This window comes from Rhinolophus ferrumequinum, chromosome 17 (genome assembly GCF_004115265.2).
Source record: "Rhinolophus ferrumequinum isolate MPI-CBG mRhiFer1 chromosome 17, mRhiFer1_v1.p, whole genome shotgun sequence".
Lineage (NCBI taxonomy): Eukaryota > Metazoa > Chordata > Mammalia > Chiroptera > Rhinolophidae > Rhinolophus > Rhinolophus ferrumequinum.
In genome coordinates this window covers 13,235,041-13,378,793 of record NC_046300.1, presented here as the reverse complement: position 1 = coordinate 13,378,793, position 143,753 = coordinate 13,235,041, and the positions used below count along the sequence as shown (strand labels likewise).

General features: G+C 41.8%; 5 protein-coding genes, 2 non-coding genes and 1 pseudogene across 13 annotated transcripts; all 8 read left to right on the top strand.

Moving 5' to 3' along the window:
• The first annotated feature begins 981 nt into the window (after positions 1–981).
• Positions 982–6,412, top strand: CCR8 (C-C motif chemokine receptor 8). 2 transcript variants are annotated; one of them, XM_033132765.1, is made up of 3 exons: positions 1,038–1,082; positions 4,672–4,724; positions 5,275–6,412. In XM_033132765.1, the coding sequence occupies exon 3, from the start codon at positions 5,305–5,307 to the stop codon at positions 6,364–6,366; it is 1,062 nt and encodes a 353-aa protein (XP_032988656.1). In that variant the 5' UTR covers positions 1,038–1,082; positions 4,672–4,724; positions 5,275–5,304; the 3' UTR covers positions 6,367–6,412. The 2 variants fall into 2 exon arrangements, with proteins under 2 accessions (XP_032988655.1, XP_032988656.1); XM_033132764.1 differs by lacking the exon at positions 4,672–4,724 and having other exon boundaries at positions 982–1,082.
• On the top strand, positions 2,760–3,494 carry LOC117037053 (40S ribosomal protein S6-like; annotated as a pseudogene).
• Positions 6,413–17,298: 10,886 nt separating the features above from the next.
• SLC25A38 (solute carrier family 25 member 38) lies at positions 17,299–28,919 on the top strand. 2 transcript variants are annotated; one of them, XM_033133015.1, is made up of 7 exons: positions 17,301–17,700; positions 23,584–23,705; positions 24,320–24,404; positions 25,110–25,289; positions 25,549–25,717; positions 27,182–27,348; positions 28,213–28,919. In XM_033133015.1, the coding sequence occupies exons 1-7, from the start codon at positions 17,632–17,634 to the stop codon at positions 28,333–28,335; spliced, it is 915 nt and encodes a 304-aa protein (XP_032988906.1). In that variant the 5' UTR covers positions 17,301–17,631; the 3' UTR covers positions 28,336–28,919. The 2 variants fall into 2 exon arrangements, with proteins under 2 accessions (XP_032988908.1, XP_032988906.1); XM_033133017.1 differs by lacking the exon at positions 27,182–27,348 and having other exon boundaries at positions 17,299–17,700; positions 28,213–28,301.
• A 1,462-nt stretch (positions 28,920–30,381) lies between these two features.
• Positions 30,382–53,646, top strand: LOC117037136 (caspase-14). Its single transcript, XM_033132857.1, has 9 exons — positions 30,382–30,386; positions 30,622–30,674; positions 32,177–32,731; positions 34,764–34,816; positions 36,360–36,509; positions 39,668–39,893; positions 40,367–40,483; positions 48,174–48,283; positions 50,434–53,646. The coding sequence occupies exons 1-9, from the start codon at positions 30,382–30,384 to the stop codon at positions 50,533–50,535; spliced, it is 1,371 nt and encodes a 456-aa protein (XP_032988748.1). The 3' UTR covers positions 50,536–53,646.
• Positions 53,647–54,514: 868 nt separating this feature from the next.
• Positions 54,515–59,760, top strand: RPSA (ribosomal protein SA). Its single transcript, XM_033133100.1, has 7 exons — positions 54,515–54,590; positions 55,455–55,619; positions 56,499–56,617; positions 57,869–58,114; positions 58,929–59,057; positions 59,167–59,332; positions 59,597–59,760. The coding sequence occupies exons 2-7, from the start codon at positions 55,487–55,489 to the stop codon at positions 59,689–59,691; spliced, it is 888 nt and encodes a 295-aa protein (XP_032988991.1). The 5' UTR covers positions 54,515–54,590; positions 55,455–55,486; the 3' UTR covers positions 59,692–59,760.
• On the top strand, positions 56,286–56,434 carry LOC117037361 (small nucleolar RNA SNORA62/SNORA6 family). Its single transcript, XR_004425508.1, has one exon. It is a non-coding gene; the product is annotated as a small nucleolar RNA SNORA62/SNORA6 family (small nucleolar RNA).
• On the top strand, positions 58,175–58,328 carry LOC117037360 (small nucleolar RNA SNORA62/SNORA6 family). The gene has a single exon (XR_004425507.1). It is a non-coding gene; the product is annotated as a small nucleolar RNA SNORA62/SNORA6 family (small nucleolar RNA).
• A 14,446-nt stretch (positions 59,761–74,206) lies between the features above and the next one.
• Positions 74,207–109,766, top strand: MOBP (myelin associated oligodendrocyte basic protein). 5 transcript variants are annotated; one of them, XM_033132936.1, is made up of 6 exons: positions 74,207–74,287; positions 78,140–78,216; positions 94,716–94,925; positions 95,224–95,523; positions 102,205–102,406; positions 109,706–109,766. In XM_033132936.1, exons 3-5 carry the CDS (start codon positions 94,720–94,722, stop codon positions 102,242–102,244), a joined length of 546 nt encoding a protein of 181 aa, XP_032988827.1. In that variant the 5' UTR covers positions 74,207–74,287; positions 78,140–78,216; positions 94,716–94,719; the 3' UTR covers positions 102,245–102,406; positions 109,706–109,766. The 5 variants fall into 5 exon arrangements, with proteins under 5 accessions (XP_032988827.1, XP_032988830.1, XP_032988829.1 ...); XM_033132939.1 differs by having other exon boundaries at positions 95,224–95,529; XM_033132938.1 differs by having other exon boundaries at positions 95,224–95,568.
• Positions 109,767–143,753: the final 33,987 nt, after the last annotated feature.

Genomic DNA, 143,753 nt, shown 5'->3' with positions numbered 1-143,753 from the left:
GAGAAAAGGGAGCCCTTGTGCACTGTTGGTGGGATTACAGATTGGTGCAGCCACTATGGAAAACAGTATGGAGGTATCTCAAAAATCTGAAAATGGAACTACCTTATGACCCAGCAATTCCACTCCTAGGTATCTATCCAGAGAAATCCAAAACTCTAATTCAAAAAACTTTATGCACCCCTATGTTTATTGCAGCACTATACACAATAGCCAAGACATGGAAACAGCCGAAATGCCCATCGGTTGATGATTGGATTAAGAAACTGTGGTACATTTATACAATGGAGTATTACGTAGCCATAAAGAAGAAAGAAATCTTACCATTTGCAACAACGTGGATGGACCTAGAGAACATTATGTTAAGTGAAATAAGTCAGACAGAGAAAGACAAATACCATATGGTCTCACTTATATGTGGAATCTAAAGAAAAGAATAAGTGAATGAACTAATCAGAAACAGTTTTGGAGACAAAGAGGAAAATCTGAGGGTTGCTAGATGGGCAGGGGGGGTGGTGGGGGTAAGGGGGAAGGTGAGGGGATTAGAAAACAATCAGTAACCACAAGATGGCCAGGGGGTTTTGAAAATTAGTTTGGGGAATGTAATCAATAATGCTGTAAAGATTTTGTAGGGTATCCGATGGACATTTGTCCCATTAGGGAGACCACCTCAAGGATGATGTAGATGCCTGATCACTGCACTGTACACCTGAAGCTGAAGCTGAACAACAATGTATGTCAACTACAAGTTTGTATGTGTATGTATGTGTATATATATATATACACACGCTTACAAGAAGCGGAGTACAGCATTAGGATGAGACAGTGGAAATGTAATGGCTGTGTGCAATGTCAGAGGGATAGTGGATGGGGGGAGGGGGTTCACATATATTCCCCTTTTATGTGAGGGATATAAAAGGTAAACATCTAAACATGACTTAAAAGAAACGAAAAGAAAGCAACAGACCCAACCCTATTTTACCACTCAACCACAGATAGGTATCTTCAGAGGAGCTGTTCTCATACCTTGAGATTCAGGACTCTGACAAGACAGAAGCAACAACTGAAACAAAGGCTCTAAAAAGGTATGTACTAAAAGCATCCTGGGGGAAGAAGGATCTAAGTAGGCAGGGACACTTTTATGGCCTTGGGAAAGAGGGAAGAAGAAGGTCAATATTTCAAAGATCTGGCATAAAACGTGCTTTTTGTTTTTTGATCTTTGCACGTCGCCAGAGTGCACATTCCTGCATGTCTTGGTAGCTGCCCCACAGCTCTAGTTGAGGGAAGCAAGCCATGCCAGTGTTGTCTTCAGGGTGTTAGGAAGGAGTCAAAGCTCCTACAAGAGTGGGAAGGTAGATAAGAAAAGATAGTTATCGGGGGATCGTCCTTGAGCTGAGTACAATGCTTCTATCAGACAGCAGAAGGCCATGTGGGTTTTGTTCTCCAGGAAGAAAGCTGGCAATCAAACATTTATCCCTGACTAGATGCTGACTTAAATAATTTCACTCAATTCTCACCAAACCCTGAAAAGCTTTATTAGCCCCTTTTAATAGATGAGGAACCTGAAGCTCAGTTTGAAAAACAAGCCAAGTTTACTTGACTATAAAGTAATCTAGAACTTGGAAGTCAGGTGGCCTAGACTCCACAAGACTGGAGCTTTTTACTCTACCCACAACATGGAGAAATGCAGAAAAGAAAAAGGGTTTGGGGTAGACACATGTGGTTTTGAGTCGCGGCTTTATCCTTCCACTCACTGGGTAACTTTAGGCGCTGGCCAGAGCGCTCTGCGGTTCAGATAAAGTCGTAACTCCAGAAATGGAAAGGATATATGAATATCCCTGCTTCACAGGGATTCAGGAGAGAAAAATGTTGCAATGCAGCTAAGATTCCTGGCTCACTGTAGTACATTGTAGGTACTGGTAAGACTTCCCATGGATAGTACTGACAAAAGAGCTTGGAGGAGTGTGGATTCAGTGTCACTAGAGAGGGACCTGGGAAAAAGCAGGTTTGAGGACTTACTCTTATTCTAGGGTGTTAGGAGAGCAGAAGGAAAGGAAGGTGAACCAATTGTTTTTGGAAAAAAAAAACAACAAAACTCTACAAGACGAGTAGGAAGGAAAACGTAGGGGGAGAGACTATTGTTTTTGAGAGATGCTGGCCACAAAAAATTTTAAAAAGACCCACCTCCATACTTCAGAAACTTTTAAAAAAATATATGCGGGGGTAAATACTTAAATGAAATTAGTATTCTTAAAAATGGCTAGCTTGCTTGGCATTTCAAATTATAGAAAGGTGGCGTCGTGGCTAGGGGTGCCTGAACGTTCAGTAATCAAAGGCTTTGACAAATAATGTCTAGATTGAAATTGCCTTGAGTGTCTATAGCAATTTGAGAATTATCACGTTTTAAATGTCGAGTCTTCCTTTCCATAAATACAGTACATGTTTCCCATTAATCATGTCTTCTTTAATGTCCTTTAATGAAGTTTTATAAAACTTTACATGACTGAATTGCAGCTTTTATCAGGTTTGTTCTTAATCAGCCTAGCAGTATTTGTGGCCAGTATGACTGGGGTCATTTTTTCTATTGCGTTTTTAAATTAGTTGTTTATGGTGCATGTGAATGCAGCTAAAAGAATGAGCTAAACTTGTTAGTATTGCATGGCTGTAGTTCTAAAACAACATGCTGGGGGAAGAAAAGCAAGATAGAAAATGAGAGATGTCCTCTTTTTCGTGGCACCTTGGAGGCGATCAGCTACTTCAGGATGAAGCTGAACTTCTCTTTCCCGGCCACTGGCCACCAGAAACTCATGGAAGTGGACGATGAACGCAAACTTTGTATGTTTTATGAGAAGCGTGTGGCCACAGAAGTTGCTGCGGACGCTCTGGGTGAAAAATGGGTTATGTGGTTCAAATCAGTAGTGGGAATGACAAACAAGGTTGCCCCATGAAGCAGGGTATCTTGACCCACGGCTGTGTTCGCCTGCTCCTGAGTAAGGAGAATTCCTGCTATAGACCAAGGAAGACTGGAGAAAGAAAGCGCAAATCTGTTTGCAGTTGCGTTGTGGATGCCAAGCTGAGTGTTCTCAACTTGGTCATTGTGAAAATAGGGGAGAAAGATATTCTTGGTCTCACTCATAGCTACTGTGCCTCGTCCCAAAACAGCTAGCAGAGTCCGCAAACTTTTCAATCTCTCTAAAGAAGATGATGTCTGCCAATATATTGTGAGAAAGCCCCTAAACAAAGGTCAGAAACCTAGGACCAAAGCATCCAAGATTCAGCATCTTGTTACTCCACGTGTCCTGTAACAGAAACATCGGCATATTGCTCTTAAGAAACACTATGCTAAGAAAAATAAGAATGAGGCTATAGAATATGTTAAATTTTTGGCCAAGAAGATGAAGGAGGCCAAAGAAAAATACCAGGAACAGATTGCCAAGAGACGAAGGCTGTCTTCTCTGAGAGCTTCTACCTCTACATCTGAGTCCAGCCAAAAATGAGATTTTCTAAGAGTAAAAAATACATAAGGTCAGACATCAAATCTCAAAAAAAAAAAAAAAAAAGAAAGAATGTGAAAGATGTGATGTTAGACCACTTATGTGAGTTAAAAGTGAACACAACAATATCATATAGTTTATGGATACATATTGGCATGTAAAAGTAAGGGGAGAAATTGCTTAAAATGATACATATAAAATTGGGGTGTAGGGATAAGTTGTGTACTGTAGTTAAAGGAAACTTTAGCTTCATCTCTATTGCATTCGGAAGGAAGGGAGGAAGGAAGGAAGGGAGGGAGGGAGGAAGGGAAATGAAGAAAAAAGAACCAAAAATAAATATAAACAATATGTTAGCAGTTGCTAATATATGGGTTGTGGAACTATAGGTCTTTAAATTTTGTTTTTAAAATGTGGCTTTTCTTATCCCACCCAACCCCCTGTGTTATTTATTCAGCTAAGGCAGTTTTCAATTTTTAAAAAGTGTTAATATCACCCCAATAATTTTTAATTAAAAAAAGTGTTAATAGACTTTATTTTTTAGAGAAGTTTTAGGTTTACAGAAAATTTGGGTAGGGGCCAGCCCGGTGGCTCAGGCAGTTAGAGCTCCATGCTTCTAACTCTGAAGGCTGCCGGTTCGATTCCCACATGGGCCAGTGGGCTCTCAACCACAAGGTTACCAGTTCGATTCCTCGAGTCCCGCAAGGGATGGTGGGCAGCGCCCCCTGCAACTAAGATTGAATATGGCACCTTGAGGTGAGCTGCCACTGAGCTCCTGGATGGCTCAGTTGGTTGGAGTGCGTCCTCTCAACCACACACAGGGTTGCCAGTTCGACTCCCGCAAGGGATGGTGGGCTGCGACCCCTGCAACTAGTAACGGCAACTGAACCTGGAGCTGAGCTGCGCCCTCCACATCTAAGACTGAAAGGACAACTTGAAGCTGAACGGCACCTTCCACAACTAAGATTGAAAGGACAACAACTTGACTTGGAAAAAAAAAAGTCCTGGAAGTACACACTGTTCCCAATAAAGTCTTGTTCCCCTTCCCCAATAAAATCTTTAAAAAAATTTTTTTGGGTAGAAACTGCGAGTTCCTATATATCCTTTGAGTTTATCTGTTTAGGCTGTCATGACAAAATACCACAGGCTGGGTAGCTTAAATGACAGAAATTGTTTGTCATAGTTCTGGAAGCCAGTAGTCCAAGATCATCAAGGTGCCGACAGATTGGGTTCCTGGTAAGTGTCTTTTCTGTTTGTCCTTACATGACCTTTTCTCTGCACATGTGCAAAGAGAGAGAGGTCTCTACTCTAGTCTCTTGTCCTCTTCTTATAAGGGCACAGATCCAATCAGATCAGGGGCCCACCCTTATGATCTCATTTAACCTTAATTATGTCCCTAAAGCCTTCTCTCCAAATCCCATCACACTGAGAATTAGGGCTTCAATACCTGAATTTTGGGGGGACACTATTCAGTCCATAACATTTTGCCCTCTGGCCTCCCAAAACTCATGTCCTTTTCACATACAAAATACTTTCACTTCATCCCAGCATCCCCCACAGTCTTAACCCATTTCAGCATCAATTCCCAGTCAAAAGTCTCATCTACATATCATCTAAATCAGCTAAGGGTGAGACTTGAGCTATCATGCGTTTTGAATTTAGGGGTGGGGCACCAACATTTAGTCCATAACAGGGCTTTAGGACTCCAATATATGAATTGGGGGGAGGGACACATTCAGTCCATATTTTTAAATAAAAACATTTTTAAGGAATGAATGTCTCTTAGGTGCCTCTGTGACCAGGTCCTCCTGCCTTGATGGATTATACACTCGAGCCCAATGTGACAATAACTGACTACTACTATCCTGATATCATCTCAAGCCCCTGTGATGGGGAACTCATCCAGAAAGGGAGCAAGTTGATTCTTGTCATCTTTTACTGCCTCCTGTTTGTCTTCGGTCTTCTGGGAAACAGCCTGGTGATCCTGGTCCTTGTGATCTGCAAGAAGCTGAAGAGCATCACAGATGTGTTCCTCTTGAACCTGGCTCTGTCCGACCTGCTTTTTGTCTTCTCCGTCCCTTTTCAGACTCACTATCAGCTCTACCAGTGGGTGTTTGGGGCTGTAATGTGCAAGGTGGTGTCTGGCTTTTATTACATTGGCTTCTTCAGCAGCATGTTCTTTATCACCCTCATGAGCATAGACAGGTACCTGGCAATTGTCCATGCTGTGTATGCCATGAAAGTGAGGACAGCCAGACTGGGCACAGCCCTGAGCCTGGCAGTATGGCTGACCGCCATCATGGCCACCAGCCCACTGCTGGTATTTTACCAAGTGGCCTCTGAAGACGACATCCTACAGTGTTACCCGTCTTACAACCATCAGACTTTGAAGTGGAAGTTGTTCATCCACTTTGAAATGAATATCTTAGGCCTGTTGATCCCGTTCACTATCCTTATGTTCTGCTACATTAGCATCCTGCACCATCTGAAGAGCTGCCAAAACCACAACAAGACCAAGGCCATCAAGTTGGTGCTTCTGGTGGTCATCGCATCTTTACTCTTCTGGGTCCCATTCAATGTGGTCCTCTTCCTCACTTCCCTGCATAACATGCACATCTTGGATGGATGTGTCATGAGCCAGAGGCTGATTTATGCCACCCATGTCACAGAAACCATTTCCTTCACTCACTGCTGTGTGAACCCTATTATCTATGCTTTCATGGGTGAGAAGTTCAAGAAACACCTCTCAGAAATATTTCAGAAAATTGGCAACCACATCTCCCTCTACGTAGGGAGAAAAGTCCCCAGAGAAGGCTGGGAGAGATCATCCTCCTTTCAGCATTCCTTCCGTTCCTCCACCACGGACTACATTTTGTGAGGAGGGAGTCTCAGGGTGAGCTTCTGCTTTCACCACCACTCTTCCTTCAAAAGACATGATTTATATTGGAGTCTGAGGTGCCATGAAATGATACTCTTGGAAATTTGGTTACGGACACAAGATACATTTCAGATTAAATGAATTCCTACTACTGCAAGTGAATCTCAACTTTCAAAGACTTTGTTACTATCTTCTGGAAATAGTTTATATATTATGCTATTAAGTAAAATGTTGGTTGTAAGTTTTTTTTGGTTTTTGTTTTTTTTTAGTTTTCTAAGTGTCTTTGTCATATATGAACTTAAATTTTTATCAAATGCTTTTTCCTTATCTATTGAGGTGATCGTATAACTTTCTTCCATTATTCCGTTAATGTGGTGAACTGCATTGATTGGTTTTCTATGGTAATCAACCTGTATTTTCCCTGGGGGTCATTTTAATAAATAATTGGATTCCCTTAGTATTTTTGTATTTGTGTTTATAAGAGATTTTGTCTTATGATTTCCCTTCTTACAATGTCCTAATCATGTTTGACGTGAAAAAAATGTATTGGGAAGTACTCCTTTTTCCACTACTCTCTGAAAGAGTCTGTGTACAAAATTTGGTGTTATTTCTCCCTTAAGTGTTTGGTGAAATTAATTAGTAAAGCCATCCAGGGTTTCTCTGTGGGAAGAATTCAAATTATGCATTCAGTTTCTTTGACAGATTGACATTAATCAGATTTTCTATTTTTCCTCGTCTCACTTTTGGAAGTTGTGATTTTTAAGGAATTTTCCCACTTCATCTAAGTTGTCAAACATATTATCATAAAGTTTTCCCTAATATCTTCTCATAGTCGTTTCAATGCAGGAGGATATAAAGTAATGTCCCTTTGCATTGCTAATATTGGTCATTTATGTTTTTTCTCTTTTTGTTCCCTTGATGGGGTTTATCAATTTTACTAATGTTTTCAAAGAACCAGCATTTGGCTTTCTTGATTTTCTGTTTTTGTCTTTTCATTAATTTCTGCTCTTATCTTTATCTTACCTGCTTCCTTTGGCTTTAATTTGCTGTTTTATTCTAGCTTCTTGAAATGGAATCTTATTGATTGTCAACATTTGTTCATTTCTGAAAGATGCCTTTTGTTAAGCCATATTTAGGCCAGGAGCAGAAACCTTATCTTCAAAGCCATCTTGTCTTGATCCTGTCTTGCTTTATCTCCTAGGGGCCTGTGATCAGTGTGCCTGGTAGTCTGATGGCAACCTGGAGCCAGGGTGTAGCTGGAGGGCTTGGTCATGCCCTGAAACCCTTTGTCAATGAAAACCCCCTGAAGCATTGAAGAGGGAACAGCCTCGTTTCCCCCTCTTATAAAACTCCACACCCTTGTTTGCTCGGGGAGGTTACCATCTTTTCCCTCTGCTCTAGCCTGACCTCCCGCAGCTCAAACTTGCCAAATAAATTCTAATAGACCAATCTTGGTCTCCGGCCACTCATTCTTCCAGCCGTGCCTAACATCTTTAAAGCTATAAAATTCCCTCTAAGCACTGCTTTGGCTGTATCCTATACATTTGTCATAAAGAGTTTTTATTAATTTTCCATTACATTATTTTCCATTGTGAATACTTCTTTGAATCATGAGTTGTCCCATGCAAAGGACACCTCAGAAGTCCCATCCTGGGCCCTGTTCCTTCATTTACAAGCTGGCCTACACTGACCATTTAACCTTCATTATGGTCAGTTAAATAACCATAATGCTCTCTGAGCATCAAGAAAGTCGTCTATAAGATAAGGATGATGAAGGGGGTGATGATGGCATCTATCCTTCCTGCTCCACAGAACAGCCTGATGTCCAGTCTGTAACCCGTAAACCTCTTTGGACACATAAAATGTTGATAATTATTACTGTACTAAAAATACACAGTATATAGCCGTGTACTAGCTGTGTAACTTTGGGCAACTTACTTTAACTGTTCTGTGCTTCGGTTTCCCTATGTGTGAAATGCATAACTGATTCACATGAGAAGGTTATACAGGGTTATGAAGCTGTCTTCTGACGCCACTTACCTTTCACTAACCAGCAGTAACAATAGTCACCTACAGAGAGGATAGAAAGAATTGGAGCTCACTCCTGTATATGTCTGGGGGGATGAATGCAATGTGTTAACAACATGTCTGTCAAGGAAAGGCTGAAGAACTGCTGTGGATTAAAGGAGACTAAAGAGACATGACAACTAACTAAAATATATGATCCTAAGCTGGAGATAAGGTGAGTGTTAAGATAAGTATTAGAAGAGAGAAAACAGAGAACAGTGCCTGGGATATAGAAAGCACAACGACCTGTTATTACCTACTAGGATGTAAGCCCCACGAGGAAGGACATTGACTTCATCTGTTCTATTCACTGCTGTATTGCCAGAGCCTGGATCAGTCCTGGCACGTAATATGTGCTTAATTAATATTTGTTGAGAGGATAAATGAACTGACTCCTGTAACAAGACAGAGCTAAGAATTAGGGTGAGGTACCCAGAGCCACCTGTTTTCACATGCAGAGACTGAGGTTATCCACTCTGGTTCCTGGTAATTGTTGGTCACCCCAGGGACTCTGGCCCGCAAAACATTCTGAGATTGATTCAGCTGTTCTAGGAACCTGATTAACACAACCGAAACTATGTCTGGCAGCTTCCCACATCAAATGTGTTTATAATTTACTAAATCAGGATTGCCTAACGCCCCTTCTGGTTCTGTTCCTCACTGCTTTCCTGAGCGAGGAGAGATGGAGTGGATGTGCTGCTCTCCTCAGGGGACAAAGACAGGCTCTGATCAGCGGAGTCTGAGCCTCGGGCTAATGCACCCCGGCTAGGAGGAACGTTTGCCTTTGTAAGGTTTAACTGGCAAATCTCAGCTGGATGTCATGCTTCAGAGAGGTCTCAGATGGCTGGTGGGGCAAGGACATGCAGCACCTCTTCTCCGAGTTCTGGCTGGCCAGCTCCAGCTACCCAGGTCAGCCTGGAGCCCAGCCAGTCTATTACTGAGTATCCTCGTTGGTTAGCAGACACTGGGCAGTTGTGAGGGTGGCCACAGAGTCCCAGACTGAGAGAGGTGGAAGGGACCTCAGACATCTGCTCTCCTTTGACAGAAGAGAAAACTGAGGCCATGACATATAAGGTGGCCCACCCATGGCCACTGCAGCTATTGGCAGAATGGAGACTCAGACTCTGGACTCCTGATACTTAGAAGATGTTCATTCCACTTGGCTATATTGTCCTACCTTGAGGGGTGGGGCTCTCAAACCAGGGGGCTTAAAGGCAACATCTGGGGGCCCCTCCAGTTTTACAGACCCTGTTGAACATTTCCTATATGAGAAAGTTGGATTGTCAATCCCTAGAGTCAGGGAAAGAAAATCTGATCAGAGGCAACTCAAGGAAAAGCCATAATTCTATTTTAATGAGGTATATTTTGGACAAAGAAAACAATAGGAGGCAGAATTAAAAGTGAATTGTATGCAAATTAAATGCTAAAAAGTGGCCTCAATTGGATGTCACTCTTTCATATTTTCATAAGAACCTCATTCCAAAAATATTGGAGTCCAGGCTTGATTTTATGTGATCTAGGAAAGAATTCTTTGAGATCAAACTAGAAAAGGGGAGACGCTTCCTGTTGGATTCAGATAAAACTACTCTCTTGGCATGCGTGTTCTGGGTCAGGTGCTGAGCCAGGTACGTGCACATACATACATACGTCATGCCGTCCTCACAGCAACCTATGGGGTGGGTGGTGTGGTCCTCATGTTACAGATTTGAAAACTGCTCAGAGCAATTAAGAGACAAACAGCAGGAAGTACAGTATAATTTCTTAGGAAGAAGTTATAGAGACTGAATTTAAATGCCGTCTACTACCATCTACTACAGGGGGCAAAAGAGCCCCTTGCAGGAGGGTAATAAGGATTGGAGATCATTCCTAGGTTTGGAGCCCACCCCCCAAGAGCCTGTCTATAAATAACATAAGAATCTATATTTCTCTCCATCAGAGTAGGTAAGAAAGTGTATATATAGGGAACCGTGAGTAAGCTGATACATGACCCCCCCCAAAAAAAAAATGTAAAAACTACAAAAACAAGGACTGATTGGTACCAGTGAATACGAACAATAACCAGGTAGAAAGTACAAGAAGGTGTTGCCATCTGCTGGATTACCCAAAGTTCCTGGGAGGAGGGCTGGCCACCTGGACTCGGTCTTCTCTGTCTGCCAGAAAAGGGAGTCTCTGGTTGAGCCACCAGTTGTAATGTGACAGAAAGTAGGCATAATACACCAGAGAGTCAACCAAGGTGAATGGTCCTGGGAGTAGAGCCTGGAGGGCATTGGGGAGCAGCAGACAGAAGAGGCAGGGAAAAGACTGTCTTTGAATTGCCAGACTCCCCAAAGTCAGTGAGGCTTGACCAGACTACAAGTTCCCATGTGCAAGTAGGGAGCCTTGTAACACACAAATCGAACCATTTCATCCTCCTGCTCATAACTCTTCCAAATACAGCTCAAATTCTCTAACATGGTGGCTCAGGCCCCAGGTTTTCTCTCTGGCCTCCTCCCTTGTCTCCTTTCCTTCCCATTAGATATTACCACTCATACAGTTCTGGGAACCTGGCATGCTCTTTCTCACTTCTGGGCATTTGTATCTGCTCTGCCTGATGAAAACAGGCCCATCTGTTATATAAATGCAGGAGTTAATGAACCAAATTGGACTTGTATCAGGCATAATCTGCCACCTCTTTTAGACTTTCCAGGTCTTAAGCAGCCACCTCCAGCCCTATATAAAGGATTATTCTGTCCCCAATGTCAGCTGGAACCCCGTCGAAGTGGGGCTGTATGACGACCTCATGGAGAAGACTGGATGGATACGACTTCCAGGTTATTGGAGCTCTATGCAGTTATTTAAAGAGGCAGACCTCACTAGAATTGCTAAAGCTCTCCCTGGTAAATCCAAACTCCTATATCAGGACTTAACCTGGGCCAGACGGGGTTCTGAATAATGCGATACTGCTGGCAAAGCTTTGCTTGTGCCTGTGCATTTTCTTCAGGGCGCTCTGTGCCCCAGCCCATCTCCCACATCTGGTGCGGCCAAATAAGGGGGTGTATGCGCAGTATTAACCAAACTTACTGCACCTGTATTAATATTACCGGGCAGGTAGAAGGTGTTAAAAAGATATATGATCAGTTACCAGAGGGTAAGGAAGGAAGGGGGTGGTAGATGAGGGTAAAGGGGATCAAATATATGGTGATGGAAGGAGAACTGACTCTGGGTGGTGAACACACAATGGGATTTATAGATGATGTAATACAGAATTGTACACCTGAAATCTATGTAACTTGACTAACAATTGTCAGCCCAATAAACTTTAATTTAACAAAAAAAGATATATGATCAAGCTAAATGGCTTTATGATTTCACAAAGGGAAATCCTACCACTGACTCAGTCTGGCAGGCTCTAAAGGATGTTTTGCTCTCTGCCCCTGCTAGGACCCTTGATCTCCAACTACTATTTTTGTTTGGACCCTGTCTTTTCAACCTCCTTGTCAAATTTGTCTCTTCCAGGTTACAGCAGCTCCACATAAAAATGATGGTCCTCCAGGGATTTCATCTGGTGGCCTCAACAGAAACCACACTGGAGGGAGGTCTTGACACCCTAGGTCAGACAGGCAGAGATTTTTCGTCCCTGGCTAGGAAGGGTCAACGCCCGCCTCAGCCTGAAGCAGCTACAGAAAACCAACCTCTAGTCCCTCAACAACCCATATGATTATGGGTCCGAAAAATCTCTCAGGGGGGATTTATGAGGCAGGATACATAATCTAGGGTATCAACACCCCTCCGGAATACCTAACGAGGCACCTCCCATCAAGGAAGACAAACAAGGAATCGCAACAGACACCTCCAGCTAGACATTAACAAGAACCAGTTTCTTCTAGCAGGGCCAGTATCCATGAACTGGGCCTGACCTTTAGCTGATTTTAATGGTATTATTTACACTGTGGGTACCTTGACTCCCATCATGTACCTGATGCCATGACAGTTCCGGAGGAACTAAATGAGGACAAAAAGAGGAAAACAGAGATCTTACCCCTAGAGAGGAGGAGACAGGGTGATGTCCCTAAATTCTTGCCCCTAAGAGATAAAATCCCTAATCAAGACCTTCTCCATGTGACTGGATCTCCGAGTTCACCTGCAATTCCTTCTCCGGTGTGTTCTTTTCTTTAATAAACTCCCTGCGCTTTCCTGCATCTGTCTCACTCTTGAATTCCTTCTCACACAAAGACAAGAACCTGGTTCTGCTCTGGGTTGAGCCCACTTTGGGACATCCCTGGGAGCTTCCGGCATCAATTGTATAAGTGAGGAAACTGAGGCCTAGAGAGATGATACAGTTAGTTTTTGGCAGAGCCTGAACGAGAATCAGGAACTCCTGACTCAGGGTTCAGTGCTTTGTCTCCACCCCTGTCTCTAGTCATATCTGGCGTCTCCTTATGCCTGCCCACCCCACATTCTCCTGCGGACCAGACAGCTGTAATATGAATGAGGAACTGGGACGGGGCAGTGCCTGGGAATGTGTCAGTGCCTTCACCTTGGTACACCTAAGGCTGGTAGGTCAGCGACACTACCAGTGGGCTGCAGTCAGGTATCTTGCTGACACACCTGAAGCCAGGAGCCAGAACCTGTTGGTAACAGAACGTATGCTCCCTCTACTGGTCAGTTTGAACTGAGATCCTGGCCGTGTGGAGCGGAGTCCCAGGACACTATTTTCTCTCCCTTTCTCCCCTCATATGGCCGACAGAGTTGCCCTGGGGACCATGATAGACACCACATTTTTCATGATGGCATACTGTACTGCCAAAGTGGTCTTTACAGTGACCATGGCCATCACCTTCAAGAGGTCTATTTCTTTATCTGGATTCAAGTTAGGAGTAAGGTGTTGTGAGGTTATTGTTACCAAACCCAAGGACGTTCACTTGCTTGCGCACATCAAAGCCCAGTGAGACATGAACAGGTGTTTCCAGGAGAGAAAGTAGAAGTTTAAGGAAATGGCTCCAAGCCTGGAGACAAAGGTGAGCTAGTGCTCTCAAGACCTGGCACCATGATCCAAGATGGCAGAGCATGCCCGTGTCCTTCCGCAAACACAAAAAAAATCACAACTAAATTATAAAACAGTCAACCCAGAGAACCATCTGAAATCTAGCCAAACAAAAGTCCTATAACTAAAAATTTAAAGAAGAAACCACGTCAAGACTGGTAGGAGGGGCAGAAACGTGGAATCAGCCCCACACCTGCATGTAGTGGTTGAGAATCAGGAGGAATATCTGGGCTGCACTGGTTCTCCCCACAGGAGCGAGGGACCCCAGCCCCACACCAGGCTCCCCAGCCCAGAGTACTGGTGCTGGGAACAGGAGCTCCCACAACATCTAGCTGTGTAAAACAGTGGAGATTCCAACTGTTCCGGTGGGACGGAAGACTGAGGGAAACCCAGACATACTCTTAAATGGCCTGCGGCCCATGCACAGACTCACTCGCTCGCCTGCACTTACCTTGGGCTCCAGCGGAGGGATGGTAACTCAGGGAGTAAGAATACTGGGGTCAGACTGAGGTGTGTGGCTGCAAGGGGAGGACTGGAGGATAGTCGGTATTTTCCCTGTGAGGAATCCTCCTCTTGTGCAGCTGGCCTCAACATCTTGCTTGTGTTGAGCCCACCCCCTACGGGCCAAATCTGAATCTGATTGGCCTCCTGAGCTCTGCTGCTCCACCCTGTTGACTCAGCTGGGACCCTGCCCCACCCAACTCACACAACTCACTCAGCACTATCTCCCAAAGCAGCTAACCCTGCCCACATTGCACTCTTTCTTGAAAAACTGTCGGAGTCCAGCAGGATCCAGGTGGGTGGCCACTGACCTCGGTGTACTCTGAGACTTTTGCTGAGTAACTCCAGGCTCAGCACTGGCAGCAAACCAGAATTTACATTAACCTGGTGACCACAATTCTTCCCACTCTAGTGACTCCCTGATACCCTGTTCACCCAATTTGTGAATGGCAGGAGGTTTTATCATGGCTGAATCTTAAGGTAGCTGGCAGGTGGCAGTAGGCCTCCAGGTGTCCTGGCTTTTTGAGGAGTCCCCGGCATGGTACTGGTGGCAGACGTGCTCGGTTTGCAGCATGGCCTCTCCCACGGGCCTCCAGGTCCAGCACAGGCAGTGAACAACTGAGGATCACTTTGTAGCTCCTACCAGGTAGCCCCTGAAAAGTCAGTCCCTGACCCAGGCCTGCACCAGAGCTCCTCTCAATAGGTCCCAGAGCCAACACACTTGGAGGTGGTTTAGACCAGAGCAGAGCACTGCCCAATTAGCCCCAAAAGTGGCACATACAGAGAGCACTCTAGCAGGCACCAGGGCCTCTGGGGATGAATCTTACTCAGTGGGGTAAGCCTCCCACACAGCAGCTCATAAGTTATGGATGTGGTTTGCCCCACAGGCAGTTAGCCTAAGGGTCAATTCCACCCACTGATGTGCCAATAGCAATCAAGGGTCAACTAAAACAGGAGAATACACACAACCCACACAAGGGACACTCCTGGAACACCCAGCTCAGGTGACCAGGGAGACTGTGCCACTGGGCTCCACAGGACACTTACTATAAAAGGCCACTCGACAAAGACTGGGAGATATAGCAGATCTACTTAATACATAAAAACAAACACAGAGAGGCAGCCAAAATGAGGAAGCAAAGAAATGCATCCCCAATGAAAGAACAGGAAAAAAATCCAAAAAAGAACTAAACAAAATGGAGGCAAGCAACCTACCAGGTACAGAATTCAAAACAATGGTCATAAGGATGCTCAAGGAACTTAGTGAGAACTTCAGCAAAGAGACAGCAAGCATAAAAAAGACATAGAAACCATTAAAAAGAACTATCAGAAGTGAAGACTAGAATAAATGAAATAAAGAATGCATAGAAGAAATCACTAGCAGGCTCAATGAAGCAGAGGACTGAATCAGCAATTTGGAAAACAAGGTAGCAGAAAACACCCAATCAAAACAACAAAAAGAAAAAAAAATCCAGAGAAATGAGTATAGTGTAAGAAACCTCTGGAACAACATCCAGCATGACAACATTTGCATCATATGGGTACCAGAAGGAGAAGAGAGAAAGCAAGGGGTTGAGAACCTATTTGAAGAAATAGTGATTGAAACCTTTCCTAACCTGGTGAAGGAAATAGACATACAAATCTAGGAAGTGTGGGATGAACCGAAACAGGTCCACACCAAGACACATTATAATTAAAATGGCAAAGGTTAAAGACAAAGAGGGAATCCTAAAAGCAGCAAGAGAAAGGCAATTAGTAACTTACAAGGGAGCTCCCATAAGACTGTCAAATGATTTGTTAACAGAAACTTTGCAGGCCAGAGGGATTGGCACAAAATATTCAATGTGATGAAAAGCAAGGACCTACAATCAAGAATATTCTACCTAGCAAGGGTATCATTTAGAATTGAAGGACAAATAAAGAGCTTCCCAGACAAGAAAAAGCTAAAAAAGTTCATTACCACCAAACCAGTATTACACGGAGTGTTAGAGGGACTTCTTTAAGTCAAAAAATAAATAAATAAATAAAAATTATGAATAACAAAATGGCAATAGCTACATATCTATCAACAATGTTAAGTGTTCTAGGAGTCATATTAAAAAAGTAAAAGGAAAGAGGTAAAATTAATTTTAATATATGTTACCTCACCCTAAAATCCAAAATATCATTTCAACATGTAATAATATAAAAATTATTAGAGATATTTTGCCTTACTAATACAAGTCTTAGAATTCCGGTGTGTGGACAACTAATGTTGACAAAAAAACATCCAGTCTAAGAGAAAGCTTATGAGTTTATTTGAGCCACACTGGCGACAATTGCCCTGAAGCAAAATCTCAGCGGATTGAGAAAATAGTCTGGAAAATGGCCGTTTTGCAACTTATTTTATACATTAGAATCAAAACAGGAAGGTTACATGAAATCCATTAGTGGTAGATTAAGGGGGTGGGAGAAAGCAAAAGGGGGGGGGCCCAATCTATGGGATTAGATAGAAAGTAAATTTGAGAAACAGATACTTCTTTTACATTGGTGGGTACAGGATAGTTAATAGCACTTTACAGCACATAGAGATGGTAATCAGAGGACAAGAATAGCAATGAGGGATTCTGTGGTCTCTTGTTCTGGTGTGGCTGGTTATGCCCTTAGAGGTCACGGAAAAGGGGGATTACTCTGACATTCCAAGGCTATGTATGGTAGATGCAAAAAGACAATAGACAGACTCACTTAAGGTAAAGGTTGACCTTTGTCAAGGAAGCTACAGGCCAAGGATGTGACGACCAGCCACGCTTTTAGTTCGGAATTTTTATGTTCACACTATCCTATGTGGTTACTTTCCCTGTCTGAGTTTGTAGGGCTCGCCATGCAGGTCTCCCCTGAGCTTGTCAGGTTTAGTGTGTGGCCCCTTTTTTCGTCCACATTAACTTACAGCACATGTCAATTCCGATGCTAACTTTTCGGCGTTTAAAGGGAAATATAGGTCTGCCAAACAATAAAGATGTGTTTAACAGAAAAATATTCCACACAACTTGTTTTTAAATATAAACTAATTAAAATTAAATTAAAAATTCAGTTCTTCAGTCATAATAGCCACATTTCACGTGCTTAATAGCCACAAATCTGGTAGCTGCTGGCTACCTGTCTCGACGTAAATACATTCAGACGTTGCCCCCCAAAACAAAATTCCCCGCAGAAGTTTGCCAAGTAAGCTCCGGTTTCAGCGGAAACTGTGGATCCTGCAGTTCCGGATTTCCTCACGAGATGGCACTAAAGAGCACACTCTCACCACCGCTGGGCGAGCTACCGACCCGGAAGCTAAAGCCCATTGTTCTGTCTAGTTCTTCCGGCTTTCTCCACACCCCCCCCGCCGGAGACTCAGCCAATTCAGCTCAGGCCCCGAAATCTCCGAGCACGCAGGATGTGTCGGAGAACATAGCCGCGGTGTCTGTCGAGCAAGTGAAGATCCGCAAGTAGTTCCCGGGTGCAGGATTGGTGGGCACCCTGGAGCCACGCGCGGGTAGTGGGCGCGGAGCCCCGGGACGCGCAGGTCCCTTACCCGACAAACGGTAGAGAGCCCGGCCTTAGAACGCGTCGCCCGGGCTCCCTCCGTCACGTTGTCTTCTCCAAGGTCCCCAGGGCCGGACCTGAGCTCCCAGTGCACTCGCAGGCCTCCTCCAATGATTCAGAAGTCATGCCCGGCGCTGCTGCAACCTCAGGATGTCGGAGACAGGGTGGAAACGCTTATGGTAAACTGCGGGGAAGCGGGGGCAGGGGTTCCAGGACCGCCGGCTCGGGCAGGTTGCCAAGGGGCAGCGGTCCGAGGGGAGACTTTTCCGCGCTCCTCCGTATGCGCGCGGAGTTGGGGACTTGGCGGGAGAGATGGCGGGGAAGGAGCAAGGCGAGGACTGCAGCCCGTCGCGTGGGAGAGGAGAGCAAGGGTCGCGCTGCTGCAGTGGTATCAGAGTAGGGACGGAGGAATTGCCGGGGCCTTGCGGGGTTTCGGGGGAATGTGCCTGAGAGGCCCCGCAAGAGGTGCGAACGCTACGGGACGTTGCTCAAAGTTGGATGCTTGGAGTGACAGAGGTGGGAGAACACCCGCGCAGATATTTGGACCATCTCAAGGCCCAGTAATAGCGCCAAGCCCGAGAAGCTAGGGTCACTGTGGGCGGGGAGAGGGGCACCTTTGGATCTCCAGCCCCCCGCCCCCGCCGGGCCGGACTAGGTAAGGGCCACAGCGCTGCTAGGCCACGCCCCCAGGCGTCTGGATTGGCTGCCGTGGTCGGGCCGCCGGGCCGTCATTGGTGGAGGCGGAGGTGGGGCTACGACGCTAGAGCTGAGTTGCTGCTGGTTGTGGGTGGAGGCGAGAGTACAGCCAGGCATTGGGCTGCGGAGGCCTTGGGCCGGCAGCAGCTTTGCCTCGTCCTTCGGGGCCACTTCCGCCCGGGTTGGGGTGCGGATTTTTTTTTTATCCTTAAAAAAAGGCGGCTGCAGCTGTACATTTACATATTTGAAAACATGCTTACGGATTTCTCTTTCTGGGCCCTCCAGCTCTGGCCTCGGTTGTATATCCTCTCTGAATTGGATATACAATTTATTTTTTTAAAGGGATGGAGGAATTGCTTGGGGAATGTTTGCAAACTGCTATTTATTGCCTTTGTGTACCTGTGTAGTATTGTTTGGTTGTTTTTGCCCTACCCACGCCTCTAAAAAACAAAAAAAACTGGATTACGCATTTTTTTTTAACTTGAATAACTTTGGACTATTTAGAAAAAATCAAATATGTCCTTAAAGGATGTGCCATTGACAATATTTTAAGACTATTCAGAATAAAAAAGTGTAATTATTTTTTTAAACAGGTTAATCCATACCACTAGTTGTGGATGAAAAAGGAGTTCTATGGAAAGGAACCTCACAGGGTGATCTGATCATAAATTCCTAAGTGGGCAGGTGATGGTGGGTAGTCATGCACCAGGCATATAAACGTTTTTAGTAGAAGGTTTATCTTTGCCTTAAGCAAGCCCTGTCCGTTGTTTCTGTGCATCAAGGTTAGCACACCCTTGAAACAACCATCCTCAAGAGCACATAATCCTGTTAACTATCCTGTAATCCAGGTCCCACCCTGCTTTCTCCTACCTTCATGTAATCTTTACTTCCCTCCTTAATTCCAAATGCGTACCGTGTTTCCCTGAAAATAAGTCTAGGTCTTATATTAATTTTTGCTCCAAAAGATGTATTAGGGCTTATGTTCAGAGGATGTCATCCTGAAAAATTATGCTAGGGCTTATGTTCCAGTTAGGTCTTATTTTGGGTGAAACACGGTAAAATAAATTGCAAAACTGTTATTCTCTGGAGCATTTGAGATCTTGCTTCCCAACAATTGTCGGTCAGTTTGGCTCAAATTCTTATAAAAATTCTCTATAGGTCTGGACGTTCTTACATGGATGTAGTGTATATTTAGCATCTGCTGCATGCTAGTAGACCGGGAAAATTATAAAGTTAAAAAAGTTTGGGCTCTTCTCATTTATTCAGCAAATACTTATGGAGCCAACACTGTGTCCAAGCACTGTGCTGTGAAAATAAAGACATAAAGAGGATAGTTCCTGCAATGGGGGAGGGTGTGTGTGTGTGTGTGTGTGTGTGAGTGAGTGATAGCAGCCTTAAAACAAATTTCATGCAATACCTGTGAAAGCATTGGGGAAGCAGCCCCTAGGAGAGCTGCTGGGAAGCTGTAACTACAGGTCATTCCTGCATCCTTGCTGGAGCAAAGGGCTAGAGGGAGCCAGGGGATGTTATCCTGTGGGATTATGCTCAAGGGAAAGCCATGTGCGGGTTTCCCGGTAGCTGATTCATTCATTCTTGACAGTTGAGCACCTACTGTGCACCAAACTCTGGTCAGTACTGGAGGTACCACCATGAACTGCAAACCAGGAGTGAATGGCCTCTCTCGTTCTGGACCCTCAGTCGGAAGGGAGATGGCTCAGGTGCGATGGAAGCACTGAGAGGGGGCTTTCCCAGAGCAGGTAAGGTCTAAGCAGAGGCCCTCAGGATTAACTGGACCTGGGAGGAGCTAGGGCAGGGTTTTCAGAGGTGAGGAAGGCAAAGAGTCCATTATATCTGCAGAGTGTATAAGAGGGAGGACCATGGTGATTCATGAAAGGCCCTGCAAGCCAGCAGTTTGGACTTTATCCTGATTGGAATATGAAACAATTAAAGGATATTGTTTTAAATTTTTAATTAAAGTGTCTCACTGAAGGTGTTTGCACCTGGAAGCTGTGGGGTCAGATTTGTAGTTTGAAAAGATGGCTCTGGCTACAGGATAGAGAACGGATAAGAGGGAGCAAAGAGATGAGGTGAGTGAAGAGGTGGTGGCAGTCGCCGAGGATGACGGGCTCTGAGCTGGGATGACAGAGGTGAATTTGAGAACTTTTAGGAGGTAGAATGAGCAAGTGCATTAGAAAATGAGTCAGGGGTGCTGCCCAGGTTTCTGGCTGGGGCAGCTGAGTAGATAAATGGCAGGGTAGTCGCTGGGATGGGGTACCCTGGAGAGGAGCAGGTTGGGGGTGACAGAGAGATGAGTTCAGGTTTGGAAATGTCTGAGGTGCCTTTGGGACATCTGCTGAGTGCTTCATGACCACGTCCTGCTGATGACCCTCGTCTTCCCAGAGCCTGAGTAAGTGCTTATGTGGGTCTGAAGCTCTGGAGGGAGGTTGCAAATGTGGGTAGAAGGTGGAGATTGGAGCCATAGGAGTGGGTGAAGGCGCGTGGGAGCATTGTTCAGGGAGAGATAAGGGGTTTCCACTTACAGGAGAGGCCAGGGAAGCTGGAGGGAATCCTCGAAGCCCGAAGAAGGGAGCATCTCAAGGAGGAGCCAGTAGCGTCAACCGGGGATCGCTGCTGAGCGGCTGCGAAGTGCCCTGGGTTTCCACTTGACCCTGGGGGTGTGGTGAAAAAAGAGCATTAACTTTGAGTCCTGGCCAATAGCTTCAAACCATTTGTAACCTCTGTGAGCTCTCCTCATCTGTAAAATGGGTTTAAGAGTGTTAGGAGATTTTGAGGTTGTGGATATAGACGCCTCCCCTGGTTCTGCCAAAGAGGCCACTAGGATGGATTTGTGGGGGGCAGGCTCTGGGAAGACGAGGGACATCAGCGGGACGTGGTCACGAAGCACTCAGCAGATTGAAGAGTGTTATGTGTCTCCCATATTTCCTAGTGGAATATCTCAGTGTGAATTGGAGAAGAGGCAAGTGTGTGCAGTACTGTGGACTGAATTCCCACTGTGGAATGCTGAGTTTGAGATGCCTGTGTGCTAGTGGGAGGTGTGGGAAGAGCAGAGTCTGGAGAGAAACCACATGGGATGACGCCATGGGTGTTGTCAGCATGTGGGTGTGGTGGGGTGGGGTGAGGTTGCCCTGAGAGGCTGTGTGAAGCCCCCAGAGATAAGAGGAACAGCAATATCTACAAGCAGGCAGAGGAAGAGGAGACCTGGAAGGGCAGCCGGAAGAGGAGAGAGAACCCCAAAACTGAGCGGCGAGGCGGTCAGCTGCTGGAAATGCACCAGAGCGGCCAAGTAAGAGACGCAGGAGACACAGAGGACATTTTGGTGGCTGGTCAGTGGTAGGGGGTTAGGGGGATGGGTGAGAAAGGTGAAAGGATTAGGGAGTACAAATTTGTGAAATACAGTATGGAAAATACAGTCAATACTGTTGTAAAAGCTATGAACAGTGTCAAATGGGCACTGGGCTTATCAGGGGGATCCCTTCATAGGTTATTTAAACGCCTAACCGCTGCGCTGTACACCTGAAACTAATATGAAATAATACTGAACGTCAACTATAATTATATATATACATACTGTCACGGGATGTAAAGTACAGCATAGGGAATACAGTCGGCGGTACTTTAATAGCCATGCATGATGTCAGAGGGGTAGTGGACTTGTTGGGGTTATCACTTTGGGAGGGGGGTAAATGTCTAATCACTGTGTTGTTTTGTACACCTGAAACTAATAGTAATAAAAAGAGAGAGAGAGAGAGAAGGGTAGGTGTGGAAAGGGGTCCTGGGGTGTGGCAGGTCCTTGATGAGCACGCAGGGCAGCTTCAGCGCAGAGGCGTTGTTATAGCTGGATGGCAAATGGTGGGGGCCTGAGGAGTGGCTAGCAAGCGGAGAGGAGAGGCCCTTCCAGGCAGCTGGAAAGATAGGGGGCCCTTCAAGCTTGTTTCCAGGCAGCGGAGAAGATGGCACTGGAAGGGGGAAGAATGGCTCGTGGAGGTCACGAAGTCGAGGATGAGACCGAGAAACAAACCTCATGGGTTAGCAGAAGTGTGGATGAGAGATGACACAAGTGGGTGAAGATCTGTCAATTGAATGTACACATTTTGCTCGGTGTCGCTTGTTGTCTTAGCGATTCTACCACCCTTTGATACTGCTACAAGCTGCTTGAACGTGGGTAGAAGCTCCAGTACTGCGTGTCTCTGAAAATAACTGGAAAATAAGCCTTAGCGTGATTTTTAATAAGACATCCCCTGAAAATAAAGCCCCAATGTGTCTTTTGGAGCAAAACTTAATATAAGATCCGGTCTTATTTTCAGGGAGACTTGGTATTTACTATCAGAACTTATCTAGTCCTTTCCCCAACAGTCTTTTAAATAATTCCAGTTATAACTTGAGACTTGCTCATTTGGTGGAATGTGGAGTAATGTCTCTTCTCTGGGAACCACACCACACAGATTACAAACGTTTTGGTTATGTGATGTGTCTTACAGGCGACTTCATATTCATCTGACAGTGTTTTAGGGCACTAGTATGCCATTTACTTAGAAATAATGAGGGGAGAGATCTTTTTGGATGGAGCTTGCCCGTATCTCCTCTGGCAAAGAGGACTTTCTTTCCTCATTAGATTTTTAAGAGTGCCTTTTCACAACCCTATGTGATTAAGGCTGGATCCTGGGGCATGCGGTGGGGGCACTAGAGTGGGCCCCGGGGGAAGTACATTTAGTCTTTGAGGGAGCCCTGCCCTTCCGGGGCTGCCTCGGGATTCTCCCGTGTATGTGTCTGTCCTGGCTTAAAGGAGAGCCAGCAAACCCAGGAGTGGCCACTGGTCCATGGCGCCCTCTGTGGGCAGCTTAGGTCCCAGAAAGCTGGGCAGGTGTAAGACAAAGGGAAAGTTTTAAAGTAAGGAAATCCATAGGTGTTACAGGAAGTGGTACATTTGTTTTGTGGCTGAGCTTAAGGTTTCATTTCCTTTATCTTGCTCCTGTACGTATTTACAGGTTCTGTAGCCGAGGGAGCTTGGAAACCAGCAGTTCAGAGTTAAAACACCATGTTCAATTGATTTTGCTTTTGTGAAGACAGGGGGCAAATAACTTTTGTTTTTGGGACACGGGGAAGTGTGGTTGGTGGCATAATTCACAGATGGAAATAGACATGTTGCTCGGCAGGAGCAGAGGTATTGTGACTACGAAGACCAGAGAGCTCCATCGTGCAGTTTAAGGTGTTCTCGGCATCCTAGTACTATTCATTCCTGGCTACGCCTTTCTCTTCTCTGAAGCATGAAGGTGGTACCGGGTGAGTTTCTAAGAGATGAGACTTGCTGTGGCACAGCTGCTGACACAGTGTTCCTTGTCCTGCAGTTGCATCCAGTGATCAAAGCTTTCCTGTGTGGCTCCATCAGTGGGACGTGCTCCACCCTCCTTTTCCAGCCCCTGGATCTCCTCAAAACACGCCTGCAGACTCTGCAGCCCTCCGCCCAGGGGTAAGGCCTCCTCCCCCCATTTCACTGAGGAACTGGTTTCAACAGCTTCGCTCAGACACAGGAGTATCTTTACTGTGTTGAGCCAACTTCCATTCTGTTGGATGCTCCAAGAGAAGCAGGCCGTGCCCAATACTCATGGGTTTTCTATATATTCTGTGGATATTTTTTATATTTGACATTTCTGGTTCATTAAATGGGGACCTTCCCTGAGCAGCTTCCTGGAATCTGCCTCAGTGACATCTGCATTTATTGTGCTAGCCTGTAATGTCATAACTGTGCTGCCTGGTACGAATAGGAGGTGGTTGTTTAGAAATAACGTAAGTATTGTCCCTTTTGTGCCCCCATACTGGGTTCAGCATTGTGGGAAGTATAGAAAATAAATATAAAATGGAAGGATATGAAATCGAACGTTATCCCATTGCTTTGAACAGATGGATGAACACGTAAGTGTCAAATCATGAACACATAAGAAATGCAGGATTCCGAGAAGCATTATAGAGATTCTTAAGGGCCCTAGAAAAGAGTCCAAACAGAGAAGTCTTTGAGTGGCGAGTTCGTTTATGATGCTGTGGTCTGAGAGTTTTCCTCCCCTGCCTTATTTTGTCTGCCCTCAGATCCAGACGTGTTGGGATGCTGGCTCTGCTTCTGCAGGTGGTCCGCACGGAGAGTCTTTTGGGCCTTTGGAAAGGGATGTCCCCTGTAAGCTGCCATTTGGATCTTCTCTTGCACTCTCTCCTTTAATAACTAGCCATTTCTCCTCTACCTCAAGTGTCCTTTCCTTTAAGCAAACGTGAGAGTTGGAAGTGGTGGGAGGCCCTTTGTGGTCTTCCTGCCCGCCTTATACTGCTGCTAACTTCTGTTTGAGGGCGGGGGCGGGGATGTTACAGCTGTGCGCCCTCGGAGGGAGCTATTAGTCAGCACACAGTCTTTAGAGCAGACGCAGCTGGTACCCCGCCGTTAGCATGTCCTTGCTCTGCCCGCTTCAGTGCAAGCGGGCTGCGGCCTCCGTGGCCCGAAGGGTTTTTCTGGCCTTAGGAAATCACTTTGGAAGTGTCAGGGAATTACTGCTCACCCCAACCCCACAGCAGCCCCTAACCAATGAAAGGTGAGAGGTGATGTTTAGACCTCACTGCCCTCCCCCGGTAGAGGAATTACTCGGAGCGTGTGCTACACTGATGCCCGGAGTTCCCCAAAGAGATTAGGTTCACCCATGGCAGTAACTGGTTAGATAACACACCCTTTGTTGACTGCCATCCCTCCCACCTTACTTCCCACTCTCCCGTTGCTGTTCTCCCACACCTTAAATCAACTGCTTGCGTGCCAGTCCTGGGTCTTTTGGGAAAACCCAGCTAAGATCATCTCTTACAGTGTGGGTCTCCTTTCCTCCCCTGACTCTTTCCGCAGTCCATCGTGCGCTGTGTCCCTGGCGTTGGAATCTACTTTGGCACGCTCTACTCTCTGAAGCAGTACTTCCTGCGAGGCCATCCCCCCACTGCCATGCAGTCGGTCATACTGGGGGTGGGCTCTCGCTCAATTGCAGGGGTCTGTATGTTGCCCATCACTGTGATCAAGACGCGTTACGAGGTGAGTTTGATGGCTTTAGGCCCTCGGGGTGGCTAAGCAGAAGTGCTGGGCTCTTGAATCAAGTAGCCACTGATGTCCACTCCCGATCTGTAATCTAACATCGAGGCTGATGTGGTCAGAGAACCCATTTGTGTGGGCAGGCCAAGCCACGTGTGAGCCAGACCCCCGATTAGGTGCCCTGCTACTGTGAAGCTGGCTTGGTGTAGCGGTTGAACCCGTGGCCGCCAGGCCCGTCACTGGTTCTGTGCTTCCTTTGCAGAGCGGGAGGTATGGCTATGAGAGCGTCTACGCAGCCCTGAGGAGCATCTATCGCAGCGAGGGGCACCGGGGCCTCTTCAGTGGCCTGACAGCGACACTCCTTCGGGATGCACCCTTTTCTGGAATCTACCTAATGTTTTACAACCAGACCAAAAACATCGTGCCCCACGGTATGGATAGAGGCAGGTGTAGTGGAGAGGTGATATCCCCAAGACAAACGTTCTCACCACTTTCTCTGTGATATGAGACTACCTGTTGCTCTTAGCAGTTCCACATTCTTAGCAGAGTTGGAGGAGCTGAGCCTGAGCCTCGTGGCAGCCATGAGCCGGTGCTGGGCTGCAGTGGTGGACAGGCCAGACGTGGTCCCTGCCTTCCGAGTTCAGAGCCTGTTAAGGCAGAGTATAGAGGGTGCTGGGATTGTTGAGTCGGGGGTAGGGCTAGCATGAAGCACTTTTCATAGGTTCTGCAACAATACTTCCCAAATTTGCCTGATCTTAAGATTTCTGGGCCCCACCCCAGGCCTCCGAAATCAGAAGCTTTGGAGTAAGGCCTGGGAGTCTGTTTCTCAAGAAGCACTTGATGTGCTTCTTATCAGACAAGCTGGGGATCTGCCAATGGATTAGGCGCTGGAAGAAAAATATGATTTTTCGCCTCTCTTGCTGTGTGCCCAGTTAACGTGGGTTTGAGCCCTCCATTTGGGTGGAAAGAAAGGTGCCAAACCTCAGGCATTCTGGCAGGCCCACCCTACCAGTGAGCTCATGGTGGGCAAGACCGGGACAAAAATCAAAGGGCAGTAAAATCCACCCAAGTGAGCCAGGTATTGCTAGATATACATCCTGTAGAATGAACCTGCATTCGATAAGGTGTCTGGATGATCTGAGCAAAGAATTGCTACCAAGGTCATGGAATAACTGGGAGAGCTGGAATGGCAGCACCATGACAGTGGTGATCAGCGGCAGTTGGGGGGCTTTGGGAGGTTTGCTGCTTGTCCCCAGGCTCCAGGAGGTGTGACACTGCAGGTCACAGCCTTGTTTTGCAGTAGAAAGAAAGTTAAGGCAATAAGGGAACTTGGATGTACATTTTTAACTTCTCAATCCATCTTTACAAGTTTTCTTTAATTTGGTATTTAGAAATCATTTTAAACTTATTAAAAAGCCACAATAATAATACAAAGAACTCCATAGCCTTTTATTATTTTCTTTTTATGTGTTTAATTGTTTTTTCCAAATCATTTAAGAGTAAGTTGCAGACATGATGCTTATCGCTTGGATAAGATAGCATCTTCACTGAAAACTGAGTTATTTTTTTTCTTTTGTAATTCGTAAGTGTCTCTGTAGGAAGATACTTTGAATCTGTCTAAATCCATATAAAACACCTTATTCCTTTCAGCCATGTTTTAGCATCAGTCGTTGATTCTTGCCTGAATCGATGATGATAATTGTAAAAAGGTGGACTTTTAACTTCATTATTCCATCTACATTTATTAGTCATACCTTTAAATTTTTAATTCTTAACCTTGTTTGAATCCAGACCTTCTGGCTTTTGGGAAGAATTAGTGGGCAACTTGGCATTGATATTTGTCTGATGAATGTGAGATTTGTTTATAACTGAATGTTGCCTCTGTCCTATTTCAGACCAGTTGGATACAGCCCTCATTCCAGTTGTAAATTTCAGCTGTGGGATATTTGCGGGAATTCTGGCCTCACTGGTAACTCAACCTGCAGATGTTATCAAAACTCATATGCAGCTCTCCCCAATGAAATTTCAGTGGATTGGTCAGGCAGTGACAATCATCTTCAAAGTAAGGCTATAGAATAAATATTTGTTCTTATTGTGGTTAAGGCTCTCTCCCTCCCTAGAGCAGTAGGTCTTTACACAATAGAATCACCTGAGAAGCTTTTTAGAAATCCCCATTCTCAGGTCACAACCTGGGCTGATTATGTCAGAACCTCTGGCGGGGGAAGCCCAAGTATCAGTATTCTAATTTCTTCAGTGTTTCCAGTGTGTTGCCAAGGTTGAGAATCGCTGCCAAAGACCTATGATTGGTTTTCTTTGGGTGGGGCCCCTACCTTAGGACAACCTGTGATAAGCATGCAGATTGCTGGGCTCTCCCCCACACTTACTGAATCAGGCCCTCTGGGAGGACCTAGTAATCTCATCAAGGACCCAGGTGGAAATTAATGGTCAGGAAAAAATCAGAAACACATTTTGTTTCTAGGAGTTTGCTCTCATACAAATGGTAATAAAGCTCCCTCTAGGCAAATTGTCAAAAAGGCACCTTCCCGTCAGCCTGGAGCCAGGGCCCAGGGCTCGGCGACCCGACCTTGGCTGGATGTCAGCTGCCACTTGGGGTCTGGTGTTTCTGTGCACAAGCTGTACACCTGGACACAGCCACCCTGTATGAAGACTTTCAGCTAAGAAATAAATTCCCCTGGATGGAGCAAGCCTAAAAAGATAAAGCTTAGCAACTGTTCAAAAAAAAGTTTAAGGCCATTGTCTCCTTAGGCCCATTAGTCATAGTTTTGACATTATTTATAAAAGTCTAAAAACTAAGACTCAGAAATGGGGTCTTAGTTTCAGAGACCCCAGAGAGATCCTCACTGTCATGCCAGGTGTATAATTGCCTTACTAATGAACTGAGTTTCGACGTTCATTTTCCTCATAGGACTATGGGCTGCGTGGCTTCTTCCAAGGCGGTGTGCCCCGGGCCCTCCGCAGGACTCTGATGGCAGCCATGGCGTGGACAGTCTATGAAGAGATGATGGCCAAGATGGGACTGAAATCCTGACCGAGAGGGCACTGACAGAGGATGGGATCTGTTGCCCTGCCTGGTTTCTGCCAGGGCTGCTTCATCCTCCTGTCCTGGAGTACGATGAAGCCCTATTTGGAAAGCCAGGCAGATGTGTCACCTTGTTACCCAGTTGAAGTAGAGAATAGATGGGCCTGACTCAAGGCTTCAGAATCTCTCAAAAGGAGAGTCACTGATACATACAGCGCACTGGGGAGTAGGGAAAGGGTTTGCGTACCCTGCGAGGCTACCTGAAAGCATTTCCTGGGAGGGAGCTGTCAGTGGCTCCAGCCACCCACCTACACCACAGTACCCCGCCGGACACCTGTTCTTGAGCAAGGGATCGTGAAGCCACAGAAGCTGTGGCTGGGGAGCTCCAGCTGGGGAGGTTGGGTCTGTGGAGTGAGGCGTCACTGTCACCAGGCTGAATTCTGCATCTGAGATGGTAGTGATGTCTGGATAAGGAAGAAAAGATGTCATTATTCGGTCGGTTCCTAATCAGCATCTCCGAGGCTCTGGAGAAGGGAGGAAGCCTAGTGGTTTCCTAGGCTCTAAGTGTCCAAATAAAAGGTTTTGGTCTTGTCCCCAGCTGTGTGAACTCTTAAGTTGTTCTGGCATTTTTCTGCAGCTGAAGTTCAGATAAATAAAACAAAACACTGTATCATTGAAAACTGTTTGGAAAAGCTAAATAGTGTCATATCTCTGTTTTAAAATAACAGAATAGTCTAAGGTGGCTGGCATTTGAGCTATATAGGTCCTAAAAACTAAAAAGAAAGTTTAAACAGCTTTATTTTACTTAGCAATTCATGCATTTCAAATATATAATTCCCCTTTTGTAACTTGACTGACTGGTGCAACCGTCACCATAAATCAGTTTTAGAACACATTTATCCCCTGGTTAGATCTCATTTACAATTAGTCCTCTTTCCAAGCCCTAGTTCCAGGCAGCCACTGACCTGCCTTCTGTCTATAAATCTGCCTTGTCTGTACACAGTGCTTTTGTGGTTTACTCACCATATGGGATATTCAAACTGGCCTCTTTTTATGGCTGAATAATACCCTATTATATGCCTATGCCATATGTTATTTATCCATTCATCAATTGACTAATATTTGAATTCCCACTTTTTGGCTCTCAGGAATAATGCCACTATGGATATTCATATACAAGGGCTTGTGTGGTTTCATTTCTCTTGCGTATATGCCTAGGAATGTAATTGCTAGATCATGTGGCAATTATGCTTAGTCATTCGAGAAACTACCAGACTTTTACAAAGTGGCTACGCCATTTTACCTTCCTTGCAGCAGTGTATGAGGGTTCTGATTTCCTCTCATCCTCCTCAACACTTGTCCGTTTTATTTAATGTAGCCATTGTAGTGGGCCCAGGGTGAAAGCCTGGCTCTCCACTTACACAGACACACTTGAAATTTTGTCTAGGAAATGGGAATAGTAATATGTCTTCACTCCTAGTGTTGTGGTGAGGGTTCATGAGCAAATGTTTCTGCACATTGCATTGGTTTTCTAGAGCTGCCACAACCAATTGCTACAAACTGGGTGGCTTCTAACAACAGAAATTTATTCTCACAGTTCTGGATCCTCCAAGTCTGCAATCAAGGTGTCTGCAGAGCCATACTCTGAAATCTCTAGGGGAGGGTAGTTTCTTGTGTCTTCCGTCTTCTAGTGAATACTGGCAGTTCTTGGCATTTGTCACTCCAATCTCTGCCTCCATTTTCACAATGCCTTCTCCCCTGTGTGTGTCTCTGTCCAAATTTCCATCTTTTAAAGGACACCAGTCATTGGATTAGGGCCCACCCACTCCACAATGACATCATCTTAACCTGGTTACACCTGCACAGACCCTATTTCCAAATAAGGTCACATTCATAAGAATTGGGGATTAGGACTCCCACATATCTTTTTGAGGGACACGAGTCAACCCGTAACACATATTCAGTTCAATGATTTATAAGTTTAAGTTTATACTTTCCGTTTTAGGTTGAAAGGCTCCATTCAAAAAAATGATATGGGGAGGAATATAGGCTAGAATGAAGTAGGATACTCATAGTGGCACCCAAGCCATGGTGCTTGGTGTCCTGTGTGTGAGGCCTTGTGCTGGGCAAAGCAGGGGAGCGCTTAGGACTGGAGATGGAATGCTGGGACAGGACTGAAGGGAAGGCAGGTTAACAAATGATGGATGGAGTGCTGCCTCCTTTGAGCTTAGACTCTGAGGCAGGGTGTTCAGGGCCTCTTCAGTCTCCTTTGACACCTCATTTTGGGCCTTGCAGGCCTAATGCCATTGAGGGCCCTGCCAGGGGACCCTGGGAGGAGAGGGGCAGAGGTGTGGGCTTCTTCCCAGTGCAGATAAGCTCATCTTATACCAGAGACCACTTCTGTGCTCCGCATTTGTTCTTTTTAGGCCAAATAAGCATTAGATTTGGAGAAATAGTCTAATTTTCTCTAAACGGGGTAAAACTGAAATTGCCCTTTGTGAACATTGATGCCAGAGGCAAGTGGCCCTGAGATCTGCATATGTCAGTTCCCAATAATTTGTTTTTTCCTCTCTTGCAGTTTGCCACGGGTATTAAACTTCAGAAAGGAAGTGGCTAGTGAGCTTCAGCCAGCTTTGTAAATGTGGCTCAGTGCCCTTTTTTTTTTTTTTCATTATTCATTCTTGGCTGCCTCAGGCTTTTAAGTAAATTATTTAGAGGCAGGGCTTTGTGGGAGGAAACAGTCATCTGGCAACTAGAGAGAGATGGCTTAGTAAGGCAGAGCCAAAAGGACAAGCAAAGCTTTCAAGCTGCCATTATACTCAGTTTCCAAAATATATTGTGAAATTTTTCAAATAATCACAAGAGGGGAGCCAATGGTACCTGCCTTTCATCCACATCACCCAGATGGAACAGTTATCAGGACTCTGCCACTCTTGCTTGTTATTTCCAGTCTTCGCCCACTCATTTCCTTTGTGAAGCTTTTCAAGGCAGACCCCCAGACATCACATCACCTTTCCATACTTCATTACACATCTCTAAAAACTATGGACATCTTTCTTACATAACTGCAACGTTATCCCACTTGGAGAAAGTTAATTTTTTTGCATATCCAATACCCAGCCCATATTCACATTTCCCTGATTGTCGCAAAAATGTGTTCAGTTGGGTTTATTTGAATCAGGATTCAAACAGGTTTTGAGATTCATCTATTCAAAAGGGTGAGTAGTTTGGGGGCAAACCATGGTTATGAGGGCCTAATCAAGTCAGGGAACCTAGCAGTGACTATGGGGGGTTTTGAAGCTAGTCAGATCTGCTCACCAAGGCAACGCCCCCTACACGCTCCCCCGGCTGAGCAGTGCGCATTTCTAGCTTCTTGCTGACATCAAAGTCTCAAAACTCAGCCCTTGTCACCACGCCCTCTCAAAAAGTTGGGCTGGTTCAATGCAACACCCTCTAGGTGTTATCTCAGCTTCTGAGTTCTCGTTCCTTGGGAACTGACTTAGATAGCTGATAAACACTCTGGAGTCCAAGATCAGTGGTTCTCAAAGCTGGCTGCCCATTGGAATCATCTGGAGAGCTTTAAAAACAACCGATGCTGGGGTCTGCCACCCAGAGATTCTAATGTAATCAGCCTAGACTGGCCTGGGCACAAGGAGTGTTAGAAGTTCCCCAAGAGGTCCTTAACGCTCAGCCAAGGCAGAGAACCACGGAGGAACCCTACAGGGCCGGATTCACCACTCAGTTCCCTCAACCCGAGCTCCAAGGGTTAATTAAGGAACGGTTCTTTGGGGTGGCGCTGGAAGCAGAGCCCCTGCGCAACCGCGAGGGAGGAAGAGATGACCTAGGTGAGGGGCGTGGCTCCGCGCGTGGGCGGGGCCCGAGCGGAGGGAAGGCGGGAGCTGCCTGGCTGCTGCGGAGGCCCGCGGACCGAGCCGCTGCAGTCTAGCGGAAACGCCTCCTTTTTTCAAAACAAAGAGGAGAAGCGGGTGGCGTGTGAGGCGCGCTGTGCTGGGGCCTCCTCGGATTGGTCCCTTCGGCCTGGGAGCTTGGGCGACCACGGAGGGGAAGCCCCAGGAGCGGCTGACGCTCGCGGTCACCTGGGCACCTCCAAAGGTCGCACGGGCCATGGAGGAGCTGCAGAGGCGCTTGCGAGAGACCCTGGACGTGCTGTCCCCGCAGGAGCTGAGCAACTTCCGCGCCATCCTCAAGAAGGTGGACGAGGAGCCTCGTGTGAGTCCGGTGCAGCTGGAGCTGGAGGGCCGCACCGCATCGGGGCTGGCGGGTCTCCTCGCCAAGCACTACTACCTGCAGGCGGCGCCGCGCGTCCTCACCAAGGTGCTGAAGCAGCTGCCCCGCGCCGACCTGCTGCCGCGCTGGCAGAGCGACCCCACAGCCTACAGCCAGGGTGAGCGCGGAGACGACCCCGCGGCCCATCGAGTCCTGGGCTGGGGCGGGGGGCAGGGCGGATACAAAAGCGGGGGTTCCAGGGGAGCGTGGGGCTTGGTCCCGCCGCCTCGGGGATTCCTGGGCAGGTCCCGAGGGGGTGCTGGAAGCCCGGGTGAGCGGCGCGGGAAGGGGAGGGGGAATCAGAGCAAGGAGGATGCAGGCGTTGAGGGACCAAGTGGAACGGCGGCGAGAGGTGGGAGCCCGGGAGTAAGCCGGCAGGAGAGTCACCATTCCCAGGCTCGGATCCGAGTGTCCAGTGGAAGAGTAGCCATCAGGGTCTACTAATAATAGTTCGTTTGGGGGTGAGCTCAGAAATCAGATTGACTCAAAAGGCCTGAGATGCATTTTTGACAAGTACCTCCAAGTGATTGTGATATGGGAGATTTTTAGATGATGCAGAGAAACCCAGGGTGGGATGCCTTCTGCCACATCTCCAGTGGGTGTGTTTTTTTTGGGTTCCTCTTCTCCTTATACACCGTTAGACCATTTGCTCTAAATCTGGGAGTGTGGCTTAGGATCAAGAAATGCCGTGTTTAACAGGTTGAGGGAGGTTAGGGCTTCCCCTACCCTCAATTTAGGTGTATGTGTGTATACCGTATTTTGCCGTGTATAATGCGCTGTCATGTATAATGCGAACCCACGTTTTTGACCCAAACTTTCAGGGGGAAAAAACCTTTCATTTTAATTTTTTAATTCAAATTTTTATTTGTTTACATTGAGGTATATGTTTTTTGTATCATAAAGGAATTTTAGCATTTATTTTTTTAACACATTACGATACAAGAAATTTTATGTAACAAACAATTACGAAGCACAAGAACAGATACAAGGTACCAGAAATTTTACGTACCGGTACCAAATTTACGATATTTACCCCTCACAGAAGGCCAAGAACTCTTCGTTGTTGCAAGTTCGTAGTAAGTTCAACAAAATCGGTTATCATATTCCAGAGTATTATTTTGCATACAGATATCGGTATTGATTTCTAGAGGTACACTTTAAACTCAGAAACATAAATAAAAGAATTCAAAACATTTACGTGGATACGGAATTAGTACTCCCCATGTACAGTGCACATCCTTATTTCCCCTCCCTCACAAATTTGGGCCAAAAAGTGTGCATTATACACGGCAAAAATACGGTAATATTTGTTCATGGAGAGAAGCACTGAGGTAGACATTAAAATATACTCTTGATGGTCTGTGCTGTCAGCCTGCTTATGATATGATCTCGTTGAGTTTTGAGTCATGTAGCTGTTGCTGATTTTTGTCGATTTTTTTTTTAATTTATTGGGGTGATTTTTGTCCATTTGTAATGAATGAGAACTGTAGTTGCCCACAAACGTGTCCTGTAGGCAGGCTACTGACCCCATTGAGCCTTTGATTCTCCGTTCCTTTACTGCACCTGTACAGGACTTACGTAACCCGTCCCAGGTCAGTTGTTTATGTATCACATTTTTATCCCCAGGTTAGACTGTGAGTCACTTGCTGTTAGCAAAGTGGTTTTTTTCTTTCTCAGAATCATCCAAACTATACAATGTCATGGCGACACACTGTAGGCACCCAGTAAGTATTTGAATTCAATACTAAGATATGATAAATAAAAAAATAAAATAGGGTCTAGTGCCTTTAATTCATCTTTCCCTTTCCTGATGTCGTCGTTTACTCTGCAGGAAGTGCATGTGCAGTAATGTCAATTAGTCCCTGTCCTTTCAATCTGTGGCTTGGGTCTTTCTGCCCCTGAACTTGATGAGGGGCTCTAAGAGATCTGTTTTAGGTTTCCAGACTCATGAGTTTGGGAGGGGGTGTTCCTAATCCAAGGAACCTGTTCTAAAATGAGATCCATTGAAGCCTGCTGGGCCCAAACATAAGAGATAATCGAATTTCTTCAGAGAGCTTCCTGTTAACAGGGACAACAGATCTTGATTGAAAAATTTAAAAAAAAAATAATAATGCTCTTTTTCTGTTCTCTTTTCATGAACCTTTATTCAGTGATCCCAAGAAAAATTCTGAAGAGAAGTTTTGACTGTGTGGAAAATGAATTGGTAAGCCTACCTCTGTGGTTGTCTGAAGTGGTCAGATCTCACTGCTTTCCGTTATAAAAGCGAAACAGCCAGTTAAAACTACTGTGCATGCATTACGAACTGGAAGAACTAGGCACTGTTACTATCTCCATTTTACACATCAAAGAAAGTGAGACACTGGAGATAAAAGAATAGGTTGCATGGCCTTAGGCAACTACATAAATTGCTGGCTGCAGAGTTGTTGTTTTTTTTTGTTTTATTATGGATATATATTTTTTTAATTTATTGGGGTGACAATTGTTAGTAAAATTACATAGATTTCAGGTGTACAATTCTGTAATACATCATCTATAAATCCCATTGTGTGTTCACCACCCAGAGTCAGTTCTCCTTCCATCACCATATAGTTGATCCCCTTTACCCTCATCTCCCACCCCCCACCCCCTTACCCTCTGGTAACCACTAAACAATTGTCTGTGTCTATGAGTTTTTGTTTCTCATTTGTTTATTATGGATATTTTAAACATACGCTAAAATAGCGAGAGGAGAAAAATGAATCTTCTAAACTTCAGCCCACCGTATTTATCATCCTGCTTCAACAATTAGGAATATAATGGCCAGTCTTGTTTCATCTGCTCCCCACTCCTAATTCTTGTAAAGCAAGGAAATCCAGATATCATATCACTTTCATCTACATAAACTTTAGTATGTATCTCTGAGAAAGACTTTTTTCAAAACAAAACCGTGATATCCTTATTCTACCTCAAAAATCAAAAACGAAAACAAAGTCCTTAGTCTCGGCAAAGATGCAGTCAGCATCCACGTTTCCCTAACTGGTTCCTATATCTTTCACAGTGAGTTCGTGGTTTGTTCGAATCAGAGTTCTGATTGAAAAAAGGTCCACACAATTAAACTTGATTGGTTTGTCTTTTAAGTCTCTTAATTTATGATACTTCTCCCCTTTTTAACCTTTTCCAGTTATTTGTTGAAGAAACCAGGTTATTTGTCCTGTAGAATGTCCCACATTCTGGATTTTGATGACTGCAGCCTTGTATTGTTATTAATCTTTTTCCTGTATCAGCGCTATTTCCTTAAACTGGTAGTTATGTATATATATATATATATGAACTTAATGAGATTACCCTAGTAGTGCAAGGCTGAGAAAGGTATTTGAAAGAATTATAAATAAACCAAGTCACGCCTCCTTCCCTCCTCCCCCACAACTGGTAAGAGAGGCAATCAGTTTTGTGCCCTGATCCTAACTGGGAAACCTCCCCATTAATCCCAGAAGAAACTCATCATTTCCTATCCAGGTGACCCATGAACAACGTGGGTTTGAATTGCACGGGTCCACTTATCTCAGGATTGGCCCACACAGTTCCCACCCATGTTGTTGAAGGGTCAGCTGGCGGGTGGGAATCCGTAAATGTGAATGGTCAGGGATGACTGCTCAGGTCGGTGCCCCTAAGCCCTGGGTGGTTCGAGGGTCACCAGTATATGGTGTATTTGGTTTTCTGAGTGTGGTTTGGTTTAAATATTGTTTCTTGGCTTTGCTGGAAAACAGGACCATTATGACCTGAGTGGCAAGCGGAAGGCTTTCCTCATGTGTGTAAAAAAGGACAGGCCAGGGTCTGTCCAGGACATCCAACGAATGGAGGACTGGCTTGACCAGTGCCAGTTTGAAAGGACATTATGCATCGATCCTGACAAAAAGGTAACAAATTAAAAACCAATGAAAAATTGTAGCTTGGATTATTTTCTTCCTTCCTTCCTTCCTTCCTTCCTTCCTTCCTTCCTTCCTTCCTTCCTTCCTTCCTTCCTTCCTTCCTTCCTTTTTTAAATGGGCTTTTACTACCTGGCAAGAACCAAGATCTACTGAGCAGTGACATGTATATCCTGATGAAATTTCATAATACTTTTGTAATCTTAAGTGTGTGATACCCCAGCTCTCCTTCCAGTCAAGCAGGACCTCTTGGGTTTTAGTCTGAGCTAGGGCTGTGCCATTGAAGAGGGAAAGGAAACCCAAGAAGGTGTGTAGGCAAGGTGGGCAAGGAGGCCCAAGGAGAAGCTATGAGTCCAGACTGGGTAAGGTCCAGGGCACTTGGGAGCAGGGAAGACCAACGAAACAGCTTTGAGAGGCCATCAGGAGGGTAGGCCAGAGGGATTATAGCAGCATCAGAGCCCATGGGCTTTGAAAAGTCCTTGTGGGACTTACTTGGAACCATATCAGGGGTTAGGGGAGAGGGGCACTCTGAGAGTCCTGGGCAGAATTGCATTGTGACTTAACTAGATGACACAGAAAAAATAAGATTGAAGAATAGTGGTGGTGGATGGATTCCATTTTGATCTCTTTGACCCTAGCTCAATCATGGCCTAGACCTTCCCGTATTTTGGGATAATGACATAGGAAAGCCCTTCAAGTTTCCAGAAGTCACTGCTAATGAACATCAAGGAAAGCATAGTAAAGGGGACTGCCAGAGTTGGAATGCAGAGTGGACTGCCAGAGTTGGAATCCTGTCTCTTACTAGTTGTGTTACCTTCTCAACTGAGAGTGATTTTTGTCCCCCACCAGATGGCATTTGACAATGTCTGGAGACATTTTTGGTTGTCAAAACTGGAATCCAGTGGATAGAAGACAGTGATGTTGCTATACATCCTACAATGCCCAGGACAGCCCTCTATAGCAAAGAATTATCTGGCCCCAAATGTCAATAGTACAACAGTGTTAGAAACCCTGCCTTAAATTAATTGACTACTTTCTTATCTCTACAAGGGGGTGGGGACGCGCTGATGATAGGAAATTATCTTGTAGGGTTGTTGTGAGGATGAAATGAGGGTCTATGTGTAAAATTTCTCAGAATAGTAGCTGACTTATAGTAACTGCTCAATTTTGATTTTATTATTTCAAAGCTAAAAACACACTTCTTCATTTTCCCCAAAGATTGTACCAGAATCTCTTCTACTATACATGATATTTAATCAAGCCCCTTCCATTCAGATGTCAGACATTGTCAATGTTCTTTTGATTTTTATTCTCTCAAAGGTCCAAAAGTGGTCTCTTTCTCTACATCCTGTCAACATTTATTTATAAATATGTAGTAATATTTACTAGCTGTTTTAAGTTTCATTTTCCATTTCTCAAGGTTATAAAGTTTTATTTTCCCAGTTGGGCCTCTTTTGACCATTTTTTTTCCTTCTGTAAATTACCTGTTTGTATCCTTTGGCCTTTTTCCTACTGGATTTTCTTTCTTTTATCTTATAGTTATTTCCTTGAACGTTATTCATTCGCAGAATATTGTGCAAATATTTTTCTCCTACCATGTTAGTTGCCTTTTGACTTGTTGTCTTAAGTCATATGGAAGTTTTGTGAGTAAACTTGTCAGTCTGTTTGTCAGCTTCTTGGTTTTGTGTCTTGATTAAACTCCACTGCCTTCCCAACTTGGAAATTTTAAAATTAGTTTTTCTGTGATATTTTTATCGTTTAAGGTTTACCTTCTACACTCTGGAATTTTATTTTTGGAACATTGTGGTATATAGGAGGTCTAACTTTATTTCCAGATGGATAGTCAGTGGTCTCAACATGTGTTGAATGATATGTCCTTCACCCACATGTTTGAAATTCCACCTTTATCATGGACTAAATTCCTGTGTATAGTACTTGGATTAATTTCTGGATTCTAAAATATTCCATTCATATATTTGTTTATATTTATGTCAGTATAGCACTGCTTTTTTTCACCATGATTTTATAGTACAATTTGATATCTGATAGGACCTGTCCCCCAATTATTATTATTATTATTATTATTATTATTATTATTTTTCCTTCTAAATTCTTGGCTATTCTTGAGCATTATCTTTCATCTATGACCTTGAGATTCATCTGGTTAAGTTTTGTGGAAATCCTTTGGGATTTTTGTTGACATTGAACTGAGATGAATTTGGAGTGAATTATAATAGCAAATTAATAGTATTGTGGCATCGCAGTCAGAAACATTGACGTATCATGGTTTGTTTATATTGCCTCTTCACTGAAGTTTATTTTATAGTTTTCTTTATTTAGGTAATGTGTATTCCTTGTTAGGTTTATTCCTAGGTATTTTAGTTTTATTATGACCACAAATGGGATCCTTTTTTCCATTATGTGGCTTAAATGATTATTGCTGGACAACTGGGGAAATATAGATCTCTGTAAGTTAGTTTTATATCTAGTCAACTTGCTGATCTCTACTTCTAATGGTTTTTTAGTTGACTTATTTTATATTTCTTGATAGTCATATTATCTGTAAATAATGAATTTTGGCTCTTTGTTTCCAATATTTAAATTTCATTTAATTTTTACTTTACTTCATTGAGATGGGTAGGATCTTTATTACATGTATGGGAGTAGTGATAGCAGCCATTCCTGCCTTCTCTTTTAATGGGATGGATTCTGATGACATCTACTGATAGATCCTGGCAGGTGTAAACTATTGGGTGGACTCCCCCATTCCCTTCCATTTCTACCTATTGAGAATATTAATTTTATAAAGTCATATTTTTATATATTAAGATAAGTTAATAATATAAAATTTAAATACATTAACCCTTTGGAGAACTATAATACTGTTGTATTTTGTGGTAGAGAATCAGAAATGCCCTAATTTTTGTCAAATAAGAACCAGGAACACAAGAAGAAGTCAGATGAATTCTGAGAGCAATCAAAAGGGAGTGACAAGTCAAGAAAACACTATTTACCTCATACTAATTCTGTTAGAGATGTAGGTATTTTCATATTTATCATCTAGGTCACCTAGTAGTAAAGGGGACACCTCTAGCATTTCTGATTTTTCCCACCTTCAGTTCTTTATAATATATTATCCTATATTACAGGGATTAATTGACACACTAACTGTATTTCGTGATGGATTAAATGAAATTAAAGATGAAATTGCCTGTTGCCTTGTCACTCTTATGTCCCATGGAGAAAAAGGCTTTATTAAAATGAAAGATGGTGACAAAGTCAGCTTGGAAGATGTTTTTGAAATGTTTAACAATAAAAATTGTCCAGCACTTCATGAGAAACCAAAGATCTTTATAATTCAGGCCTGCAGAGGAGGTAAGTGAAGAGTGCTTTGTAATAGCCAAGTTTCTAGGGAATTCTCATATTGATGATTGAGGAAAGAAAGTAAGTCAGTTAAAAAATATATATATATGTAAATATTATATTTTAAATTAGAGGACCTTTAGCTGATATAACTTCAGTTATGCAGTATGCTGGGGACTTTGACCTGGGAGGAAGGGATGGACAGAAAACTTACTTGGGTTAAAATAGCTAACTTAGGCTGAGGGATGGTCCTACGTGAGGTGGGTCTGAGAACCTCAAATTCTGAGACAGGCATGTGCAATTTCCAAGAGACATCCCGCCATCCACGTGATTCCAGGTGGCTTGTGGGACTGACATCCGACTTATATAGCTTTTGTGGGTATTTCTCTCTCTTGTGGAGATACAAGCTTGTTGTGACTTTCATTAAGGGCTCCTGATGTCAGTGATGTATTATTGTAGTTTGTATTTTCATTCCTCAAAAATAGAGAGAAAAGATAATGGTATTGAAACAGATGATGAACCCATGGAGTCGGATGACATATCCGAGAGGAGGCGGCTGCCCACGTTCAGCGACTATTTCATCATCTATCCCACCCAGCCGGGTAAGACAGTGAGGGTAGATGACCGTGAAATACAGGTTGTGCCAGAGGGTTTGGGTTTTTGCTAATGATTTTTAAATCTTTAAAAAAAGTGATCTGTGCTTTACAAATTGACATTTATAAGGAGAAATTTTCATTAACCCCTCCATCTCCCTTCAGAAAATGTTCCCACTTTCAGAATGGCAGGTTGGCATCTTAACTGTGCATTTCTTCCACGAAGATACGAACCGCTGAGCAAAATATCACATGGTAAATAAGAGCATTGGCTCTCGTGTGAAAAAGGTGTTGGCCCAAAGGCTAGCTCTGCCACTTGCTATCTTTGAGAACTTCAATAGTTTTTATCCTCTAGAGATATGAGTTTCTTCATGTAAAATGAGAATGATAAATTTTACTTATGTCATTAGGATGTTATATAAATTATGTAATGCAGATATTGCGCTTATCATAGTAACGTGTAATAAATACCAAAAGAATTAGCTACTACGATTACTAACATTATGCAAATAACATTGTTATTACTAATACTATTACTACTAATAAGTTAAAGTCTAAAACAATCTTGTGTGATGGATGGACTTGATTCACTCATGAGGAGAAACAGGAAAATGTAGAGAAGATAGTAGTAAATGGTGAAGGACATATATTTAATTGGTTTTCCCTTGACCTTCTTCAAGAAGGATTAAGGTAGTTTGCAAATACACACATACACATGCACACACACACACGCAATGCAAGATAAAACGTTAGTGAAAAAATGGAACCAAAGGAAAATAAGGGCAGTAATGAAATATACTTAATGGTGAGACATTAAAAATTTCCCCATTTGTGGTGGCCGGTTAGCTCAGTTGGTTAGAGCGTGGTGCTAATAACACCAACGTTGCTGGTTTGATCCCTGCATGGGTCACTGTGAGCTGCGCCCTCTTTAAAAAGAAAACAAAAATTCTCCATTAAAAGTTAGATGTAAAATTCCAGTCCTTGAGGAGCTTTTGAGATCTTGCTTCCCAGCATATGTTGTCTGTTTGGCTCAGATAAGCTCTTATAAAAATTAAAAAAAAAAAAAAGATTCCACTCCTTGGTTATTTACCCAAGAGAAATGAAAGCATCATCCTTGTAGACGCTTGCACATTGCTTTATCTGAAATAGTCAAAAATTCGAAACAACCCAAATGACCATCAACAGGTGAATGGATAAGCAAATCACGGTATATCATACATGGAATACTCCTCAGTAATAAGAAATGAGCTCTTGTTATAAGCGACAACATTGAGGAAGCTCAGAATAGTTTGCTGACTGAAAGAAACCAGATAAAGTACGTACTGTGGGATTCTATGTATATAAAATGATAGAAAATGCAAACCAATCTATACATAGTGACAGAAGGCAAATCGGTGGTGTAAGGGATGGAGGATGGAGTGGGAGGAAAGGATTACAAAGGGACAAAGGATACTGGGAGGCTGATTAGAATGTTCATTATCTTTACTGTGGTGATGGTTTCACGGAAGTTTACATATGTCAAAACTTATTAAATTGTACACTTAAAGTACATATAGATGATTGCCAGTTGTCAATTATACTTTAATAAAGCTGTAAGATTTTTTAAAAGTTAGGTGTGAGACAAGCATGCCCACTATCACCACTGCTATCTAGCATGGCATGGGTGGTCCTCGCTAACGCTTTAACGTAATAGAAAGAGGTGTAAGGATCAGTATTCTAGAAATTAATAATTTGTATACAGCAGCAATGATAAGTTAGAACATATAATAGAAAAGAAAAAGATACCACATTATTTCTCTTGCTTTAGTGAATCATGGCTAGGGATGACTAATAAAAGATGAACAAAAACTTTATTAGAGAAAATAACAATACCTGAATAAATGATGAAAAATACCATGCTCATGGATGGGAAACTTCAATATCATAGAAATGTCAGTTTTTTCCAAATTAATCTGTAAATTGAATTCCAAAGTGTTTTTTTCTTTTTTCATGGAATGTGACAAACTAATCACAAAATTATTATGGAATAATTAAGGGTGAAGACAAAGAACCTCGTGCTCCGATATTGCCGAATGAATGAAGTTTACAACTACATCCTAGCCTATATATGTTTGAGGGCTAGAGATTCAGTAATGATTGAAAGATTAAAAAAAATCTCTGTCTCCACTGAGTTTTATGTTCTAGGTGTGGGGAGACAGACAATACACACACAGGGAAAATAGACATTGTGTTCCTTTATGATTCCATTTGTATGCAGTTCAAAAATAGGCAAAACTAATCCGTGGTGTTAGAAGTCAGCATACTGCAGAGTGTTTGGAGTGGTAATGATCAGAGCGGGCAAGTGGGGACTTCTGGAGTGCTGGAACCATCTTGTTTACTGATGAGCGTGCCAGTTATGTGGGTGTGTCTGCTTATGAAAATGTATTGAGCTATTATATGCTCTTAGGCTTTGCACACTTTTCCGTATGATGCGTACCCTTCAATGAAAAGTTTACCAAAAATTAAATAAAATATGTTAGATGGTGGTAAGTGCTACAGAGAACAATAATGCAGGAATGGGATAGAGAGTGTTGAGGGGTAGGAGTGGAGATTGCAGTTTTAAAATGAGATGTATAGAGATGTTTCTGAGAAGAATCAACTGAAAAGTTTCTACACAAGAATCAACTGAGAATCAACTTCAGTTGATTCTTGTGTAGAAACTTGAAGGACATGAGAGTGATCTGTACAGTTATTTGAGAGAATGTGTCTTGTAAAATATGAGTACTAGGTATAAAGGAATAACAAAAACTCTATCAGCCTAGGTACAGACAAATAGACCATTGGGATGGAATAGAGAACTGAGAGGTAGAACCAAATGTACAGGAAAGGTAGAAACACAACAAGGAAGCCATTACTAATCAATGGTGAAAGAATGGACCGTTCAATAAATTGTTCAGGGCGGGGGTGGGGGGGTTGCTTCTCAATGGGGGCAAAAAAGTTTATTTGCAAATTTTTTTGGCACGGTTCATTGTATCTTTAATCATGTGAAAGCTCTAATCTATAGTTCTTTTGCCTTTTTTATCTCTAATATTTGTGGCTTCTTTAATTCTTGATGAGTTTTACCAGTGGCTTATTTATTTATTTAATATCCCATTTTTAGTTTTGTTAATCCTCTCTAGTATTATGTTTGTTTTTTATTTCATTAATTTTTGGCTCATATTTCCATTGTTTCTCCATTTTGGGAGGGGTTATTCTATTATTTCCAACTATTTCACTTAGGTATTTGACTCATTATTTTATATCTTTTCAAAAATACAAGGAATTTTAAAGCTATAATTCTGCTCTAAGTAGTGCTTTTACTATATTACTTGCGTTTTAATGTGTAACATTTTTATCTTTCAATTCTAAGAATTCTTAACTTTCCATTATTTTTTTTTTACCTATTAATTAGTTATTTAGAAATATGTCTCTAAATTTCTGGTGTTGCAATTTTAAAATTAATCCTTTTGTTATTAATATCTAATTTATGTGTGCTATGAACTGAGAAAGACTATGGACTATGATATCAATTTGAAATCTGTTGAGATTTGATGATTTATGTCTTGGTCTGTAGTAAATTTTTTAATGGCTATCAGATTACCATAAATATTCTATAGAAGTTTAAGAATATGTGGTCTCCACTTATTGAGTGCACTTATTTCTATTAAGCTTAATTGTGTTTGTTGTTCAAATGTTTTATGTCTCTACTAAATTTGTCTGCTTGACCTGCCAGTAATTGAGGTTGTGTTTTAATTAATATGTCATGTTATCATGGTGAATTTGTCGGATTCTTCTGCATTTTCTATTGTTTATTTTTGTTTATATAAGTATTTTGAGGCAACTTTAATAGAGCATAATTTTAGAATTGTTACACTTTTTGATAAAATAAATATTTTTTATCATTGTTTAGTGAATCTACTGTCCCAAATAGTGCTTTTTGGTATAATTTATTTTGTGTGATATTAATGGAGACACCCCAGTATCCTTTTAGTCCGTATTTTCCTGTTATATCTCCTTCAGATCTTTTTCTGTTAATTTTTCTGGGCTCTGATATTTTAGACTTTTAAAAAAATATATAGCTGGATTTTGTTTTTTAATCCAGTCTGACATTATCAATTTTTTTACTGGTTAGTTAGGACAATTTATCTTTATTGTGACTATTGATATATTTGCACTTTTATCATTTTACTTTATGCTATTTGTCCTATTTTTCTTTGCTTCCCCCACTCCTTTATTGCTCTTGTTTTTCACTGAGTATGAGTTTAGTTATTCTTACATTTTCTCTTCCTACTGACTTGATACATTCCATATCTCTTCTTCTCATGGTTACCTGTGAAATTTTATACGTGTGTACTTACTTGAGAATTAATAAAAAGGCTTATTCTTACTCCCTGATGATAAAAGGAATGTTAGAACATTAATTCTCATCACCTCCTTGCACACTTGAGTGCTACTTTTGTTTAACATTTATTTCTATTACTTAATTCTCCTTCCCCCTGATTTTCTTCTGAATTAAGACATTAACACATTTTTATCAAATATGTTGGCATACACTAGGATGGCAAGCACTATTCTAGGTAATGCCTATTCCTATTTTAAAACTTCATAAATTAGAACATTATTGTAATATTTAACGCTGTCTATATTTGTGTTTACCATTTTTTTTTGTTCTCTATTACTTCCTGAATCTCAGATCATTTTTCTGGGGTTATTTTCTTTTTTCCTGAAGTATATCCTTTAGTAATTTAAGGAAGATTTATAGGTGGTAAATTCATTTTATACCCAAATCTGGCTATTTGACAATATCTTTACTTGTTCCTTCTTGTGATTTCATCTTTTCTTTCTTTCAACATTTCATGCACAGTTATCTTATTTTTGTACCCAAGTAGCCAATAGATTATTAGCTTTAAACTTAGCTTTTATATCCTAACTACTTTTTTAAATGGAACTCTATTTTTCTTGGCCTAGGAGCACTGTGCAAAAGTTACTGAGACGCTAAGGCTACCGTGAACTGAGAAAGTCTTGGAACCTCCACCTTTCAGTACGTGTATACCTGGGATAGGGTGACCAACTGTCCCAGTTTGCCAGAGATTGAAGGGTTTCCTGGGATCCTGGACTTTTCAGTGCTAAAACTGGGCGAGTGGGCAAAGCTGGACGAGTTGGTCACTCTAACGTGGGTACTCCTTTGAAAGTTTACAGGAGGGAGAGCTGAAGTGGAGGAGGAGCTGACAGTCACTGGGAATGGTATACAGTTACGGGCTGCTTAAGGACCAGGCACACTTTCTGTGACATGCATCATTAGGCGATGACGTTGACCATCATAGAGTGCAAACATAGGTCATAGAACCTACTACACACGTAAGCTATATGGTAGCTAGAGCCTATTGCTCTGTCGGGGAAGAAAAATAATTTCCCTTACCCCTTCTGGGTTCTTGGTTGAGACAGCCCTATAATCTAACACAGATTAACGGGGAAAAACAAAAGTTTCATAACATGTATACCTTTTGTATGCGTGGGAGAGACCCAGGAAAACTGAGTAATTCACCAAAATGGCTGAAGCCACCACCTTAAATACCATTTTCAGCTGAAGACAGAAGATGGTGGTGCTGGGGGGAGTCAGTGATGGGAGGTTACAAGGAAAAGCACAGTCAACAAGGGTAAATCTGTTATGCAGATTTAAGTCATTGCCTTCTCCTCTGATAAGAGTTTCTAGAGATTTAGGGTCATTCTTCTCTTTCTAGTACAAAGAGGGAGACACCCTTATAAATGGAGATTTCCCTTACAAATGTGAATGTCTTTTACAAAGGGTAACTTCTGCTTGGTTTTCAGAGCTTCTCCCATGTTTCTGCTGCTTCTTAAAATTAACCAGCCTAAAATAATCCTATGCCAAACAGACATATTCTGTTCCCACACAGCTCCTAGACTGTAGAGCATGTTATTGTACTGAATACTGTAGGCAATTGTAACACAGTGGTAAGTATTTGTGTAATATGTTGTGCCAGGACCTTACAATGGCTATGATGTCACTAGGCGATAGGACCTTTTCAGCTCCATTATAATCTTATGGGACCACCGTTGTATATGTGGCCTGTCGTTGACTGAAACTTGTTATGTGGCACATGACTATTCATACAGTAGAACCGTGCAGCAGTTGAAAAGAATCATCATGGGGAAGTTTTAAATGTAATACTAAGGAAAAAAATTCAACTGAGTAAATTTGAAGATCTAATTGGCTTTATTATGTGAGTCACGAATTGGGCAGCATCCTATCTAGCAACTAGAAGGGCAATCTGAGGGTCTGTACAAAATGGAAGTTTTTTATAGGAAGAAGGGTGGGGCAAGGGAGTTACTAACAAATTAAGATTACTTTGGGGCTGGGATATCTTTTTCAGGAGAGGGGAAGAGAATGGGAAGGGATTTTTATCATGCAGATTGCTTCTTTCCAAGGTGGATGGAGAGGGCCCATGTGACAGATTACCTTATTGGTGCTTGACCAGAAAATTCCAGACTGGTTGATTAAGATTACATTTCTGGGAGAGGTTGAAACTGCAGTTATATGCGTAGATGGAGGGGTAAATACCAAGAAGTGGAATGGCTGGTTCACAACGTAGGTATATGTTTAACTTTTAAAGAAACTGCCAAATTATTTTCCAAAGTGGTTGCACCATTTTATATTCCCATCATCAGTGTCTGAGAGTTTCAGTTGCTCCATATCCTCATTAACACTGAAGGATCTGTTTTTTAAATTTTTAGACAATCTAATGAGTGTATAATAGTATCACCTTGTGGTTTTAATTTGCATTTCCTGAAAGACTAATAATGATGATGATTCATGTGCCTTTTGGCCATTCTTTTCCCCAATTTTATATTTTTTGTTTGTTAAGTTGTAAGAGTTCTTTACATATTCTGGATACAAGTCGTTTCTCTGGTATGTGTTACAAATATTTTCTCCCAATCTGTGGCTTGTTTTCCATTTTCTTAACTATGTCTTTCATAAATCAAAAGTTCTAAATTTTGATTAAGTCCAATTTATCAAAATTTTTTGTTTATGTTTTTTGTGTTCTAAGAAACCTTTGCCTACACTGAAGTTGCAAAGATGTCCTATATTTTTTCATTTCCAACCCAGATTTATATTGAGGGGTGCAATTTTGATATTCCCATTGAATTTCCACATTAAACAGACATGTTTTATGCTTTTTATTCTAATAATAAAGTAATTTCAATAATTAAACTTTTGAGGACCATAAAATAAATTCCATATGGAATATTTAGGGGTATTTAGCTTAAAATACTATAGTAAAAGCAATAAAAATATAGAAGGATACAATGAAGCAAAGCAAATGGCAAAATGATAACTTGAATCGGAAGGATGACTATATGAAGGGTTGTTAAATTTTGCTTTCTATTTTTGTGTATATTTGAAAACTTTTGTTTAAAAAATCCATGTTAAAAAGAATGCTCTATTGATAGGTTTTTGTCACACGAGTCCCTTGTGAGGCTCAGGTGCTTCCTCTGTTTGTGCCCGTGTCTGTTATGGCCCCAGACACACTCCTGCTAATGCAAGAGTATTTTTGTACTCTCAGTTCAAAGCCATTTTCTAGATTTTAACTGTGGGTAAGAGAACAATTGAGCTGCAAGTAGAGGAGGACAATGGACGAGATGTTGTTGTTGTTCTTTGTAGATCATGTTGCTTTACGGCACTCCCGCAGTGGCTCTGTGATGATCGCGGCAATGACTGAAGTCTTTAAACAGTATGGAAATAAGTGGCACATCGTTGACTTTTTCACCAAAGTAAGTAAATTCCAAGTGACCACGTTCACTCTGAAGCTAATGCACTTGATGACAACATTTTCCTGAGGAGACCGACTTTAGCCATGAAAACAGGAGAGATATTGAGAAGTTGCTTGAAAACTGTGGGCTGATCGTGAGTTTAGAGGACTGTGGCTGCATTGTTCAGAAGACACGGTTGAGCCAGACACCGAGGAAAACTGATAGTGACACTTTCTGTTCATTGGTAATATGTGTGAGTGTCCTATTGGATGAGCTTTGCAGTTCCTACCTGCTCTCTAGTTCTGTCATTGCAGTTGGCTTCGGCCTGACTCAACTGGGAGAGGGGAGGACCTGAGTGAGGGCTTCCTTAAGGGCTGACACTGGCTCGCATGTGTCTCCCCACTTTGTAGCCTGTGGTCAGTGTTCACTGGGTGAATGAGTGGCCAGGAATTGTAGCAGATTTATACACAAACCGTAGTTTGGAGAATGGCCTGATTATAGTGGTTTATTATAGCAGGATTGAAGAGTAATTTTCTTCTTAATCTGGGATTTTTACCCTCAAAGAGAGCTAATTAGAAAAAGCTATAAATGAACACAGTAACAACAATCCTAACATCTGTGGCATGGCTCACTGTGCCAGTTACTGTTCTCTGGGCTTTACAGATATTAATCCATTTAGCACCCCCCAACAACCTCACAGGTAGGTACTGGGATTTGTATCCACTAACACTGATGGAGGGCTAGTAAGTGGCGGAGCTGTCATTCCAGGCCAGACAGAATACTTCTAGAGTTCATGCCCTAATCACAATTAAGTATTACCGTATTATGCCGTGTATCATGTGCTCCCGTGTATAATGTGCACCCATGTTTTTGGCTCAAACTTTCAGGAGAATAGAAATCTTTTGTTTTAATTTTTTAATTCAAATTTTTATTTATTTACATTTAGGTACTTGTTTTTTGTAAAGGAATTATTAGCATTTTAGCTATTATTATAAAGGAATTTTAGCATTTATTTTTAACATAGGGTACAAGAAATTTTATGTAACAAATAATTACAAAACACAAGAACAGACACAAAGTACAAGAAATTTTATGTACCGATACCAAATTTATGACATTTACGCATCATACAAGGCCAAGAACTCTTTGTCATTGCAAGTTTGTCCTAAATTCAGCAAAACCAATTATCATATTCCAGGGTATTATTTTGTATAGGATATAGTTATTGATTTCTAGAGTTACACTTTTAACTCATAAGCATAAATAAAAGAATTTAAAACATTTATATAGATATGGAATTAGTACTACCCACGTATAATGTGCATCCTTATTTTTCCCTCACAAATTTGGGCAAAAAAGTGTGCATTATACACGGCAAAATACGGTAATTACTCCTCACCTCTCTCCAAGGGACGGTAACTATTTTTATTTCTTAAAAAAAAATTAATGTTAATACTTTACATATGATGCTTAACAGCTTTCAAAACTCTTTTTTTACATGATTTAGGTAAGCTGTTGGGAAAAATGTTACAGGGACAATTTTGACAGTCATTCCAACCATTTTCCCAAATGTCTCATATTGCTCAATTTCTCTCTTTAAGAAAATAGAGATTTCTTGTCAGCATCTCAGGAATGTGTAACAACAATAAAGATTTAAGCGACTGTAAATAGATATCCATTCAGTTAATGCTAGCTGAAAAACTGTTCTGCTGACTAATGTTCATTAAGTCTTTATTGAACACTCTTCAAGGTTAAAGCACTTGTTGAGTAGACACTGGTGAGAAAAAGTCTGGAGATGAGCATGAGGTGGCCTTTGCATTAAAGTCGCAGTAAGATAGCAGATGACATGTGCTTATAATCAATCCTGGAATTGTAGAGCTGTTGGATACTTTGGATATAATATAATCCAACCCTTTCATCTTACCACACGTTACACGGCTCAGGAAGGGTTAATACCTGGTTTAATATTGAGACTGAGCCCAGTTGTCTGTGGACTCTTGAATACAGTGCTTTTCCATCCCACAGTGGTGTTGGGATATCTCCTTATTATAACGTTTGCATTGTTTTCCTGGTGGGGTCAGAATTTTGCCATCTCATCAGTGGGGTTTACTAAAAGGCTTTTGCTCAGGGCTGTTACATTCTTTGGGACAGTTTGTGCTTTTCTCTTGCAGGTGAATAACAAAGTGGTGCACACTGAATTTTATCTACATGAAGAACCAATAAAAGTGTCACTTGTAATGGAATCGACTCTAACTAGATCCGTGTACTTTTGATGTCGGGAAGATTTAAAAATCAGGACTGCTTCACAGGAGACTCTGTAAAGAACTGGGAGGCTTTGTAGCGTAGTGCTAATGGTTATCACTTTGCATCATTTCTGTTACTAGTTATATTTCTCCGATTTATTTCATATACATATATACATATGTCTTTCTAAGATTTAACTACTTGTTTGGAACTTGTAAATAATTTGACTTTTTTTTTTAAAGATCATTGTTTACTGACATTTTTTTTCCCTAAACTGTTATCAAAACATGGAAGCCCAGCTCTACGTGTGTACTGTTTTTATCATGTGCGTCTCTTGTTATTACCCCCCTTCCTTTCTCATCTCGATCTGGTGCTGGTGCGAAGCCTCATTTTCTTGGCTTAGTATTCGAGAACTATCTTTATGTGGTCTTGTCCTCTAGGTCGCCTTATTTCCCCTGTATTGTTTTCTGCAGCCAGACTGATCTCCTTTTCCACTCTGTATGCCATCCTCAAGTCTTATCTGGGTGTCTCCGCTTGTACTTTGTGCCCGTGCTGCCTTCATGTTTTCACCCTCATCCGTTCCCCAGCTTTCTCCTTGCTGCCTCAGTACCTTTGAACTGCAGGTTTCACTGTCTGGAACACTCTGTTCCACCACCCCAGGTAGATAGGTCCTTTCCATCCTTCACAGTTTGGTTCAAGCATCACCTGCACAGGAAAGCTTTCCACAACTCCTCATGCTAGGTCAGCTCTTTCTAAGTGTTCAGAGACCCTATACTTTTCTTCTATAGCATTTAGCACTACTGTACTTAAATGACCATGTAGTGGCTGTTTAATCTCCACTTCAGTTGTAAGCTCCGAAAGGCACCGGCCGTGTGTGTTGTTATTAGTGTATCCCAGCTTCCACCCATGCCTTAAGACACAGAGAAGCCCTGTCATAAATGTTTAGCAAATCTCTGTCTTTTCATTATTTCATCCATTCCTCGGACCTCACCTCATGACCTCGGTGCATATCTAGCCACCTGCGAGTCAACCCCACCTGCTTGCCTGTCCCATGGACATTTTAATGGAACAAGTTGGAAGTTAACCTGTTTCCCCTAAATCTCTGTATAAAACCCATACCATTGTTAATAATCCTTTGACTCCCCACTGCCTGCAGAATATTCTCGATTCCCTTAGGAGAATATTCCAAGTCCTTCTCTGTCAGGCTTTAACCTGAAGTACCTGTGTACCCTTTGGGTCTTGGCCATACCAGGTGATTTGCCCTTCCTTCCATAATCCCTTCTCACAGAATTGGGCTTGTGGATTAATGAATGTTGGCTGAACACTTTTGGATATGTTATCACATCATAGTTCACTCTCTCTGCCTGAAATGCCCTTTGTTCTCACTGTGTGCTTCTATACCCTGAATTCTTCAAGATGCAAGTTGGGTTCCATCCCACTATAAAGAAAACCTGTATGTAGACCAGTGTTTTTAGAGAAACAAGCTGTGGACTGAGCATGAATTTTAATTGTAATTATAATTATGCTCTAACGTTTTCTGTAACTTTGGACTATATTTGGACCTCAGTTTCCCCATCTGTTTAAAAGGAGATTTGGCTCAGCTGACTGAGAACTCATCCCGCTGGACCTGTGAACTCTGACTTCTTAGGAACATTCTGCAGATGTGGCTATTCCTTCAACCTCAGGATTCAAGCTAGCAGCTGCATAAGACTCTTGGGCCTGTGTGAGGATACAGGTGATTGGTGAGAACGCTGTGAAGATTGAGGGCCACACTGACTGAAGTAACACAGAATATTCAGGCCTGTCTCCATTTCAGGGATAATTGTGTCCTTTTTAGTTAATGTCATTTCTTAAGTATATGTGATTTAATTTTTAAGCCTTTGAGTTCTGGTATTTAATATGTAACTTTGTTGTTTTTTTTTTATAGAGAATTAAAATGTCTCCTTTGTTCATAAAATATCAGGTGAGCCTTCTCCATTCACTTGCATCTGTAGGATTTCCAGGCACAGGGGCTCGTTTCAGGGAGATGGCATCAGCTGAAATATCAACAGCTCTTATTTCCTGGGAGAGGTGAAGTGACATGTTTACAGTCACAGTAAGCTGGGATTCTAGTGCATGAACGAATACACGAACAAAGTACCAAGTGACAGAGAAAGTTGTAAGACAGAATGCTTTCAGTGGACAGAAGGGACCATGCCATTTAACTGAAGAAATAAGAACTTTGGGACAAAGGAGGGAAAAGTGATTTTGGAACATTGCTTAGGCCACTACGGAGGACTGTGGGATAACTGGATACCAGGCAAACAGGTGAAGAGGAATAAGAAGTCTGGTCAGATAGCGAGGTGGGAAGATGCCCAAGACGAACTCGATGTCTGGGGCTAGTTACTCTCTCAGCTTCAAATCAGAACAGGGCTCTTAACCACCCATGTGAAGTGTAGTCCAAAAAAACTTACAGTCCTTAGCACAATTTTATATTTGGAAAAAAAATTAAGCTCAGTTTTTCAGTTTTTAAATACAAACCCCAGAAACCAAAGTTTCCAAAAGGAAGGCTCTGAGATTTTTGTTTATCAAAAGTGGGCATGAATAAAAAATGATGGAGAAACTTGTGCAGAGGACCAGGAGGCTGCGAGATGGGGAGGAGGACAGCAGGCTGGGAGCTACAGTCATTCTTTGACAAGTGCCTCTTAGGCCAAAGGCTCTCACCGTGGCTTACTGTCCCTGCAGTACGTTTTTCATCTTTGGACTTTTCTCATTTCTTCACCAGGAATTTTCATCATGCAGATCAGTTCTTAAGGACAAAGTTATTTTGTAGGAAAAGGTCTTGTGGAGAAACAAACACCTAAACATAATTATGGGGATGTCCTGATGGTCCTAATGGAAATATTCTTGAAACTCTGGTGCATAGGGGAGGAAGCTGCTGATATGGTTTGGTATTGTTCTAGAAGGCCCTCCAGAGAAGTCCTGCAGTGACAGAAAACTGTCCATAAAAGCCAGCCATTCATTCTCCATATAGCTATTTTGAAGTCTTCCCTTTTTTTGAGAGCCAAAATGTCTCCAGGTATTTTCAGCAAAGATGCTGAAAGCCATGACTAAGTTCACTTTTTTCCCATGTCAGCTCTTCGTTTAAACGCGGTGGGGTTTTGTTTAAAAAAACCTGTGGACCTTACAGAAAATTTCAAAAATACTGAAAAATGAGGGGAAAAACCCACCGTTTTCTGTACTTGTATATCAAAGTGATTCTCATCCTGGCTGCACTAAAACTATCTAGGGAGCTATTTTTTAAAAATCAGATTTTCTTGGTTTGGGATTGGGCATGTTTGAAAGCTCTGCAAGTGATTCTAAGTGCAGCTAGCGTTGAAACCTATTGTATAATTGTGAATAATTTGGCTACTTATTTACAATCATCTTTAACGCATAGGGCTTTTATTTTTTAAAATAATCGCCCTCTCATCCTGTAACTCTTTTTGTACCATAGAATTTTATTTTTTAATAGTTGTATAGTATTGTATCGATGGAGTACATTTTTACTAACGAATCTATTGGATATTGTAATTTTTCTTATACTAATAAAAATTCTCATGCATCTGTGCAGTCTTGTCCTCTTTATTTTTTCAGGCAAACTTCCCTTAAATGAACTTGCTAAATTGTCCTCCCAAAAAATGAAAGTAATTTCTGCAGCTTTTGTTCATCTAACCCTTAGGCTTGTTGGGTTCAACACTCCTTCCCACGTTAGGAAACTGCAGTTTAGGTGAGGGACCCGCTCAAGTTCTTGGTAGATACGAAAGGCTGAGGAAGAGCTCGAATCCTGGCTGGCGGCCGCGCCGCGGGTAGTTCCCCCAAATCGCAAGCTGTCCGGCTCCCCCCAGGGAGCCCCTACCCGCCATTTATCCAGAACCCGAGGCAGCGCCACCAGGCCGCCCTCCGGAAAGAGAAAGCCCGCCCACCCAAGCGCCCCTCCGGCTCCGCCCTTCTTCCGCCCGACTTTCGTTGCAATTGGCTGGAGGCGGAGTATATAATTACGTCATTTCCGCCCGCCTGTCCTTTCCGCGCTACCCAGAGAGGGATCCACACGGCGTTGTACTCGGTGAGTTCCCCGGTGAGGTCCCCTGCGAGGTCCCCTGCGCCAATCTGGGCCACCGGTACGACCGCCCTGCTCAGATGAGGAGTGCGAGGACTGGGGACGAGAGCCAGGAGATAGACTGGGTCCCTCTCGGCCCGGTGCAGTCCGCCTGGGGCCCGCACGTGGCCGGGCTGGGCCCGCGGGTTCCCACGGTGCCCCCGGAGAGGTCTGAGGTCGCTGGATCGCAGGCACGGGGCGGGGGTTCCGAAAGCCCGTCCGGCGTCCAGCGCTGCTTTCGCTTGGGACCCGACCCCGACACTCGGCAGTGAAGCCAGAGGCCTACGCGCCACGTTACTCCAGCTGCTTGGGCTCGTAGGTTTTTCCTGTTGGTGTTAAGGTTCTTGACAGGGTTTTGAGAAAATGAGTTGTGACCGCAGGAAAGAGGAATTCCAACGCGCCCACCTATATACAATCTGTTTGAAGATAAACCAGTTCACATCGCCACCACCTTTGCTCAACTTGTTCCCCAACATGGGTGCTTTTCTTACATCTGGTGGTTATCTTTGCTCTTCTATAACTTCTGCTTAACTTCTGGGTACCTTGAGAAGTGTTAAAAGCCTCAATTCACTATTTTCATTTAATGACCGAGTTTGCCCATCTCCACACCACTTTTTCCTCCGCAAGACTTGCTGCAGTTCTGGATGTAACATGTCTGTCCTATTGTGTTTCGCCCCACTGGACTGAGCTCAGTCTGACACTAGGTGTTCTACTAGGTTGCATTTAAGTAGGAAGTTGCTTGACTCAAGTGGTTGAATTCACCTATTCTCCCTTCCCCCACTTAAGTCACTGGAATGAAAGGGACTAGATTCTCAACCTATTGTTTTTCAGGTTCCCACGTAACTTAAAGGGAATCTTTCACAATGTCCGGAGCCCTTGATGTCCTGCAAATGAAAGAGGAGGATGTCCTCAAATTCCTTGCAGCAGGAACCCATTTAGGTGGCACTAACCTTGACTTCCAGATGGAACAGTACATCTACAAACGGAAAAGTGATGGTCAGTCGTTAGAACTTTCTAGCTATTCCAGCTTGAAGACAAATTTTGACCCTGCTCTTCTGACGGGTAGTGCGGTGTAATAATTTGTAAATCTTCCTTGGCTCTCTGCTAAATGATAAATGAAACCAGATCCCTACATTGGAAATGGGCTTTCAAATTCAAAGTGTCCTGGCTGTTTTGAGAAAGAAAGGTTTCTGGGCTCCAGTGGAAGAGTATGGCATATGCGAGGCTATGGGACTTGAGTCACGAAGGAGGTGTGAGATATGAAGATGAGGAAGCTTGTTAGCTGAGTTCCTAATAACTTTTCTCACATAGTGCCTTATATTTCATAGGTACTGATACAGGCTCAACTGAATTGTGAGGAAAGTATGAGATGGGGATAAACATTTTGGCTTGGGAGGTATTAGCAAAGGGAAGGGAGGTTGCCACACGAGTATGGGAGGCATTAGGATGGGTGACGCAGTCGTTAAGCTTCAAGAGAGAACCACTGAAGAATTTAAACCTGAGAGTGCTATACTGGAAATGAGCTTCAGGTTGAATTTGAGATCAAGGCAGGTAAGAAACAATGGTAAGCCAGGAAGTGGGCAAGACCCTGTAGAAATCCAACTGGGGCCTGGTGGAGAATTACTACAGGGAGAGGAGATTTACTTGGCCTATTGAATCGAGGCTGCACACTATTAAAGCTCAGGGTGGAGGTCAGTCTTGGCCAGTGAACTTCTGAGTGTCGGAAGTGTGCTATATTAATGGCAGGATTTTTGCTAACACCAGTAGAGCTTGCCTCTGACTGGAGTTTGATAGTACTTTCTGCCACATTCAACTTTTTAGAAGATTGTCCATTTGCAAAACTAGGTCAGGTGTTTAAAGCCTTCTGTTAACTAGGCATCTACATCATAAATCTGAAGAGAACCTGGGAGAAGCTTCTGCTGGCAGCTCGTGCCATTGTTGCCATTGAAAACCCGGCTGATGTCAGTGTCATATCGTCCAGAAATACTGGCCAGGTTTGTGGAACAATATGCTTGGTTTTCATTGTATGAAATAAAGCTTATAGACTTTTTAGCTTATAGAGAAGAGTATGAAAAAAACCCGTAATTTCACTGTTTGGAAATCTTAAATTGCCAATATTGGATATTTTCAACATACCACTTGGTATCTGACAGGTTGAGCTTCGTTTATCATATCATGTATTATGCCTGTAAACATCAAGAAATTCCCTTATTAAAATAGTTGCCCTATTTCTGTTCTGGCAATTCTTTGTTGTTTTTCTGTTGAAAACTAATGGATCTATAAGAATTGATTTATATGAGCTCCAACAAGGATTTTATTAACCCCATTTCTGATTTTTTAAATGCTTGACTTGGATTTGGACAGAACTTTTTAAATTATGTAGGAAGAATCATTTTGTATCTGTTGTTTAGATTGACAGTAAAACTAGTTCCCGTGAACTTACGATGCGTTTTGCAGGGGGTTATTCCCCAGAGGCTGGCTTGTGAGTGGACCCCTATAGTTTGGTGCGTGGTAGAAGCCAGCTTTAATTACTGCTGTAGAGTAAACTCAGTGACCACTCACGCTCTCCTTAGCAAAAATGTACCACACACTTAGACTCGTCTAAGCAGTGTTGTGAGGTGCTTGGGATATAGCCAGAAAATGGCTAGTCTGCCTTTGGGGAGGGAAGCAAGAAATAAACTCTGGGAGAAAAAAGTAGGGGAGGGTAAGGAAAGCTGGGTGTATTTCTGCTTAATATAGGGTAGCTGTGAGGAAGTTGTACCAGAGGCGGGAAGTACTTCCTGGGTACCAGGCACTCCTCTGTGTTATGTGTATTGATTTGTTTAATTTATACCCTATGAGGAACTTGGCACGTGAGTAACTTGCCTAAGTCTCTAACAAGCGGCCTGCTTGGGACTAGACACCAGGCAGTGTGGCTTTGGAGCTTCCAGAAGCAAGAAAGCCAGTGAGCCTCAGACACCTGAGGGGAGTAGGACCGGGGAGAGCATTCCAGGCAGGGGGACTGGGGACAGGGACATGCTCAGCATGTTTCCTCGCTTCTGGTTTTGTAAGTACTTGTCAGGTAGCATGGAGGACAGAAGAATTGCTGTGATTTGATGCTTTCATTTTTGAGGAAGGGCTATTTGGGGGTTCTGACTAGATAGGCTGCTTCATGTGACGCTAGAACTGGTTGTCGGCACATTTACACTTCGGAGGCTTGCTACGGCCCATCTGGAGCACTGCTAACTTAGTGTTAATTCTTTAAGCGAGCTGTGCTGAAGTTTGCCGCTGCCACCGGAGCCACGCCTATCGCCGGCCGCTTCACTCCTGGGACCTTCACTAACCAGATCCAGGCAGCCTTCCGGGAGCCGAGACTCCTGGTGGTGACCGATCCCCGGGCTGACCACCAGCCTCTCACAGAGGCGTCCTACGTTAACCTGCCGACCATCGCTCTGTGCAACACAGACTCTCCTCTGCGCTACGTGGACATTGCCATCCCTTGCAACAACAAGGTAATGACTGATGTAAACCAGAGCTCGAGAATGAGCCCCCTAGAAACAGTTGGGCATTCCTCTGCACATTGTTAGAGCTTGGGGTTGAGGCCCCTGGCTGGCCGATGAACTCCCAAGTGTAGGTGATGTGCTACATGAAGGGCAAGTTTTTCGCTACCACCACAAGGGTCTCTGGCCCAATGAGTGGAGTTTGATAGTAATCCTTGCTACAAGTGTGATTTGCATGTATTAGAATTTGGATGGAAAATAGTCTGTTTTCTGTTTTTCTCTATATTTCTTGTTGTCTTGGGCCTCAGGCATTACTTGGCCTTTCTGTTTTCAGACCAACCGATGAATCCTGCTATAAGAGCATAAGGTGGGTTGCATATGGTTCAAGTTTGTCCAGGTTCTCAAAACCCTAATTCCACATTGAGTCACTCAAAAAGATTTCCCTCCTTCTTTCACCTACCCCCAACTCCGGTTCAAGCCGTTGTTTCTCAGTCTAGTTGTGTAGGATGCAGCCCCCTGGCCCAGGCTGGTATTATGAGCCTTCAAAGATTTTTTAAATAACCAATGTCCAGGCACTGTACCCAGGGGATGTTCATTTTGTTGCCTAGGGTGGAGCCGTGACAATATAGTGCTTTTTAAAATCTGCATGATTCCAGAGGCGATCAGGGTTGAGAACCAACTGATGCATTTATTAAATAATCTTCTCTGTTACGCTATTAAACTAAGACACGTCTGTTCTCCTGGTACCAAGGACCTAGGTGACGTGGAGCCAGGTTAGGTGGAATGGGGAGGTGCTTGCTGTTGTGACCAGGTGACACTCTTGCAGGGCGCTCACTCCGTGGGTCTGATGTGGTGGATGCTGGCCCGGGAAGTCCTGCGCATGCGTGGCACCATCTCCCGTGAGCACGCGTGGGAGGTCATGCCTGATCTCTACTTCTACAGAGACCCTGAGGAGGTAAGTTTCTGCAAAGGCTTATGGCTGTCACATAAGCAAATTGGACACCTTGGTCTGCTTGGAGGTAAAATTTGTCAGTCCCTATAAACCTTTTCTCTTTTTAAACCAGATTGAAAAGGAAGAGCAGGCCGCCGCTGAGAAGGCCGTGACCAAGGAGGAGTTCCAGGGCGAATGGACCGCTCCAGCGCCCGAGTTCACTGCTGCTCAGCCTGAGGTCGCGGACTGGTCTGAAGGCGTTCAGGTGCCCGCCGTCCCCATTCAGCAGTTTCCTACTGGTATGTGTCATGGTACAAGTTCATCGAGCTGTGGTTTGGGACATACGAGTTTTCAGTCTGATGATCTCCGTGGCTTTGTTAAGAGTTGACCTCAGTATGTTGCAGCTCTGCTAATAACTTGACATGTTGAATTCAGGTTCGTTTGAAGTGGTGTGGCTTTGGTCTATGCTTGAAATGTGTGTCTGATGGAATGCAAGGCAGATGGTGGTGGGGTGAGGTGACATGGGAACAGAGCTCATGGCTGTTTTGGTATTTTCTTAACAGAAGACTGGAGTGCCCAGCCTGCCACTGAAGACTGGTCTGCAGCCCCCACTGCTCAGGCCACTGAATGGGTGGGAACGACCACTGAGTGGTCCTGAGCTGTTCTTCCACAAACTCGTACGCAAAATGGAAATAAGGTTGATGGAAAATAAACAGTTTCTAAAAAGTTACGTCTTTCAGTTTTTCATTCCAGACGAAGATGCTGAGATTACTTTCGGTCTCGATACTGTTTTCACTTCTAAAGCCCACTGTAGATACAGTATATTGTTTTTCGCTTGGGAGTTTTCCTCAGCTTCCTTTTTGTGTAAGGAACACCTGTTCTGAAAAGAGATGTGAATAATAACACATAAATGTTAACCCTAGAAATGTTTTTCCAAGATCCTGATAATCTTAACTTACTAATATCTATAAGTAAATTCTAGAGTCCAGATTTTAAAGTAATTCGGTTTTCGTTGACAGCCCTATTTGCCAGCTGTGTGGCCAATGTATGAATAACATCTGGTATTAAAAAGACACACCTTGGGCAAAGGTAGAATGTAGTCTCCAATTCTGGAACCTCTGGAGGGGTAATGGCCTTACCTAGCTTTGAGAGACATCTGTTTCCTGTCACCTGGTCTACCTACAGGGTCTGGGAGAGGGTTAATTATACAAGTTATAAAAATTTTATGTAATATTACATTATGCTCTCCATATTTTCCATTTTCCATGCATTTCGATTCCATTAAAAGTGGCTCTATAGAATTGATGAATCAGTAGTAGCACTAAGCCTATTGAAAAACACTGTCTTGAATGAGAAGGAAATAGGGTGGATCCAGGTTTTGAGGAGCCTGAATTATTTACATTGATTCATCCATTATACCCTTGGAAAATGTACAAGATAAATGTCCGGGTGACTCCATTCCCAGGGCCCCTACCAGTGGTGCTGAGGCAGTGAGGGAACCCCGCAGCTGGAGCATCAGTCACTCCACAGCAAATCTGCCACTGGCTCTGTAAACGCAAAAATAAGTTGAGACAAATCTGCACCATCATTGAAGCTCCAGTGTGTGGATCTTGAACTCATGGTGGCTTCCACAGCTGCCAAGTGGTCAGCAACACCTGCAGTAATTTCTGGAATTGGGATGGCTGAAAGCAGGGGGTTGGGGTGGGAGACTGAAGGAAAGCACTGGGGAAGGGAGGCTGGGTGGCATGGCGGGGTTGAGCCTGAGTAGGACAGTAAGGGATACAAATCTCATTTGTTAGCATGGCCTGGGGTGGAGGAGACTATTTCGGTAACAAGGAATAGGAAAACATTTCCTGGCAATTTCATCTGTATTGTGGAAAGTTAAGTCCTGTCAACATCCTGTCACCACAGATTGACTCCTATGTGCAGCTGACCCCTCCAGGGCTACCCAGCCCACCCTGTTCTGTACCTCAACCTGCCTTGAGTCTTGCGTCTTAATATAGTATCCAACCTATAGACCTTGCTGTGTTCCTCTTGCTGGGCTGCCTGCCTTCTGGCATTGCCACAAGAGTTTCATCAACAGCCTTTCACTCCCCATGGAAATCTCCGTTGAGGGGTGAGAGGTCCTCTGGCAAGGTGAGGAGCATAGTTGAAGCCCGGAGATCCTAAACTGACCCACTCCCTTCACCTGTGTTTAGCTGGCCCAGGACCTCACCATCTCTGCCTCCTGGAGAAGGAAATCATGTCAACAGCTGCTACAGATCCTGCCCCAACCCAGAACCACAAGCTGGCCCAGACCTGAGGTCACCCCACTCTGGGACTCAGTAGGTGCCCCATGGATGTGGAGGCAGTGCCCTTGAGCTGGCACAGACTAACCAGTCCAAGCCTAGGATTCTCAGCCTGCTGTCTACCTGAAGGGCAGTCCAGAAGCACTGCTGCATCTAAGTGATAGGGCCCCCTTGTACCACCAGGTGTTGACTCCGCAACCTGCCCCTGGCAGCTCTCCCCCATTGGGGTTAGTGAAGGGGACGCCATCTGCCCAGCCCTCGCACTGCACTGGGTTTGGCCCCAGGGAGCCACCTTCCCCTGGGTTTGGCCCCAGGGAGCCACCTTCCCCTAACACCCCTCCCTCCGTCTGTCTGCTGGGAAGCAGTTTACCTGGGAATAGCTCATTCAGTTTCTTGTCCTGCCTGAGCGTAGAAACACAGCTTGGGAGATAACACATAGTTTACGTGTTTTTATTTATTTTCTTGTGGAAACATGAGATTTACCCTCTAGCTTAAGATTTTGTTCCTATCACAGCTTCCAGCTCTTGATACACTTCGTGGGGCTTTGTCTTCAAAGCTAATAGAAACAGAACCCCACGCAGAACTTTTTAGAAATTAGTTTCAGGTGTACGAAACAACATACTGATTAGACATTTACCCCCCTCACAAAATAACCCCAACAAGTCTACTACCCCTCTGACATCGTGCATGGCTATAATAATACCATTGACTATTCCCTATGCTGTACTTTACATCCGTGACTATATATTTTTAATTACAGTTGACCTTCACTATTATATTAGTTTCGGGTGTACAGCACAGTGGTTAGGCATTTATATAATCTAAGAAGTGATCCCCCCATGAGTCCAGTACCCGTTTGACACCCTATATAGTCTTTCCAACATTATTGACTATATCCCCATCCTGTACAACTTTTGAGTTCTCCCTTCCCATTTTTCTAAGCTTTCATAGAACACATTTTCCTAGTGAGTCCCAATACAAAGGTGAATCATCCCCATTGGGTTCAGCCTATCACAGAAGTTGACACTTGGTAGATGCTAGTAAGTACTTTCTGAGTGAATAGGGGAAGTGGTGACGAATCAATCTCAGAGACTTAAAAGAGCATTTGAGAACGAGCTGGCGGTGAATTCCATTTGGCAAGCCTGAGACTTGTGTGGTGTCCAGGGGCACACAGCTCCCCTCAGGGGGGCTGTATCATCTGCTTTGAACGTCACTGGGCTGTTACAATCCAGTCCCCTACTGTTGGCCACGGGTCTTTTGAGAATGAGCTGCACTCCCCCCAGATCGGGTGGGTTGTGGTCTCCTGGTGAGTGGGTGGGTGAGACTGGGTCTGGGCTGGGCATGGCTGGCACCAAGGACACCCTCACATCCAGGTGGCCTGGGAGGGGTCTCTGGCCATTGCATTACCAGCGACATCATGTGTTGAGTAATGAGGGCGATAGAGGAATGTGGGAACTGGAAATGCCTGAGACGAAAGCGCTGCTTGGCCCATTCCTAGTGTGTCTCTGGGCAAGAGACCATGTCTCCTGGCCCAAGTGCCCTTGGCATCAAATGGGGACAATCATGAGGTTGTGAGTCAGAGATTGCCATGCAATTAGCCTGGGTCTGGGGACGTAGCAAACACTCATTCTATGGATCACTTTGTCCTTTGTTACTGTATAATTTAAAAATTTTATTGTAAATGTATCAATCATGCAGATAGTTATACAGACATAGCCGTATGTTCTTGAAGAATCAAGTTAAAGCCCGTGTAACCATCGTGCAGGTTATGAAATAGAAAGGTGCCAGGACCTGAGAAAGTCTCCATTTGCGCCTCTCTGCCCCTCTGTGAGGTCACACTGCCTGTCTCCTGCAGTCCCCTGGTTGACTCCATCGGTTTACGCAAGTATGCTCTTTTCAATCAGCAATTGTTTAGTTTCCCTGTTTGTTTTCCAGCTTCCTACAGATGGAATCCTATCTTCTTGTGTGACTAGCTTTTTTCCCTCAATCTTATTTTCGTGCTTTTAATACCGTTACCATGCTGCTGTAGAGTCATTCATGACGTCAGTGTACAGCAGTGGCTCTTTGGGTTGTTTCCATGATCTGGCCATTACCAACAGAGCTACTTTGAACATTTTTGATAGATCTGGTACACAGAAATTTCCCATCTGTGGGTTTTACACTCTGACTCACCAGAAAGTGTCAAAGGATTTCGCAATCACGTGAAGTCTACAAAGACACAGCTACAATTCTTAGCACTTTCTGTAGAAAGCACAGTCCTTTCTTCACTGGTCATAACTGCTGCTTCTCAAAAATCCAGGGTCCATCCATGCCGGGCCTGAGCCTGGCCTCTCTATTCTCCTCCCACGCGCCTTGCTCTGTGAGTCTGTCCCTGGGCCAAGGCCACAATCCTTCCTCTTGACTAGAATTGTATACTCTACTATGACAGTGGATGGGCCATTTCTCCTGCCTTCCTCTTCTCCAACTAGCGTTGAACCTTTTGTATTGTCTGATACATTTTTAACCAACTAGTAGAGTCCTACTATAAAGCCAGGGCACAGCCCAGCATCCCTTGCGGGAGTCAAACCGGCAACCTTGTGGTTGAGAGGATGCACTCCAACCAACTGAGCCATCCGGGAGCTCAGCTGCAGCTCAGCTCAAGGTGCCATGTTCAATCTGGTTCAGCTGAGCCCTCCGGGAGGCAGCTCAGCTCAAGGTGCCGTGTTCAATCTTAGGGGGCAGAGCCCACCATCCCTTGCGGGACACGAGGAGTTGAACTGGCAACCTTGTGGTTGAGAGCCCACTGGCCCATGTGGGAATCGAACCAGCAGCCTTTGGAGTTAGGAGCATGGAGCTCCAACCGCCTGAGCCACTGGGCCGGCCCCCATTTTGTAATTTAAAGCAGTATGGCTTGATTCAGTCAATGAAAAAAATCCATGTGTCTTGTCAGTTTCTTATTTTTATGTCCCTTCCTCAATTAAATTTTATAATTTTCCCAAAGAAGTTTTGCACATTATTTGATGTTTATTCCTAGATACTCAAGGTGTTTTAAATTGTACAAGATATTTAAATTGTTAAGAAACTACTATTAGGGATCCTGTTGGAATAGCTTAGTCCTTATTCTAAAGAACACAGATATCCAGTGATAAATGTCACTATTGCCACGACACTTCTGATCCTGCCTGAGCATTCTAGGCCTTTTGCGCAAGTCAGGGATGAGAGAAGTAAATTCCACCCATGAAAAACCTGTTCTAAACCTACAGGCCAAACACTGTACTCAGTAGAGTAGAACCTGCTGTACCTCTACTTATGCTAAGGTCAGTGGGTTTGACTTAGGAACAACCCAAGAATTACCCCATTCTGCCTTTGCAAAGAATCTCAAGGGAAATAATAATTCAGCATTCAACTAATACTTATTAAGCACTTACTCTGGACCAGACACATTGTAAGCACTGGAGAGACAGCAGGGAGTGAAGACAAAGCTGTGACCTCATGGCAGTTATATTTTGAATGGGGAGGCAGACAACTAACAAATTAACAATCTGTTTTCCATGGGAACAGAAGTGAGGATGACGGAAACGTGAACGTTTGTCTAAAACAAGAATCCCAGCCCTCACGCTGTAGAAAAGAGAGACAAATGGAGAGCGTCATTGGGGAGAGTCAAAAGAGAGCCCAAGAAACCCCTCTGGAAGGAGGACTCTCAACTCAGCCTCACCAAGTGGAGCTGAGAGAGGTTCTGCCCTTGTGGGGAGTGGGGGTGGGGGGGGCTTTACCGGAAGCCATGGAGTCTCCTGGACCCCAGTCTGTGTGAAAGGTGTAGACCTTCTTTGTCCAACACACCTCAGTTTTTGATATCCTCTCCTTTAGATATTTCTGGAAATGAGTTGGGGACCAGAAACAAAGCTAGCTACAGAGACATTTACCCCAGTTCTGCCCCCTGCTGTACTCTCGCTGAAAGACTGTGGCCCAAGGAGCACTCTCCCCTCTCCATGGGTGGCTGGTTCAGAAGGCAAAGGGCACCCCGTGGTACCAGATGTGTCCATCATCACATCCCCTGGAAGGTCCTCCACTCACAGCCACTGACCTCTACTTCCCGTCCATCCACTACACTATCCCACCCTAAGGGGTATCCCCCATGTAGGATTTGCAAGAGACAGTTACAGCCTTCATCCCGGGAAAACAGTCCCCCAGGCCATCACAGCCTACACAGGACTCTGCACAGGGGCTTCACAGGCTTTCGAGCCTGAAGGAAGAATGGGCTGGTTTGACATCTGTTTCAAAATCCTTGATAGAGGATTTCTTTTGGTAGTAGTGTATATCATTTCATTTAGATATAATGCTGTTAAGTAAACTGTTTTTTTCCAAACAATGTCTATCAATACTCTGTGCTCTTGCAACCTAGAAATGAAAAGTGTGATCATCACAATTGAAAACACAATGGGTAAACAGAGAAAGAACTGATGGTTGCTAGATGGGAAGGGGGTTGGGGGATGGGAGAGAAGGTGAGGGTATTACAAAGTACAAATTGGTGATCATGAAATAGCCATGGGGATGTGAAATACAGTATGGAGAATTGTAATGTTGTAAAAGCTATGAATGGTGTCAGATGGGTACTGGACTTATCGGGGGGATCACTTCATAGATTATATAAATGCCTAACCGCTGTGCTGTACACCCGAAGCTAACATAAAATAATAATGAATGTCAACTATAAATACACATATATGGTCACAGGATGTCAAGTACTGCACAGGGAATATAGCCAATGGTACTGTCATAGCTGTGTACAGGGTCAGATGGGTAGTAGACTTGGGGTTATCACTTTGTGAGGGGGTAAATGTTTAATCACCGTTGTTTTGTACTCCTGAAACTAATAATAGAAAAATAAAGCCACTTTTTCATTCTCTAGTATATTGTACCTAATTTATTTATCCTTATTTTTCATATAACCTAATAGTTTTATTAAAACAGGGGTGTTGATCTCACTTGCATTTTTTAATGTATAATAATGTCTCAGCGAGTCACCCCTGCATGTCAGGTAAGGCTCACTGAAGAAAGCCCCCTCAGCACTAGAAAGCTCTACACGAACCACAAATTCAATTGCACACTTACTGCCAAAGAAGGTAGCTGTGGAAAGCTTGCTTTGTCCAGCTTTTTGGTCATCAAAGTTTCAGAAATATTAAAATCACCTTTTTAGTCAGTTATTTTAAACTTCAAGTACACAAAATGAGGATTTCTTTACTGCTGTACTGTATTTTAAAAATTATCCTTTAATCAGTCAGAACACTGAGAGAAGGAGAAAGAAAGGAAGAAAGGAAGGGAGGGAGAGATGAAGGAAAAAGAAAGGGAAGGAAGCGAGTCATGGTCATGTTGAATCTTGGACCGTGGTGATGTTATATTCATAAATGTTGCATATTTTGTCAGATTTAAAATAAAACCAATAGGCCCCTGAGAGTGTCACTTTACTTACAAAATAAGGGATTTGGTTAAGTGCCATCTAAGCTCCTTTTTCTCCCAAGTAATCTTGATGGACCAGGCCTCCAAGTTCCCCGAGTGATTGGATAAAACTTAGCACGGGAATGGACAGATAAAGAAGTGAGGCCGCCTCCCAGGGTCTCCCAGATGCTTGGTGGCAGGATGGAGACTGGTACCTGCCCCTCTGAAAAGCACAAAGCTCCTTCCATCACACTCCCAGACACGGGTCACAGACAGAGCCTGACTCACTTCTTCTTGGGCTGTAGCGTCAGACAGCCGCCGATAGGTGATGGGAAAAGGTCTCTAAAAGGTTACTTCATATGGCCTCAGGCTGCAGGGCCAGGGCAGAGGCTGTCGAGGCCTGACTGTCCTTGCTTAGCCCACCGAGCTGGGCCCACACTCGGGAGGGCTGGTGCCTCCTGGTCCTCAGACTGTGTGTGTTTCCCATAACTTCCCTCGTCTACAAATGTAATTTGGGCCCCTGAAGATAATAACTATAAAGAGGGGATGACTAATATAGTGATTGCAAAAATATAGGGCCTCTGGCTTATGAATTATATAATACACAATCATTCTTGATTCAATAAGTTGTTTACCCAAAAACTGGGTAGACTTGGAAACCACGGGGATCCATCCAATCTTTGTGCTGGTTGCTGGGGCAATACTGGCCAGGATTCAGTGATTTCAAATAACCAACCGCTTTTGCTCGGCATAGGGACTAAACTCCCCATGTAACCAATAGAAAATGTCAGAATTTTTCTCTGCTCATGTCCCCAGGCCCATGTCACTACCACCTATGAAAGCTCTAAGCTCTGTTCATACAGTTGGCCTGAGGAGCCCGGGTCCCTCTTCCTGCCGGGACGTCACAGGAACGGTTATCTTTTCTTTCACCACTTTTCGCATGTGGCAGTTTTCACAACATTCTTTGGATAGGAACATATTTTTATTTTATTATTCAAAAATATGTTTCAACAATTGTGAAATACCACATGCTGATAACTCCAATAAAACAGAAAAATGTAATAGCTATTTGCTTTAAAGATGTTCCTGAAAAATTCATAATTGCAACTGTTCGTGTGTGCTGCCAATTCCAAATTATCTTAGACTCGAATTATTTATTTTATGGAATATATGCGGGAAAACTTGAAATCCTAGGTTGTGCTTTAAATCCCGTGTTTTAAATCCTGGCTTGTGCTCCAGACTCAACATCTGGAACTCTCTTTATTTTCAAGTTAGTATATTCTCAGAGCATGTGAACTAATTTGAGTGGCTGCCTAAGGAAGCATAAATCCATGCTAAAATGATGTTTTCCATAGCTTAAGGACATTTTGCAACCAAAGTTTTCTCCCATATTCATAGAAAACTAGGACTGGCTTAATTGAAATTACAGGTATGATCAACAAGTTACACTTGTTATAGAAAGAGTGAAAAAAAAAAGCAAAAACAAACACCCAACATCTAAATTCTTTAAATCCCCAAACCTGGGGACTATGTTTAAAGCACTGAGTACTTAAAGAGCTTTTCCATCTTTAAACTTGTAGAAAAACAGATATTACAGAAGCCATGTACCCTATTCCACAAAGTTCCGCTCAGCTGGAGGTAAAAGGAAATCAGATCACTATGTTCAGCTCTGGTTTTCTTTAATATAACACACTGATACCTTCTTTTTCTGCGTCTCTCTTTTTTGCTAGAATCCTTGTATCTTGCTACCCTGTGTCCACCCTCTCCTTCTCTAATTGCAATATTGCAAGGGGTAAAATCCATGAATCGGACACAGAAAGTTGAACAGGAGAAGCATGTTGCCTAAAGAATAAGTTTTAACACAACAATTTGAGTAAAAGCCAGTCCCTTAATTACGGAACATAATGTACATTATTACACAGGTCACCACCTGCCAGAACACAATTGTGACATAGGGGAGAGAGAGAGAGAGAAAGAGAGAGAGAGAGACAGAGAGACAGAGAGAGAGAGAGAGAGAGAAAGGGAGAGTTGGGTGTGAAACTTGGGAACACACAGAGGCTTTGTCTGTTTGGCTGGCAGCTCGGTTGGTGTCGTATTCTGTTTACCATTGAAAGTTGGGGACTGTATAGCTAAAAATCTGTCAGATCAAGGCCAAAGTCTTGGAGGAGACAAATTTGCTCTGGAAGTGAGGATTGGAGGGCAAATGAAAAAACATTTAGGTTTGTTTCTCTCAGATTTGATTAACCAATTCATTATATACCTTGAAATAATTAAATGGTCTTATAGCTATTTATCTATTCATAGTTCATCTATCATCTATTATCATAGCTTATCTATAGCTCATCTGTTCCTATTTCCACAGGAAAAATAGCATTGCTATCATGAATCTGAAAAATCTCTGAACTGTCTTTTATCTTTCTAATCAAAAGTTAATTTTTACAACACGTTTTGATACACAATTTTGTTAGGTAAACAGTTATCTAATTGTGGATATGACTTGATGTACATATAAGTTTTTAGGTGAAATAATGGAGATATCATCTTACCAGTGTCTTCCCTAAGATAACTTCCTTTTATAGATGATTCACTCATTTTATACTAATTTTCAGTAATCCCCGTAACAAATGTTTGCCACACCCTCCAGCCCTTTTTATGCTTGACTCTTTCTATGTGCTCATGTAAAATAGTATTATGTTTCTCTGCTAGTGAGTATGGATTTATTTTTAGAGTGATGAAAATGTTACAGAATCAGATAGTGGTGATGCCTCCACAACCCTTGTATATATTAAAAATCTCTACATTTTATACTTTAAAATTTTGAATTTTATGGTACATATGTAAATTATATTTCAATAAAAACAATTACAATGTTTTTGGTTAAAAATGGCAGGTCACTGCACGTGCTTATTTTATCCACTTTTTCTTCCAAAAATTTACTAAAATTATAGTAGTAAAATATTTTTAAAGGTAAAGAATTAAAAAATAGTTTACTCCATAGGGGCAGTAGAGAATTTTTAAAAAGGTTTTAAACTCCAAAGAAAAGGAAACATAAAAAGAGGATAGATTATAACACAGTTTTGGGAGATAGAAAAAGGGTGGAGGATGGTAACTGACTTGGCAGAATGGAGGAAGTCCCCTTTAAGGGCCTGTAGAGGAGATGCCAGAGAACAGCATGTATACAATAGGTGTCAAAACACCAACAGTTTCTACCCGTGGAGTGCCAGGTAGAGTGGAAAGCAGGGCTGAGGCCTGGGGAAGCTGCACACTCCAAATAGATTCCCAGGTTCACCGTACGAACTTGCTCACTGGAAGTTCATTCTGAAGAAATTTCCAGACTCAAACTGTGGAGGGCAGGGATGATGGGCAGGGCTTAGAAAAGGGACAAGTCCACATATTCATATGGGTCCCTTACCCACCTTGATCGCAGAATATCATTAGCAAGATATTCAAACTCCCCTGACTTCCCTACTGCTGCCAAGCTATAAAATGGATTGCTCTTCCTTGAAGAAACTGAATGATCATGGAAAATCTTCCAGCTACTTAGATTTTGAGGTCTGCCCAAGGAAAGGCCAGCATGGCTGCCCATTACATCGCTCATCAACATGCCCTGTGCTTGTAAAAATATTTTACGACTCTAATTTTAGCACAGCAAAGCAATGAAGGGAAAGTCAGTCCTTCATCAGGCTTAGAGAACAACCAGTCTAGAACAGAACAAGAAAATCAAGGATTACAGAAGACAATAAAAGTAAACAATTATCTGACATATCAGAATGCTTGAAAAAATTAATAGTTACTGGACAGATCTGTTTGAATATTTGGAAAAAATGTGTCATAAATAAATAAAAAAGTAAGCAAATTAAATGAAAGCAAAAACAGAACAATTATTAACTCCAGGAAAAACAAAATTGTACAAAGAAAGGAAACAATCATAATTGATCACAAGATTGTGTAGGAATATTTACATGTTTATAATAATATAAATACTGATATAACTGTTCAGTGGGTGAGGGAAAAGGGAGAGGAAGGACTAGATTGTAAGAAAATTAAACCCTCAATAGGAAGCCAATAGCCTACAATAAATGAGCACATAAGTGGCTGTTTCTGTGAGTCATTTAACAATATTGGAATAAATAGAGAAAAAATAGCTAAAAGAAGTTAAACGTGGTTGCCTTTGGTGAGTGGGATAAAGGAGTGGGATGACGTGGCAAAAAGCGCTATTGTTTTTCAACATAAGCCTTTTAATACTATCATGACTTTTGCAAGTATTATTTTGATAAATACCAATTAATATACTTATAGAAACTGGTGTATTAGTTTGCTAGGGTTGCCATAATGTAGTACCACATACCATGATTCCCTGAAAATAAGACCTAGCCGGACCATCAGCTCTAATGCATCTTTTGGAGCAAAAATTAATATAAGACCCGGTCTTATTTTAATATACTATAAGACTGGGTCTTTAATATAATGTAATGTAATGTAATATAATATAATACCCGGTCTTATATTAATTTTTGCTCCAAAAGAAGCATTAGAGCTGATGGTCCGGCTAGGTCTTATTTTCGGGGAAACACGGTAGTACAACTGGGTGGCTTAAACAGCAGAAATTTATTGTTTCACAGTGTGAAACAGGCTAGCAGTGTGATATCAAGATGTCATGGGGTTGGTTCCTTCTGGGGACTGGAGAGAAGGATCTGTTCTAGATCGCTCCTCTTGGCTTGTAGACCATCTTCTCCCTGCGTCTTCCCTTCTATCAGGGTTTCTGTGTCCAAATTTCCCCTTTTTGTAAGGACATTAGCGGCCCACCCTAATGACCTCATTTTAACTTAATTATCTCTGTAAAGACCCTGTATCCAAGCAAGGTGACATTCTGAGGTACTAGGGGTTAGGTCTGCAAAATATGAACTTGGAGGGGACACAATTCAGCCTATAACACGTGGGGATTGTCATTTGCAGCCGAAGGTTCTATGGAGAAATTACCTATAATGGTAACAAGTTACTTAGTTTTGGCCTTGAGTCCCCTTGGAGTTCTGCCATTCAAAGGAATGACATTGACTCAAATGTGGCCTCCTAAGTTGATTTTCTGGGTCTGAGAATATCACTACATGAGAGGCAAACACCAAAATTTAAATAGGAATAAAAAGAGATGACATAATGAGTGTTCTGTGGGACCTCCATATGTTGGTTGCATAAATTATATGTCACTCCATATATCATGGGGTAGAAGATATGAGATGGGACTCCATAAAAAATTGCCATTAAAGACTTTTTTCATAAAAGTTTGACAAGTAGAGTCCTTTAACAAAGATGAATCTTTATAATCTACCCACTCTATCTTGTACATTTTTAATAAGAAAAGTATCACTTTATTAAATGTTTAGCAATCAAAAAATAAACCCTCCTTGTACACTTCAAAAAAAGTAATCACAATAACAGTAGTGGGTTTTTCCAACTCATTTGCATGTAAATTTATAAAGTGTTTCAACTAGTCCATTATTTTCTATATATTTACTTCACATCAGAAATATCCAAACATCCCTTTTGATCTGCCAGAAGAACAAGTAAATAAAAATAATAAAAATATTTAATACCACAGATATCTAGAAGTTTCAAGATTGCTTTCTTTGATGAAAATAAATAATTTGGGGTAAAATTAGTCGATCCTAATTAGATGCACACCATAGTATTAAGAAACTGCCTAACTACACCATTTGAACTATGTGAATTTCCCACAATGCTCTTAGGTCCATATTGCTACTATTATGTCTTCCAATATTGCTTAAAATTTAGTCTGCTTTTATCTTACACTTTTTCACCAGAGCCTGAATTCATCTCCCGTTGTTTTCTAACTAAGAAGTGTGTCCTTATAACTGCTGCCCACCCGTTTTGCAAGGCTTCTTTAGGGCCAGAACCACAATAGCTAACATTGATGCAGCTTTATGTGCCATGCACGATTCCAATCAGTGTGACATCTTAACCGACCGAGTGACTATCCCTGAGACCTCCAGAGCCCATGCTCTGAACCACCTGGGTCTGCTCTCATCCTTCAAACACAACCACCGCAGCACAAGCAAAGGGCTGGCCTTGCAGCAGGAGTGAATCAACCAGCAAACACGTACAACTGGTTACTCAGACCACGGATGTTTAGTTAGTCATGAAGTCAGTATATGATGAGATGTATATTGGATGTTTGCCGTCTCATTGGACTGCCTCTTCAAGGTCCCCTAGGATGATTCTTTTTTGCATAAACTGTGACAAGAACCTAAAAGGAAACTTAATGACAATGTTGGCATTTGTGTCTCACCGTCATGCAGGGAGCTATGGCTGCTGATGGTTGGATTAGTTTCAGAAATATCCTTTCATCTTTCAAATCATTAGTATGTAGCTCTACACATATGCGTATAAAATGAAATTTAGCAAAAGCTCTGGGTTATAGGACCCGTGAAATTTAACAGAGGCACATAATAGTAGGACTCAATGGTGTGACCCCAAATTTTAGAAAAATGATAAGACAATGCCGATATCTGAGACTGAAGCCAATATTATCATGTTAATTGAATGAGATTTATCATTTACAGAAATCATCTACCACAAGAGATGTTTTTTAAAAACTTTCATAAATTTGAATGCAAATGGTAACTGTTATAGAATCTTCCAGAACCAATCTCAGTTGTCACTAGACTGAGGTACTCTTGTTAAATTATGTGAGGGAATGTATGTGTGAATGTTAGTCGGGTGTGTGTATGTGTGTGTGTGTGTTTATGCGGGATATGTTAGGGAGGAGAGTGTGGACAGCTATTTACTCTGCGGAGAGTGTAACAACAGGATCCCAAAGATAAGAGTTTGTCAGTGTTATTCCAATTCTGTTCACGGCTTGTGGGTTTGGCTTGTGGCATGTGTGGTGAGGCACTGCATGGGGGGGTGAGATGGTTGTTGTGGGGGGTACCACATTGGCGGAAGGGGGTGTGGTGTGGTGGGGTGAGCTGGGGTGTGGTGTGGTGTGGTTGGAACTGGCGTGTGGTTTGACATAGGTTAGAGTGGTGTGGAGAGAGCCTTGGTGAGGGGTTTGTCATGAGGCATTAATTACGTGGGCTGTGGAACGTGGGAGACCGGAATATATGAGTGTGTGTGGGGATGTAGTATAGCTGTGGTTTGTGAGTGTGTGTGTATGTGTGTGAGATATGGTTCTTACTAAGCTACAACCATATAGCTTTTGTTTAGATTTTCTTTTGCCCTTTGTTTTGGTCTTTGTTTTGGTCTTTGTTAGCCTTTTGTTTTGTCTTTGTTTTACTCTTTGTTTAAACTTTCTTTGGCTTTTGTTTGGCCTTTCTTTAGCCTTTTGTTTAAACTTTGTGTGGCCTTTTTGTAGTCTTTGTGTAGCTTTTGTTTTTAAGTGGATCTTGGCTGAGGACCCATCAAAAACACCTTGTGTAATGAGAACCCAGGATATATAATCTCTCCCTATATATTCTGCAGGCTTTGAGTATCCTCAACCTCCCCAGGGACCTGGTACAGACGTGGAAGCTGTTTCACACAACTGCTACTTGAAGGTAAGGGGATTCCATTGGTTTTCATCTTCATCTTCAAGTGGCAAGTGCACATTTTTGTATGGGCCATTTACTTATATAGCAGCCAAGATTGGGAGGACATAAAAGGATGGAGAAAACAAGAACAGAGGACACCAAGTTTATGCTGATGTGGGTAGAGAGCCCTCCTGGAATGTTCTGGCTAATGTTTGGGAACTGGCTGAGCCTTGGGAGAGGCTAACTCAGGTTCTCTCAGGTATACAGCTCCATGTTCCTGGAGCTAGATCAATGGGGCGAATGGCTTCTTTTTTGTCTATTTCTTCTTTTATTATTATGATTGAAAATGAGTTTTTCTTCTTATTTAGGAACAATGCCTTCCCACACACAGCGGGGTTTATGTGTGGGGGATACTAATAGAACAATGAAGTCCAAATCTTGTAAGAATTTTGCTCCCTATAGATTAGAAACCTTAACTGGAAATGCATTCATGCTTTATCTTGTACAGAATCTCAGAAATCAGGGTTTTGTCAGTTTTGTGGTTGATAGAAAAAGGAAAGAAAAGATTGTGTCAGGGGAATAAAGTCATGAAGTTGGCTGGAGTTCTAGGAAGAAATTGGGGAAAAGAATGCTTTGTGAATAAATCAGTGAGGCAGAAAACAGACTGTTGTCAGATGTTCAGCTATGCTATTTTATGTTTATTTAGAATAGCAGGAGAATGCCTTGGTGAGTGGATTTTAAAAATTGTTTCACATGTACGGAAAAATTGTAAATAATACAAAAATTCCAGATGTATCCAGATTGTTCAAATGTTTACATTTTACAACATTTGCTTTATCATTCTTTCTCTGTGTACACACACATATATATTTTTCTGAGCCATTTGAGATTAAATTACAGACATGGTCAAAATCTGGAAATTAACATGGAGAAAGAACTATTGACAGACCTTGATATGACCTTGACAATTTTGAAGAGTACAGGCCTGCTTTTTTGCCAAAGGTCCCTCAGTTTGGGTCTGATGTTTTCTCGTGATTAGGCCCAGATTATGCAGTTTTGGAAAAGATATGCTTGCATTTGAGATCATACATTTACAAATTAAAACCTAAATCTGACTGTACAAACTTTTAATTCTTGTTTATCTAATAGTAACTGGGATTTTAAATGAGTACCTAAAATCCTACAAGAAAATAGAAAAATTGAAAGCCCAAGACTTTGTATTGATAATTCCCAAAATTCACCAGAAATGTATAAGCGCGGCCCTTTATTCATAAATGGTAATTACACTGATACGTAAGTGAACTTGAAAGGTTTAAAGTGAGGTATTTAACCTAGATTCTTTGTATGTGTTGAATTCATGTCTATTACGCTGTGAGTATTCAATTCATAAATGTGGAAATTCCTTTCTAAGCAAAACAATCTGCTGAAAACAGATACAGTTCAACAAAGAGCTGTCCTAAATAGCCACTCCAGGCTTGCTGGCCCCTTTTAGCATGTTGACAGGGTACCTGATAGAAAGAACTTTCATTTTGTTTGTTTGTAAGTGGGAAAATGTCTGTTTGGAGGTGGCTGGCAGTTTTACGATTCTTAAAATAGTCTCTTTAGATATACAAATATAAATCATCCATGTTTCTCCTCAGAGAAAACTCTGAAGTCATCATAATCATCATAAATGTGGGGAAATTGATGAATTGGTTATATGATCTTTGTAGTCAAGTGAATGTATTATGACTTTAACAGGACTATTTCCTGGATGAGGTAGATAAGTACTTTCAATCCTACATATGGAATTAAATGAGAAGTTTGGAGTTCTGCACGAGGTGCTATTTCAGCTTGAGGAACTCAGCTTTTAGGAAAATGCAGCATTAGCTATTCTGATTGTCTTATCTGGGCGAGAGAAGTCACTCTGGAGTTTGAGAAAGTGTTTTTTACTTAAAGCATGATGTGTTCCTATGATGGGCCATTCTGGGGTGGAAAATGAGGGCCTCCTTCTCTCGCTCAGTCAAAAGAATTGGGGGTCAGGGCATGGAAGACTTGGAAGGCCCGGAGAATTTTGTGGATAGGATTTGAGTTGCTTTCCACAACCTGGAAGTCTGGAACCCTAGGGAACCCTAGGATTAGGTTCCGTCACGTGGGCTCCAAGAGTGGTCTCTTCTATGGGCGGGGCAGGTCTCTGTGGCTTCTGGTGCTTCTGTTATAATGCGTTAGGTAAAAACTTGGTACTAGCTGTGCTCTGGGTGGTTAAGGGACCAATATCTTGTTAAATGTACCTGGAATTTTGTTTCTGTTTAGGTATGGTGAGGCCAGCAGATCCAGAGATGACTGCCATTGAAAAGATAGCTTGTTACTCACAGTTCCCAAGAGGAGGGGGCATATGAGACCAAGAAGGGCCTGATGGGGAAGCACCAGGGTCAGTCAAGAGCCAGAAAGAGCGAGGAAAGCATGGGCCAGAGACTCTACTGTATCCCTTTTGCAGGGAGGACTGAGCAAGGCAGGGTAAGCCATGAAGATGGATGTGATGCCCTTGGTGGCAGAATGTAGAATGAGAAGAGGGTGTGACTATGCTTTGGGGCACTCCCACATTTACAGGTTAGATGGACAAGGAGTGATTGGCAAAGAATAAAGACAAGAGTCAGAGAGGAAGGAGGGAAACTGGAACATGTGGTATCATGGAAGCCAAAGGGAAGGAAGCCAGAAGAGGGAGTGGTCATCTTTGCAGAATGATTCGGAGCTGTGGTGTGATGTGAAGATATGAAGAGTACATTAGATTAAGTGACATGGAAATAAGTGGTGACTTTAACAAGAAGTGTTCCCATGGAATGATTAAAACAGGAATTAGAGGGTTTGTGGGTGGAACAGGGACTAAGGAGTTGGAAAGAAAAACTATAGTCAACTGAGGCCAGAAGTTTGCGGTATTTCTGCTCAGTTATCAGCCTCTTAGCAACTGTTTTTTCTTAGGCTTCCCACAGTCTCACTCTGCAATTGCACAATTTTGATATTGGCTAAGTATCTGAGAGAAACTATCTTCTTAGTAGTTCCCTACTGTTTGTTACTCTTCCCTCCACCCTCTTCAGATCCCTGCAGTCTTAGCAACCCCTAACTCTGATCTCTGTTTCTTCTTCTCTCTGCTTAAGCTCTTTTCCCCGTTTAGCAGTTGTCAACAAAGACAACCAATCAGAATAAGAGGTTTCTTTTGGAGGTTATTTTTGTGTCTAGAATCTTCATAATCTTATAAGACCCCTTTGTCCAAATATCACTTCAAAGATCTGATATATATTTTAAAAGTATGGGACAATGGCTATGAATAATCGCATAAACCTCCATATTGCATGGGAAAACAAGATGGATATTTTGAAGTTCTCAATTGAATGCTTTATCAAGTTGGACTCCCTCACTGTGTTTATAACACAAAAAACACATCTCTCTTCCGGAGCTGGAGGGGAGAGACAGTTCTTCAACTTCTTTCTTCAGGTGTTTTACTTAATTGCGAACACTTGCATGTTTGGATACAGACCTGAAATTTCATTCATTTCAGAAATTTCATTTATTAGTGGTGAAGCAAAAATCAGGTTTATAGAGCTCAGATGTACTAGCAGAAATGACTAAAGATTTTTTACTTAATGACAGTGAATTAACTGGACATACAGCCTTCTTCTTCTGTAATGAAAAGATGGGCTTTAAAAAGTTTGCATGTGTTTTGTGATTACTGTGAAACCTTTCCCCTACCCTCCAATTGACTGACAGCATCTATATCCATCATCAAGATCCTAGAACTGTGAGAGCGAAGCTCTGTGTATAATGCACTTGAATTAACTGCAACCTAAGTAACCAAAACATTAAATTAGTAACCAGGACACATTGTACTGCCTCTCTTTCAGGAAAAAAAAGAAGCAAATGATACCAAGACAAGCTCATAACAGAGATCTAATCATCAGATGTGTACGGATGAAAATACAGGTACAAATGAATGCCTTATATTGTTTTAGATCTGCATCTGAATTATTGTATACTGATTTCTAGTATTCAGAATGTCAAAGTAGAATGCAGAATCAGCAAAAGACTAAGCAATCAAACTTTGAGTAAGAGTTAAAAACTTTAAATAACTATTTCAGGTGTTTCACAGTTTTCTAGGTTTTGGGAGTAGAAATTTGAAAAAAAAAAATCTATACATCAGAGGTAGTATGACCTAAGCCACCAGATACTATGCACTCTGCCTCAATCATTCGTTGTCATGAGTGGAACTTGTCAATACTTGAAACTACTCCGTCTATGAATCAAATAGTGCAAACACCTAGGAACTCATTCACAACCTCCTTTCTTTCACTTGCTTTGTTAAGTGCCCCACTACAACTCTTCTTCCACTCAGTACTGCGAGTTGATTTGCCCCTCCACCTGTCCATTCATTTAAGAATCCAGTCACCTACCCATTCATCCTCACCCTTCTCTATTTTCTTCTCATTATGGATCGATTCTAGGATTCATCACTTCAATTATTCTCTTGCAAATTCTTTGGCAAATCCCAAGCCTGGATGAAACTATTTGTCTTCTCCATGTCTGCACCCAAGCTGCTGAGGACAGTTGGAGAAAAGCACAGTGTAGGCAATTGGCACCACTACAAATTACAACTAGGCTGTCAATCAAAACTATGTGGCAACTTGGTCTCCAAACTTGTGCAAAATCTATTTTAAACCCCATTTTTATTCTGAAATCTCCAGCTCTCTCATTCTCAGCTCCCACTTCCCACTTCCCTGGACAAATGAAAGGTATTAGATGGGAACTTCATACAGCCAACTGTTTTCCCTCTTCCAACAAAGGCCAACCATTCTACAGATGCTCTGCATTCCATCTCCTTTTTTTCCCTCAAGAATACTAATTATTTCCACTTTCGGATTTTATTTCAATCTTTTCCTCGCTACTAGACCCTACCCATCAGCACTTACGTATGCTCTCGTCATAACAAAAACAAAAATCAACAAACTAACCAATCACCCCTCTTCCATCCTCAAAAACAATAAAAACAACACCCCGCCCCCTCACCCCACCCCACCCTCAAAAAACACTCTGGAAAACTCTTTTCTAGCTACCATGACTCTGCTCCCCTTCATTCTCACACTTCTGGCCTGAGTTGACTATAGTTTTTCTCTCCAAATCCTCAGTTACCGTTCCTCCCACAAACCCTCTAATTCCTGTTTTAATCATTCCATGGGAACACTTCTTGTTAAAGTCACTAACTATTTCCATGTCACTGAATCTCATGTACTCTTCATATCTTCACGTCACACCACAGCTCAGAATCATTCTGCAAAGTTGACCACTCCCTCTTCTGGCTTCCTTCCCTTTGGCTTCCATGATACCACATGTTCCAGTTTCCCTCCTTCCTCTCTGACTCTTCTCTTTATCCTTTGCCAATCACTCCTCATCCCTCTAACCTGTAAACGTGGGAGTGCCCCAAAGCATAGTCACACCCTCTTCTCATTCTACGTTCTGCCACCAAGGGCATCACATCCATCTTCATGGCTTCAATTCCACCTTTCAAATTCTATTCCCGCCCAGATATCTCTCAACTTTCTACTTGATGTCTCCATCCAGATGCCCTTCTAACACCTCAACTCGAATGCATCCGAAACTCAACTCATGACTCTGCATCTTTCCCCAAACCTTCATCTCCAGTAGATGCTTCCACCACCCACCTAGTTGCTCAAACTACATACCTTACAGTCCCCCTTGACTCTTCCTCTTGCTTTTTTTTAAAAATAAATGAATAATTTCAATACAACGTGGTAAATATAAAGATAGAGGCATATAAATTACAAAATGGAACAAAGATAAGTTGCATATCATCCAACCGAAGCAGTCTACCAGTGTAACTGCCATTGGGTGACTCAGATGATGGCCTTGGACTCAAAATTTAGGAAAAGGGGTGGCCAGCAATCCAGTGCTGATTTTAGCTGGTCTCCAGCCTGGTCTCTTTGTTTCCCCGAAACTGACACCCTTGGAGAACCCAAGGCCCTGTAGCAGGTCTCACCTTCCACTAGCTACCAGTGGTGCGATACAGCAGCCCATCAGGTGATCTAGGTTCTCTCCTTTAGCCCCCTGCTAGGACCATAGCCCAAATTAACACTTAGGTTATAAGAAAATGCAAATCTGGACGATTGGTTGGCTTCTCTTTCATCCCAGAAGAATTCTGAGAGAGAATTTGTTTTACCTACATATATGTACATTCAAAATCCCATCATTTTCAGAGAGGGAGAAACACAATTCTTATTTCGTACATCACAAACAGATTAAGAAAGACAAATGATTGTAAAACTAAGCACACCTTGAAGAAATATTTTCTACTGAGAGACCACTTTATGTTAAAACCTTAATTCTTAAAATAACCCTGCTTGGAATCTGACAAAAGCAGCCTGAGTTCTACATAACACCCCGGGGAACAGAGGCACCCGGGGATTTTTTAAAGGCACCTTCAATTCAATCATAGGTAACACTCATTCAGTGAGCAGAGGGCACAGCAGAACCCTTTGGATTAGACAGAAGCCCTTTCCTCAAAGAGCTCAGGCTTGGATCACAGCCACACAGCCACGTTATTGTAACATAGTATGGTGTGTCCACCAATAGAAGTATGTACAAATTATAGAGATAGCCCAAAGGAGGGGCGGGTCCTGTGACTAGGTGAGACCTTAACCGGGTTGTTTAGGATAAAGAGAAGTTCACTGCACAAACATGGTGGGGAAAAGGCATTCCAGGAGAAGGGAACAGCATGTTCAAAGGGGCATCTTTTGATCACAGGTTGATGTTTCTGACCTATAGCAGTGAGGGGTGGTGGTGGGAGATAAAGGGGAAAAGTGGGCAGGAGGGGTCTTGTGTGCCATATTCACTAAGAAGCAGGACTTTGCTCTGTAACTGGGGAGAACCTCCGAAGTTTCTGAGTAGGGGGATGGACAAACAAGGAGACAAACTCATGCCTTTGGTTCCTTTTCCTGGGTCCTTTCCCTATCTGTAAAAAATTACGAATTATTCATCCACATACAGTTCTAGTGTAAGTTCATATGTCCATAAGCTAAAACAATGGATTGTATAATTTTGGATGTTAACAGAATAACAGAATTACTTTACTTTTAACATGTTTATCTGGCTTCACTATAATCAGCAGGTTTTCACTCCTAAAACATTTGCTAAGTATATTGTCTGTATGCTAAGGATACCAATCGTGGATCACACCTGGTCCCTCCTCTAGACTAGCCGAAGTCAGAGGTAATGTTTGTTCAGTCAGAAAGGGCTTTTGCAGAACTCTGTGGGCAGTGTGGTCCTTGGTCCACTTTAATTTGTCCTCGTTGAAGGAGCAAAGCAAAGCAGTGAGGGCTTTGCTTTGTCTCCCGAATGGATTGTCAATTCCCAGACAATCGGGACCTGCTTACGCTGTTATGTTTTCATAGCCTCTGCAGGTCCTCGAATCGGTATTGGATTTTGGCAAGATGCTGCTCTCTGGGTAAAAGCACCCTGATTGAAAATCAGTATCTCTATGACGTTTTCCTTACCCGGAACTGGTTTGCAAACAAGAATCTAATGTTTAATGTTCATTGTACTAATATGTAAACATTTTGGTTGCCAAGGGCACAAATGGATAAACCAGGACAAGTAGGTAGATAAAGATATCCTTAGAGACAGCGTGTACCGTGTTTCCCCGAAAATAAGACCTAGCCGGACAATCAGCTCTAATGTGTCTTTTGCAGCAAAAATTAATATAAGACCTGGTATTACATTATATTATATTATACCCGGTCTTGTAGTAAAATAAAACTGGGTCTTATATTAATTTTTGCTCCAAAAGATACATTAGAGCTGATTGTCGGCTAGGTCTTATTTTTGGGGAAACAGGGTAGTACTTATAACCAAAGTTCACTTCCTACATGTATTTTTGCTGCTGTGGACTGGTCAACAGGGCAGCCGTTGTCTTTTACTGTGCAAATCTGCACTCAGAGGAAAGCATTAGCTCTTGAACTGAGGGGGAAATAGCAAGGTTTTAGAACCTGTTCAACGTCTCTAAGGGAGGTGGTGAATGTGGAGTGAATTTGCTCTGCAGTGATGCTTTTCATAGCAGAGGAGTTGGGGCTCAGCAGCCTTTGGAAAGATGTGGGAGATGAAAGAAGCTAGGGCCTGGAGTGGAAGCTTTGAACCCCCAGTTTTAGTTCCAGAAGCAGCTCCCGCATGCATTCTTCACTTGCAGGAAGCCACGGGCGTCCTTCTGACAGCCTAGGGCTCACACGCTGGGATGGTTCCTGGCGGCGAGCTCCAGCCCAGTTCCTGTTTGCTGAATGTCTCTGCCCCGTGCACCCCTCTCCGGTGCTCTGATTGGCTGCCTTCTCCCCACCCTGTAACGTCACCTCCCCCCCTTTTGGGGACTAATCGGAATGATACTTCCTCGCTGCCATTTCCCTTCTCTTTAGTCTTACAGTTAATCATATTTGTATATGATTACTGCCTTTTAAAGATTCATCTTTTTCTATTATTTGCCTGTTTTTTTTTTTAAAAATTATAATTTGTTTTTTCTTTAAACATTTTGATTATTAACACTTTATACTTTTATGTGTTAGTATAATTTCTTCTCTACTGGTACAGCTCTTTTCACTTGCAACTTCGTGGTATCTTTTATTCTATAAAAACCATCGTCTTTGATTTCCTTCTCTCCTCTTCACCTCTGCCATGTTAGAAGCTGCATGGTTCAGGGTTAGCAATGTAGACTAGTCTACCTTGCTTGGGCTCTTGGGGTCCTTTATGTCCTCAGCTTTCTCATTTGCAAAATGGTGCTATTCTGAGGTTGTGAGGATTAAATGAGTTAAATACATAAAGCCCTTGAATAATATCTCCTGACTTGTGTTTGCTATTTTTATTCTTATTGGGGTCTTTGGTCTATTTTCACTTTGTCTCTCTTTTGAGTAATTCATCCATTTCCCATAAAACAATGCCCCCTCTGTTAGGAACCATGTTATTAGGTTGGTACAAAATTATTGCGGTTTCAAAGGTTAAAAATAATTGCAAAAAATTGCAATTACTTTTGCACCAACCTAATACTATACACACGTGGGTCTGTTTCTGGGCTCTATTCTGTCCCATTGATCTATTGGTCTATTTCCAAGCCAATACTCTACTGTTTTAATTAGTATAGTTTATAATGAGTGTGGGAACTTGGTGGGACAAGACCTGATTCTTATTCAAAATTGTCTTGGCTCATCTTGGTTCTTAATCTTCTGTAATAACTATGGGATCTATCTTATCAATTACATGAAATATGACATTTATTAGAATTGCATTACACTTATAGATTTATTCGGAGATATTCAGCATACTTATGATATTGAATATTTTACAGCCTTCAAAAAGGAATTGCAAATTTCTTCTTGAAGGTCTTACAGTTCTTTCATCAGTTATATTTCTACCGGTAGGTGTCCTGTGGTTTTGTGACCAGTGTAAATAGCTTTTTTTATTTTACATTTTCTAATTGGATCTTCCTGATCTATAGAAATGATTTTGATCATAGTATATCGATCTTGGGTCCAGAAATCTCCTTGGACTGTCGTTTTAGTTCTAATAGTTTGTAGCGTATCATAATTTTTGTGTTTTATTTTTTTGGTTGTATTTTATTGATTTATTTTTGTTGTTTTGTTTGTTGTATTGGTTTAAATTTCAAGTGCTCTGTTGAATAGTAGTAATGATAATCCTTCTTGGGGTGCCTGATTTGGATGAAATGTTTCTAAGATTTCACCAGCAGTAAGCTGTTACTATAAATATTTTGGTAGCCAGCTTTTTATAATGTTAAGGGCATTCCTTTCCTTTTTCACTACTCTAAAATTATTTATCATAAGTGGATACTGAATTTCAGTGAATGCTTTCTTAGACTCTATTACTGATCATACTTTTCCCCTTAATCTGTTACTATAATCTGTAAACCATACTTACAGACTTTCCAGATCTAAACTATTTTGAGATTTACCATCTCTAGTTTGCATTATGAAATATTTTACCTATTAGACTGGCAAAAATCTGAGATTCTAATAACCCACTTAATTGTTGAGGTAATGGGGAAATGGGCATGATCATATGTTGCTTGTAGAATGATAATTCGTACAAACCCCATGGAGAGCAAGTGGAAAAACCTATCAACATCTACAAAATGACAAATGCATAGATTCTTTGACCCCATTTTTAGATATTCACCCCTCAGATATTTGCACATGTGTGAAATGATGGGTACACCACTTCATTCACTCCTGCATCATTTGTAATCATAACAGACTGGAAACAATCAAATTGTTCACCTATAGGAGACTTGTTGAAGAAATCATGATGCTCCCTGATAATAGAGTCTGAAGCAGATAAACAGGAACGAGGAAGCTCTTTGTGTCCTCTATGGAAAGAGTGGTCTACCAATTATTCCACTCTGCAAAAAGTAGTGGAAAAAGGACACACATCAACCTCCACAAACGTATATATCCACAAACTAAAATGCAGTGATAACTAATATTTACTGAAGGCCCTCTGTGTGCTAAGAACTGTAGAAGGCACTGAAGTAGACTGGAAAACAAAGTGGCTGCTCTCATGAAGCTCATATTTTCATGAAGGAAGATAAAAATAAATAATAAACACATAATAGAGTTTCTATTGATAAGATAGATATTGTCAAAGATGCATCTACACACAGTCTCTAGTTTATCTTCTGTTCATTTCTGCCACTGTTTTTCATTCTAAAGGAAGGGTTTTGAGAGAGGATTCAGGGCCACATAGAGAGATGTAGTTAATTCTTCTAAACTGCTGCACAGAATCCCCTTGCATGAATTTACACATCTTATCCATTTCTCTGCTGAACATGTTTATGTCTTGTGTCTTTTGTTTCTGTTTCAAATGGAGCTGTAGCCCACATTGTTGTATACACCCCTCTGTGCACATGTACTACGATTCTCTGAGACATACACTCAGGAGTGGATTTCCTGGGACTTTAGACGCACACGTGCAGTGTGACTACGTCTGCTGGTTTCCACACACCTAAGTGGCTCTTCTGAGTGACACGCCCACTGCTGTGTGTGAGTTTGGGTTGGCCTACAGCCTCACTTCATCTGATGTTAGGCTATTTAACTTGTTTTTCTTTTTCCTTTGATTTTTAATTTTTCTATTACAATTGACATACACTATTATATTAGTTTCAGGTGTACAACATAGTGATTAGATATTTATATAACTTAGGAAGTGATTCCCAATAAGTCTAGTCCCCACCTGGCACTATACATAGTTATTACAATATTATTGACTGTATTGCCTAGGCTGTACTTTACGTCCCCGTGACTATGTTGGAACTACCAATATGTACTTCTTAATTTCTTCACCTTTTGCATCCTGCCCCCTACGCTATTTAACTTCCACTAATGTGGTAATCTTGTAGAATGATACCTAATTGTTGTTTTAATTTGTGCCTTTCTGACAATTGATGAGTTTCAATGTGTTTTGATATGCTTGTCGATCTACTGCTTCCTCTTTTTTAAATTGCCTGTTCATATTTGCCTAATTTTCTATTGGGCTGTCTTTTTCTTATTGATTTGTAAGTTCTTTAAAGATTCCGGATAGTAATTTTTTGTATGTAATATGTGTTGTATTCTTCCAGTGTTGCTAATGTTTTGTCTACGCTTATGGTTCTTTTGACATACAGTAGGTTTTCATTTTGAGGTATAATTGTCAATTATATCGTCTGGGAAGTTAACGATATCAACATTACCTGTTGACAAATCGGCCTTCTCCCCACGGATTTGTAATAACATCTCTATGATATACCAAGTTCTCTTGTATAATGGATTTGTTTCTGAGTTCTGTTTTCTTTTCCACCGGTCCATTTTTGAGCCAATACCAACTATTTTAATTACTGTCTGTTAGTGATATGTTTTGTTATCTGGTGTAAAAAGTCCTATTATTCTTTTCAGAATTTTCTTGGTATTTCCTGGTCCTTTGCTCTTTCATCAGATTAGATTGTCATGTTCCAGAAAAGATCTTTGGTAATTTGAGTAAGAAATGCATAGTATTTGTGAATTAGTTTTGGCAACGATTGCATCTTTATGATGTGCATCTTTGTCACCTATGAAAAAGTTTTCCTTTTATTTATTCACATGTTCTTTCATATTTTCACTGAAGTTTTGGAAATTTTTCCCCAAAGGACTTACACATTTTAACTTTTACTTTATTTCTAGGTATCTCAGGATTCTTGTTGCTAGTGTGAATAAAAATTTTTTTCCAATTATTCTTTTCCATATTCCCTCTCTCCCTGAGTGTTCTCCTATGTTCCCTTGGCTGTAAATCTCATGTACATGTCAAAATACACTTAAATTTTTCTCTCTCTCTATCTCTATCTCTGTCTTCGTCTCCATCTCTGTCTCCATCTCTATCTCCATCTCGGTTTATCTCCTGACCTACGTAGCCAGTCGTTTTCTTTCACAGCCACTTGGAGGCTTCCTAAGTTTCTCACACTGAACACACCTGAGACTGAACTCTTGATTCTTCCCTTCCCCCATCCTTAAGTCTGTTTCCATCCTAGTAAAATGATTCCTCATCTAACCTAATTTCCCTTGGAGAAATCCTGTTTGTGCTTCTTTCCTGCCTCCATTAATCCATCTGCATGTCTTGTTCATTGTTGGGCTTCCTGTGTCGCTCATTCTGTACTCTGATCCTTAGCAATTTCGAGGCATATGTCAATGCTTCTAGACCAGTCTACTGTGTGGCATCATCAGCACTAGATATTCAGAGGCATCTCAGATTTAACGTGTTTGGCACAAAGTGGGTGCTCAGTTAATATTTGTCGAATAAATGAATGTCCAAAACAATACCCTTACTCTCCAGCCCCGCTGCGTTTCCCACCTCAGCAAACTGCTCCATTCGGCATCTGCTCAAGCCAGAAGCCAGGCAGTTGTCCTGGGCCTTTCCTTTCTAATGAAGCCCACATCCAGCTGATCCTCAAATCCTGTTAATTGTGCTTCCAGGGTCTATCTCTGCTGCCGCTGCTCTGGTTCACTGCCCTGTCCTCCCTCACTGGTCTGCGTGCTTTCACTCCCGCTCCCCTCCAATCTACATTGCCAGAAACCTGAGTGGTCTTCATGGAACATAAATAGGGAGATTTGCCTCCTCTTGTCAAGATCTGTCAGTGCCTTCCTATTCTTTAGCTCACCGTCAAGGTCCTGGACTATCCTGCACACACCTCACCCTCCAGCCTCACGATGCTCCAGCCACAGCCCCTTCTCTGGTTTCTTGAGCACACCAAGTCTCAGGGCCTTCTGTCTGGGACTCTCTCCTCCCCTGCACGTGGATGGCTCCCAAGTGCCCTTTAGAACTCAAATGAAATGTTTCTTTTTCAGGAATCCTTCCCCAGCCCAGCCACTCAATCTAAGTTGATCTCACTGTTATATTCTCTCCTAGTACCCAGAAGTCTAATCACATTTCAATGAGACATTGACTACACTGTTCATGAGATGGTCTGTTAAAGTTCCCTTTGCTGTACCCTAAGCTCCATGATGAATCCAAGCATCTTCTTTGTCTTGTTTATCACTGGCACGTAGTAGCCACTCAACGAGTACTTGAACGAATGGCTGAGTGTGACTATTGTATTTGGCTGCATTTGCCTTCGGTACACATTGTTTTACACAGGTAGCCTGATGCCACTTGGGCCCCTCTGTCAATGGGGTCCATTATGGTCACTAACTGTCTCCACAGCTCCCACCAACAGGAGCCTAAGATGGCTCCTGGTCTCCAGAGTACCAGTATCTCATCTGTTCAAGGCAGGGTCTGAGTGTGTGTCTCTCTCTTGCTAAGGCCACCCCGGCTCCTGTCCCAGGCCCATGCTGAGGGTGCTGCCTCTGGAGGTATCTGATGGGACCTGCGAGAGCTGTGAGCACTCGATGTGGTTTGCCACTGGTTTCAGCTGGGATAGCTGGCTACCAGGAGTCGATGCCATACAGTAAATAACCTAACTTCCTGCTGCCTTCACTTGACATTACAGAAGTATTTTCTCATGTCAGTAAACCTCTTCATAAGCACCTTTTAAAATGACCGCCTAATATAGTTGGTCTTCAAATGGCTACTTAATATTGCCCTGATTCATCAATGATAAGAATATTAATAATTAAATAAAAATAAAAGCTTTATTGCTTATATTGTAGTTTTATAAAACTGTGAGGATTCCCTTGCCTATCCTCTCTCCTTTAATAAACTAGCCTGATTTTAAGAAATGTACAGAATTATGAATGGTTCACTTTTTCTTTCTGGCAGTTTCTTGAAAGACCATGACAATTTGGGGTAATATTCAGAAATTAAGTTTGGGATTTTCCTACTACTTCTCCCACCCCCGCCCCTCTGTCCCTACCAGTAAGTAAAATTCCATTTACTGTTCTCATCCATAGCCTTACAGTATTACTGAAACTATATTTTTGTCTCTCTCATAGAATGAAAGGTTAAAAGATATTGCTCTCAAGGGCTTTGATTTTCAGAGAATAAATATTAAATTGTGAAATGGAGGCAGAGTCTAACAGAAATTCATTCAAAATTTATAAATATTTTAAGCACTTGAAGTTAAGTCTTCATGCTTTGAACTAATATGGTATTTTAAATGGTAGACATTTCATCTTGTTCTCGAAACCAATCTATAAAAATTGCAATTTCCCGTTACTTCCATCTCTTCTATAATTATTCCTAATCCTTTGAGGGCAGAAGGAGTGGCAGTGTATGTTTTAATGAGAGATTATCACCATGGATAGAAAGGAGTTGAGAAAAGGAAAGAAAAGGCCTAAAAAGAGCATGTCCTCCTTTGCTCAAGGCTTCTCTACTTGGTGAATTTATGGGGGAATCCAGCATCCTATGGAGCACAATCACGGGGGAGAGAGAAAAAGCTCAGGAGGCAGACACCCAAGTTCTCTCTTTTCTCCAGATGAAAACTCAAAATCATGGTGGGGATGTGGTAGATGTCTATCCAGAGAGGTTTGAAAGTGTGTGTGTGTGTGTGTGTGTGTGTGTGTGTGTGTGTGTGTGTGTGTGATGGGGGTTCCTACTGACAGGCTTCCACAGGAATAGAGGGGACAAGCTGCAAGCCCCTGGGGGAGGTCTGCCCTCAGCTACATCCAATGTGGCCTATGAGTGAGTGCACAGCTTTGCATGGGGAGCTGTCTAAGCCAGTGGCCCCCAGATGGGGCTATTGACTCCCTATATGTAGTGCATGGCCTGCGTGGGAACCAGAATTTACCTGTAGTGGATGTGGATGAGCTGAGAGGACAGCTGGACCAGAACAGGAGGATTCTGAGTAGGGACTCTGGCGTCCAGTGGTCATCAGTAACATGTCAGGGGGTTGACCACTCGAGGCGCCCTATGGCACAGTCCAGCAGAGGAGGACACCACCCAGGCCAGCCACCCCTTCCTTCACTGCCATGAGACTCTCAGCTTCCCCATACTCCTGTCCACCTTGAGAAGGAATTGAAGGAGGTAAAGAATAGTCTTGTGAGGGAACTGAGCTTTAACTGACTACTTATTAGGAAGACAGAGTTTATGCCAGAAGTGATCAAGGCGGTATAAACTCAGAGGTTCGATTTCTCTCTCCTTTTCCAGTTCTTTCCCGGCCAATAGCAGCATGGGATGGCTTGTACTATTGCATCAATTCTACAACCATAGAGAAATGAAAAAGTTGTGATTTTTTTTTTTTTGTAAAACTGAACTGAGTTCGAATAAATTTGAAATTTCTTGCTCTGTTTGCTAACCTAATTTTTTTCCATTCCTTAATCCATGTAACATATTAAGAGGTCTTAATCTTCCTTTGGAGTTTTGATATCTAAAGCTGGAATGCTAGTCTTCTCACATATGGTTCGGGTCCTGGAGAGTCAGGGCTTGTCTCCTGCCGCTCCCAAGCTGAGTTCGTCATATAAGACAAAAGCAGGTCCTTGTTCATGGTTCTGAGGGACCTGATTTACAAGACATGAAGAACAGTTCTGTTTTTCAAATACTGACTGGAATCCACCCTTCACTTTGCAGAGCCTGTACCCATTTCCATGTTTGACTTCCTGTGGTTCCATGTAGACGTGAAGGCGTACATGGGCTGCAACATGACAATTTACTACTTGCATTGCATTTCCTTTCCAGAAGACTGCCCAAGACTAGGGCCACGTGCCACTTCTATTAAATAACTACCTCACATCTCAGTTGCCTTTTAAGAGAAGATGATAGAAAGAAAAGAATGGTGGATGGAAGGAAGCCAATGCATTTTATGTTCAGGGTTCTAATCGCCACCTGCAGTCTCCTTAGGGGTGAGTGAAGCTCTGTTTAAAGATAGCCATGACACAGGTGGTTACACAGAGATGCTAATGCCATCTCTGGAATGCATAATTAAATGTGTGTGTTGATTAAAGCTTCCTAATTAATTTGCATGAATTAGGAAAAGGTATAGTGGGTTCATAAAGTCTAAACAATTTTTTGCTTTTTAAAGAGCAGCATTTTATAACTTTCAAGGTCAGTTAGAAAGGTCCTTTTTTTTTTTTCTTTTTAGAAAGGTCCTTTTTCATTGAACAGCCACTGTTGCCTGAGCCAGAGAAGAGGTCCCTGAGGGGACGTGGGACTGCTAGAGAGCATCTGAGGACAGGCAGGGACAAGCTGAGGGGCCCTGCAGCTGTTGAAAGAGACAGTCTTTGTTCATTCTTTCATTTTCATCGAGCATCTCTGAATTCGGCATTGTACAAGGCTCTGAGGACAGAAAATTTAAGAAGACAAAGACATAGTAAGGATGACACTAAAGATTCCAGATGCTGTCCTAGAATTATGTACAGCAAACAAGGTCAGGGCACAAAAGAGGGAGGAGTGACCATTTCTCCTCTGCGAAAGGGAAGGCTCTGGAAAATCTCCCAAACAAGTGACTTGACTTTGGGCTCAGCTCTACAGTCATGGAGGCATTTGTTGTTTAATTGTTGGGTGGGAAGGAAGCAGGGTAAGGACCCCTAAGGGACAAGGCCCAAAGGCTTGAAATAATCGTACCTCTTGGGGGCTAGGAACAGCTGGATTGGGATGGATGCACCTACCAGGGGAGGGTCCCTTCTTGAATAAACGCCTTAGTATTAAAGAAAACTCATCTTCCCCATGGACTTTTGCCTACATCTCATTGGCCAGAATGTGGTCACACGGGGAGTTGTATATATTTAACTGGGCATATCACACTGCCAAACAAAATCAAGGTTTGTGATTGAAGAAGGGTAGAGTGGGTAGTGGCTAGTCAGCTAGTCATATTGACCACTATGACTTTGCTATTTATTATTATTATTATTATTATTTGATCTTGGAGAGTTCACTTAACTTCCTCAGGCCTTTTCACCTCATCTCTAAAATGGGGACAGTAGAGATGACCTGGAAGGGTTATTTTGGGAATTAAAAATAATAGACATAAAGCGTCTAGAACATAGTAGGTGTTCAATAAATAACGAGGGGAGGTTCTTGTTCTCCTCCCTTTGGTATCTGTCTACTTCCTTTTCCTTCTTCAAATACTTGCCTCACTTTCCCCTCCTTTTTAGTTTTAGACTCGATTGAAACATCTGGAAAGCCTGGAGATTATATTGTATAGTTTCAATTTCAGTTATTTTTCTCTTTGTCCTGACGAACAGTTAGTTCATAATTATCTTTGCTCTGTAATGAGCTGGTATCTTCAGTGAAAACATTATGTGGTGTTTATAATGATTTGTTTTTAGCCGCTAAAGTACAGATGTAACTAATGCTTGAATTAAATGTCATCAGAGATAGATGTGATACATAAGGAGTATGTCTGAAGAATTCAATGGAGTTGGGTCATTTGAATGACTTCTTAATAAAGGGGAAATGGAATTTATTAAGCAAGTATTTCAGGTACAGTGTTAGATTCTACTTTATTTTATTTAATACTAGCAAAGGCCTCTGAGTTAAGTATTGTGATTGTTATTACCCTCTGTGATGGACTGAAGGTTTGTGTTCTCCCAAAATTCGTATGCTGAACGCTAATCCTCAGTATGATGGTATTTGGAGGTGGGGCCTTTGGGAGGTGATCAGGCCAGGAGAACAGAGAGCTCATGGATGGAATTAGTGCCCTTATAGAAGAGATTCCCGAGAGCTACCTCGCCCACTTCACTGGTCTGTGAACCAGGAATGGACCCCCACACCAGATACCAAACCTTCTGGGGCCCTGATCTTGGACTTTCCAGCCTCCAGGACTCTGAGAAACAAATTTCTATTGTGTATAAGCTGCCCAAACTGAATATATTAATTTGGAATTGTATTTGATTACCTGTAACTGAAATAATAGTGGTTTAAACAAGGTGGAAGTTGGATCGTGTCTCATGTTAAAGGTGCTCAGTGTTCAAGAGTCAAGGCTTAGAGCAGTGGCTCCACAGTCATCAAGGATTCAGGCTCCTCTGGCTTTGTGCTCAATCAGGGGGCCTCACCTACAAGGTGGAGCCATGATCCAAGGTGGCTGTTGTGCCCAAGAATAGATTGCTAGACTGTAGTTTGTGCCTATTTTTATCTTTAGATAAAATAAATTGTTTCTAAGCAATTTATTAGATGACTCTAAACTGTTAGATAACTCTAAATTGTTTCTAAAAATACACAATCTTTCCAAGCACACATGGAACATGTAAAAATATTAACTATGTAGTAGTTCACAAAGCAAATGTCAACAAATATCAGAGTCATGATCATACAGACCACTTTCTGACTAGAATGCACCAGAATTATTAGGTTGGTGCAAAAGTAATTACAGTTTTTGCAATTATTTTTAACCTTTTAAACCACAATTACTTTTGCTCCATCCTAATAGAAATCAACGTAACAATAAGAACTCCATACACCTGGAAATTTTACAACAGATTTTAAAAAAATAACTGATGAATTGAAGAAGAATCCATCCATATTTAAAATGAAGTGAAAATGAATTATGTTAATATTTGTGGTATGCAGCTAAAGTTGTACTTAATGGAAAAGTTACAGTCATATAAACTTAAAAAAAATTGAAGAAAACAAGTAACAAATGCATCCTGAAATTAATGAACTAGAAAAAAGAGCAAAGGTAAGCAAGAAAACCAAGAGCTTGTTTTTGAAAAAAATAATAAAGTAAATAACTTATGGCAAGATTAATCAAGAAAAATGAGAGAAGATGCAAATATGTAAACTATAAAGGGAGCTGTAACTATATATTTATTACAGATTTTAAAAGCCATAAGAGAATACTATAAACAAGATTATGTCTATATCTATAAAACTTTTTAATAAATGAATGATTTTCTAAGTATAAAAATTTGAACAGTATATAAGGTATGGTCCTACTTTTTATTAAGTATATATTTACATGTAAATATACTAAAAAATATTCAAATATTTTACAAGTGGTTAAGTATGGGATAAGAATTTAGGAATTTTTATTATTTTCATTCATCCAAATTTTCTAATTTTCAACAGTGAATGTAGATTTAAAAACTACTAAGGATCAGTGGGGGAAGAACAAAGGCAACATCTATGGGTCACATTCCCTTCAGGACCCTCTCCACGTTTACATTCTAGTCCCCCACTGTGAACCTTCTTGCTCTAACAGGGAGGTCCTGGCCACCATACTGTGTGACGTCTCTAAACTCCATTCTCTACCTTTCCTTTTTCAGAAAGCTGTTTCCCCAACATTCAGTCTTCTTACACTAGGACATAGAGCTATGCACCTGTACATTCTTATCCCATCCCTGGCCCGTCTCCAGTCCCCCAAAGTCCAGTCTGGGCCCAACGCCTGGACTCTTGCTCCTGGGGGAGGACGGCTGGACACAGGGGCACAGACAGTACATTCTTATCCCATCCCTGGCCCGTCTCCAGTCCCCCAAAGTCCAGTCTGGGCCCAACGCCTGGACTCTTGCTCCTGGGGGAGGACGGCTGGACACAGGGGCACAGACAGTGCTGGCCCTGGCCAAAGGACATGGGATATTGGAGTCACACAGACATGGATTCAAACCCCCTGTCTGCCTCTTACTGGCTTTATGAACTTGGTCATCTTTCTTAGCTTCTCTCATCTTTAGTTTGTTGGTGATAATGCCTTATCATAAAAATGAGGTAAAGTGTATAAAGCAACCACCATACACTAGGTACTTTAGTAATGTTTGGTTTTGTAATATTTTTTTTTTTCTATCCTAAATGGGTCACTAAACATAAGGGAAAAAAGAGTCCATTTCCAGAAACCATTACAAAATACACAAAAATTAATAAACCCTTAATTTAGTTTTTTTCCACACAGTTGGGCAGGATATTGATATTCCAGGTTTTTGTTATGCAGAATAACACCGAACATTAAGTTGGACTATGAGAGTAGCAGGGAGTGTGTTCCTTGAGTAGAAAGTTCCCTCATGTGACATGCTATTTTATGTCTCCCTACCTCTCCCTGCATGGATGATTTCCAGTGAGATGAGTCAGAAAACAACTAAGGAGGGCCCCAGACTCTCCAAGAACCAGAAGTTTTCCGAGCACTTCAGCATACATTGCTGCCCACCATTTACCTTCCTCAATTCCAAACGCGAGATTGTGGATCGGAAATACAGCATCTGTAAGAGCGGCTGCTTCTACCAGAAGAAAGAAGAGGACTGGATCTGCTGTGCCTGCCAGAAGACCAGGTAAGGGGTCTGCACTGACCACGCTGCACCTGGACTGGGCGTTGGCCTGTTGTCGCTCAGCTCCAAGCCCCGCCCTCCCTACTCTGTGATGCGGGAGCCGGGGTTCTGCAAGCTTCTCTTCCCCCAGCCCCCTGACAGTTGGCTCCCTGTTAGGTTCTGCCGTTGGAAAGTACTAGAGGGAGAGTGGAAGGTGGGAGGGGGGCAGGGCCTGCCTTCCTGTTTCCAGCTTCTGTCAGCATCCCTTAAGCAGCAGAGGAGAGCCATGGCTCCAGCCTCCAGCTTCTTTTGGCCCTCTCAGCACCAGCCGCCGTGCAACGTCCCCTCAGAGGCCCAAGCACCAGCCAGCTGCACCCCCTGCGGTGGTCAGAGCACCAGCCAAGCCACGGTCCCCTCCGAGGAGGTCTGAGCCACGGTCCCCTCCGAGGAGGTCTGAGCCACGGTCCCCTCCGAGGTCTGAGCGTCAGCCACGCCCCCGCCCAGAGGTCCGACCACCACCAGCCAAGCAGCGTTCCCCTCAGAAGTCCAAGCAGCAGCCGCGCAGCAGCCCCCAAAGAGGGCCAGGCACCAGCCGCGGGGGGTCCCCCCTCAAAGCTTCTAGGTTCTGGTAACACCATCTCTTCCCTTTTGTTCCCCCAGCCCTAAGGTTAGTAGCTGCTTCCTGTGTTGACTAACAAACATCTGGGTTATCTCAATGGCCCTCTCAAACCTGTGTCATCAGTTCCCTGCATTAAATTCCCTCTGTTTGAAATACCTAGTGTGGCTTCTGTTTTCCTCGTAGAGACCATTGGTACAATACTTCAGATGGCAGTATGCGTTGTTTTCTTTGCCTAGTAGGACCGGAAGTTATTAATTCATCAATGCATAGTATTGATCACAGTAACAGATTGAGTCAGAGAGGACTTTGATTCCTGTGCCTCAGAGAAAGGAGGGATGGCCACTCTGAGGAATACTGTGTGTGTGTGTAAAAGGAGAGATTCAGCCATTTTGTCCATCCATCCTCCCAACACACTTCATCGGATGTTAATCCCACTTACTCAGTCATCCAATAAACTTGATGGCATACCTATAGAGTTCCATACACCACGCTGGGGGAAGGAATATGGCAGTGAACAAGCCAGGTTGTTTGTGATTCACCAGGACCAAACAAGAGATTAGCTAGTCCTAGTGTAGGGTGTAAATGCCCCGATACTATCACAATCAGTGTGTACATTGGGCGATAGAAGCCCGGAGCAGGATTATGCTTCACAGAGGAGTTAGGCTGGGATGAGTAACGAGTAAAAGCAGGGGGAGATGAGGGTAAGGGGGATCAAATATATGGTGATGGAAGGAGAACTGACTCTGGGTGGTGAACACACAATGTAATTTATAGATGATGTGATACAGAATTGCACACCTGAAATCTATGTAATTTTACTAACAATTGTCACCCCAATAAATTAAAAAAAAAAAAAAAAGCAGGGGGATCCATGTAGAGAGAAAAGGTGAGCCAGATTTTCATCTGCTCCATCTGAGGCAGGTCAGCTTTTTTTTTCTTTTTTTAATAGACTTTATTTTTTAGAACAGTTTTAGGTTCACAGCAAACTTGAGCAGGAGGCACAGAGATTTCCCTTATACTCCCTGCCCACACACATGGCAGGACAACTTTTTAGTCCTTTTAATATTTGGAAATGGATCCGTTTTATAAGTTAATAGTGGGTGTTCATTGTATTTGGATAGATTCTCACATCTACTCTGATACCCGGCCCCTGTATAGTGCAGTACTGCGTGCACATGTCACATGATGATTACAGATTTAGTACGCAGAAGAATCAACTGGGGAGCATATTAAAGATGCCCCCAGAGAATCTAATTCCTTGAGTTATTGGTGAGGTCTGGAGTTTCAACAAGCAATCTCCCCTCCCCCAGCATCGTGACCTGGACCACAGTACACAGACCACACTTTGAAAAACAATGACCTACCTCATTCATAAATCAATGATCCACATTATCTGTGATGTGCAGTAAAGAAATGTGGAAGGTGACACATTTATGGTTCCAAAAGTGAAAGCATTAAAGAGAGCAAGATCAGGTGGTTAATTTGTGAAGGAAGTAACAGGCTACCAGTCACTAAAACTGTAATAGGTCTCCTAAGGGACCTGAGTAAAAGGGGCCTAGAACAGGTAAGATTGGATGTGTGGAAGTGGTTAGGAAATGTGCAGAGGAAATTCATTGTATAAGAGGCATGTCATCTGTGGTGGTGGCTTCAAGCCATCATCTAAAGTGAGTTGTGTGATGGCTTTGGTAGATGGAGTTCAAGTAGGACAAGGAAAGGAGATGGGAGACAATGAGAGCAAACTCATGGGAGCCGAAGACTAATGTGGACCCAGCCTTGCTGGTTTTATTTACCTAAACTCAAAAGATATTTTCGTGTTGGCGTATTTTGACTCCCTCAGTTAACTGTTCTCAGAAGCTATCAGAGGAGGCACCATTACATGCTGTCATTGCCTCCTCAATCATTGTCCCTTACCTGGGACCCAGGGACCTGATGCGCTCCATTCATAATGTCCCACAATGTCACAGTGCACCATCTAAGCCCTTCCTAAGACACTCGTTTTTCCTTCTCAGATTCCCAGAGGTCCTAAGGTAACTCACTGGAGTCATCACTCCACCATGTTGTTTATTCCTTCTATTGATACTCTTTGGCCCTTCTAAATCAGAGGGTGAGGGGAAGGTTAACGGGGGGAAAAATTTACTTTTAAGCAGGGCTACTAAATTGCACTTGAAGAAAGGGTCACGACAGGTTTTCTGAAACAGCCTTGCTTTCTGAAATGGTGCCGTTCCTGAGGTGTGACCTTTAGAGGTGAAACAACTTTGACAAAGGCCTTTTGAGTATTTAGTAACTCTCTTGGATGGATCTTCTCAAAATCCAGAGAATATATAAATTTTGGATCCAATCTGTGACTCTCTGTATCTGCATTGAATATAGTAGCGTTCTCATATTTGATGTGAGGAAACCCTGGCTTCTCCCTCTTAGCTTCTTCTGCTCTCTTCATGATTTTAGGATTTCACAGGTTGTCCTTGCTTCAAGGGTTACCATGAGCTTTCTGGGCTGAGCAGCTTTTGGCTTCTCAGTCCTGCACTTCGGAGAGTTGGGATCTGTGGTTGTCTGAAAACCACTGTGGCTGTGAGTCACACGTATTTGGGCAGTGCTGCGTGTGCCTTGAATGCTTTTTTTTACAGCATATCTTGTACCAAATCGAGCCCTGCACACCAGAAGCCTGGAGGACCGACCTATGGCCTATTCATGAAGACCACGGGCACAGCACTGCAGCAGGCTCTGGGCAATCAAGGGAAGCAAGGTCCGCCCTGGGGCTAGCTGCTTGGTGGGGTTTACAAGTGGCTCATCCCTTGGTGATGCTGCTGTCGTTCCAGAAACAACCCTGAGCTTGGCTGTCTCCACCCTCAGCCGATCCCTCACCACCATTCCCTTGTCTCACGTCAGCAGATGGGAAAATCAAAGCCGAGGAAAGATAACTGATGGTTAGAAGGTACAGGTTCTAAGTGGGCTCCGGCTCCATGGTAGTTAGTTTTTAGAAGACAAAGAATGCTCTAGTTTTGAGTCTCAAACTGAAGCCAGCCAGGTTTGGGGTTTTACGGACCACCCACCATCCGGCCTAGGCATGGCAGCACATTGCTTCTGAGGCTTAGGACACACACACCAGCTGAAGGACCGCATGCAGGTTATACTGGTAAATGGAGCAGAAACACTCCCTTTCCCCTTGTAACTACAGAAGATTCCTATTTGTATCTTGCTTTGGGTTTGTTTGGAATGATCAGGACTGCCAAAGGATGAGGCACTATACACACTTATATACCTGACAAGCTGGCCTTTACTTCAGAAGAGCACTGACCCATGAGCTAGTATGAGGGGTTGGAGAATATGCACTGACAGAACCAGGTATCGGGTTCAGGCTGTTAAGCAGAGGTAGCCTGCCTGCTTTTCAGCCACGCAGACCCAAACTTACCCCAGACATTTTCTATGGCATGACTTGTCTTCCTTTTGTCCTTCCTGATGCCAAGAGGTACACTCTACATTTTCTCCTTCCAGAAAGCCATGGACATTCTCTCCTCATGCAAGATTGGGTAAACTAGCCCTTCCAGCCCCTTTTCTGAGCCCTCCCTCTGTTTCTCCAGGCAACAAACACTGACTCTATAGTCATGTCTTAGAAAGACCTTCTTTCTTACATGTTGGGAAAATTCCATCCAGGCATATATTATGCTTAGTTTTACCTCAATGGTTATGCCCTGGCAATCAGTTTTGGTCTCGTCAGCCAAACAAAATCAGAAATTCACCTGTCATTTTCTAGTAACAGCCATTAGGAAAGTGGCCTGAGCAATTTGTTCTCTTGCCTTGCCTGTCTCTCAGGTTGCATTACTGTGTTTGTGAGTTTGGATGACTGATCTCTTGAATGTTGCTCTATCTAAGTCATAAATTCTTTCCCATTCAGGAGAAGGCCTCTGCACCCATGGCGGTCCCTACAGCACAATGTCTACAGAGCAGGTGCTTGTGCAGAGGTCTGGGTTAGCCAGAGAGGTTTTACATATACATACATTATTATGCATTTTGAGTTAATTTTTTCTAAATAATGTGAGGTATGGATTGAAGTTCAATATTTTTTGAATGTGCATTTTCCATTGTCCCAGTACCACTTGTTGAAAAGATTCTCCATGAAATTACTTTTGCAATTTTGTCGAAAATCTGTTGACCATAACATGTGAGTTACTTTCTATTTTGTTCCATTGATTTATGTATCTTTCCTTTCTCCGACATAACACTTGATTACTGTAGCCTTATAGTAACTATTAAAATCAATTAGTGTGAATTCTCCAACATTGTTCTTCATTTTTGAAATTGTTTTCAGCTATTCTAGTTTCTCTATTTCTCTACATAAATTTTAGTGTCAGTGTGCTAATTTCTACACTATATCCTGGTAGAATTTTGAATGGAATTGTGTTGAGTTTATAGATCAATTTGGGGAGAATTGTAACACTATTGAATACATTAACATGGTATATATCTCTCCATTCATTTAGGTCTTTTTTGTTTTGTAGTTTTCAGTATACAGAACTTGCACATATTTTGTTTGCTTTATATCTAAGGACTGTATACTTTTAGGTGCTACTGAAATAGTACATTTTTCAATTTCAGTTTTTAATTGTTCATTGCTAGTATATAAAAACAATGGACTATTGTACATTGATCATGTATCATGTGCTCTTGCTAAACTTACGTATTCTACCTTTTTATTTTAATTGGTAGACTCTGGCATTTTCTACATTCACAATCATGTTGTCTGGCAACAGAGACAGTTTTACTTTTTACTTTACATCTGGATGCTTAGTTTTTGCGTATGGTTTAAATTGTTCTTTCGCTGAGAACATTGACTTCTGAGAAATATTTTAACAAGATTACGTGCTTGACAAATTGGCTTTCTGGGTCACTCAAAAGGGTTAGAGTCCCAAGGTTAGAGCCCAACCAGATGAGAGCAGATGACCACCCCGTCCCGGGGCTCAGTTTGCACCTCCACTGCTACGTTTCAGACACCCAAGTGTCCGTCTGTCTTGCTGGAGTGTGCATGAGTCAGCAGTAGGCACGCTCTCTTACACTCACTCCCCCAGGACCTGACTCAGGGCGTGGCTGATGTTATGGATAAAGTGAGGCCTAGAAATACACCTCGTCTGGCCCAGTGGGAAGGGCAAGGGCTCTGGCACCAGGTCTGAGTCTGAGCTCTTCTGCGGGTCCAAGTTACTTATTCTCTCAAAAGCACATTGTTTTTTCCATCTGTAAAACGAAGACATCTATTTCATTATTTGTCATTACAAAGTGCTTCGTTGATCACCTTCTAGTACTAGCACATCTAAGTGTATGTCACTAGAACTGCTACTTCATGGATACAGGGTGTCATTTAGTCCTAACTACTAGCAGATCCTCCCCAACTTAGGGGCTTCCACTTGTTGAAATGGAATCCAAGGGCTTTGAATTCCACTAATGGCCCCGCCCAGGCCATCAGTGTGGTTGCCAGTGCCAGTGAAGTGCCCTGCAGACAATTAGATGCTTATATTATCTAAGATGCCACAGTGGTTGACTGCAGTGGTACCTGAACAGGCTGATGCCCTGGATCTGTGGGCTTTTATGCCACTGTCAGCATCCAGGGTTGTATATTCAGCAGGATCTATGTGGAGTTCTTCTAGGAACAGACTGTCCCATGTTGGAAGGTCATAGAGCCAATCCAAAATGTAAGGATTCCCTCCCAAATTTCAAGGGACGTGTTCCAACTGTCCAGGCTACAACTCACTCTGCAAATTTTGGTAAATGAGTCCTTATTTTTCCTGGTAGCTTCAATCCTGCCTGAAAGGCACTGGCATGATTAGCTTGATGTATAATTTGGGGTTTTGAACATGCTATTGTTAATACCTGGATATGAACATGAATTTTATTTCTAATTTTTTAAACCCCTCAAATGATAGGAAAAGCTGTGATTCCCATAAGTTCAGTCTTTAGTGTACAAATATTCCTGCATTCCTAATGCATGCATCTTTGTGTTTGTTTTTTTTTTTTCTGTGTTCTTTTTTTTTTCTTGGTTTTTAAATTGAGAACCTGGTTGATGTTCTGAAACTATTTGACATAGCCTCATTTTGAAAGTTGTCACATAAAGTTCTGTTGTATAAAATAAATGGCAGTTAATAGAATATAACTCTCAGGTGGAGAAGAAGCTTGCAAGCAATGCTTGTCTGGGGCCACATATTCATAATATCTTTCCTGGGTTTTGTTTATTTCCTTCTTGAAAAGTCTATTTTCCATCAAAATAGGAACATGTCAATATGGTCACAATTTCATTATGTGAGTGCATATACCCTATGTGTATGTGTGTGTACATTTACGTCCTTCTATCTATGGGCAGTAAAACTATTGTTTTTAGGACTGGGTTGGTACTTTGATTTCCTTTGTGTTTTTCTGTGTTTCAAAATTACCTGCAATGATTAAAGACAAAAGCAATAAAAATAGGACTTTTAAAGGATATCTTTCCTAGGCTCAGGCCAGGAAAAAAAATATCATTATTATTTTGGCAAGATTTACCAGAATTGAGAAATTAAAGAGAGGGATTCTAAGGCTGGATTTCCCAGAATAATAATGAACTCAAAGCTAGTCTACAAATTCACAATTACATTCACTGAACATGGAGAGAGAGTGTATCACTCACCAGTGCTGTGGTTTTTTATGTTTCTCTTTGTAAATCAGATTAAAAAGGAGGAGCAAGCCGACCCCAAGAAAGAAGTGACCAAAGAGGAGTTTCAAGTGAATGGATGGCCTCAGCTCATGGACTCACTGTTTCCTGACCCTCGTGCCCTTGGGCAAGTTATCCAGCTTTGAGTATGATGCCGAGGCTGACACCTGCTGATGTGCCAACTGCCCATGCTCAAGCCGGGCAGCCTGTCTGGAGGTGAGAGCGGCATCTCTGTGTTATGCTCTAGTCAGTGGGTCCGAGCAGCACCCCTCGGCCTCCATAATCAGTGTATGGCTCTTTTGGTGTCACCTGCAGTCCCTTCTCCCCCAGGATGTGTACAGAGCCCAGGGTCTTTGGATCAGGATGGCTCAAGTGCCAGCCCATGTGTGGTCCTCCACTTCTACTCCTTCCTGTCCCTGGCATCCTGTTCCCAGTCCTTGACCCTGTTTAGATCCTTACATGCAGATAGTCCTTGATTTGCGTTTCTCTTTCCCCTGTGCCATTTGGTTTCCATTTGGCCTCCCTAATCAGTTCCCTGTGCTAGCCCACAGTCAGAAGCACAATTCCCTCTGGGGAAGATCACATTCTTTCTGAGTAAGATGTCTGGCTAGCAAATGATCCAGAGATGCAAAGACATTCCCAGGGGGTCCTGACTTTTCTAAATCTATGTGTCAGATGCAGACAATGTGCTATGCCAGAAGCTGAGAGAAAAGGCGTGAAGAAACAGCACCCTGCCATTCCCCAGGCGCCTGTCCCCAACCTCACACAGGGATTTGGGAATGTCTCCTTCTTGTCCCTGCCTGGGTGACAGCCAATACTCTAGGGCACTGCTTTTGAGCTTGCCCAGCCCATCGGGATGGCCTCGACTCCAGAATTAATTGCTCTGTGAATTGTGTAGCTTTCGGCAGATTATCAACAGCACCCATGATGCCCCATGCCTGTCCTCTCTCCTGAGGGCTCCTGGAGACAGGGTTGCTAAGATAGGTCCTCCATGAGGCAGGAGATACTGTCCTCCTACCTGTTCACTTTGCCACACGGACAGATGACCCAAGGGCACTTTCACAGAATCAGAAGGGGTGCTCAGACATGCCCCTTCTGTTTCCGGGTCACATGCCCCAATTCCTGGAGAGGGTTGAAACCTGGTCCCCTTGTGCTCTCTGTAGCTGGGACCCTTCATATTTTGGTCTGATACCACAGTGGGATCAGGAAAAATAGAAGAGGAGCTGGGCCTTGGGGAGAGGATAATTAAGTGGAACTCCTTCCACTTAAGAGAGTTAGGGGCGGTTAAGCAGTCCAAGACTTCCCTGCCTGTACAGAAGGCCATTCAAGGGTGTGTGAGGGTCTGAACCCAATTATAATGGAGCAGGGTGGGGTTTGACTTCCCACCTCTCCTGTGTTACTCTACTCTCTGTAGCCCCAGTGTCTTGGGAAGGACTTTGGTCTCAGGTCTCTGAGTCAGGGCCATAGGAACTAACCTCCTACACACACACAGATCTGCAGGGAGGGAATTTGCCCACAGGTTAAATGGAGACGCCTCACAGCTCATCCTGTGGATTGGTGTATGTGTGTGTGTGTGTGTGTGTGTGTGTGTGTGTGTGTGTGTGTGTGTATGTGTTGGGGAACTTGGCTTTGGGAGAAAAGCTTTGGGCTCTCATTTTCTCTCCCAGGCACAAATACTGGAGAACCCTCCAAGTCCCATGTCGGTTCCATGTCCCTGAGGACCCTGACCACTGAAGATGGTCACAAGAGGAGTGCACTCTAACATACTCCCTTCAGGGTCCTGCCTTTGGCTTAGGATTGCACTGTGTGCCCAGCAGTGGCCTTATAGGATCCTCTCTTGGCCATTTTCCCTACTCAGCATAGAGCTGGGGGTGGAAGGAGAGGAGTTGGAGTGGATCCATCTCTCTTCAGGCTCCAGTGGGGTTCATTCCAGATGCCACCCTAGCTTGTTTTAAGCTCAGGCTTGGCTGATTTGTTTATTGACTCTTAAAGTTGGAATTAAAGGGTGAAAGACGCAGGCAATAGACACTTCCCCCACTTCTTCCCATCTCCTCCAACACTTTCCTACTTAGGAGACCCATGGAGGGGATGTGGAGCCAGGCCCCAGATAGTGAGGATACAAGGTTCTTGGGTCCTTCGCTTATGACTCAGCAGCGCTTTCCCTACCCAGAAGACCACATTTTCTTGCCTTCTTTTTGTTCTTTCTTTCTGCATGTGGAAACAAGATGTTGTCATATCTACTCAGTGCTTGTGCCCATCTTGGGGCTCTGTTGTTGCTGCTCATTCTGCCTTTGATGCTCTGGCCTAATATCTTTGCACTGGTGCGTTCAGCTCAAATATCACCTCAGAGCTGCTTCCCTTGGAAACGCATAGTGGTTTCCATAGTTACTGTCTAGTCCATCACTTGAGTTTGTCTTCACAACACTTATCACCCTCTGGAATTATCTTGTTCATTTCGTCACTTGTTTATGGCTTGGCTCCCTTTTCCCTCCTAATGTAAACTCCAGGATTGCCAACACCTGTTTACTATTCCGTCCTCAGTTCCCAGCACTAGTAAGAACTCAATAAATGCTTGTTGAATGAATGGATGTTTGTTGTTTTTTCATAGAAATAATTTTTCAAAAGCTTACATGCTTTTGAGGAGTCAGTGGTATTGTATTTAGTAATAGGAAATTTGGTGACTGGTCGGGCATCCTCTGCATGGAACCAACGGGAAGTGAGGAACAGGAATTCATGAAGGTAGACGCAACCCCTCAACTAAGCTTGATCATGAAGGGCAGAAGACAGGGAAGAGCTGGGGTTTTCCAGGAACTCAGGAGACACTGGAGCATGGTGAATGCAGCAGAGTGGGTGTAAGAAGGAGGAGGAGATAATTCATGACGTCAAGAACTGAGGATGTGGGAAGGGGAATCCAGGACACAGACGAAGGGATCAGCGTCCCTTTTCATTGGAAACAGGAAGAAAGGAAACTATAGACTCCAGTGGATTTGTAGGGTCAGTGGCAGGAGCTTGAGTCAATTCCTACCTGTGGCTTTGATTTTCTCTTGAAGTAGGAGATGAAGTGGCCTATTCACAAAGAGGGGTGCTGGTGTCGGGGTCAGAGATATGAGACCAGTAGGGAGGATTATAAAGAAATCACTTCATCCCAGGTCTTTGAAATCTTCTGAAAAACCTCCAGATGAATTCAATTAATTAATTAATTAACAATTCAAAGCACTATTTTGCCACTATGTTGATGCCTACACTTTCATATTTAGATGTAAACCCCAGGTCTAAACTTGAGATCTGTATGTTCTCAGAGGGAAGATGAAAATGCTGGATAAAGAAAGGCAAAGTATAATCTTGCTAAGGAATAAAGAATCACAGGGAAGCTTTCACTATGGGAAGTTGCAACGTTTCTGACAGTTTGCAGAGAGATGGAGCTATGCTGTGAAACAGTAATTTGCTGACTGTCATCTGGGCTGCTGGTCTAACATCAGAGAAATGTGGGATCTCAGGCGTGGAAGGGTCCTAGGAGGGCTTCCTGCCTGACTCCATAGCACATGTCTCAGTCCCACTAATAACACCATGAACAGGTACTTATTACCTCTGCTTAAATAAAACGAAGTGTTCTGAATGAACGGAAATGATGCTGTTGATCCAACAGTAGGGTGTACAGTTGTAATTTGGAGAGGGTTTGCATATTCACTCTTCTTATTTGTACCACAGTACATACTTGCAGGAATGTTGGTTAAGGATAGTGATAAAAATAGCTTCTTTTCATTGAGCATCAGCTATGGATCCCCCCTCTAGTACAGGGTGTTTTGCATTTGTAAACGGGAAAGGTTGGTCCTGGCCCCCAGGATCACTGAAACTATGACCTTGACCTTATCGTCGTCATGCTGCAACCTAGAAGTTTCCAATCTGAGCTTAGTAGAGCCCAAAGGTAGTTGGAGAGGCCACCTTACGAGATGAGAGGGGATGAAGTAACAGGGATCCTGGCCACACCTTCACATCGTCCAAGGCAGTTTTTAGAGTCTATGTCAACTTCTAATTTTATGTAGATAAAGGGTTCCACTGTGGTAAAAGAGTCTGACAATCTCCACTTTTCATGATTGAAAGCAAATATTGATGGAATACTTAGGTTAGTGATTTTCTAAATGATTTATTGAATTGAAGAGTGTACTATCTGGCATTGCATCATAGGCGTGGGCTGAGTTGACTGGTATTTTGGTGACTACTTATTTCTTCTTACGCAACAGTTCACCGACCACCAGGCTGAATGTTTTGACTTTTCATCAGCTGGCTAGGTTTATTCAAAGTACAATGAGCAGAAGCATAGATTAGCAAACAGTCTTGATAATTATACCTATACTTTTACTTTGAAACAAATTTATGTAAAACTATTACATTCAACATGGTACTAAAATTTATTTCTTTTGCATATGATCCATTAACTGTATAAACTACATTGCTAATGCATAAAGCATGTTGGAGGAGAGTGGAGAAAATGGGAGACTGCAACTAAAGTGGTGGCCTTACTTCATAGCAAATCAAATATCTATCAGTTTTGAATGATTTGGCTCAAAAAGATCTCTTTATAATAAAACTAAGTTCTAAAAAAATGTTAAATCTAATTACCAAAGTGATATTCACATTGGATTTTGAAAAACATTAACTGTCCTAGGAGTCCATTCATAACCTGTGGGTGGGAGCCTGTGGGACCCAGAGGTGGTATCTGGAGAGGCTGGTGGGCTCCTTTCCATAACCCAAAGGCTATAAGTATTTTGTAGAGAGAAAGGTGTATAATCTCAAGTAATTAGGGTCTAGAAAGGACATATTGTCTTGTAGCAAGAGGATCTAAATTTCTAAAGGTTCAGTTAGTCAGGAGATGTAAGCTCACCAGGAAGACAGGGTGGGAAAGAATGTCTGGGTCCATTTTTGGGAAAATGGTTGATGGTGGTGGAAGTCCTTTCTGGGTTGGGTGAATGACAGACATTCCTGGTAAAGATAGGAAGTTATTTGCATCACCAAAAGTTATTTGCAAAAAGTAAGGGCTTTTTGGGCCATTCTTGATTAATGAAGCCACACTGGGGCCAATATTAAAGGTAGCTATTTTATCAGATATTGAAAATAGTAGCTTGGCCCAGGTGGTGGTCCATGAACAGCTCCGTGTTGACATCCAGGCAAATTTATTTGATTAATGATGAAATGGAGATATCCCTGTGTCCACTATTAAGGAGGGTTGGGTAGTCTGTCATCAGAGAGTGTGGGACCCAATAGACATTCTGGAAACTGCTCATGAATCAAATCATGTTTGCATGCAGATCAGAGGGTATTTTTCCTGACACCTCATGTGTTCCTCTACCTAGGAACAAGGGGCAAGTCCATTCACAGGTAATTCATTTCTAGACATGCCTCTCCCATATCAAGGAAAAGGTGATGGTACAGTGGGGAACAGGGAGCCCCAGCAGTCACCAGGAGTGTCCCATGCGAGTGAGCCTGGCTTCCAGGACCTCTTTTGATGGGAGTTATTTAACAGATCTTCCTGGATTTTGTTTTATTTCTGAGATCTCTGAAGTAAACCAACCTTTGGATTTGCTACCTGCACTTTCTGTCTCAGGAAGGCAGCATCTCTTCTCTATAGGGAGAAATTTTGATGCACCAAAAAGAAAAACACCTGGTGTTCTGGGATTTTTTTTTTTTTTCCCACATGGTGATCCATCAGATTTTTACATAATCTGTTTTCACTATAATTCACCCTCCATTTCTTAAATTCTCTATGAACATCGCCCTTTGCAGCTGACAGCTTCTGTTCTTTCTCTTCTGGCTTGTAAGCTTTCTGACTCAGACCCTTTAAGAGAGTCCTAGTTTTCTGCTGTTGGAGATCATTAAGGATCTCTATTGCTAGCTGCAAGATTTTGCATTTATTTTCAACCAGAGTTTTGGCTGCAAGCAGTAAAAATAAGAATCATTTTCTAACTTTCTTCTCTAAGCTCATGTCTTGCTGACACCTCATTGTTCGGCTTGGCATCTAAATGTTTGTTTTCTTCAATTCTTGATAATCTGGATTTCGGTACCACCTGACTTCCCTGACTTTTCATCTTCTTACTATGGTAATCTGTCAACTAACTCTTTATTTTTAAAACAATCCTGTCCATTTCCTTTCCTAAGATTTTTCTCCTCCAATGCAAAGATCAAGATCAAGTGGTTTCAGCTGCATAACGTATTTATTTAGAATGTCAACTCCATTATTTTTCTAAGCCACCACTTCTGAGACGTAAGATCTTTTCTGGTTTGCTCACTGATCTCAGTAGGTAGGGCTGGGAGGGCAGAAACAACTAGGGGCAGAAGGAGACCATACCCTTCTCTCCACTTCAGGGGCTTGTGTAACCTCCAACTGCCACCCTTCTTTTAGTTTCTGTCTTCCTTCCATCTCTCTCCCTCACTCTTCTGTTTTTCTACAACTTCACAAAAGATCTTGGGTTTTAGAATTCTGGCAGAGCTACTAACAATCTTTCTACATTTTCATTGTCCTGGGATTCACACTGTCTTCACTGCTTTCTTCAGATCTTGTTTCCAGGTATTAACTGAAATTCTGCCCAAACCAGCATCACTTTGACTCACGCAGGTTCCCACTGTCAGGTGACCAAGAATGGCTCCTCACAGGGCTGCCGACCTCCAACCAGGTACATTCTGACTTCAGGTCTCTAAAATCCCGGTTCTATTCACTTCCCCAAATGGCCTGGTGCCAAGGTTCGATCATATCTTGTAGACGATGGTTACAGCATTGCTGAATCTACCTCCTTAACTTGTTTTCACCTATAGTTTCAATTTGCTGTTACTTGTCTCAAATCTCCAAAAGTCCTCAGCCAAATGCTTGAACCCAGCTTCTCATGTGATATCTTCCTCTTCTTTTGGTGTAAGTTTCCCTTTGGTGAGCTACTAGGGTCCTGATAAGAGGATATCTGTAGTCCAAAGCATTTAGCACCAAAGCTTTTCTTTCTTCCTTGAAAAGCTTCCTCTCTGAATTCTCAGACGCAAGGGGCCAAAACAAAGAATATGCATCTTCAAAACATGGAGACAGCAAGGCTGAGAGTGTCCAGACTCTTGCAGTCTTTCCTTATGTGCCTACTCTTGCCAATCATGTGAGTAGAGGGAATGAGGTCCTAGGATTTGCCCAGCTCCAGACACCTACCTACCCTTTTTGTCAAGGACAGTACATATTTCTGAAGAAGGTGGGGGAGATCAACCAAGAATGTACAGATCCAAGCACTAGGAGAACGATATAGAATTCTACTTTGATAGGTTTTTTTTTTTTGTCCCCCCAACAACATTTTGAAGATATCATCCTATTGTCTTTTGACCTCTATAATTGCCATAGGAAAATCTGCTGTCATTCTACTTGTCCTTCCATTGTAAGAAAATTGTATTTTCCATTTGGTTGTTTTTAAGATTTTTGTCTTTGTCTTTGGTGTTCTAAAGTTTCACTATGATGTTACTAAGTATGGACTTATTGTTATTTATTTTTCTCAGGACTCAAGTTTCATCAATCTGAAGATATATATCTTACTTCAGGGATGTGCAGAAAAAGATACCCTTATAATGGTCAAAAGCTAAAAATTATCAAGTGTTGGCAAGGATGTGGGGAAAATTTTTATAAGCTCCTGATGAAAACGTATAAACTACTATAATACCATTGGAGTGAAATCTGGGAATACTAGCAAAGCAGGATATTATATAACCTACGATCAAGCAATTATGATTTTAGGCACCAATACTAGAGAAAACTTGCATTCATAGAAAAAGGAAATACATATAAATCTGTTCAGTGAAGCATGGTTTGCCATTGGAAAAAAGAAGAGAAAGCCATAGGAAGAAATTAATAAAAATGTCTACCAATAAGAGAATTAATGAATCAATAATAGTATATTCATAAATAAAATCCTAAACAGCAGTAAAAACAAGTGAATCAGATATACCCATACTAGGAAGATAAATTTGGGAAAACAAAATGAGGAATCTGAAAAGCAAATAGTAGATGGTAAATGCAATATGATGCCCTATGCATAAATTTGAACAACCCACAATACTATAAAGGCCAAAATAAGCAGAAACCATAAGATCTCACACTTTCTCTATAATGCAATAGTATAAAAAAAAAGACAACAAAATAAAAGACTGTCCAAGAAACATCTATTGTCTTGGAAATCAAAAAGAAGATTGTCGCCCCAATAAACTTTAGTTTAAAGGAAAAAAAAGAAATAATTCCTGGTTTGAAGAAATAACAGAAATGAAATGCTATATAGAAATGGTCAACAATATCAGCCAGGCACAAATGTTTTTGGAGAGATAAATGGGAGACTAAAGATAAGCCTGGGGTCTTTCCAAGGTTACAAGTCTTAGAACACAAAAACACTGGTTCTGAGTCCATTTAGATCTGGATTGTACTGTGGCTTCTGCAGGTTTATGACACAGGGGATAAAGAAAAGAATTAGAATACCCCCTCCCTCCCAACCTCACTTTAGTAATAGGTAGGAAAACACAGTAGAAGATAATGGAATGTTGCAGAATGTGGAGGGATGTAAGATGGGCAGTATTAAGTGGAGTAAAGGAGAAAGAGGGCATCTGGAGCAGTCTTGGGTTGGGAGCGAGGGTGGCCAAGCACAGGTAGATGCCCAAATCTCCCAACAAGGCATGGCTCTGCATCCTTGAGTGAACACAGCCAGAACCAGCCAAGTTAAAGGGGCAAGTACATATATGGGGGCAAGGCCAGAGGAAGTCCGGTTCAAGGTGTGAGGCTGGGGTGAGAGGGAATGCCAGCGAGTAGGGAGGAAGAGTGGTAGACTTAGATGAGATAGAGCTCAGAATTCTAACCCCCTGGAAAGAAGAATCCGGACAAGTACTGTCCCCAGGCAGCTGGAGGGCGAGGCCTGGGTGTCCTGGCTTCCTCACTTGGGAAGGCCATCACTCTCTGGAGAAGTGGCAATAAAAAGGCAGGTGCATTCAACTACACAGAGCCTTCAGGTAGAAATGTTTCTTCTGCCTAAATTCAGGTGCTAAATAAACAACAAGATAAGAACCTCTACTATAAATAGTTTCTGACGTTGAGTTATTTGAGGCCATGACGTTCCTGGAAATAACACCAGGGGTACCATGACAGACTACTAGAAAGAACAAACTGGTGGGCCAGTCCCACTCAGCCCCAGTAAGGAAACATAATATTTCTTCTGTCCATTTTAGTTTTGGGCAAAGCCAGACCCTATACTCAGAGCTTGCTAGGCTCTGTCCTCCCTATCATCCAGAAGATACGCAGTCACTGTAGAGTGCAAAATTGGGGAGGAGAGAGCATAGTGTGTATTAATTCATGGAAGACATTGGATGCTAGCACAGAAATGTTAATAACTAGAAATTACTGAATTCTCTATGACTGTCTGTTGTGGAAATAAAACCCTCTGGAGATGGACCAAAAAAATCTGGAAATTACTTGAAACTGGTGGATAACTAAATGTAATGTGCCTTGAATATTATAACTAAAATCTACGGTAGTCTAATTGTGTTTTTTGTTGGTTCTGGGGAGCATTATGTGGTGAATATTGCAGAAATTATATAAAACCCCAAAAGCTATTCTATGTAAACTTCTTGAGTGGGAATTCTCAACCATAATGTTTGGTGTATTACTCTGATAATTCTAATGCTAACTGATTTTATGTTCTGAAATTTTGACTGGTTTTGGGAAAACTGTAAATGCTTAACAACCGGCTCTCTGGGTGAAAAATCCTGATTTACAGTGTTCGCCAATTTCCATGGTGTAAATACTTCCACTGTGGCCGACTGCAAGCTATGAATGTGTCTTGGACGCGAAATTGGGAAGAGATGTGCACAGTTGACTCTTGCGTTGGTACAGACCACTGTATGTACCCATAGGCCTCGGTGAAGCTACAGTTTTTTTCTCAAAATTCTGTTGCATAAAAATATAAAGGCACCCGTCAAACGAAAAATATGAAGGGAAAATAAAATAAATTCAAATTGGGGAGCTCAAATGGAGCTCAGATTTTTTTGTTTTGGAAATTTTGAGAAGTGGTATTTGTCTATAATCTACATTTTATTATTCTCTTTTATTAAGCAAACAAGTTATCTGTCACACTGAGTGTTCTGAACTCTTAGTTTCTTTGGTGTTCCCCTAGAAGGAGGCTAGGGTTTCTTTTCTTTCAAATATTGGTGCTAAGGAGATGCTGAGCAAACAAATCAGTGGCACTTGCACTGTGAGCCCGTTTCAGGATGGCCGAACTGAGGGTCAAGGAAGAGGAGAAGATGCGGAGCCTTCTGAAGTTTGGGGAGGCAACCCTGAAATTTAGAGCTGTGGTTTGGTATGATAATAGATATCATTTCAAAATTAACATTAATGAAAACAAGAAAAATAAATTGTTTGAAAACTGAAAAAAAAATGGATTCATAAACTCTTCTATTAGAGTAAGTCAAGAAGAACTTGTTAAAACAGAGGTGTAGTGGAAATATCAATAAGAATTGCACGGACATTTTTAAAGGAGGCTCTATCTGTCCTGTCCCTACTGTGACTTATACTATTGAATATCTTTGCTGCCATCCTGCCAAATTCTAGGCAAAATGTGGAACAAGCTTATCTGTAGAACTAGTGCCTGTGGCTTCTAAATCTATTCTCTGAATGAAAGGAACAAATACTCTTGGAGGATAGTTGATTCCATATTTCCGGACAGGGCGGAAAAAAAAAATCAGGATTAGTTTGTGAATTCTAGACATTGAAAGAAAGCAAAGTTGCATTAGGGTATCAGAGAGTCATAAGTCCACAGTGATGCAAGAGAGAAGATAAAACAGAATTGCCTGAAAAACACACCCGGTTTCTGAAATTGTTTACTGAAGAAGCTGTATATTGCTTAACGCAAGTTATATGAGACTTATGCTTAAGTTCTTATAACTAACAGTTTGAAAATGCAGGATGCTGTTATGTTCTATAAGGAGAAGAACCTGGACACAATCAGAAGGGGTATCACAGAACATCAGTATTCCAAAGATCTCTGGGAAATGTGGTTTTATTTGATAGAAAAGGATGCAAGCAGATTGGAGAGAATTGGCATTTCGGGCGATGCCAGAGATGATATTTCAGAGTTGTTTCTCTCGTCTTCCCAGCCATAAATTCCTTCCTAAGCATTGCCAGCCATGGTTGGATAGCAGATAGAGGCAACCCCTGAAAAGCCACGCTGAGTTTGACCAATTGGCCAGCATGTGCACACTATTGCCAGTTATGTCATGATGCTTATGGCCATTTATCCAAAAACACTTCACGTTGCCCAAGCAGGGACTCTTGCTACATTATCTTTATTACCATGTGGGTGTGCACCTCAGATGGCAAATCAGAACCAGCGCCTCTATTTGCAGGAGGCGTGTTGCTTCACGACAGGGGGATGAAATTCTATAGATGTCATAAGATGTGAAATGGACACTGATGAACAGAAAAAAAAAAGCATGTTGGTGAAGAAATATCAAAACTAGTTAAAATGTAAAAGGAAAAAGATAAAGGAAAACTATGCCATAAAATACAATTTTTAACTGAGCTTCTCTTTCTAACAAGATTTTGAAATGAAGGAGGTATAAGAAATAACTGAAGGAACGGAAAGTCAAATGATAATGGGTAACTTTGGAAAAAATACATTAATATAATGCCAGTTGATGTCTATGAGAACTAAATGATAACACAAGAGAAAAACAGGTCACTTTAACACTGATTGATGTCTATGATAACACGATAACACTTGGTACTTTGCAAAATCTGTATCTTTGACACATACGATGGTTCATACAAAATTGGAAGAAAGCCAACTAACAATAGGTTTCTCATCAATGAAGGGCAGCACAGTGCTAAACCTATGCAAGTAGGAGGTCAAACCTTTTTCCCCAAAGGAGGAGGTGGCGGAGGCCTGCTTTGGGCCAGAAGTCAGCAGCACGTGGGACTGGTCAGTGGATGGTGTGATGGAGGTAATGGGTGGGAAGTGATGGGATTAAGGGAGGCACAAAAAGGAGGAATTTGGGCTTTGTGAAAACACAGAAATCCAAGGATAGGTGTTTTTGAGCCTCTGAGCATTGCCCATGGTCGCTGTATGTCACTCAGATTGGCAGGCTTGCCTTGCAAGTCTCCTATGGGTGTCACTGTGAGAACTCACCCTTGGGGCTTCCGAGTCAAATTGGATTCGTAGTGATTGAGACATCCCATGGCTCTAAACAAACGGTCTTTCTTATTCCTGGCAACTCTGAAGAAAAGTTGAGACCCCTGGAAAGAGGGTCAACAGGAATATCCCTCCTTTGCTGGCTTTTTAAGCCACTGAACATAATTTGTGGCAATTTGGGGGATCCTGCTCTGGACTCCATTGAACCCTTATAGCCTGGATATATGTAAAAAAAAAAAAAATCCAGAAGGCTCCATCTCTAGACCTTCAGTAAACCAGAGACATGGCGGCCTTTGCAGATGGTGAACATCAACTTGAAGAGAAGAAAAGGCAGACTGCAATGACAACTGCTGAGGAAGGCTGGTTTGTCAGCCCCACTGAGATCACTCAGAAAATCAGGGGTATTTTGAGGGGTTCACATTCCCTCCTTCACAGCTGGGGACTTGAAGTTGTTTTGGAGTATTAATATAATATTATCACATTTCTGTAGTCACAGGCTGGTGAGTCAAAATGATGTTCCACATAGAAATTCACACACATATCTACCCCTCACTCTCTTACCTCCCTTGCTTTGCTTCCTTACTCAGACTGAATGGATTTTTATCGTGTAGTGTTGGATGCTGCTCTGCTTCTTCCTGATTCTTGCATCACTATCTGAACTTCCTGTAGCCAACCCAGCTTTCCCTCTAGGTCTTGGGCAGTGACTTCTTTCTTATTGATACGGAGATTCTCCTGCTCCATCTCCTGCTTCTGGCTTTGCTCCTCTAACAGAATTCTAATACCTATGGTCTCCATGCCACCATCCCAAGATACAGGTGTACCACACCGATTGTCTCTCACATCACGTGGTCAATCTCTCTCTGTCTCTTATATACCCCAAAACATTTTGCCGGAATTAATTTGTCACTAGCATTAGTGCTACACAGAATGGATTCCACAGTTTTTTATAAGAGCAGGGGAGTTTTGGAGTCAGAAATGTCTCCATAAATAGGTGTCATCTACTTTGTGACACAGGTGGTAATTACAGACCTATAACACAACTGTTGACGTGGGAGTTGATATAGTTCAACATGCCTAATTTACAGGTGAAGAAACTGAGGGCCAGAGAGGGTAAATGATTTTCCCCGAGTCTCTCAGAGAAGTTGTGCTGGAAACCATACTTCCTGACCCTGTGTTCGAGACTTTTTTTTTAATCATTAAGAAAAATTTAGTAAGTTATATCATTCTTGAGGCTGTGAGGACAGATTTGAGTGGGGAGAGACTCACAGGAAAAACAAATAGAAGAAGGCTGTTGCAAATGTCCAGGAAAGAGCTGATGAGGGAATAAAGTCTAATGTTGAAAGAGTAGATAGCACTTTATCCATTGGGCTTAGAGTAAATTTCTTCTCCTGCAGATGGCATAGAGACCCATCTGCCCTGTCCCTATGCTTCCCAAGGACCAGACATTCCAAGCTTAGGTAATACTGTGTATGGTCATGCAGAGGCATGGAAGGGTCTCCAATTCGCTCAGTGTGGATGGCATGTAGCAAACGTATAGGAGCAAAACAGGAGATAAGTCCACCTCCATGGAATTAATATTTCCTTGCCAAGTCAGCTCATTTTCAGAAGAAGTGAAATGGTAAGACTAGTAGGCGTGAATCATTTTTGCTTTCTTCCCAAAGATAAAGCCAACTCTTTTAGGAGAACCACATAATTGGATTTCCACTCAGGAACTTCTGGGAAAGAAGGATCAAACTAAATCATTCTGAAGAAAAATACATCTGGAATTTCAACATGAACTTGTTTATGTGAGATAGTAATTTTCTGCTCTTGTGTGTCATAAAAAAGTAACAAAGGAGGGAGAAATCTATTAAACATCATTTTAAACAAACTAGAGCTAGATATTAGATCTAAGTTCCAAAACTTTTTGGAACTTAGATCTAAGTTCCAAAAAATTAGGGCTGAAAAGGTAACTAAAATAAACTCAGAGGCTGCTTAGGGAAAGTGAGTAAAAAGGTGGCCCTACGACAGTGGATGTCTAAAACATATTTCCCGTAGATAAGGATACACACTGACGTGATAAACACATTTCCTGCACATGTCAAAGGCTGAAGGATGGGGGAAGGTAGGGTGGAGATTGAGTGGAAATTATGTGGGATGGGAGAGGAAAGGCAATGGAATGGATGGTAAATAGCAAGCTATGGCGAATCTCAGAAAACATAAAAAAAGAAAAAGAAAAACTCAAAACATTAAAAATATACACCTTCTGCAAACAGACAGTCAGGAAAATCAATTCTATGCTGAGACAAATAAAAAGTAGCCAACCCAGCATAAGTGCAAAGATATAATTTTAAAAAGTCAGCAAAATTTATCAGATAAAGAATACCAGAAAACTTGCAATGTAATAGATGGACTCTCTAATTAAATATTTTGTCGTTAGTTAAAAATAATCTTGAGAAATCAATTGCCACTATGAAGGAATATTACCAAGTGGAAATGCAATACCCAAAGGAGAAATAATGTGAGTTGTCACATAGAAAAAGAAAATAAAAGCAATAACTCAGTACAAAGGAAGCCTCCAATATCCTCATTTATCTTTTAACTAGTAAATTCTATCAGTCAATATTTGTAAGATTTCCAGCCAGGGTCAAAACTAACTCAAGCAGCCCCAAGGAGGGAGGGACGAGTTCAGACCCGTTATAACCCCAGCTTTCCCACAAACCTCCTGAAGAAGACACACACACACACACACACACACACACACCAAACTGCAAAACTTAAAAATATGGAGAAAACATAACCTTTAATAAAATGACAGAACGAAGCTCAAATATATTTGCTATATTACTAAATGTAAATGAGTTTCAATTCACCTATTAAAAGAAAAATATTTTCAGATTGGATCACAAAGCAAACTACAAAAAAACCCACATCTGGGGGTTGGGGGTGGGGGATGAGGGTAAGAGGGATCAAATATATGGTGATGGAAGGAGAACTGACTCTGGGTGGTGAACACACAGTGTAATTTATAGATGATGTGATACAGAATTGTACACCTGAAATCTATGTACTTTTACTAACAATTGTCACCCCAATAAATTAAAAAATAAATTTAAAAAAAAAGTTAAAAAAAAACACATCTGAGTGATTCTGAAAGGCTAAAAGGATGAGCAAAGATACACCTGAAAAACTCCCTTCACTAAAAAAGACAAGGAAGGTAACAATCTTCATATCAAACAAGAATATTAGTGAATGTGAAAAAGCATTAAGTGAGACTAGTGCTCTTGGATAATCTTATATAACTAGCGTGCAGATTCACTACTGTGTAGTGAATATCTTTGCATAAATAACACAACATTAACATTTAGTCAACTGAAATTATGGGATATGAAAGTAAACAAAGATCAAAATACAGTAGTAGATGACTTTAATTTACTTTTCTCAGTCCATAACAGAACAAAAAAGAAAAAAATAACCAAGAATATAGAAGTGTTAATAACCCAAGATAATAAGAGAGATGTAATAACATGCATGAATTTATTATTTCTGAAAATATAGGTGACTATGGAAGATCAAGAAAATAGACTATTTTCCAAAAACAACATATAAATGGCCAACAGGTACCTGAAAACATGCTCAACATCACTAATTATCAGGGAAAGCCAATCAAAACCCCAACGAGCTATCACCTCACACCTGTTAGGATGGCTATTATCAAAAGATAAGAGATACAAATGTTGGTGAGGATGAGGAGAAAAGAGAACGTTTGTACACTGTTGGTGGGAATATAAATTGGTGTAGCCACTCTGGAAGACAGTATGGAGATTCCTTAAGAAATTAAAAATAGAACTACCATATGATCCAGCAATCCCACTTTTGGACATATAAGTTCTGACAATTAAGTTCGCGAACTCATCCAAAAGAAGTGTACATACTTCATTGCTGAATATCACTATGGTCACCTTCGAAGTACTCCCCTTGGGAAGTTATGCACTGACTCCAGCGCCTAGTCCACCCTGCAAAGCAATTTGGGAACTCTTTCTGGAATGGCCATCAGAGCTGTCATCGTATTACCCTTGATGTCCTGAATGTCATCAAAATGTCTTTCTTTCATTATTTCCTCTATCATTGGGTAAAGAAAGAAGTCATTGGGGGCCCAGATCAGGTGAGTAGGGAGGTGTTCCAATACAGTTATTTGTTTACTGGCTAAAAACTACCGCACAGACAGTGCCCTGTGAGCTGATGCATTGTCGTGATGCAGGAGCCATGAATTATTGGGGAAAAGTTCAGATCGTCTAACTTTTTCACGCAGCCTTTTTCAGCCCTTCCAATAGTAAAGTGCTGATTGATTAACTGTTTGTCCAATTAATACAAATTCATAATGAATAATCCCTTCTGACATAAAAAAAAGGTTAGCAACATCGTTGCAACAAGTTCACGAACCTAATTGTCAGGCCTCATTTGCTATCCTTATGCAAATACACTAACGAAGTGGAAAGAGGAGCTATTCAGGGTACTGCTTCAGATAGGATGGCTCTAGTCCTGATGCATGGATTATTTGGTCATTTCTGACGATTATTGACCAACATGATGGTACTAATATACTTCCTGTGGGCTGTGAAATTGTCTTGTTTCTCATCAATGGTGGGAAACTTTCAGGGTGGTGTGGAGACTGTGTGGGCTTTGAAACCCACAGGTGAGAGACAGGTCCCAGCATCATCATTTTCATCTGTGAGACTCTGAGCACATCTCTTCTCTGAGCCTCAGTTTCCTTACCTGTATAATAAAATACATTATCTCCTCAAGAAGATGGTTGAAGGGATTAGAAGTAATGAATGTAAAGTGTTTAGCACAGGTCCTGACATTTAGTAGGTGTACCACAAATGATAACCAGATAGTAATACTTATTATTATTTATGCATCCATTTATTTATATAATCAATGTTCATAGAGCATATTCTCTGCACAAGGGCTTTGGGGGGACAGAGATAACTAAGATATGCTTCCTGACTTCTAGGAAATCACTTTAGTTGGGGAGACATAATTTAACTGTTTTACCCAGACTTTAAGTCACTTTGGATCCAAATCACTTATACGAGACCCAAATCACTTATTTGTACAGTGGTGGAGTATTTTCAGTGCCGATTCAATGGAGGAAAGTCACTTGTTCTAAATAGAAATTTCAACCCTAAGCTTGGGATTATTTATATCCCATTCTAGGCTATTGACCCAAGTCAGGCAGAAAATCGCCCTTGGGTAGCTCCTTTGGTTTCAACCCACATTTTGGATTGAAAATCATCAATAGCCTATATCGTTAGACAAATAACTAGGGATTCTGTCTTTCTGGTTTGTGACAGAGAATGACTCAGAGTGATATTGTGGTTATAATGCAAAGGCACAATGTTAGAGGCCAGTTACTCTCGTGGGGATCCGGTCATGAATCTGTATGTTAAGCTCAGGATATTTGCTCTATCTCTCGGAGTTGCTGTGAGGATCCAATCAAATGTGATAGTAAATGTGAAATGTAAAATACAATATCAGTACAATTGATATTCTTTTTAGAATATATTTTTATGTTTGATATATTTTTATGTAGTACTTTTAAAAATCAGTGATGACAGACCTCACTTTTCTTGTGTTCATCCCTGTCGGCATGACTAGACAGCTAATTAGTCAAAATCATTCATCACGGTAAGTAGACTGATGTCAAGGAGAGCTACCCTCCACTGCTACTGACTGTGGAACAATAATTTTCGATTTTCATGTTTTTCTTTTTAAAGCACCTTGAAATCAAGTGTATTAGAGTTCCCCAGAGAAACCAACAGAATTTTATATTTATATTCGAATGGCTCACACAATTATAGGACTGAGAAGTCCCAAGATTTGCAGCTGCAAGCCGGAGACACAGAAGAGCTGATGTTGCAGTTACCATCTGAGTCTGAAGGCCTGAGAGAGTCAAGAAGTATGTTTCAGTTCAAAAACTGCTGGGCTCAAGGTCCAAAAGCCCAGGCAGGATGAGTTCCCTTTTATTCAGCTTTTATGTTCTATCTGGGCCTTCAACTAACTGGCTTAGGGCCACCCACCGTAGGAAGGGCAATCTACTTTACTCAGTCTACTGATTCAAATGTTAATGTCATCCAAAAACACACAGGTACACTCCAAAAAACAGTTGACCAAATATCTGGGCATCCTGTGCCTCAGTCAAGCTGACATAAAATTAACCATTAAGTTTTGTTTTCACTTACACCAATATGATTTTCAGAGGTAAGAATATCATAGTTTTCTATAACCTGAAATGGGGTGCAAATGATTTAGTTGGAAAGGCAAATAATGACTCATTAAACAGTAATAATAAAGTTTTCAGTTCGGAAAGAAAAGGGCTATTTCATTTCCCCAAGAATTTGCTGTCCAAATAAACAGCCATTAGAGGGAGCTCTGGTTGCAGCTTAAAATCAAAATGACTCCCCATGAATTGATGCTAACTGGGACTCCAAGTTTCTGTGTTTTAACGGAGACACAGAGAATATATATTTAAAAAACTAAACTAAAAAGTAGTAAATATCCTTTAACACTACGATTTAGTATATCTGAACTTAGTGAGACCAAACTTGCTTCATGGGGTACAAGAGCCAAGACGGTCCAGAGACGAAGCTGGATGGAATGGGAAAAGCACTGGGTTGCAGTTCCAGCCACGTCATGAAGCAGCTGTGTGCCCTTGAGTTAGTTGCTTCCCCTCTCTCCTGGCCTATTTCCTCCTCTGAACAATGAAGAAGATGACGGAGATTAGTGTTTATCACGCATTGGTATCTGTGGATGGGGGGATTCTAGGAGAATTGAAATATTTTTCTGTTTTCAAAAGACAATCTTCCTGAAAAAGTTAGGTTCTCAAAAGCTAAGAGTCTTAACAGGATTATTTTAACCATATTCTCAGTCATGTGGGTGATACACTCACACTCAAAACCAGCTTCTGCCATGCAGTTTCTGAGCTGTGCTGACAATTATGTTGGTACCGAGTGATCCGTCTCTAAGTGACAGCACTGAACTTTTAACGTGAGGCCAAGCCTCTGGATGACTTAGGCTGGTGTTGTCAAAATGACAACAGCTGACTTATAATTACCATTGTACTCATGTTATAAAGATCAATTTTCTCTTTAGCAGCGATAACACGCATTTGAAAGCATTGTCACAGGAGAAGGCTTTAGAGTCATAAGTTATATTGCAGACTAAGAGTCTAACTCAACATCATAAAAATGATTGCAAAAGAGGAACGTATTTACCTTTCATTTCATTTCTTTCACTTCTTAGGCTAATGCGAACAGAACAATATTACATAACTAATGCATCCGTGCAAGTGAAAGCTGCATCACAATATACTGAGCTGAGTAAGCCACATAACAGGAAAGAGTTCTGTCGTGTTTGCAAAGGAGAAAAGAGGTAGGAGAATTGAGTCCTCACTCAACACCTCTGTGACAGACAAGCTGAACTCAAAGACCTCGATCACAACAGGCAGAAATATACTCATGAAAGGAAAAGCCTTGTGCAGATCTCATGGTTTTTGTTTGTTGGTTTTGTTTTTGTGCTATCAACTCAAACAGTTTAGTAGCAGCAGCTGTGAAGATTTTCAATATATTCTCATTATTTGGACTGCACGATTTTGATTGATTGGGTCATTATAATAATGAACATCAAATTAAATGAAAAAATAGCAATGACTCAGCATGCTCGAAATAAAAATATGCAAACAAGTTTAATAAACCAAAACCTAAACAACCCCTAAATTCATTTTTCTATTATTAAGTCAACACAAATGTTTTAGTTTCACAAAACAGCATCATCTATTAACTTGTTACTTTGAATAAAGCAGTTTTGTAGGTTTGCTTCTGGACTCTGATCCAGAAAATGCATCAGGCCAAGAGGGAGAGTGCGAATCAGGTCTTTACTTTCATATTTTTACATATCAAGTCTCCTTGCTGCCCATTAAGAGTCCACTTGCCGTGGCCTCTGGGAGTCTCTGTTCTTTGGTCTAGCTTCTTGCTCCTGCAAGACCTAGAACCTGCTAGATGCAAGGAAAAGAGGAAGTACTGGAGTGAGCAGGAATGTTCTCCCAAAGCGGTTAATCCATTTCCAGATCACTGGGAATGGATTGTGTTATGCTAACTTGACATTCTGGTGCTTCCCGCTAAAGTACCAGCTTGCAGAGATGAGAGCTGAAGGTGTTTTGCTGGCACGTACAGCTTTGAGCTCCTTTTGCTAGCTTGGCCCTAACTCAACAAAGTCTCGACTTACAGAAAGATGCCAAGAAGAGGATATGCGGGAAGGTAGTAGTAGCAAACCTTGGAATTACAGAAAGAGTTTTGCATACGACGTTCTTAAGTGTGGTAATGGTTTGGTACTAAAAAGGAGAAGACTAGTCCAGGGGGCCACAGTGCACTGGGACTTCCCAGGTGCCAGGTCATTTACATTTTAGAAGGGGGAACTTTCTTCTCTCTTTCACTGCTTTTATTCTTGCCTATTCTTACCCTTATCGAGAACTCTTATACTGAACTTTTGCTAAGAGAAGCAGTCAATCTTATCTAGAGTGCTTTTATTTGTCTCATTGAATCTTGACTACCCTTCACAGAAAGAAGTTGAGATTAGGTCTTCCCAGCCCTCACCAAGGACTGTGGCAAGATGGCACTGGGTCTCTGGGGAGTAACAGAAGTAGGAGGAGACCAAAGAGAAGAGGCTTTGGGTACCCATCTGAGATGAACTCTGGATGGACTGAATGTGGCCAGAGAACAGTAAAGAATGTCTCACTTCATCTTTAGGACTCTGAGGATATTCACATGGTAATGAAACTCTGTGGAATACAGTGATAGAGTTATGGAAATGTGGTGGTATTTAAGTTTCACAACAATATTGTGAGGTATTGTGCGTTTAGTGTTTAGGAAGCTGAGCCTCGAAGAGGTTAGGTGAGTTGCCACAGGTCATACAACTAGACTTCAACCCCAAATCTATCTGGCACCTGCTCTAATGCTCTTTTCACCACCCTACCTGGCCTTTTCTCTTCTCTGCCGGTGTCTCCCAGCCTCTCAATCTGCCTTGCTCATTCTCACTTGGATCTATTCTGACTGATGGGAAAATACCTTGATGGGTTTTAGGGTTATGAAATGTGAGGACTTAGATAAATAGAACAGAAGGAAAATTAATTGCTCTAAGAAATAAAGCAACACATTTAGGAGTTATCCTCGAGGTCTGGGGGCTCCTGGGGACTAGAAGTACTGAGATGGAGAAAATCGTGGTAAGAAGGATACTGCTAAGCAGTGTCCCAGAAAAAAAAGGCATCACTCAGATGAATCTCTGTGGTGGGGATGAAAGTAAATGTCAAATATTTTATTTTTGATGTTTCCTGTCCCCTGTTCTGCTCAAGTTGTCTTTCATTTTCCCCAATTAACCACTTACGTCCGTAAGACACATTAGGTTGGTGTTGGCACTCTGGGAAGTAAAGGGGGAGGGACTTTCCCACACTAAGAACAAAGCAGGGAGGGGAGGGCAACAAGGCTGGGAGGAGGCAGGGTGACCAGAAGTCAACAGGACAGGGTCTCAGGGTAAGAGTCGCTGAGTGTAGGTAAACTTCCTCTCTCTGACTCCTTACCCACCATAGTCCAGAATCTTCAGTAAGGTAGTAAAGACCTGTTTTACACACCTGTTTGGGTTAATGATGCGCTGAAGAATGGACCTAGAATGGCTGTTCCTTGTTTCCGGCAAAGTGAGGTGGACAGAGGGCCCAAGACAACAAACAGGGTTATCAGCAGGAGGAATTTGGAGTGAGTGGTGGTTATCTCCTATCTTTACTATGAACGTTTGTGGCTGGAAGACTGGGGGACACTTAGGTTACAGAGACGAGGTCATTTCATCCATTTAATTTAATGATTTAATTCTCATTTAATCTTGTGAGATTAATTTTTATTTTCCCCATTTTACAGATAAGAAAATGGAAGTTAGTGTGTTTCAGTATCTTGCCCAGTATAATGTAGCTAAGAAGTGACTGAGGAAAAATTTGAACCCAACTATGTATTACTTAAGTTATCTACAACTTGTGTTCTGATTTTAGTCACTTAAAACATTTGCATTTGGGAGGACTTTCCATCATCATAAAATTGTATGTTTTAAAGGCAGCATTAATCCTTCCTCTCCAGTATTGCTTTCTTTGATCTTGCCCTCCTTGCAGATGGGGATGAGGCTGGAGCAAGGAATTTCAAAATGGAGCGTAATCCTATAAACATTCTCTGTCTTTAGTCTTTCCCCATGACTTGTGCAGTTGGGGTGACCTAGTGTAAGGGGGGTGCCAAAGCAGATTCCATCTCTTTGTGTCTTAAATAATTGCCTTGTCTTGGGCTCTGGAGCTTTTGTTCAGATGAGTGCAGACCCCTTGGTCAAGTAGGTCAAATACTGTTGTGTGTGTCTCTCTCCCTATTTAGACTGAGATCCAGGAGGAACGGCAAGAATCATATGAGATTCATTTCTTAACTCCACACAAATCAAACCCAGAGCTGTGAAAATTGTGCGAACAACGAACACTTGTTGAAATTGAAGTGGGCTGAACCCTGCTTCCTCATAGATAAGTCCATCTGCCATTTCCTCAGAGCCTACTGAGAAATGGATGTGAAAGAAAACTCCAATCCACAAAGGCTTAATAACAATTCTCTCCAAAGACTTAAAAAAAACCCTAACGATCTTACATGCGGGACACCTGGACACACTCAATTCTCTGCACAGAATAAACCTACTCTGGGCCTTCTCTGGCTCTCCACTTTCCTACTGCACCATTTACTCTATCCATAGCAATGAGATCTTTGGGGTGGGCGGATGACTTGGGTGTTACTGATAAATGTAAGCCAGACTTACATCAAATCCTCGCCAGAGGTTTAACACTTGGAGATAACGGTAAAGGCAAAATCCACAAAGGTTGGAAAGCTGAAATAAATTTGTTTTGCAAGCTCATTTAGCTGCATAACATGGTCTTACTGAAACTCATTTGGGGAGAACCTGATTTGAAATGACATGAGGCTATTTGCAGCCTTTAGTTTTTCCACTAAATGTGCAAATTCCTATGTCTCACTGCAGCAATAATGTGTTTGAGAAAATCCTATTTATAAAAATGTAAACAAAAATTATAATATAACTCTTTTGGAAAGACAGAAGAGGGGAATGAGGGATGAGCTTGAGGTACGGAAAAGCAAAGGCCTCAAATACCTTAAAAAGAAGCTAAGGCATCTAAAACTGATACATCAAGAAATGTCAGGTAGTTATATTATTCAAAAATATGGTAGCAAATATCCAGATAGTCTTATGACCACAAAAGAAAGTAGGTGTCCAAAGAACTTCTTTAGTAACGTCTACCAAACAGTCAAGGAATAAAGAATTCTAATCTATACAATCGCTGAGATAATATAAAAAGGACTTCTCAGTTCATTTTAAGGAGATAGCTTATCTTTAATACCTCTCAGACAGCATGAGAAAAGAAAATTTCAGTCCAAGTATCACTTATGAACGTGGATTTAAATTATTAGCAAACTAAATCCAGCAATGTATGAAAGAGATGCTACATAACGATTCAGTAGGGCTAATCTGGGAGAATAAAGCTGGTTTAACAATAAGAACATTAATATAGTATGTACCCCACCACAGGAACAGATTAAAGAAGAAGAATCATAAGATTGTTTTGGTTAACACAGAACAAGCATCTGATGAAATTCAGCATTGATTTGTAATTTAAGAATTAGCAAATCCACACTAGGAAGAACTTCCTTAATCTTATGCAGAGTATTTATGAATAACTCACAGCAGATGCTATTCTCAATGGTGAAAGATTAAAAGCTTTACCTGGGAGGCCCAGAACAAGACAAAGATGCCCTCATTACCACTGGACTCCCAACATCGTAGCCAGAAATGAAAATAAAGAAACAAAATTGACATTTAAACAGATATGTACACTGAAGACTCCATCGATAGATTAGAATGGATAAGAAAACTTTGCAATTTGCTGGATATATATATATATATATATATATATATATATATATGCTAAATTAATTTATATATTCCAACAGATTGGTTTAGTGGAAATTGACAAATTTATTTTAAAGTTTATATGGAATTACAAACAGATAATAGCCAAGAGAGACTTGAAGAAGAATGAGGTACGACTTACCCTACCAGATATCACGATTGATACAAAACTTTAGATGTCAAGACAGTTTGGTATTGAAATAAGGATAGAAACATATTCCAGTGGAACAGAATAGAGAGTCTGGAGGCAGACCCATTCTTATATGAACACTTTATATCTAAGGAAGGAGGCAAGGAATATCACTGGAAAAAGAAAGACTTTTAAATAAACAGTGTTTGCTAGTCCGTACAATAAAATAAAAAGGAATCTGATACATTTTGACACCATATACACAAGTCAATTCCAAATGGATTGAAGTGAAAACTATAAAGATTTTAGAAGACAATATAGGAGAATATTTTCATGACCCTGTATAAGGAAAGATTTTGAATATGAGATACGAAAATGCTATCCAACAATGTAATGAATAATAAATTTAACTATATTAAAGTTAAGAGCTTCTGTTCACCACTCTAAAGAGAGCAAATGTTCAAGACACAGAGTGAGAGATGTATTTAACTAAGAAAACGCTAATATCAGAGATGTATAAAGACTTGCCACAAATCAGAAAACCTAATCAACATGGGCAAAAGTTTCAAGAACACATTTCAAAAGAGAGGCAATGCAAATGGCCAATAATCATGAAAAATCTCTGTCTTAAACTAATAACATAATAAATTAGACTATAATTAAATATCATTAAATGTATGGATATCCATCACACAGCCAATAGATTGATACAGATGATGAAGTCTGACAATCTCAAGTGTTAGAATCCATGTGCAGCGTGAAGAACTTTCACTTACTGTTAAAGGGAGCATGAGTTGATACCATCATTTTGAAAAACACTGGCATCATCACGTGGATTTGACTCAGCATTGTTACCCCTTAGTACCCATTCTAGACAAAATCGTGTTCATGTGCACCAATAGACAAGTATAAGAATACTTATAACAGTATTGCTCATAATAATCCCAAATTGGAAATAACTTGAATGTTAATCCACAGTAGAACTAATAATAAATTGTGGATTGATAAATGGTGGTTGATTATCACCAGCATAACAATGAGTAAAAGGAATACGGGATGTTACATTAGTGTATATTATATTTTAAGGGATGCAAGATTGCCTGGTATCCCAGAGAGGCTCAAAAGAAGTGACATTTCTTTTCTCTCCATTTTCCCTGTCTACTCACTTGTCCCCACGTACTGGGTCCCTGGTCTATGAACTTAAATTCTATCTGTAGAAATATTCTGCCAAGAGTTAGTTGTGACACGAAGTTCACCGTATTAGTAGGTAAAATCCAATTATTACACATTCTCTCAGAAACGGGAATTTCAGACATTCCTGCTTTTGTTGCTTTGTTTTGCACACTTCGGGCATCTTTACTGATGGCACTGCTCAATCCTTCTTATCTTGTTTATGAAAAACCTCTTCATTGACACTTTCCTTTCCTCCAGCACAGGGCTGAACTGCCTATTGACATAGCTCTGCTTCCACTTCTGAGTCAATGTGGACTTTTATTTTTCTTTATTTATTCAGTGACACACCTACCACCTTTCTGTGGTTCAAATCGCACTGAACGTCTCTGGACCAGCACAGGACAGGGTACCCTAAAAATGTCCCTGCATGGCATCTTTGTTGTCAACCCCTCTCACCCAAAGCGTAAACTTAAATATTTTTTACTAAGGCAACAAATATTAAGTCAGTAAATCATAATTACAGACTTTTTAGAAGTCCAAGACAACTTTCATAGGCTACAGCAACAAGTGCTGAAGTTCAAATTTCTTAGGAGACTCCTTTGTTAGAAATAACATCTGCAAAAACAGTTTTATGAAGCTTTCCAGCAGCTTTAGGATATGACGAACACTTTTTTCTTCTCTTTGAGATTTATTTTACTCGTTGTTAGGAAAGCTTGTAAATATCAAGGCCAAGTGCTAGAATTCCATTAGTTTGTACCAAGGAAAACAACAAAAAACTGACCCGAGAAGCTCAAAATTTACATTATGGAAAGGAAAAGGATCGATTAAGATTATTAATGAATTGAATATGAGGTATGATTTTCTTTCTTTTATTCTTTTTTCCAACTCTGATTTTCAATGAGAAATCTCTACCATTGGAGAGGAAATTCTGAAGCCCAAGGGATCCATATGTACTCCTGTAGGCTGTCTTATGCAGGAAGCCAAATAATCCAAAAGTTGAGCAGAATAAGGGAACGTAAATAAAAGGAATGTTCTATGCCAAGAGGGTATTACAGTGGGATGCTTTCCTCTATGGTTGGGATGGTCTATGATGCTGGAATACTCAGCCTGTCAGCAATGATTCACCAGGTCTACACCATCTTCAGAGTAGAGAAGAACTCAAATGCTCTGTGTGAACCTTTGTCCCTTGAACAGTGTTTAGCTTCTCATCATCCAGTGTTCACCTGCCTCTTCTGTTTCTTCATGGTTGAAGCAGGCCCTCTTTTGAGGGGGTTTGATTCTTTAGATTGACCTCACTATGTTCAATCTGATTAGAGTGAGGACCTGCCAAATGAAGATCCAACATGCTGACTCCTTCAGGTAAGTTTTCTCCATTGTATTATCCACTGAATTTACAATTTGGCCATCAAGGGAAAAATCTTATTTCTCTTGTTCCCAAGTTCTCAGACCATGTGGCTTTCTTACAAAGCCACAGGCCTCACCGGTCCAAAATTGCGTACCAAAGACTTTCTTCCACAAGATACAGGCATGGGGAAGAACACGTAGGCCACGCTGAGGTATGGCCCCCAGCTAGCAAACAGGCAGATACTCTGACGACTGATTGCTATAGAAAACACACATGGAAAAGGGAAGGAAAGTTTTGCTTTCTTTCAAAGCAAAGCAGGGCTGGTACTTGGGGTGAAGTATGGGCGACCTATTGACATTTGTTTGGCTATATTCAGCTGCCTTATCATCGTGAACATTTTTACCAGATTCTAGCAATGGGCTACCTATCAAATGCTGGTTTTAGCGTGGTTGTGAGTTTCAAATATGGGGCATGTTTATAAGTTGGGAAAGCTTCTATCAAGTGTTCTAACTTGATTTAATCATACCTAGGATTCCTGGTTCTACAGTATATGTTGAGGTTTGTAGCTACAATGTCCAAACCTAAAACTTTATAAAACACCATGGACAATGAAAGACATTACTACTATCCTGGCTTCTCTCTCACTTCACATATGAATTTGGGCAAGTGAAGCTTTGGACAAGAGCTCTGGTGGCTTGAGACTTAACTAAAATAGGTGGAAATCACTTCATATCGGGAGCTCTTGGAAATGTCAGTATTCGTGTTGCATCTTTCTAAAGAATGTGTTGACTGTAAAATCGACTTCTTAAATTTCAGAAATAGGTCAAGATTAAAAGGAGTTTTAAGAATTTCAAGACTCAGTGGATGCCATGGAGAAAGAAGACTGAAAATACATTAAAAATGAATATTTTGGGGACAGTGTTTTTAATAGAGAAACGGAATCGTTTTCAAAAGACTTGAACTCTGTTCTTGGCCTTTTCTTTCACAGATTGTGATATGCTGGAAAGAGAATGAGATTGGGGCTGGTCAAAACACGTAGGAGATCCAATCAAGGGAGTTTAGACAAACTGATGGAATTTCTCTGACAATGGAGTCAAGGTATAACACGCACAAAATTGTCAGCAAATGTTCATTTCCTCCCTTTGCAGTGTCCTTTATCTTCTTTTACATTTAAAATGAAATATATTTTAAAAATAAAATAAAATGTGACAGAAGAAAATAATCACTTTAATTCTTTGATTTTTCAGTATCATTGCAACTCATCTTTGCAACTGGTGCACTTTGGATTAATTTATAGTCTACTCATAATCCCAGAAATAAGAAGAGTAGTTCCTTTGTTTTGCGATAGTTTAACATGAACACCACTGTCACCTATTGATGTTTACCAAGTATTTTCTGGGTAAAAAGACAATTGATTATTTAAAACCGTGACATCAAAGCAGCCATGTTGTCTAGGCAGGCAGTAGAATAAATGAAACTAAAGCATTTGTGCTTCTAAATTATGAGGTGATTCCGATGTTTTCCACCCACATTTTACGATTACTTTTTAATATTACCCTTTAATCTTCTCTCATATATGTTCTATCTGTCATCTCATGTAATTTGACCCGAGAGACCACTTTCGGAAATCATTTGATACCCTTTTACAGTCGAGGAAACTGAGACACACACGCACACATGCAAAGCTTTAGTGTCTTGCCTCTACTTGTACAATACAACAATAGTAAAATCAGAATGCAAGGCTCTCCAGTGCTGGCTAGGATTGTTTTATCCCCAGAGGAGCCGGAAGCCCATTAAATGCTTTGTCATTTGCAGAAAGTATTTGCATATAGTCCTGTAGGAATATCATTAATATTAATGTTATCAACACCATGAAACTATTTTCAGGTGCTCCAAGGTAACAGTCTGCCCACATGCATTATTTTCTTTCAGGTACTTTAATCATTCATAAGATCTAGTCAATAACTATTTCATTATAGATGGATTAGTGACCGTATTACAATCACTACTACCTGTAGTTACCACCCTTGGGAATCCTTCTTTCTTGACCCTTTATTAGGAACTTTAGAACACTTAACATAATGTCAATGAAATCAGATTAGTTAAAAGTGGTTGCTGGGGCATTATAATAGCCCCAAGTTGCAAATGTATGTTCATTATTTATAAGCCCTTTGAATATTACTACACATCGACAGTAAGATTTACTTATAAATGTATCATTAATCCAGCCTTTAAATCAAGGATTAACAGTCAAATGATCCTCCATAAATTCATAAGTAATATTATCCTTTAACTCAAAGACAAAGCGACTTGGAATCTACTGCCAGATATGCACAAAGGCTCTTGTACCAATTTTAACCTCTCCCACGGGAGCAAACATTACAAGAAAAGGACACAAAATTATAGAGTTTTCTCTTCTCTACTTTCAGACAAACATGAAAAGTACTCCCAATGCCCAAAGAATGTAATTTAGTTCAATCTTACCTGGATTTCCATGTGTGCTTCTGTCAGGCGTCAATGAGAAGAGACTACATTATGTGCCCACAGCCTAAAACACTTTCAATGGAACACTGGTATGTTTCCCTACCAATGTGTCTAAACAGATAAAATCTTTCTGCAAAGTAACAAATTACTTGTGGGACTCAGAATGATATGTGACTTTGGTCAATATTTCTAGATGACAAAATGTCAGTAATTATTTATAAAGGTATGCACACAGTAATAAAATCTAAGTGAAAGCATATATGAAATTAAAGTTCAGTTTGAACATTAAGATTCCCTGAAACTAATTTTTCCTCTTCTTGTGTGATATTGTAATACATTTTAAAATTAAGCTTACATTAAAAAAAATTGTTTCATATTGTCATTGATAATCTTTCTTGTTTAAAAATCTATTTCGTCTGAAATTAATAAACGACTCCAGCTTTCTTTGATTAGTATAAAAAATGGTATCTCTTTCTCTATCCTTTTACTTTTAACCTATTTATATCTTTATATTTAAAATGGGTTTTTTTTACAGACAGCATAGAGTTGAGTCTTGCTTTTTGTCCAATCTGATAATGTCTTTCAACTGGCATATTTAAACCATTCTTTGAACAGAATGGAAATGAAAATACAACATATCAAAATTTGTGGGAAACAGGTAATGCAGTGCTTAGAGAAAAACTTATAACATTAAAATACTTATATTAGAAAAGAAGTAAAGCCTGAAATCAATAGTCTAAGATTCTACCTGAAGGAACTAGGAGACAAAGAGCAAAATGAAATCAAAGTAAAAAGGAGGAAAATAATAAAGATAGAAGCCCAAATCGATGAAATCAAAAACAGGAAAACAATAGACAAAAATCAATGAAACCAAAGCTGGTTCTTTGAAAAGATCATAAAATTGATAAACCTTAAGGAAAACTGTAAGATGAGATTTCATTAAAGATCCCATAGCCATTAAAATAATAGTAAGGAAATATTATGAAAAACTTTACGCACATAAAATCAACAACTTAGATGAAAATGAACACTTATTCAAAAGCGACAGATTGTCAAAACTCACCCAGGAGGAGGAAAGAATTCTTGATTCAGTCTATGAGAGCCAGCATTACTCTGAAACTGAAAACAAAAAAGAATAACATAAGAAAAAAAATCTACAGACCAATATCTCTCATGCGCATACAAGCAAAAGTTCTTAATAAAACATTAACAAATCAGGCTGGGATTGTCAACCTGATTTAATATTTGAGAATCAATCAATAAGTGCCACCATATTAATGGTCTAATGAAGAAAACCACACAATCATAGCGATTGGTGCCAAAAGTATTTGACAAAATTAAATATCCATTTATATAAACTCTCATGGAGTTCTATTAGAAGGAATCTTATTAATATCTGATGAATGGTATCTACCTAAAACCTATAGCTAACATTATTTAATGGTGAAAGACTGAATGCTTTCCCCTTAAGACTGAGAGCAAGGCAAGCACATCTGACCTTACCACGCCTATTTATCAATCACACCGTAAGTCCTAGCTAGCTCATTGAGGCAAGAAAAAGAAATAAAAGCATAGAGATTGGAAAAGAAGAAGAAAAATGCCCCATTTGCAGATGACATGATTTCTTCATAAAAAAGTCCCAAGACCTGCAGAAAAAATTCCTAGAGCTTAAATGAGTTAATGTGTTTGTAGGATACTAAGTCAACACACATGAAAATTTTCATGACCTGGATGTAAGCAAAGAATTCTTAGACATGCCACTTTCAGTGTCAACCTACCCACTCAAAGCATGGTCCATTTTTAAAAGTTGATACATTTGACATCATCAAAATAAGAAAAAAGGACTCTATGAAAGACACCGTTAAAAGAATGAAAAAGACTGATAACATCAAATGCCAACCAGCGTGTGGTGCATTGGGAACTTGCACACCTCATTAGTGGGAGTAAAAAACGGTATAGCCACTTTGGAAGATAGTTTTAGAGTATTACGGAGTTGCATATACTTTTACCATATGGCCCAGCAATTCCACATCTAGGTATTTCCCGGGAGAAATGAAAACATATATCCCCCAAAGACTCAAACAAGAATGGTCACAGCAACCTTATTTGTAATAGACAAAACTTGAAAACAACCCAAATACTCACGAGTAGGACAATGCATAACACGTGACTCTATATACATGATATTTAAGAGCAGATACAGCTAATCTATGGGGACAGAACATTAGTTGCCTATGGTGGGTGGGGAATGACGGGAAGGAGAAGCACATGGCAGCTTTCTCAGATGATAGACATATCCTGTATCTAGATCAGCACGGTAAAGACCATCTTCCAGAAATGATCCTAACAATATGTCCTACTCTGTATGCTGTTTTGTAGTGTGACTTTGACACTTTTCACACCATAAGTGTTCTCCTTCCTTTGAATGTTGTCTAGGGCTCTGATGGTTTTTGACCAACCAAATGAAGAAGCGATGCTGTGTAACTTTCCAGGCTGGGCCTTAACGGAGCTTCCATTTCATCTTTGCCTCTTGGAACCCAGCTGCCCAAGCAGCCACATGGAGAAGCCAACATTGAGGAGAACGGAGGCCCAGGTCTGTAGTCCCCGCTGGCAGCTGCTCCTAATTGCTAGCATGTTGGACCCTCCAGCTATCTCAGTCACCAACTGACACCAAGAGAAGGTCAATCCATAGAGTCTTGAGACATAATAAATTATCTTAAGTCACTCAGTTTTGATGCAATTTTCTATGCAGCATTAAAGAATCAACATTTGGGGGCTATTAGTTACATTTGCAAAACTCATAGGATTATATATACTTATTCTTTGCATGTTAACTTAATCTCAGAAAGGAAAAAAAAACAAAAGCAAAACATAAGAGTGTTATCTAATGATGAAAAATCAGTGGCAATCACCGTAATAAATGGAAAAAATGTAAATAAAGCCAGTGCTGTTAATAATCAGGAAGTAGAAAGGAGTGCTCTGTGATTCAAAATTACTTTGAAGATTTTAGCTAATACAATATATAGGAAATTGAAATCATACAAGTTTTGGAAAAGAAGAGAAAAATATTTTTATTTGCTGGCGTTAAAACTGTGTACTTAGAAAACGCCAGGGATTCTATTTGACAGGATGAGAATTAATTAAAAATACAGTGAGGTGACAGAGTTACTGGTAAATACAAATGCTAATGGCTTTCTCTGCATAAACAATAACCAATTAGAAACGGAAAATTTTAAAATCTGATACTCCATAGTAACAAAAATATAAAATAAAAAACTACAACAACCAAGTAGAAAAACCCACAAGACATTACTGGAAGTAAAATAAAATACGAACTGAGATATGCTTCATATCTGATTGGGAAAATACAGAGGGTGCCAAAAAAACGTATACACATTTTCAGAAGGGAAAACTGTATTCAAATTGTAATACTCAATATATACTGATACCAAAAGATGAATACAAGTCACATTTGACTTCTGCAATTACAAGAGGTGCTCAAATTGGTTACCATCATCGCCCAGACACTTCTGATTACGGGGAACTACTGCTTGAGCAACGCTGACCAAAGTGGCCACTTGTATACATTTTTTTGTACCCCCGGTATATTATGAAAATATTAATATTTTCAAACTATATGTATAGATACACATTTAATACAACTCCAATAAGAATCCTAACTTTTTTTTTATTAGTTTCAGGTGTACAAAACAATGTAATAGTTAGACATTTATACCCCTCACAAAGTGATAAATTAGTGATAACTCAGCCTACTACTCTTCTGACATCTTATGTAGCTATTGCAATTCCATTGACTCTATTCCCTACGCTGTACTCCACATCCTGTGACTATATATGTATTTAATTATAGTTGACATTCAGTATTATTCAGCTTCAGCTTCAGGTGTACACTGCAGTGGTCAGGCATCTACACCGTCCATGAAGTGGTCTCCCTAATAAGACAAGTGCCCATCTGACACCCTACCAAATCTTTACAACATTATTGATTATATTACCTAAACTGTCTTTCGTATCCCCGTGGCAATATTGTGGCTACTGATTTGTACTTTCTAATCTCTACCTTGTCTCCCATCCCCCTCCCTTCCAGCAACCATCAGTTTTTTTCCTCCATATCTCTGAGTCTATTTTTGTTTTGTTTGTTCATTTATTCTGTTTTTGAGACTACACATATAAGTGAGATCATATGGTATTTGTCTTTCTCCGTCTGACTTAGTTCACTTAGCATAATGTTCTCTAGGTCCATCCATACCCCTGCAATTGGTAAGATTTCCTTCTTTATGGCCGAGTATTACTCCATTGTATAAATGTACCACAGTTTCTTAATCCAGTCATCTACCGATGAGCTACTTATAACTCAGCAATTCCACTCGTGGATATTTATCCAGAGAAAACCAAAACACTAATTCGAAAAAATATCCACCCCTATGTTTATTGCAGTGCTATTCACAACAGCCAAGACATAGAAACAACTAAAATGTCCATTGATAGAAGAATCCTAACTTTTTAAATTAACTGGTTACTTTACAATTCATAAAGAAGAATAGTTAAAACACTTTTGAGAAGTAAAGTGATGGCTGCATATTTGCTTTACCAGCCATTAAAATTCATCATATAAAACTTACTGATATTAGAAGTCAGTATAATAGTAAATGTGAGTCTGTGAGGCAGAACACAGAGTCCAGCACGAACCCTAGAATGTATGACAACTGATCTGTGACACAGTTGGCATTTCAATTCAGGTGTTTAAATATACCATGCTGGACTAAGTTGTTTTTTATTTGAGAGAATGCAATATTAGGATTCCTAGTCTCCACATACATGAAAGTATATCTTAATAGGTGAAGACGAAGGTATTTCAGACTGGGGCGTTTTATCAAGGGCACATATCTATTCCTCTTAAGGGATTTTTTTTTTTGGTATGGAGAAGAACTCATGGTTTCACATTGCTACTTCTGGAGACCCTATTGGGAATGAGAAAAGAAATATTGGCTCCATACACATATCAGCACACAAACGTGTGCACCATACACACATGCCAACCTACTGAATTGTCTGTCCCTAGTTATTGCCCCCATCTTACCTACGCTTTCCTCTCTTTTCAGTGTGGATAGGCTGCTGCTGTGGGGAGGGGAGAGATGGAGAAAGAAAGGGATTGGTACAGGCAGGAAGGGAAAAGGAGAGCCACGGCAGTGGGCACTCAGTCTGAAGTGAAGAGATAAACAGGATGCTGTAACCTCCCTTCATCTTCAGCCACATGTTAATTAAATCTGACAGACAGCCATGACGAAGCGGAAGTTTCTGAGCTCTGGTTCCTGCACTGAGCTTGTCATGCAGATGGCGTGTTTCAGGTTTTAAATTCGAATAGTCACAAAGCCTTTGACATTCTGCAGAGCTATGTGAAATCCTTTGCTTTCTCCTATTGTTACCCTTTGTGGATAAGTAGGTGGCTGAAATACAAGTTGCCTATGGTTTTCTTCTTGGTCGGGGGTAATTCTGTTCAACACAGTTTGCTGATTATTATTATTGTATCTCATCTATTAAGAGTCCATCACTTGTAAGTCAGACCATTATTTTATATGTGACTAAAAATGAAAACAAAAGCAAAAACATTGCTAGTTACAGTAGGATGCAGTCTTAACAATGTTCCTGATCAACGCAGGGGTTGGGCACACCATCTTCTTGGTTCTTTGAAATGTCTTGCCTTTGTTCTGAGGGATTTGGTAATTTCTCCCACCTTCGGTTGCCTTGTGTTGGTGGGTGATAAGCCATTTTTGTGCATTTATCTCAGTGGCAAAATATACCACAGTTTCTTCCACCTGTGGGTTTCTAAAACACTTAGTTATTGCTTTGAAAGAAATATGAGACTGCAATCATTCCTTCAACAAATATTTGCTTCATTAATATAAAATATATACTCCACTGCTCCGTTCCCATGCATTTCTGCAAACAGTGATTTTTCTGTTTGATTGCCAAATCATAGCAAAATGTTTCTGAAGATATTTTAAATAATGAACTCAACATTTGTAGCTCTGACAACACGTAATTCAGTTGAAGTGACAATATTGTGAACAGCAGTGGCCAAGTTTGTTTATGACAACTATAGTGGTTCTAGCTGGCAGACGGTAATGGTGAAACACAACCTGATTTCACAAATGTTAAACCAGGAAGAAAAAAAAGGTATGGTCTAGAGTCAATGAAACACAGTTGACCCTTAAACAATGTGGGGGTTAGGGGTGCCGATCCCCCCACATAGTGGGGAATCCGCATATAACTTTTGCCTCCCTAAAAACTGAACTACCAAGAGGCTACTGTTGAACAGGACCCTTACTGTTAACATATTTAGTCAACTAACACATATTTTGTATGTTCTATGTATTATATATTGTATTCTTACAATAAAGTAAGATAGAGAAAAGAACGTGTTATTAAGAAAAATCGTAAGGAAGAGAAAATACACTTACAGTACTGTACTGTATTTATTGGTACTATAAGCTACATCGTCTGTTTACACAATACATCGTCTGTCACTCAGTATCTACATCAATACTGTCTTATATGATACTAAACAATGTAGATGTTATTCGTATTACTAACACCAGACATAAAAAATGAAAAAAATAATGTGAAAAGAAGTTCATATTTATTTACAGGTGTAATGATTCATTCATTGAGGATGAAAAAGCAGCAACGTGATTGAATTATGGTAGTCTAGTGTAATCAACATGACTGCTTCACAGTAGTAAGGGAACCTCCAAAAATTTTCCCAATGTATTTATGGAAAATGATCTGTATCTAAGTGGAGCCATGAAGTTCAAACTCGTGTTGTTCAAGGGTCAATTGTACATTAGATCTGCTTCATTTGAACAGTTTTGCTTTTCCTTCTTGTGCGCTTTCTCCGGCCGCTCTGCCTCCAGCAGCTCTCAGCTGGCCAGTGTGTGCCTGCCCCCGTGAGACACAGCATTGGTTCAGGGGACAGCGGCTGCTCAGGATGCCTTCTGCCCCCAGCAGCAGCACCCTTGGCCGGACCACACATCCCACTGTTACTAACCTTCACAGTGGGGTAAGGAGCTGTTTTGTTTAGGGCATGCAGAGCAGCAAGAAACAGCATCCCCCTTGTGGAGGTTTAAGAAAAGGAGATAACTGCACAGGCTTCCACGGGCTGTCGATAAAGTCAGCCAAGCTCATGGGACACAGCCTGCTAAGGCAGAACCTGAGGTCTCTAACTCTTGCGTCACAGGCCTCTCCCATTTCTGCATTGTCTGATTCCCCCACATAATAGATAGTAACTATTAGGCAATGGTTGCAGCTCTGGCTCACCATGGCAGCAGCATGGGCCCAACTCTACATGACCCAAGGTCTAATCACAGGGTCTGAGTTTCATAATTCACATTCTTGACGGACAAGCCTGTTAGACTCAGCCCAGACCATGGGTTTGCTCTCCACCCCATCCTATCTCGACTCAGAATCAGATGTCCATCTTTAGTCAACTATGACCAGCCTCAGGCTATCCCTTCAGTAGGAACTCTGGAAGGGATTACTTCCCCTGCCCCAAATGATGTGGGCAGAGAAATGACAACTGGCCTATCCAGTACAGCAGTACTGCAGCTTTTAATCCTCATTAGAATCCTTGAAAAAGGCTGCATGGGACTGGCTCAACATTGTGTTAGTCTCAAGGGAAAACTCAACTTCCATAGGAGCCTAACTGGTGACCAGGACATGTCTGGCTGGCCAGTTATGACAACGAAGAGAAGAAGGGACATGAATCTGATTTTGTTCCTGGTCTTGATGTTGCTACTTTTTGTTTGATATAGTCCAACGTAAACCTGTCAAGCATGGGATGTTTTCCTTTTGAACCACAAAGATATCTAAGGTTGCAACCTACCCCATCTGCCAGAGCCGTCGTTTGGAATTCTGTGACCCAGAAAGCGATAAACAGTGGTGAAGTCAGAGTGGGATGGACGTGTGGGGGAGGCACTTCAGCAGAATAGTTCTCTTTAAGGATTTATCACAGGGTTTCTTCAAAAGAGCACATGTTCAGGGTGAGTTGTGCCACAGGCTGATTGCGGCTTCCACACAGCACAGGTATTGCATGAAGGTAGGTGTCCTCATAGGACAAACAGGACACCAGCCTTACAGGAGGAAGTCACCTCCATCACAGACCAAAGGTATGACCTTAGTTAGTACCCTGGATGTGTCCACGCTTCTAAATCCCCCTCCATAACATGTGAGGCGATTGTGGCTTCTCGCCCAACTGGCAAGATCCCTGCTCACAGAGAGCTGGGTTGGGGAAACAAAGGTGCTCATACTATTATCAAGGATCATTCAGATGTGTCTTGGCCGAGAGCCCTGTCCATTACAGCACTTCTGCCTCAAGTGCCCAAGGCATTCTCTGTCCAAAGACTGTTTTGTAACGACAGCACATTTGGTTGCTGGCAGAGGCAGAAGGAACCAAGCAGGCTCTCTTGGGGCCAACAGCCCTAACAGGCAGCCACATGCTTCCAGCAGATGCTCGCTCAGAGAAGCACCAAATTCATTTCCACGTTCAGATGCTCACCAGTTGGGACAGCTTGATTAGAAATCTAGAGACAGCCACAGATATACATCCAACACCCCACCCCTGAGTTCCTGGGTCCAGAGGGTTCCTGAGGTCCCCTGTTGTGGGCAGATTCCTCCTAGCTGGGCCACTGGGAACAAGTTTTCTGAACAACCTGTGGCTGAGTTCATGAAAGGAAGCAAACGACTGCATCCATCATCGGCTATTTCTTCCAGCAGCAGAGAATTCTAGGCTCAGGCTCTTTCTGACTCTGCAAGATGTTTCGCTGAGGAGACGGGAAGGCCTGCGTTTAGCGAACACCCAGGAGCACAACAGGCATCTCACTCCTTCCTGTTCATTTCTCCACACCTCATCTTGCTCACAGGAGATTTGAGACAAGTTAGAGAAATATGGGCAACACAAAAGAATAAAAAGAAAATTTAAAATGTAATAAAAGAGAGACTTCAGAGCAAAGGAAAATGACAGTGGGGGAAACTGTGAAGGCTGATGGGTCATCAGTGCATTTTCTCTGATGACTTTGTAAAACGTGCCTATTATGGGTATTTAATGTCTGTTCTTTGCAGAGAGGACTCGGGTACTCTGTCCCCCGACCCCAGGGACTTGCAGAAGTCAGTTCTGGGTTGCCCTGGGTTCATTCTCTCCTCTTCATTTTCAGGCCTCCTGACCCGCCCTGCTCCCCCAGGGTAAGTGGCTTGTTCTTCACCAGCCAAAGGAAGCTAAGCCTCTAGAATCACAGAGTCAGGGTCAGAGGGGGGACCCTGATTCAGAAGCCCAGAGTCCTATTTGGGGCTTTGGTGAGGAGAGAAGCTGGGCGAGCTCAGTTCCAGCCAATTGGCTCCCACTGTCTTTTTAATTAAAAAAATTGTTTTTTCAGTTACAGTTGACATACCATATTAGTTTCAGGCGTACATCATAGTGATTAGACGTTTATATAAGTTATGCTCCCGTTGTTCTGCAGCACCACATCTCTGACACAGCTGTGGCCGCTGGAGGGCATGGAGGTGGCCCAGTGAAGGCCGAACGCTGTAAGACTTTTAATGCAACTTTCTAGCTACGCGACACTGAGCAAATCTGTGGCTCCTCTCAAACCTATTATGGATGACGCGAACATGACCTGTTTAAGAAGATCGATATCTTTAGAGTTAAATCACTTAATATGCCTTAATTTGCTTACACGGGCCTAGTGAGTTAGTTGACTCTGAACGTGAGCAGAGAAACTCCAAACTGGTTGATTGGAAAGTTAGCGTCCAGGTACTGGAAGGAGAGACAGACTAGGAGGTCCGTGAGAGAAGCTGTGTCACAAGATAGTTAATGGTTAGAGTGCAGGGCACAGGGCCCGCTCACATACTTTGGGCAAGTTTCCAAACTTCCTTTCATCTCAGCTTCCTTCTCTGAAAAATGGGAATAATCTCAGTTACATCCTTCATGATTTTTGTGGGGGTTAAATGGCCTGGTGTATAAAAGGTGTTTAAAACTGTGATTGTCATGGTAAGTGCTCAGTGAACATAAGTTATTGCTACTTCTTTAACCGACATTCATGAGAGAGTGGAGTTGACTTCCAGGAAATTACTAATTCTTCGTGGTGCAAGAGGACGTTGTATTTTCCCCTCGTACGGAGAGAATGTGCACTCTTCTCAGGAGCCTACTGTGGAAAGCCATGTTCTCAGAGACGTGGCAAGAGTTTTTGTTGGAAACTGATCTAACAGTTGTCATATTTCACTTTCGCTCATTAAGGACACAATTGGGAATGAGGAAAAGAGTAATAAAATAGAAAACGCCTATCTGATGAATTCTCCTGGCTAACTCTCTCATGATCTGTTCTTTATGTGGAATTGCCTCATTTACTTGGTGCTGACGGGACCCCAGGAAGTTTCCATGAAGCAGAATGACAGCGGATGTAGAGATAATGGAGGACAAAGGTTAAGGCTGAATATCTTTTCTGGAGATTCATGGAATGTACAGACATAGAAATTGTACCAATTCTGCAATAGAGGCTGAATTAGAAAAAACCTGGATTTTCTTGTATCTTTAAAGAAGTGGGGGGAAGGACTTAGGAAAATTCATTAAGAAACAGATAAAGCTGATTTATGATTAAATTTTCCCTCTAAGATGCTTAGTTTTAGAATGCTTAGAGGGAGCTCGTCTGTCAAGTAGCTTAAACAGTTTCCCTAGAATCTCATTTACACTCACAGCTCTCAGCAAACTGTTTCTTCATGTAAATGCATTTGCTGGATTCTGTGGGGATAAAACAAGCTCATGGCCCTGCCCTCTAGGGAAACCTTTTCTTGGGCCACTTTTACATTACCCTTAGTCGGCTCAAAATTAGGATTGCCTGATTACTCTGTTTTGAAAGATAATGGGAAAATGAGGGGCTCTTGCTCTCTCTAGGACTAAAACCAGATCAATTTGAGCTCACACAAATCAATAAGGGACGGAAAATGAGCATACACTGTGTGTGTGTGTGTGTGTGTGTGTGTGTGTGTGTGTGAGAGAGAGAGAGAGAGAGAGAGAGAGAGACAGAGAGAGAGAGAGACAGAGAGAAAGTGTGGTGAGAGTGTGTGAGTATGTGAATGTGTGAGCAGGTATGTGTGTGTAGTGTGTGAGAGTGTGTGTGGTTCACTGCCATGAACAGGGCCTGGCACACAGTAGGTCCTCAGTGAACATCTGCTGAGTGACTGAGCACCAAATGGGCAGGAATTTCCGCACCCCCGGGAGCACACCTGCAGTGCATATGCTCTTCTCTTAGAGGTGTCTCCTAGGACAGAAGTATCTTCAGAGAACTGAATAGGTGGGGCTGGACTTAGGGGGCAGTTGAGGTCATCTGGTGATTCAGAGACAAGAGACTCAAAGAAGATCAGGCAGCCAAAGCTGAGGTGAGAAGGAAGAAGAGTTTTGGGGTCCAACTGCTCTGACTGGGGATTCTGGCTCTGTCACTTAGGAGCTGTGTGACCTGGTGACCTGGTCTTCCTGAGCCTCAGGTTGCTCATCTGTCAGAAGCAGGTCATAAGTCTCATCTCACAGAGTTGCCATGAGAATTCAGCGAAAAAACTGTGTGCAGGGCATGGAGTGTGACAGGTTCTTTTCTCCCAGTACCTCTGTGTTGTTCGTCCACCTCAGACTTCAGCTGCAACTATAAAGGGCAGCTCTGGGTGGGCTCATGTTCATCTGCTGACAATGTCCCACCTCAACAGTCTGAGTCTTTCTGCCCTGGGCCCCTCTTCCAGGAAGCTGGAACAACAGTCACAGGCAGCCTGGAAGTGGCCAAGTGCATGTGCCTACGACCTTCAGATCGTAGGAAACCTCTCAGTGGAATCGGGTCCCGTATAGCTGTGACCTCAGTAACACAACCTGATACTACATTTTCCTCTTTCCCTCTCTCCCTCACCCAGTTTCCTCATTTCTGTTCCCTGGAATCACCTCACTAAACTATCTGCATTCAAGACCTTATCCCAGGCTTTGCTCTTAGGGGAACCCAACTGAAGATAGCCTTGTAAAACTAAGTGGTGTATGTTGTGCAAACTCTGCAAACCCCTCCTCCTGGAGAGGAGGAGGTTGGCGACGTGTGGCCTTTCTAGAGGAGGCTGTTCTGTGTAGGCAAGAATCTTCGACGGGCAGCAGATCCCAGGCTTCTCTTGGCTTAGGCAGAG

Bases quoted from the DNA above. Each gene is read 5' to 3' on its own strand.
- CCR8 (XM_033132764.1), top strand. From the start codon at position 5,305: ATGGATTATACACTCGAGCCCAATGTGACAATAACTGACTACTACTAT.
- SLC25A38 (XM_033133015.1), top strand. From the start codon at position 17,632: ATGATTCAGAAGTCATGCCCGGCGCTGCTGCAACCTCAGGATGTCGGA. The intron at 17,701-23,583 runs GTAAACTGCGGG...CTTGTCCTGCAG, and splicing joins ACAGGGTGGAAACGCTTATG to TTGCATCCAGTGATCAAAGC. The intron at 25,290-25,548 runs GTGAGTTTGATG...CTTCCTTTGCAG, and splicing joins TGATCAAGACGCGTTACGAG to AGCGGGAGGTATGGCTATGA.
- LOC117037136 (XM_033132857.1), top strand. The intron at 30,675-32,176 runs GTGTGGGCTTCT...GACCTAGGTGAG, and splicing joins CTGGGAGGAGAGGGGCAGAG to GGGCGTGGCTCCGCGCGTGG. The intron at 32,732-34,763 runs GTGAGCGCGGAG...ACCTTTATTCAG, and splicing joins CCCCACAGCCTACAGCCAGG to TGATCCCAAGAAAAATTCTG.
- RPSA (XM_033133100.1), top strand. From the start codon at position 55,487: ATGTCCGGAGCCCTTGATGTCCTGCAAATGAAAGAGGAGGATGTCCTC. The intron at 56,618-57,868 runs GTTTGTGGAACA...TAATTCTTTAAG, and splicing joins CGTCCAGAAATACTGGCCAG to CGAGCTGTGCTGAAGTTTGC. The intron at 59,058-59,166 runs GTAAGTTTCTGC...TTTTTAAACCAG, and splicing joins TCTACAGAGACCCTGAGGAG to ATTGAAAAGGAAGAGCAGGC.
- MOBP (XM_033132936.1), top strand. From the start codon at position 94,720: ATGAGTCAGAAAACAACTAAGGAGGGCCCCAGACTCTCCAAGAACCAG. The intron at 94,926-95,223 runs GTAAGGGGTCTG...TGGCCCTCTCAG, and splicing joins TGTGCCTGCCAGAAGACCAG to CACCAGCCGCCGTGCAACGT. The intron at 95,524-102,204 runs GTTCTGGTAACA...TTTGTAAATCAG, and splicing joins TCCCCCCTCAAAGCTTCTAG to ATTAAAAAGGAGGAGCAAGC.